The sequence below is a fragment of the Nomascus leucogenys genome, chromosome 8, assembly GCF_006542625.1.
Source record: "Nomascus leucogenys isolate Asia chromosome 8, Asia_NLE_v1, whole genome shotgun sequence".
NCBI lineage: Eukaryota > Metazoa > Chordata > Mammalia > Primates > Hylobatidae > Nomascus > Nomascus leucogenys.
This window is the reverse complement of record NC_044388.1, coordinates 33,114,158-33,255,755: the sequence shown is the minus strand read 5'-3', so window position 1 is coordinate 33,255,755 and position 141,598 is coordinate 33,114,158. Positions and strand designations below refer to the sequence as shown.

At 47.4% G+C, this 141,598-nt stretch overlaps 3 protein-coding genes, 1 long non-coding RNA gene, 1 other non-coding gene and 1 pseudogene across 12 annotated transcripts in view; 2 read left to right on the top strand and 4 right to left on the bottom strand.

Moving 5' to 3' along the window:
- The window catches only part of FBXO16 (F-box protein 16), a 63,062-nt gene extending 53,847 nt beyond the window's left edge, over positions 1-9,215 (top strand). Inside the window, exons 8-9 of one of the 4 annotated variants that reach the window (XR_004031310.1) lie at positions 8,095-8,255; positions 8,887-9,211. Coding sequence is in view for 3 of the 4 variants with exons in the window: in XM_030817031.1 (XP_030672891.1) it covers positions 1,029-1,076 (48 nt within the window). In the remaining variant the exon portion in view is untranslated. Of the gene's footprint in view, positions 1-1,028; positions 1,905-8,094; positions 8,256-8,886 lie in introns of those variants that run through there. The other 3 variants (XM_030817033.1, XM_030817032.1, XM_030817031.1) reach the window with 3 other exon arrangements.
- Positions 1-16,454, bottom strand: part of LOC115836330 — a 22,150-nt gene extending 5,696 nt beyond the window's left edge. Inside the window, exons 1-2 of the long non-coding RNA XR_004031311.1 lie at positions 16,348-16,454; positions 12,805-12,808 (exon numbers count right to left, since the gene is read on the bottom strand). This is a non-coding gene — a long non-coding RNA (uncharacterized LOC115836330). The remainder of the gene's footprint in view (positions 1-12,804; positions 12,809-16,347) is intronic.
- A 4,896-nt stretch (positions 16,455-21,350) lies between these two features.
- On the bottom strand, positions 21,351-21,452 carry LOC115836458. The gene has a single exon (XR_004031541.1). It is a non-coding gene; the product is annotated as a U6 spliceosomal RNA (small nuclear RNA).
- Positions 21,453-51,727: 30,275 nt separating this feature from the next.
- Positions 51,728-92,211, top strand: ZNF395 (zinc finger protein 395). Of its 3 annotated transcripts, none has more exons than XM_030817027.1 (10): positions 51,728-51,790; positions 76,675-76,932; positions 77,986-78,218; positions 81,004-81,113; positions 84,386-84,621; positions 85,121-85,221; positions 86,010-86,316; positions 87,659-87,751; positions 88,591-88,694; positions 88,985-92,211. In XM_030817027.1, exons 2-10 carry the CDS (start codon positions 76,693-76,695, stop codon positions 89,094-89,096), a joined length of 1,536 nt encoding a protein of 511 aa, XP_030672887.1. In that variant the 5' UTR covers positions 51,728-51,790; positions 76,675-76,692; the 3' UTR covers positions 89,097-92,211. The 3 variants fall into 3 exon arrangements, with proteins under 3 accessions (XP_030672887.1, XP_030672886.1, XP_030672885.1); XM_030817026.1 differs by lacking the exon at positions 51,728-51,790 and adding an exon at positions 51,805-52,004; XM_030817025.1 differs by lacking the exon at positions 51,728-51,790 and adding an exon at positions 51,805-52,004 and having other exon boundaries at positions 76,635-76,932.
- Positions 92,212-94,474: 2,263 nt separating this feature from the next.
- PNOC (prepronociceptin) lies at positions 94,475-120,765 on the bottom strand. 3 transcript variants are annotated; one of them, XM_030817023.1, is made up of 4 exons: positions 120,703-120,765; positions 108,571-108,719; positions 98,421-98,814; positions 94,475-94,884 (listed from the first exon to the last, which is right to left on the bottom strand). In XM_030817023.1, exons 2-4 carry the CDS (start codon positions 108,694-108,696, stop codon positions 94,799-94,801), a joined length of 606 nt encoding a protein of 201 aa, XP_030672883.1. In that variant the 5' UTR covers positions 108,697-108,719; positions 120,703-120,765; the 3' UTR covers positions 94,475-94,798. The 3 variants fall into 3 exon arrangements, with proteins under 3 accessions (XP_030672883.1, XP_030672884.1, XP_030672882.1); XM_030817024.1 differs by lacking the exon at positions 120,703-120,765 and adding an exon at positions 120,440-120,624 and having other exon boundaries at positions 98,363-98,814; XM_030817022.1 differs by lacking the exon at positions 120,703-120,765 and adding an exon at positions 120,440-120,562.
- Positions 120,766-137,192: 16,427 nt separating this feature from the next.
- LOC100601539 lies at positions 137,193-138,388 on the bottom strand (annotated as a pseudogene).
- Positions 138,389-141,598: the final 3,210 nt, after the last annotated feature.

Sequence of the window (141,598 nt, the reverse complement as noted above, 5' to 3'; positions counted from 1 at the left end):
GCGCAATCTCGGCTCACTGCAAGCTCCGCCTCCCGGGTTCACGCCATTCTCCTGCCTCAGCCTCTCCGAGTAGCTGGGACTACAGGCGCCCGCCACCACGCCCGGCTAAATTTTTTTGTATTTTCAGTAGAGACGGGGTTTCACCGTGGTCTCGATCTCCTGACCTCGTGATCCGCCCGCCTCGGCCTCCCAAAGTGCTGGGATTACAAGCGTGAGCCACCGCACCCAGCCATATGTATTTGTTATAACATGTTTTAGTCACTGTTACCATTGGGGTTTAATATATATGTATGTAGGCTGGATGCAGTGGCTCATGCCTGTAATCCCAGCACTTTGGGAGGCTGAGGCAGGGGGATCACTTGAGTCCAGGAGTTTGAGACGAGCCTGGGCAACATAATGAGACCCCACCAATCTCTACAAAAAATGAAAGTTAGCTAGGTATGATGGTGCACACCTGCGGTCCCAGCTACTGGGGAGGCTCAGGTGGGAGGATTGCTTGAGCCTGAGAGGTCGAGGCTGCAGTGAGCTATGATTGCACTACTGCACTTCAGCCTGGGTGACAGTGAGATCCTGTCTTAAAAATACATATATAACATAAAATAAGATATATGTATGTAGCGTGTGTGTGTATGTGTGTTTCGTAATATGGTATTTCACCACAAACTACACTGGAAGCCAATTTTCTAAGACACAGGTGTTTTGAAATATGAGTTCACAATGATTACTAACAACCAACCACTGAGACCTTATGGCCTTTGAATGTTTGTACCACATCCCTACCTATTTCACCTACTTGGAAGGCTGAAAGATGTAGTCACATAGTCTTGGATTTGAATTTCAAAACCCTGGCTCGAGTTGCTTAGCCTTCCTCTGCAGCTAAAAATATTACCCCAAGGTTACTTAAAAGATAAACACAAAGCCAGGCCTGTGGATTCTTTAAAACTGCGTTGGTTATTTCTTTCTAACACCTTGCCTCTATTTCCACCAGAAGCATAAGCGGGGAGTAAAAGGGAATGTTTTGCTCATAGGCGTTGACCAAAGCAGGGGCCCTCTGGAAGGTGTCCAGACAGGACTGAGCAGCTTTCTGGGCTCCTGAGCAGACAGGAGACAGCAGGGGTCCTTCTCCAGAATTCCTAGATGGAAAGTCCTTGAAGCAACTCCATCCTGAGGATTAAGCATCCTATAACCAGATGCAGCTGGGACTGGGACTAGCATCGGCCTCTTAGGCCTTCTTCTTAGAAGAAGGCCCCCCAGGGAGGACCTCCTCAGCCATCTCCTCTGCACTCTGAGCCTTCGTCTCTACCCATGACCTCAGCCCCCAACCTGTGCTTTAGGCAATTTACAGGGGTGAGTTTAAACTGTGCTTGCACTGCTAAAACCAGCAACTTTTGATTTTATATTTTTCAAACACAATAATCCATATTTATATACAATATTACCACATCACTCTGATAACAGCAGGAGGCAGCCAAATGCCTGGACAGATAGGGGTGGGTCCCTGGTGAAATCCCACCGCCAACCTATAGACAAGCCACGCTACGAGTCAAATCCACAGACCAATTGAGAATCTGTCTTCCCATTTGGCGTGCTTTCCCCTGATTGATCCCCACCCTTCACCTATTTTACATGTACCTACCCTTTCCTAATCGGTTTTCTACACCGTTGTGCCCACCTTGGAATGGTGTCTTTGTTTTAACCTTTTCTGTATACTCACAAACCAATCAGCATGCACTCCCCATTCTGAGTCCATAAAAAGCCCTGACCCAGCCACATGGGGAGAGAGAAACCACCCAACTGTGGGGGTGGGGAACTTCCTTACCCCTCTGCATCCCCTCTTTGCTGAGAGCTGTTCTGTCCTCAATAAAATTATCTGCCTTCAGGCCAGGCATGGTGGCTCACGCCTATAATCCCAGCACTTTGGGAGGCCGAGGTGGGCAGATCACCTGAGGTTAGGAGTTCAAGACCAGCCTGGCCAACATGGTGAAACCCCATCTCTACTAAAAATACAAAAAAAAATAGCTGGGTGTGGTGGCAGACGCCTGTAATCCCAGCTACATGGGAGGCTGAGGCAGGAGAATTGATTGGGAGGCTGAGGCAGGAGAATCACTTGAACCCGGGAGGCAGAGGTTGCAGTGAGCCAGGATCACACCATTGCACTCCAGCCTGGGCAACAAGAGTGAAACTCTTGTTGTCTCAAAAAAAAAAAAAATCTGCCCTCATCACCCTTCAGTTGTCAGCGTGACCTCATTCTTCTTGGATGCTGGGGAAGAGCTCAGGACCCACCAAGTGTGGGTACACAAAAAGGCTGTCACACTGGCCTTTTGCCCTCACCAGTGGAGGGCAGCTGCCCCACGTGACCGGGCCAGGGACCGACTGAGCTGCTAACATGCTTCCGTCCATTGGGCTATGGACAACGGAACTAAAAGAACTAATTAGCACACTGACGCCCCCTCTGGGGCTTCAGGGTCATGGGCACCCTTGTCTGGGAGCCACCACGTTCCCTTGAGGTAACATGCCTGGCCTGGCCTCAGGCCCTGCACGGAGCTTGCTCCTGTGTTGGCGCTTAGAGTGGCTGACTGGGTCCCGCACTCACTCACTCGCGTGCTCCCTCCTGCAAGGGGCTGAGCACAGCAGGCCGAGTAGACAGGGCGCCCCTGCTGCAAGTCTGGCAAAGGGGCCGAGAAAAATCCTGCATCAACTCCTCAACTGGGAGTCATAATAAAACGTTGAGAGGGAGATTTTTTTAAAGGGAGGAGGTGAATCTTCTACAAAGTGAAGATTGTCACAAAAAGTTAAGATGTGGTAAGATTTTTTTTTTTTTTTTTTTTTTGAGACGGAGTCTCGCTCTAACCCAGGCTGGAGTGCAGTGGCGCAATCTCGTCTCACTGCAAGCTCCGCCTCCCGGGTTCACGCCATTCTCCTGCCTTAGCCTCTCGGAGTAGCTGGGACTACGGGCGCCCGCCACCACGCCCGGCTAATTTTTTTTGTATTTTTAGTAAAGACGGGGTTTCACCGTGTTCTCGATCTTCTGACCTCGTGATCCGCCCGCCTCGGCCTCCCAAAGTGCTGGGATTACAAGCGTGAGCCACCGCGCCCGGCCGTGGTAAGATTCTTTACCACATCACAGGCTTGTTGTGAAGAAGAAATGAATTAATAAATGCATGTTAGCATAATGTCTGGCTGTTAGGTATTTGCAGTTATTATTGTCATTGGCATTCCTAGAAGAGGGACTGGCACAAAGCAGGTGCTGTCATTGTTGTTACTATATTTATCTATTTTCCATATTCACATACTGCTTTACCTAATGTGTTCGCTTAAGTGATCCTTGGGTTGATCCAATGGTGTTGTTTACATCAGTGATTGTTTGCAGATGTCTGCAAATAACGTGAATGGAGAACAAATAAAAAAATCAATCAGGGGCCAGGTGCAGTGGCTCACACCTGTAATCCCAGCACTTTGGGAGGCCAAGGTGGGTGGATCACCTGAGGTCAGGAGTTCAAGACCAGCTTGGCCAACATGGTGAAACCCCATCTCTACAAAAACAGAAAAATTAGCTGGGCATGGTAGCAGGTGCCTGTAATCCCACCTACTCAGGAGGCAGAAGAATAGCTTGAGCCCAGGAGGCAAAGGTTGCAGTGAGCTGAGATCGTGCCACTGCACTCTAGCCTGGGCACCAGAGTGAGACTCTATCTCAAAAAAAAAAAAAAAAAAAATCAATCGGAGTGAAAAACACAGGTCTGTAGACAAGCTGGTATATACAGGCTGTTCCTGTTTCTACCTCTTCTTGGGCCTTAGCCTCCTGTGGGACCCTCGTCTTTCTTGGGCCCCTCACGCTCAGTAGCCTCTTGGCATTCTCACCCACTTCTCTGTGCCCAATAAAGTGACATCCAGCCTGAAAATAGGAATTTTCTATCCCCATGCAAAGTCCACCTGCAACGTTGTTTCAGCCATTGCCCTGAGATGAGAAAGAAGGAGGAAGCATTGGTATGTTTATCATTAATGAACAAGGATTTTACAGGCACTGAACTAGCCCTAGGGAGATAATCATAAGATACAGCCCCTGCCCTCAAGAGCTTCCAGGCTACAGGGGAGAGTTTCCGGCCCAGGAAGGGAGAAGTTCCAGGAATCTTGGGCGGGCAGTTGTATTAAGGTTCATGCCTCTCCCCACTGGGACTGGAAACCTAGCAGGAAATGTCAGGTTGGAGGTACCTGTGGGACCACAAGTACACGAGTTCAGAAGAGGGCTGAATAGATGGGCCTGGAGCCCAGGGAACAGCAGGGCAACAGAAACATTTCCAGCCATGGAAGATTCAGGCACTGATTGGCCAGAAAGCAGGCCGAGAACAGAACCCTGGAGAATTCCAGTGTCAAACGCATGGCCTTGCATTTCTCTTCTATTTCCTTCGCTTTAAAGACACAATAATGGCACATCAGGATATTGGGTAAATACCTCTAGAAAAAGAACAGAAAGCTCAACTGATGAGAAAAATATCTTTGAATTAGCTTATCCCATCCCTCTTCATAGGGACAGATGGAGGATTTGAAAATTCTTTTGTTGTTGTTGTGTTTTTTTTTTTTTGGACGAAGTCTCACTCTGTCGCCCAGGCTGGAGTGCAGTGGTGCAATCTCGACTCACTGCAACCTCCGCCTCCCAAGTTCAAGTGATTCTCCCGTCTCAGCCTCCCCAGTAGCTGGGATTACAGGAGTGAACCACCACGCCCAGCTAATTTTTTTGGTATTTTTAGTAGAGATGGGGTTTCACCATGTTTGCCAGGCTGGTCTCGAATGCCTGACCTTAGGTGATCCGCCTGCCTTGGCCTCCCAAAGTGCTGGGATTACAGGCGTGAGCCACCACGCCTGGCTGGAATATTCTTATGATGATGTTCCAGGGCAGCACTAGGAATGCTGATGGACGGCATGGCCGTTGGCAACGTCCACCTACCAGAAAGCAGACAGCTGCAGCAGAGGAGCCTGCACATTCGTAAAGGGTCATTCATGTTGGTGTCGTTTGTAAAAGCAAGACATTGAAAACGGCCCAAATATCTATCGATATGGTTCATCTGGATGTGAACTGCTCTACAGCCATTGAAAGACTAGGGAAGTTCTTCCTGTATTAATTTGGGTTTTTGTTATTGTTGTTGTTTTGTTTTGTTTTGAGATGGAGTCTCACTCCGTTGCCCAGGCTGGAGTGCAGTGGTGCGATCTCGGCTCACTGCAATCTCCGCCTCCCAGGTTCAAGCGATTCTCCTGCCTCAGCCTCCTGAGTAGCTGGGATTACAGGCACCTGCCACCACGCCCAGCTAATTTTTGTATTTTTAGTAGAGATGGGGTTTCACCATGTTGGTCAGGCTGGTCTCGAACTCCTGACCTCAGGTGATCCGCCCCCCCTTGGCCTCCCAAAGTGCTGGGATTACAGGCATGAGCCACTGCGCCCGGCCTCGTGTATTGATTTGTAACAGTCATACACACACACACACACACACACACACACACTCCATACATAGCCTCTCACATATATAGTGAGCAAACAGCAGTGGTGTTCACAGCGTGCTGCCAGTTGTGTGAAAAAGGAGAGGGGGACAGTACATTTGTGTTTTATGTCTATGTTTGCTCACCTACATATACAATATCACTGGAAGTAGACAAAACAAAACAGAAAAACAAAAAAACACAACCCTGGTAACTTTGAGAAAGGGAACTAGGAGGCTCGAGGATGAGGTGGGGGGAGATTTTTCGCTGAATGCTTTTGTACCTTTTGAATATTGAACTATGTAGAAAAGTAACCTATTCAAAAAATAAACAAGCTTAATTATTTTCAAAGAGTGAGAAAAGCAAAAATAATCCCTGAGGAGCCATAGGAAAATGCCCTTTAGGGAAGATTCTCATGGAGAATAGAGGTGTCATGAAATGTGCCTTCCCGCATCTCGAGGTGCTCAGAAGTTAAACCATGTGAAACTAGGGCCTCGGTCGTCCCGCTAAGATGCTTCTTGCTGTTAAGTCTATGTGCTGCGAAGACGGACCTTTCTGGGGGAAGAAGGTGGGGGTGGATTCACAGCCAGGGGAAAAGATCAGCAGGAAAGAAAAGGTTTGGGAGACCTCAACATTGGTACAGAAGAAACTTCTAGTTATTTCAACCAGATAGTCAGGTGCTATAGAGCAGGATCCAGAACTGTAAGATTTTTACCCTTTTATAGAACTTCCCCATGTTTTCTCCCTTAAATCTTGTCTTTTCTTTTGTAATAATGGACATGAAAGTCTCAAAATGAAGAGGGTCTGTGAGCTTGTGTTCCGGGACCACAAGGAATGGTGGCCGGAAGACCGTCTTCCCTCAGCCCATCTTGGAGGGAAGAGAAATGCCATAGTCTGGATGGGTGGTGACAGCTACCAAGAGGAGAGGAGAGCAGGGGAGGCCCTGGGGCCTGCCACGGTGAAAAGGGAGGGCTGTGAGGAGCCTGCCTGGACCTGTGAACTGCCTGGGGACTCAGGAGAAAGGGGTTTTGCAAATGCAGTGACAGATAAGCGTTGCATGGTAATAGGATTAAATTTGAAACTGTTACAGGTGAGATGTGACTAGCCCATTCTTGTATCATAGAGAGCTAGGCCTTTTCTTCATTTAATAGGTATTATTTTATTTTATTTATTTGTATTTTTTGAGAGGGAGTTTCATTCTTGTTGCCCAGGCTGGAGTGCAATGGCACGGTCTTGCTCACTGTCACCTCTGCCTCCCAGGTTCAAGAGATTCTCCTGCCTCAGTCTCCTGAGTAGCTGGGATTACAGGTGCCCACCACCATGCCCAGCTAATTTTTTTCATTTTTAGTAGAGACAGGGTTTCACCATGTTGGCCAGGCTGGTCTCAACTCCTGATCTCAGGTGATCCGCCCACCTCGGCCTCCCAAAGTGCTAGGATTACAGGCATGAGCCACTGCACCTGGCCATTCAACAGGTATTATTTTTATCTTCATTGTTACTAAAAGAGCATAGAGGAACCTTCCTGCTTATTTTCTTACCTTATGCTGATCTTGAAACAGCAATGAAAATACTTCTGCTACAGGGACCTTAAACAACACTGAAAACTTCAAACGAGGGAAGATAATTTACACCCATCTCTTACCCCTTTTCCTTTTTGATGCTAACAACTTGCTACTTTAACCCAAGTTTTGCCCACTATTTCCCAGAAAAATCAACAAACATGTCTGCACCTACTATAGGCAGACACCTGTCGATTCAATGAAGTGTAAGCTTCCAGCTTTGGCTGAGCACAGTGGGCCTGTAATCCCAGCACTTTGGGAAGCCAAAGCAGGAGGATTGCTTGAGCTCGGGAGTTCAGGACCAGCCTAGGCCACATAGGAAGACCCTCATCTCTAGAAAAAAAAAAAAAAAAAAAAAAGTAAAAAAGTTAGCCAGGCATGGTGGTGCACACCTGTAGTCCCAGCTACTCGGGAGGCTGAGGTGGGAGGATTGCTTGAGCCCAGGAGGTCGAGGCTGCAGTGAGCTGTGATTGTGCCATTGCATTCCAGCCTGGGAGACCGATTGAGACCCTGTCTCAAAAATAAAATAAAATACAGATTTCAATTTTGCTTGCAGGGAGTTTGCAGTCTTATTGGGGGACAAAGAATTACACTTAGAAGTGAGTACTAATGCTTTAGAGCATACGTTCAACACGAAGCCAGAGAAGTTGATAATAAAGGCTTCAGGAATCCACCTGCTGGAAACTTCCTGTGGATGGAGACATGCAAGCTTCTTGCAGGAAGGCAGGCCTGGAAGGACAGGTTAGACTGTCTGGGAGGACTACAGAGAGCACTTCAGGCAGGTGTGGAGCTTCCTTGTGGAATGAGAGGGTGCATGTTAGCTGGAGGGGAGGACCAGGGAGCTGTCATCGGCGGATGTCGTTGCTGAGTCAATGAAAGTCTAAAGTAGGATTTTCACAGACTTACAGAAACCCTGTGTATTGCAAACATACCCGTCACGGTGTTAAGAGAGATGTGACAAGGACTCTGATCTGACTCCTGTGACTTGCCAGCTTAGTATGGAGTAACGGGGGGGCATTGTGCTCAGGGGAGGCTACGGTATCTGTGTTCAACCCAATCCTCTTAGGTCTCTCCTTGCACATTGGAACCAAGATAAGGGCGAACTTTAAAGAGTGCCTCACTCTCTCTCCCTTCAAGCTCAGCTCGGATTATTTCTTTCTTTTCCTCTCTCCATTCTCTTCCCTTTCCTGCTCGCGGCCAGATGTCAAGGAGAAATCCCTTCCTGCTGTGAGTTTCGGTTGTGATGTCAACCTGTGACATTTGCCTTTTTAGAGAGATCATGTGCATGTATTGATTAATGGAGAGTGTAAATTATGGGAACGGGCTGGGCACGGTGGCTCACGCTGATAATCTCAGCACTTTGGGAGGCGGAGGCGAGAGGATCAAAGAATTCAAGACCAGCCTGGGCAACATAGGGAGAAATATCTATTTTTAAAAATATTTAAAATTAAAATACGGGAATGATGCCAATACTCTAATCTACAAATCCCAAGTCTCCAGCCCCAGCTGTGACACTTTTTATTTAGCTGTGTGAACTTGGACTGTCACTCAAATTCCTCAGTTTCATTTATTTGCAAAATGAAACTTATTAATACTATCCTCTCTACCGCATGTGACCTTGAGGTTCAGATGAAATAATGTTAGTGACAGCACTTTGGACGCTAAAGACTGTATTATCTGTAGCTCACAGTGAAGATTGCATGGGGGCAGAGGGGAGTGAAATTGGGAAATCTCAACAAATCCCATCCAGCCCTATAATTTTGTAAAATTGTTTTATGTCATTAAAAATAAGTTTAACTAGATAGCTCCTTTGGTGTTTCAATAACTCTCGCTTTCATGATTCCTTTTTCCTTTCTAGATGTCCCTAAGTTCCAGCTCTCCCCTAAAAGTTCCAGCTCATCTCGCCTGGCCTCCCCCTGAGTCAGTGGGACTCCCAGCCACTGCCACCACAGCTGAAATTCTCATGCAGCATCTTCACAGGCACCCTGGGCCCCAAGCATGACTCATCCAGGTTCCAGAGCCAAAGTGGACTGAACATGGAAAGACTTTTATTATAGAAATGACAAGATGCTTTGCACAGTGGAGAGGTGAATTTACTTGGCTCCCATTAGAAACTCTTTCAGCTTAAGTACTTATTGTGGTAGTGAGTCCTACAGTATTTCAGTAAAAAGGAATTCATGGCATAAATGCAGACAGATTTATGGATGTAGAAACATGATGATAGATATCATGAGGTTGGTGATGGGACATATGATGGCACCACTGGTAATATTGGGTGGGTGAGGCAGGTCCCAGAAGGATACAAGCTCACTCCCAAGGCTGCATGAGCAGTCGAATGGAGGGGCTGTTTACCGTGGTATCTTAGTTTGCTAGGGCTGCACCACAGACCGGGGGCCTTCAACAACAGGAATTTATTTCCTTGCAGTTCTGGAAGCTAGACATCCAAGATCTGGCAGGGTTGGTTTCTCCTGAGGCCTCTCTCTGGGCTTGTAGGTGCCGTCTTCTCCCTGCACCCTCATGTGGTCATCCCTCTGTATATGTCTGTGTCTTAATTTTTCCTTCTCCTTCTTTTCTTTTTTTTTTTCTTTTTTGAGATGGAGTTTCACTCTTTTTGCCCAGGCTGGAGTGTAATGGCACAACCTCGGCTCACTGCAACCTCCGCCTCCCAGGTTCAAGCAGTTCTCCCACCTCAGCCTCTGGAGTAGCTGGTATTACAGGCATCCGCCACCACGCCCAGCTAATTTTTTGTATTTTTAGTGGAGACGGGGTTTCGCCATGTTGGACAGGCTGGTCTCGAACTCCTGACCTCAGGTGATCCACCGGCCTTGGCTTCCCAAAGTGCTGGGATTAGAGGCGTGAGCCACCATGCCTGGCCTTAATTTCTTCTTAAAAGGACACCAGTCCTATTGGGTTACAGCTCACTCTAACCACCTCATTTAACCCTAACCACCTCTTTAAAGTCTCTATCTCCAAATACAGTCACATTCTGAGGTCCCAGGGGCTAAGATTTCTGCATAGAATTTGTGGGAGACATAGTGTAGCCCATAACACATGCTGTGGGCAGAGTTAAGAGAATGAAGAAGTTGCTGGGTACAGTGGTTCACACCTGTAATCCTAGCACTTTGGGAGGCTGAGGTGGGCATATCACTTGAGCCCCTGAGTTCAAGACCAGCCCAGGCAACATGGTGAAACCCCATCTCTACAAAAAAAAAAAAAAAAAAAGAAAAGAAAAAATTAGCTGGGCATGGTGGTACACGCCTGTAGTCCCAGCTACTCTGGAGGCTGAGGCATGATGAGAATCGCTTGAGCCTGGAAGGCAGAGGTTGCAGTGAGCTGAGATGGCGCCACTGCACTCCAGCCTGGGCAACAAAGTGAGACTCTGTCTCAAAATAAATAAATAAAAAGAGCATGAAGAAGGGCTGGTGAAGTGCCCAGGAACTGGCAACAGCAGAAAACCTTATCATCCCTTAGGCTGGAGAGGCAAAGGGGAGAGAGAAGGTGGAGTTCCTGGGGCCAGTGAGAGCTGTAGCCACGGAAGAGGTGCCATCCACCAGAACATGTGCAGTGTGGCCGAGCAACACAGCCACGTCAAAACTGAAGCCTGGGAGCTGGGTGCAGTGGCTCACACCTGTAATCCCAGCACTTTGGGAGGCCGAGGTGGGCACACTAGAGCCTAGGAGTTTGAGACCAGCCTGGGCAACATAGTGAGACTCCATCTCTAGAAAACAAAACCAAACAGCAACAGCAAAAAACCCCAAGCCCTAGCAGGGAGGGAAGAGGGAGAAGACCCCACCTCTCTCCCTTCCCAGCCTTCGTCACTTTTAATAGCACCTCCCTTTGATTAAACCCATCTGGAAGTCATAACAGAGAACCCCAGGGTGCCGGCAGATGCCAGCTTCCCAAGGCAGAGACAAGGCTGGCAAGGGTGGGTCTGGGTGGGGAGGGTGGGCTATAAGTGGGATGCTGGGGAATGACCAGCACAGCCGAAGAAAAGCACACACTTCCAGGGGAGGAACTGCCACTGTGTTTGAGCAATGGGAAAGGGCTTGGAGGAGTTAGTAGAAAACAGAAAATATCACTTAGCTGCAAATATATTAGTCATACATTCTGAACTAAAACACCTACTCATGTAACCAATTCAATGTCCTAGAAGTTGCCATTCTAGGATTTTTTTTTCTTTTTGAGACAGAGTCTTACTCTGTTGCCCAGGCTGGGGTGCAGTGGTGCGATGTCGGCTCACTGCAACCTCCACTTCCCAGGTTCAAGCAGTTCTCCTGCCTCAGCCTCCCGAGTAGTTGGGATTACAGGCGTCTGCCACCATGCCTGGCTGATTTTTGTATTTTTAGTAGAGATGGGGTTTCACCATGTTGGTCAGGCTGGTCTCGAACTCCTGACCTCAGGTGATCCACCCACCTCGGCCTCCCAAAGTGCTGGGATTATAGGCATCTTCCACCACGCCTGGCTAATTTTTGTATTTTTAGTAGAGATGTGGTTTCACCATGTTGGTCAGGCTGGTCTCGAACTCCTGACCTCAGGTGATCCACCCGCCTCGGCCTCCCAAAGTGCTGGGATTACAGGCGTGAGCCACCACGCCCAGCCTCTAGGATTCTTATTTATCTAGGTAAAGCAGAATGATAGAAAAACAAATGTTAGCTGGGTGCAGGGGCTCATGCTTATAATCCCAACACTTTATGAGGCCAAGTTTGAGCCTGGGAGTTCCAGATCAGCCTGAGTAACATCGGGAGACCTTGATTCTACAAAAAACCAAAGAACAATTAGCCAGGTAGCATGTGCCTGTGGTCCCGGCTACTCAGGGGGCTGAGGTGGGAGGATGGCTTGGGCCCAGAAAGTCAAGGCTACAGTGAGCTGTGATTGCGCCACTGCCATCCAGCCTGGGCAACAGAGCAAGACCCTGTCAAAAAAAAAAAAAAAGAAGAACAATAGGCTGGGCACCGTGGCTCATGCTTGTAGTCCCAACACTTTGGGAGGCTGAGGCGGATGGATCACTTGAGGCCAGGAGTTCGAGACCAGCCTGGCCAATATGTGGAAACCCCATCTCTACTAAAAATACAAAAATTAGCCGGGTGTGGTGGCAGGCACCTGTAGTCCCAGCTACTCGTGAGGCTGAGGCAGGTGAATCGTTTGAACCCAGGAGGTGGAGGTTGCAGTGAGCCGAGAACGCGCCACTGCACTCCAGCATGGGTGACAGAGTAAGACTCTGTCTCAAAAAAACAAACAAACAAAAAAACACACACACACATTTGCCAGGCTTGTAATGTTGAACACTTGTGTCCTTCTGCTGCATACTGTAAATACACACTTTTGCATGGTTTAAGATAGTGGCCTGGGAAAATGGCCCCAGACACAGTGGTACTGATGCCCAAATGATAGGTGGGTTCAGTTGATTTGTTTGTCCCATCCAGGGTGAAGCGAATGTGTCTCCCTGAGTTGAGACCTTGTGTTCCTCCCACGTGTTCCAAAAGAAGATGGCTGTCAGGAAGGGTTTCCTCCTGGGCGGCCCCCAGGAGCCAGGGACAAACGGATAAGCTGGGATGGCCTGCAGCTCCGCATGTCCGACCCCCTTTGTCCCCGTGCACTCTTTGATTACATCATGAGCCTGTCACATTGCAGGCAGATGTTTGAATGCACCAGACCAGAGTCTGTCCCCAGCCCCTTTCAGAATAAGCCAAGATCCCCTGGGGCAAGGACATGTCAGGAGAAAGAAGGGCTCCTCCAGTGCCAGAGGCTGCATGTTGTCTTTTTTTTGAGATAGGACCTCTCTCTGTGGCCCAGGCTGAGTGCAGTGGCGCCATCACAGCTCACTGCAGCCTCGATCTCCCAGGTTCCAAGCGGTCCTCCCACCTCAGCCTCCTGAGTAGCTGGGATTACAGGCATGTGCCACCACACTCAGATAATTTTTTAATTTTTTGTAGAGATGGGGTCTCCCTATGTTGCCCAGGCTGGTCTTGAATTCTTGGGCTCAAGCAATCTTCCCGCCTTGGCCCCCCAAAGTGCTGGAATTCCAGGCGTGAGCCCCCGCGCCCGGCCTGCGTGTTGTCTTAAGCTGTATTTGGGTTATCTGTTTCTGTGTAACAAACCACCCTGAATGCACTTGCTTGCAACAAGTCCGTCATTTTCCTCATGCATCTGCGGTTTGGGCTCTGTGGGGAGGGCTTGTCTCTGACCCACATAGCATCCTCTGGGTCCTCTCAACCGAGGGCTGCAGGATCCATGTCTGAGGGGATACAGGGACATGGCTGGAAAGTGGGTGTGTGCCACCCACTGAGAGCTCAGCCAGGACTGAGGGCGGGGCCTCTTTACCTCTCCATGTGGCCTGGGGTTCTCATTGCAGGGGGGCTGGGTTCTAAGGATGAGGGTCCCAAGAGAGAGCCAGATTGAACTGGAATCAGCTTTGAGGTCCCAGCCTTGGAAATCTCCTAGTCTCTTCCACCATCCCCAGTTGGCTAGAGGGGCTTGTCCAATTTTAAGCAGAGAGGAGACAGACTTGGGAGAGCTGCAAGGTTCTAGAAGAACATATGGGATGGGAAATAGTCTTGTGATCATTTTGGGGTAGACTCTCTGCCTCAGGATGGTTCCCTGGGCAACCCTTGCCATACATAGGACACAGGCATGTGCAGTAGGACACATCTCCCATTGTGGTAGGAACCAGGTAACGGTTGGTAAACTGTGTGGATACTTATTCATTCAGCAAAATTTTTTTTTTTTTTTTGAGACGAAGTATCGCTCTTTTCCCCATGCTGGAGTGCAATGGTGTGATCTCGGCTCACTGCAGCCTCTGCCTCCCGGATTCAAGCAATTCTCCTGCCTTGGCACCCCCCCTCCCCGAGTAGCTGGGATTACAGGAACCTGCCACCATGCCTGGCTAATTTTTGTATTTTTAGTAAAGACGGGGTTTCACCATGTTGGCCAGGCTGGTCTAGAACTCCTGACCTCAGGTGATCCACCCCCCTCAGCCTCCCAAAGTGCTGGGATTACAGGCATGAGCCACCACGCCTGGCCACCTTCAGCAAAACTTTATGAACGCACACTTTGCACCGGACTCCATGCGAGTCTCTGGGAATACAGGTATGAGAAAGAAACTGTTCCTGCCTTCAACGAGCTGATCACAGCTGTGAAGGAGACAGAGCAGCCAGGCTGTGAGAGCTCACAGAAGGAAGAAGTAAGCCACTCCACGGGGCATTACAGAAGTGATGTCCAAGCAGAAACTCCAAATGGGTCAGGCACGGTGACTCACGCCTGTCATCCCAGCACTTTGGGAGGCCGAGGCAGGTGGATCACTTGAGGTCAGCAGTTCGAGATCAGTCTGGCCAACATGGTGAAAACCCGACTCTACTAAAACAGTACAAAATTTAGCCAGGCGTGGTGGCACCGCCTGCAGTCCCAGCTACTTGGGAGGCTGAGGCACTAGAATTGCTTAAACCCAAGAGGCAGAGGTTGCAGTGAGCCGAGATTGCACCACTGCACTCCTGCCTGGGTATCAGAGTGAGACCCTGTCTCAAAAAAAAAAAAAAAAAAGAAAGAAAAAGAAACCCGGGATGGGATGAACGGTATTTCATAGTAACTAGGAGGTGAGTATACAAGGAGGAGCATTCCAGAGAGAGGAAGGAGAGGAATAAAATAAGTAGAGACCCCAGGCCAAACCTGGGTGACCAAGCATCCTGGTTTGCCAGGGCTATCCTGGCGTTAGCACCACAAGATCCACATCCAGGAAACCCCTTGTCACTGTGAGTGGTCCTTGTAAAATGTCCAGTGCAGCTGGAGCCTAGAGAAGTGGGCCTGGGTTGCAGCAGGGTTGGAAAAGAGAGATAGCCGAAAAGGTAGCCAGGAGCCCAAACAGGAAGCCAAGCCAAGGAGTCAAGACTTTATCTCCAAGATAGCTGAGGAATCAGGACAGGATTTTAAAGAGGAGAGTGACTTGCTAGGACTTGCATTTGAAAGAGCTCTGGCTTCTGGATAACGCAGGAGAGGGGCAACACTGAAGACCAGTTTGGGACCATCACAGTTTTCCAGGGAAAAGATGCCGGTGACTTGAACTGAAAGTAGTGGAGGAAGGTGGAGAGAAAACAAGGAGGTTGTAGAATGTCTTCAGGAGAAATAGCAGAACTTAGAATTTTCTTGGCCGGGTGCAGTGGCTCAGGCCTGTAATCCCAGCACTTTGGGAGCCCGAGGCGAGCAGATCACGAAGTCAGGAGATTGAGACCATCCTGGCCAAGCTGGTGAAACCCCATCTCTACTAAAAATACAAAAATTAGCTGGGTGTGGTGGCGCGCACTTATAATCCCAACTACTTGGGAGGCTAAGGCAGAAGAATTGCTTGAACCAGGGAGGCAGAGGTTGCAGTGAGCCGTGACCGCGCCACCGTACTCCAGCCTGGCAACAGAGAGATACTCAGTCAAGAAAAAAAAGAAAAGAATAGAAAAAAAAGAACTTTCTTAGAGGTAGGAGGAGAGAGGAGGAGAAATTAAGGACTCTTAGTTTTCTGGCTTGGGAAACTGGGGTTTTGGGAGGTAATTAGGATGGTTTGGAACTATCTTCCCCACACCACCCTACCCCAGAATGCCAACAAAGCAGTGATGCTTCTGCTTCCCATGCAGCTCTTATTGCCTTAAAAGTCATCTCAGTTGTTGTGCAACTGACCTAGAAGCCTCAGACAGAGCCGTGAGACTCACAGAAACTTCAGGATACAAAGGAGGTTCGGAGGGCAAGGGGGAAAGTGACAGGTATTTATTAAAACCAGATACTTCCTCAACTATTTTTGTGCTCTATCTTATCCAATCTTCACAAGAATCTTATGAGGTAATAGATTTTTTTATCCTCATGTGCTGAAAGTGGCCACAGCTATGAAGAAGCAGAGCTGGGATGTCAACCCAGATGTCTTTGACTCCGAAGATCTGCTCTTTCCACCTTGCAGCTTCTGCAGAAACTCTGGTTTCTATCTGCCTGGGTATTTCTCCCTATCTCCTGCCATGCTTTGATTCCTCCTTCATTCAGCATTTGTGCTGAGAAGCAGTACTTCCAAGGAAGAGAGGTCAGCACCAGGCCTGGGTTGGTGGCTAACGCCTGTCATCCCAGCCCTTTGGAAGGCTGAGGCGGGAGAATCGCTGGAGGCCAGGATTTTTAGACCAGTCTGGGCAACATGGTGAGACCATGTGTCCACAAAAAAATTTTTAAAAAATTAGCTGAGCATGGTAGTGCATGACTGTAGTCCCAGCTACTTGGGAGGCTGAAGCAGTAGGGGTCACTTGCATGCACCCAGGTGTTCAAAGCTGCAGGAGTTCGAGACTCTAGTCTGAGTAACAAATAAAACAAACAAGCAAAAGCCAAATAAAAAAAGAGAGGTCAGTTCCAGTACAGTAAAGAAGGATGCATGGCCGGGCGCAGTGGCTCATGGCTGTAATGCCAGCACTTTGGGAGGCTGAGGTGGGTGGATCACTTGAGGTCAGGAGTTTGAGACCAGCCTGGCCAACATGGCAAAACCCCGTCTGCACTAAAAATACAAAAATTAACCGGGTGTGGTGGTGGGCACCTATAATCCTAGCTACTTGGGAGGGGGAGGCAGGAGAATCGCTTGAGCCTGGGCAGCGGAGGTTGCAGTGAGCCGAGATTGGGCCACTGCACTTCAGCCTGGGCGACACACACACACGTCTGCCAAGCCTGTAATGTCGAACACTTGCATTCTTATGCTACAAAAAAAAAAAAAAAGAGAGAGAGAGAGAGATAGAAGGATGCAGACCAAGGATTGGGAGCGTCACCTCCTCACCTTAGAGTGTCACCAGCTCTAAGAGGATGGCAGAAGGCTGCTCTCAGAAACAGAGATTTCAAGAGTTACTTAATCCTTTGTAACTCATCCCTACCCTGATTATATTCGCAAAATCCTAAAACCAGAGGACCTATATAAGTTTCTTTGTGTGCATGACAGACAGCGGAAGCTATGGAGGCAGTGCCCCTGCCATCAGCCAATTTAGGAAAGGGAGAGTTCAGGGGATGAAACTCAAGAGAGAGACAGCTGTGGGAAGGGCACTACTGAGAAGACAGGGAAATTGTGAGTTCTGGGGTCCTCGCTCCAAAGGACTAGGGTACCCGACAGCTAGACCTATGTGGTTGGCCCTCCCAGGTCCAGACAAGCGGAAGCTGGTACCATTAAAAAACCCGAGTGCTGGCTGGGCGAGGTGGCTCACACCTGTAATCTCAGCACTTTCGGAGGCCGAGGTGGGCGGATCACTTGAAGTCGGGAGCTCAAGATGAGCCTGGCCAACATGGTGAAACCCCGTTACTACTAAAAATACAAAAATTAGGTGGGCGTGGTGGTGGGCGCCTGTAATCCCAGCTACTCGAGAAGCTGAGGCAGGAGAATCACTGGAACCCAGGAGGCGGAGGTTGCATTGAGCTGAGATTGCGTCGCTGCACTCCAGCCTGGGCTACAGAGTGAGACTCCATCTCCATACACAAACAAACAACAAAAAAACACACACACACAAAACCCCAGTGCCATCTCAAGCTCCTCCTTAACCAGCCAGGTTTACATTTTGATGTGAATGTGGACTTCTTTCCCCTTCGAAGTCTTGATCTTGCCGTATTCACGTTATATATACTCTGTCCATTTTGCTCAATCTGTCTTCTACTCGAGTGATTTCTGCATGTATCTTATTCCCCCACTAGGTTGGGAATTCTTCAGAGGATTCCAGTTTCATTCATTCCATATTTCCACATTTTCTTTCACGTAGTAGACACATGATTGGCGTTTGACAGTAGCACTGTCACGGAATGTCTTCGGAAGATCCGAAATGTGCATTTCTCAGCAGGCTTCCGTAGTCACTGGCACCAGCGGAGAATGGACACAAGAGGGCGCTCCTTCCCCTCTTATTTGAGTTCAGGGCACGTCACTACTACCCATTTGTGTCTCAAAAACTCAAACACGACTGACGTTCCTGAAAACACAGCTTTCACCACTACTGGGGAGGGGCTCTGGGAAATTTTCAATATATATGCTTACACCCTTAGAGAATCACTCACTTATTCCACTCAAGTCTTTGATTCCATTAGAATCATTCAAGCAAATAATCACATTGTCAGTTTTTGAACAACATATAGTCTAAAGAAACATAACCACTTTAAAAAGTAACCAACTGGCGGGGCGCGCTGGCTCACACCTGTAATCCCAGTACTTTGGAAGGCCGAGGCGGGTGGATCACAAGGTCAGGAGATTGAGACCAGCCTGGTCAACATGTTGAAACTTCGTGTCTACTAAAATACAAAAATTAGCTGGGCGTGGTGGCGACGCACCAGTAGTCCCAGCTACGCGGGAGGCTGAGGCAGGAGAATCAGTTGAACCCGGGAGGCACACCACTGCACTTCAGCCTAGCCACAGAGCAAGACTCCGTCTCAAAAAAAAAAAAAAAAAAGTAACCAACCACGTCACACCCATTAGGATGGCTGTTATCAACACAGACAAAACAGAAAATAAGTTTTCGAGGAGGTGGAAAAATTAGAATCTTTGTGCATTGCTGATGGGAATGTAAAATTGTGCAGCTGCAATTAAAAAAACAAACAAGCAAACAAACAAACAGTATGGGCCAAGAGCGGTGGCTCACACCTGTAATCCCAGCACTTTGGGAAACCAAGGCAGGCAGATCATTTGAGGTCAGGAGTTCAAGACCAGCCTGGCCAACGTGGTGAAACACTGTCTCTACTAAAAATATAGAAAATCAGCCAAGCGTGGTGGTGTGTGCCTATAATCCCAGCTACTCAGGAGGCTGAGGCAGGAGAATTGCTTGAGCCTGAGAGGCAGAGGTTGCAGTGAGCTGAGATCATGCCACTGCACTCCAGCTTGGGTGACAGAGCAAAACTCTGTCTCAAAAAACAAACAAACAAAACACAATATGACGTTCTTCAAGAAACTAAACAATTTCCATGTGACCCAGTCATCACACATCTGGGGAAATACACAAAAGGACTGAAAGCAGGGGCTCAAACAGATGTTTGTACACCCATGTTCACAGCAGCATTCTTCACAACAGCCCAGAGATGGAAGCAGCCCAAGGGACCATTGAGAGATGAATGGAGAAGCAAAATGTGGTCCATCCATACCGTGGAATATTATTCAGCCTTAAAAAGGAAGGAAATTCTGACCCATGCTACAACATGGATGAACCTTAAGGACATTACACTGAGTGAAATAAGCCAGATACAAAAAGAAACGTGAATCTTTTTTTTTTTTTTTGAGACAGAGTCTGTCTCTGTTACCCAGACTGGAGGGCAGTGGCACGATCTTGGCTCACTGCAACCTCTGCCTCCCAGGTTCAAGTGATTCTCCTGCTTCAGCCTCCCGAGTAGCTGAGACTACAGGTATGTGCCACCACTCCCGGCTAATTTTTGTATTTTTAGTAGAGATGGGGTTTCACCAGGCTGGTCTTGAACTCCTGACCTCAAGTGATCCGCCTGCCTCAGCCTCCCAAAGTGCTGGGGTGATAGGCGTGGGACACCACACCCGACTACAGGAAGGTGAATCTTGACCTAAGCCTGGAAGCAAGAAGGGTGATGCTTGGATAGACACAGAGGAGGAGGTAACAGTAGTAGCAAGAGGATGAAGGGAGGAAAGAGTTTGCTACCAGAGCCTTTGTGTGTTCCTGCGTACAGAAGTGATATGATAAAAGAAATATTTTTAGAAGATTCATGGGACATAGGATAGATCTGAGGGAGAAAAACTGTAGGTAGATAAATGACTTTAGATGCTGCAGCAATAATTTGGGACTAGATTAGGGACAGTGGTATTGATGAAAATAAATGGATGGATTAGGCTGGGCAAGGTGGCTCATGCCTGTAATCCCAGCACTTTGGGAGGCCGAAGTAGGCGGATTGCTTGAGGTCAAGAGTTCGACACCAGTCTGGCCAACATGGCGAAACCCATCCCTACAAAAAATACAAAAAAAAAAATTAGCCGAGGGTGGTGGCACATGCCTTTAATCCCAGCTACTCGGGAGGCTAAGGCACGAGAATTGCTTGAGCCTGGGAGGCGGAGGTTGCAGTGGGCCAAGATCATGACACTGCACTCCAGCCTGGGTGACAGAGTGCGACTCCATCTCAAAAAAGAAATGGATGGATTAAAATGATGGACCTTGAGAAAAAACAAAACAAAACGAAACAAAACAGGGTGGGGGTTGGAGGGTGAGTCAAGGAAGTAGAGCCCAAATTGATTACCAAGGGTCGATAAAGGCTGTAGCCCAGACTTCTGGAAGGCTGGTGCCAAAACTCCCCATACGGCATCTACATTCCAATTGCTGCATGTTGTTAAACAAAGTAAATATAATCCGACAGGTTTTTCCAAATATCCTATGAGTGACTTGCAGACTTTCATAAAATATTAAAGTTTTAGTCTTTGATCGTTTTGTTTCTTTTCTAAGTCACTCCCTTCTTTAAAGAAGGATACATTTATCTCCGCTTTCCCTACAGCCTTGCTATGGGTTGATTCTTCCGTGCCCATGAGAAAACCAAGCTGTTGTAAATATGATCTGTTGTGGCCAAATCTTTATGATTTATTTGCCACTTGTCCATTCATTTTGTCATCTACAAGGCTAGTAGAGAAAATGCATTGGCATTAATGGGGCACATATTAGAAATACAGAAGCTTGGTCCCCACCCCAAGCCTAATGAATCAGAATCCCCATGATTTGCTTTCTTTACTTTTCTTTCTTTTTTTTTTTTTGAGACAAGAGTCTTGCTCTGTTTGTTGCCCAGGCTGGAGTACAGTGGCGTGATCTCGGCTCACTGCAACCTCTGCCTCCCAGGTTCGAGCGATTCTCCTGCCTCAGCCTCCTGGGTAGCTGAGATTAAAGATGTGCACCATCATGCCCGGCTAATTTTTGTATTTGTAGTAGAGATGGGGGTGTCACCATGTTGGTCAGGCTGGTCTCGAACTCCTGACCTCGTGATTCGCCCGTCTTGGCCTCCCAAAGTGCTGGGATTACAGGCGTGAGCCGCTGCACCTAGCTGATTTCTTTAAAGATATGGAATGCTTAGGCCGGGCGTGGTAGCTCACGCTTGTAATCCCAGCACTTTGGGAGGCCGAGGCGGGTGGATCACGAGGTCAGGAGATCGAGACCACGGTGAAACCCTGTCTCTACTAAAAATACAAAAAATTAGCCAGGCGTGGTGGCAGGCGCCTGTAGTCCCAGCTACTCGGAGAGGCTGAGGCAGGAGAATGGCGTGAACCCGGGAAGGGGAGCTTGCAGTGAGCCGAGATCGCCCACTGCACTCCAGCCTGGGTGACAGAGTGAGACTCCGTCTCAAAAAAAAAAAAAAAAAAAAGATATGGAATGCTTCATGTATTGGTGTGTCATCCTCCCATAGGGGCCATGCTAATCTCGGTATCATTTCGATTGTAGTATATGCACTGCCGAGGCAAGCACAGAATCTGCATGTTTAATAAGCTCTCCCTCCGTTTGTATGCACATTAAAGCTTGTAAAGTAGGAAACCCTGTCCTACAAAACAAAGTCTGAACTCCTAACAAAGTTCTCCAACAGCTTTTCCATCTTATTTTATCTTACTCTAACACTTGAACTCTCTGCTTCCAATGCAATTCAGAAAGGAAAGTATCCTTGCATTGACAAGTAGAAGAATTGAGCATTTTATTTTATTTTATATTTTATTTTTAGACAGAGTCTAGCTCTGTCGCCCAGGCTGGAGTGCAGCAGCGCGATCTCGGCTCACTGCAACCTCTGCCCCTCGGGTTCAAGCGATTCCCCTGCCTCAGCCTCCAGAGTAGCTGGGATGACAGGCATGCAACACAAGCCCAGCTAATGTTTTGTGTTTTTAGTAGAGACGGGTTTCATCGTGTTGGTCAGGCTGGTCTGGAACTCCTGGCCTCAGATGATCCACCCGCCTTTGTCTCCGAAAGTGCTGGGATTACAGGTGTGAGCCACGGCGCCCGGCCAGAAGAATGAGTTAACTACAGCTGAGCACACAAAAAAGAAAGAATCCACTAGGCAGTACTTGATTAAGTGCCAGATGACTAGCAGAGGCAAGACATGCTCTGAGTTAGAAGGAGTCGTCATGATTTTTGAAGTTTTCACCAAGTAGAGAGTTAATTTGGTCTTTTAAGGTTGGGGAGGTTTCTGCAGACAGGAATGGGGGGGAGTACCAGGGACATGGAGTGGTTTATGCAAAGCAAACAAATAAGAAAGCAAAAATGAACAGAGATTAGACAACTTTGCTATCAAGGGGAGTAGCTGCGATCTGGCCGGAAAAACTGTGAATAAGAGGCCAAGTATCTGTTCGGGAGGGCAGTGTTTTCTCTAACTTATTCATGATAACATTTTGATATATTGCATTCCATCACGAAACAAACAGAAACGCTTTTTAAGAAAGAAAATGGCTATATAATTAATTGACTTGCATTATAAAAATCACAACCACCTGTATGTGCCCATGAGAAAACCAATCTATTGAAGTAAATATGATCTGCTGTGGCCAAATCTTTACGATTTATTTGCTGCTTAATCATTCATTTTGTCATCTATAAGAGTAGCAGATGAAAGCTTGGATTTACTACTACAGAAAAACAAGTACATATAGGGAAAAAATATTTACAAACTGAGGAAGTTCTACCCACTAACTTCTTTTCTCTATGAATTGGAGAAAGGTCAGGGTTATCTGATACAAGGGCAGACCGTTTTGGTTCAGCTCATAGACCACAGTCTTCCCAGGGAACATGGATTAAGTCCTGCAGTGGACCGTGGGAAGCAAGGTCTTGAAAGGATAAAATGTGCTTTTAGGCAGATTACTCCGGTAACCCTATACAGGATGGGTTGGTAAACGGAGCAAGGAGAGACAGGAAGACCAGTTAGGAGATTGCAGCAGTAAACAGCAGTAATCCAGGCTTGAGTTGGTGCAAGATCTTGTGTATACACAGTACTTTAGGTATACAAATTCTTTTCACAGACACTACTTAAAATGATTACGTGAGGTAGGTAGAGTCATTTATTTTAAATTTGGAGATTTAATTAAAAAGGTAGCTATGTGAGAGGCATTTTAGAAAGAATTAGCAGGACTTAGTGTTAGGGTGGTAGGAAGTGGGTAGGGGAGGGATGACAGAGGAATCAAAGATGACACCAAAGTATTTAAGCTCGAGTGACTCGGGAAACGTCGCTGCTATTGACCGAAGTCTAGAGGGAAAGCTGGTGTGGAGGGGGGATTGTGATGGTAAATTTTATTCTTTCTTTTTATTCTGAAATAATTTCAAATTGACAGGAAATTATCTGAAAGAATCGAACAAAATAACTCACCTATTCTCTGCCCAGAGACTCATCGCCTTTTATCTGTGGCCTCTATGACATTCTTTTTTTTTTTTTTTTTTTCTGCGATGGAGTCTCGCACTGTCACCCAGGCTGGAGTGCAGTGGCGCGATCTCGGCTCACTGCAATCTCTGCCTCCCACGTTCAAGTGATTCTCCTGCCTCAGCCTCCCAAGTAGCTGGGGCAACAGGCACCCACCACCACATCCGGCTAATTTTGGGATTTTTAGTAGAGACGGGGTTTCGCCATGTTGGCCAGACTGGTCTCGAACTCCTGACCTCAAGTATCTGCCCGCCTCAGCCTCCCAAAGTGCAGGGATTACAGACATGAGCCACTGTGCCCAGACTTCAATGACATTCTTTACAGCACAACAATCACACGTTGGACACAGTTGCTCTGCTGAATCTACTTCCACCTGGGGTGGCTCCTCAAGTTTCCTTGGCCCTCAAGGTCTTGACTTTTTTTAATATTACAGGCCATTTTGTAGGCTGTCCCTCAGTTTGGGTTTGTCCAGCGTTTCCTCATAAGACCTGGGTCCTGCATCTTTGACTAGAACGTGGCAGAAGTCACGCTGCGACTCCTCATTGGGTTTCACCAGGTGGCACGCAATGTCAACTTATCTCTTTATCTGTGGGTTCACGTTCATGATTTGATTAGGATGATGTGTGCCTGGTCTCACCATGATAAAATTACTTCTAAGGGCTTTCTAATTACTGAAATATTTTGTGAGGAGATGCTTTGAAAGGCTGCTGGCAAGCCTGGCTTCGGGAGTGTTCCACCTGCATAGCTGCAAAGCATCCTGACTTAGAAGGGTCCCAGGTTCGGTTTACTTTTTGCTCAGGAAGGAAGGCGGCGGGGAAGGGAGGAAAGAAAGAAGATTGATAAAAAGGGAAGAAGGGAGGGAAGGGGAAAGAAGGGAAGGAAAGAAGAGAGTGAAGGAGAAAGGAGGGAAGGAAAGAAGAGAGGGAAGGAGTGAGGAAGGAAGAAAGGAAGGAAGAAGGAAGGGAAGGAAGGAAGGAAAGGAAAGGAAGGGAGGGATGGAGGGAGGGAGGGAAGGAAGGAAAAGTCAGGCACGGTAGCTCACGCTTGTCATCCAGCACTTTGGGAGGCCGAGGTGGATCACTTGAGTCCAGGAGTTCTAGACCAGCCTGGGCAACACAGGAAGGCCCAATTTCTACAAAAAAAAAAAAAAAAAAAAAAAAAAAAAAAAAAGCCAGGGGTGGTGGTGCGCACCTGTCATCCCAGCTACTCGGGAGGCTGAGGTAGGAGAATCTCTTGAGCATGGGAGGTCGAAGCTGCAGTGAGCCACAATCATGCTACCACACTCCAGCCTGGGCAACAGAGTGAGACACTGTCTCTATTTATTAATTTGAGACAGCGTCTGGCTCTGTTACCTACGCTGGAATGCAGTGGCTCCATCTCTGCTCAATTTCATTTTTCACTGGGCCCTGCAAATTACGCAGGAGCGGGCCCAGGGTAATACAGCAAGAGTCAACTCTTCTTGCCTTTGGGAATATTTCGGGGTGACAGTGACAGGGCAGGATCTTGTCCTACCGTCAAAGTGGAAGTAAACTTGGATTTCGCCTGGGGCATGTGTGTCTCAGGGCAGAGTGCTGGGCCGGCAGGGATGGGTTTACAGATAGAGGTGAAAGATGGGCCCAAGGCCTTTGGTGGATCAGACTTAGACAAAGAAGCCGAGGTAGAAAAACAGTGGGGTTGGCCAGGTGCGGTGACTCATGCCTGTAATCCCAACCCTTTAGGAGGCTGAAGCAGGAGGATCGCTTGAGCCCAGGAGTTCAAGACCAGCTTGGGCAAGCCCCATAGCAGGAACCTGTCTCTACAAAAAGTTTTAAAAAAAAACTAGTTGGGTGTGGTGGCGCGCATGTGTAGTCCCAGCTACTCAGGAGACTGGGGCAGCTGGATCGCTTGAACCTGGGAGCTTAGGGCTGCAGTGAGCCGTAGTCACGCCACCGCCCCCCAGCCTGGGCCACACAGCACCCTGTCTCAAGAAAAAGAAAAGAAAAAAAAAAAAGAAAAGAAAAAGAAAACGAAAGAAAGAAAAAGCCAGGGCAAGGAGGGGGTCGCAGCAGGCCGAGGACGAGCCACGAGCCCAAAGAAAACCGGGTGCAGTGCTCAGCGCTCAGGCCTGCCCGGGGATCGGGCCCCGGAGAGGCCGTGGGGACGCCGTGCCAGGGCGCGCGCCAAGGGATCAGGCCGGACAGCCTCCCCCGCTGTCCACACAGATGCCAGCGCGCGCTCTCGTCCTGGCTCCCCACGATCCCCGGCGGAGCAGGACTACGGGACAAACGGACCGGTCTAGCAGCCGGGAGCGAGACCCGAGCGTTGGGGCCGCAGGCACAGCCTGCCAGGCTCCCGGATTACGGCCCGCCTCCCCTCGCCTGGTTCCCTGTGCACGGCCGGGGGCCTGCAGCGAGCGGCCTGGGCGGCGGGGGGCGCCCTCCCCCGTCTCCCCTGCAGGCGGCGCGCAGGGGTGGGGCGGAGGCCTTCGTGGGCCCGGGCACGTCCCAGCCGCGCCCTCCCGGCCCCGCGCCCAGGGGGTTGAGCCGGCGGGGAGGTGCCTCCCTCTCCGTCTCCCTCGCAGGCCCGGGCGCTTCCGCCGGCCGCAGCCGGGGTTGAGGACCGAGCAGGAGGGGGACGCCGGGCTGAAGCTGCGGGTTGTCCCCGCCTCGAGGGCAGGGCCGGGAGCGCGAACGCAGCCTTTCCAGGAACTCGCCCCGCGCTGCAGAGGGGCTGCCGGGCCCCAGCGCGCCTGAGGACAGACGCGGCCCGGCAGCCTAGTCCGCACTCGCCGTAGGGGGAGCAGCGCGGAAACCCGACGCCTCCGCTCCCTGGCCGGCGGCCTCTCGAATCTTCCCGGCGGGGGCCCGCGCGGGGCTGCGCGCCTAGAGCGCCCTGCGTCACCTGCAGAACTTTCAGGAAGGGGCCTGGAGGAAATCAGCCTGATGCAAAGGATTGGGAAGGAAACCGAGGAGATTGGAGATGGTTTTCAACCTCCTACCGCCGGGTTATAATAAAAGTGGTATGTGCTTAGTGTATACACTATGGCAAATACAGAAAAGTGTAAATAATTAGCCCCCCCCCAAAGAAAAAACCCCGCAGAAAAGCACCCATAATTCCACCACCCGAAGCAAACACTTTACGTAGTGGGATATTTCTTCACGTTTTGCTCTATTTCTCTTTACACACTTGATCATTCTGTGCAAGTCATTAGTGTCTTGCTTTTTGTACTTAATATCTTAGAAACATTTCCCATTTCCTTAAACACATCATAAATAGGTTTAATGGTTCGATGTTAACGTTGTACAGCTGTACCAAAATGTAATCATTTTCATTTTTTTAAAGGATCAAATGATACAAATACTTTTCAAGTTCTTTTTTTTTTTAAGATAGGGTTTCCTATCCACTGTCTAGTTTTATATATATATTTTTCGAGACGGAGTCTCACTCTGTCACGCAGGCTAGAGTGCAGTGGCCCGATCTCTGCCCCCTCCCTGGGGTTCAAGTGATTCTCCTGCCTCAGCCTCCCAAGTAGCTGGGACTACAGGCATGTGACACTATGCCTAGTAGAGAGGGGGTTTTACCATGTTGGCCAGGCTGGTCCCGAACTCCTGACCTCAAGTGATCCGCCTGCCTCAGCCTGAGATTACAGGCCTGAGCCACTGCACCTGGCCTGGTCATAATTTTATGGATGGTTTGCTCTGGTCACTCTGCTAGTTGTGTCCCCAAGGCTAGGACAGTGTTCTTTCTTGTAGAACAATCAGCCTCTGGTCACTGGCTGTTTCTTCGGTTCTAGCTTCAGAGCCAGCTCCTGTCGCTTATGCAAGCAGATAACATATCAGCGCCTGCAGGCCAAGCCCAGGCTTCTGCCCCTTGGCTCCTCAGAATGGTTGCTCCTTTTTGTTTTGTTTTGTTTTGTTTTGAGACAGGGTCTTGCTCTGTCACTCAGGTTGGAATGCAATGGCGCAATCACAGCTCACTGCAGCCTTGACCTCCTGGGCTCAAGAGATCCTTCAGCCTCAGCCTCCCAAGTAGCTGGGACCACAGGCACCACTACACCACACTAATTAAAAAAAAAAAAAAAAAAATTGGTAGAGATGGGGTCTCACTACGTGGCCCAGGCTGGTCTCAAACTCCAGGATTCAAGCCATTCTCCTGCCTCAGCCTCCCAAAGTGTTGGGATTGCAGGTGTGAGCCACTTCACCCAGCCTGATAAATTGTCCTTCTTATGGATTTGCATAGGCTGAACATCTGACCCTTTGTAGTGTGACAGGGACAGAGCAGTAAAAGGCTGCCTTCGAAGAAGCCAGACTCTACCATGCAGAGGACATGAGCCTCCCTTTGCTGGTCTATGTCTCAAACCTTCCTTATTAAGCTGGCAAAAGCCTTATTTTATTATTATTTTTTTCTTTTTTTTTTTTTGTTTTTTGAGACAGGGTCTCATTCTGTTACCCAGGCTGAAGTGCAGTGGCACAAGCATGGCTCATTGTAGCCTTGACCTCCTGGGCTCAGGTGACCCTCCCATCTCACCCTCCCGAGTAGCTGGGACTACAGGCATGTGTCATCATGCTGGGCTAATTTTTTGTGGAGACAAGGTTTCGCCACGTTGCCCAGGCTGGTCTCGAACTCCTGAGCTCAAACAATCCTCCTGCCTCGGCCTCCCAAAGTGCAGGAATTACAGATGTGGGCCACCATGCCTGGCCTATTGTGTTTTTCAATGACTTAAAATTTATTTTAAAAATAACCACAAGCGTATTATAGCATATTCACACCTTTACAAGTCATCGTCAAGTTTTTAAAGAAAATAGTATTGTTTGTGTTGTATTTTTATGTAATTTCTATATTGTTTCAATTCTGTAATTTGCTTTCCTGCCCTTAAAAGAAATTAAAGTAGAATATACACAAATCACAATGTACAGTTTGATGAATTTTTTCAAACTGAAGACACCTAGTTATTTGCATTCAGATCAAGAAACATTTCCAGCACCCCATACGCAAGGGCACCTCATAGAGAGTTTTATGTTCTTGCTTTTTCTTCTCTCTTTTCAGAAATTTACCTGATGTGAAAATTGATTTTTGTTTTATTTAAAGTCCCCAGCTTTCTAGCATGCAGATTGTGTACAACGGAAGAAACATTTCCTTCTTTCCTTCCTACTCTGATGAGGCTAAGTTAAAATTAAGTGCAAAATGTTGACCTCTTAGGAGAAAGCTTGAAGGAAGATGCATAGATTCATAGATATTTAAAGCTGGAAGAGACTCTAAAAAGAGGAGGTTATGACCAAGGTGTTGTACCTCCTGAGTGGCAGATCTGGGACTTGAGCCCAGGCCTTCTAACAACCAACCATTATTCTCTCCTTTGCTAATGTTATGTAAATAGCCATAGCCCAGGGTGGAAGGAGGTACTAGGAAGAGAGACTTCAGGAAGATTTCCTGCAGACCATGGAACAATGACAGGGTGGCCAACTGTGAACGAGGATACATAGAGGTGGTTCCCTGCTTCTATTCTCCTGGAAAGAACCATGCTGCTTTTTTTTTTTTTTTTTTTTTTTTTTGGGAGGGGAGACAGAGTCTGTTGTCCAGGCTGGAGTGCAGTGGTGTGATCTCAGCTCGCTGCAACCTCCGCATCCCGGCTTCAAGCAATTCTGCCTCAGCCTCCCAAGTAGCTGGGATACAGGCACATGCTGCCACGGCCGGCTAATTTTTTGTATTTTAGTATAGACAGGGTTTAACCGTGTTGCCCAGGCTGGTCGTAAACTCCTGAGCTTGGGCAATCCGCTGGCCTCGGCCTCCCGAAGTGCTGGGATTATAGGTGTGAGCCACCGCACCTGGCCCATGCTGCCTTTTGGTTGCTTCCTGATATAGCCTCTAACAGTTTCCTTAAGTCCACGTATCCCAAATTGTGTGTCGAGGTTTCCTAGGGTGCTGCCTCAAATTCACAGGGGCATGTTAAGATATTTTATTTTTTTGAGACAGAGTCTCGCTCTGTCACCCAGGCTGGCATTCAGTGGCATGATCTCGACTCACTGCAACCTCCACCTCCTGGGTTCAAGTGATTCTCCTGCTTCAGCCTCTCAAAGTAGCTGGGACTACAGGAGTGTACCACCATGCCAGGCTAATGTTTGTATTTTTAGTAGAGATAGGGTTTCACCATGTTGGCCAGGTTGGTCTTGAACTCCTGGCCTCAAGCGATCCGCCCACCTCAGCCTCCCAAAGTGCTGGGATTACAGGTGGGAGCCACTGGGCCCGGCCTCATCAAGATATTTTAAATGTTGCAGAGGGACATAGTGATACCTGCCATCTGTCACACACTGCATGAACTGTTAGTCAAAGGCAATGCACAGTTTCAACATTACATTGCATTGCATTACATTCCTTTCAGTGGCATCGTATCTTGACAGAATTGGGTTTTGCTGGATACTGTGTTAAAAAGCAAGCACTGCATATGAAAATGGATGGGAAATAGGAAATCAGGATGATTGTGTGCATCTGATTCTAAGGTTTGGGAAATTGTGCAGTGTTCAACAGGTGCACTCATCCAGTTAGAAAGAAATTGCAGTCATTTAAGAATAAAATAGGCTGGGCGCGGTGACTCATGCCTGTAATCCCAGCACTTTGGGAGGCCGAGGTGGGCAGATCACCTGAGGTCAGGAGTTCGAGACCAGACTGGCCAGCATGGTGAAACCCCGTCTCTACTAAAAATACAAAAATTAGCCGGGCATGGTGGCACACGCCTGTAATACCAGCTACTTGGGAGACTGAGGCAGGAGAATCGCTTGAACCCAGGAGGCAGAGGTTGCAGTGAGCCAAGATCGTGCCATTGCACTCCAGCCTGGAGGACAAGAGCAAAACTCAAAAAAAAAAAAAAAATAAAAAAAAAAAAAAAGGCAGGCAGGCTCACTTCATCCAGCTCAGGGCGAGGGGGGACCTGGTCAGGAGTCAAGACTAGCTGCAACAGGAAATCATCTTAAAAAAAAAATAGAGGCATGGAGGCGTGCTGTAACCAGTACCAGGAGAGGCAGGAGATCTTGCCGGAGGGAGTGAGCCGAGATCTTGCCATTGCACTCCAGCCTGGGCAAAAAGAGCGACACTCCATCTCAAAAAAAAAGAAAAAGAATAAAAAAAAAGCATCAATTTCCTTCAATTTCTATGTATTTTTTTGAAATATTACTAAATTTTAAGAATGAATGCCATAAGTTTGACCGTACTAACAATCCGTTAGGTATTTCTTTTGACCTAGGGGCTCTGTGAACCTTTGCCTTTGGGGTAAGGCTAGGTGAGATCAGGTTCAAGTTACTGCAGCATCTCTAGTATTATGTGTCAACTAGATGTTAAGCTGGTAGACCAGAGTCCAGGATGATTTTATCCAGATACAGAAACTAAGTCTCAGCAAGTAACTTGATAGAGGTCATCTACCTTCAGCAGATTCATGTTTCATGACGCCCAAGGTTTACGCAATCGTTGGAGCCCTCTTTCAGGACAATAATGCAAAATTAGGGATTTGAAAATTGGGCAGCAGGCTTGCAAGGGGCCTGTGTAAAGTGAGGGGGCCTGAAGCTTAAGGTCCATCAGAGTCATGAGCCTCTGCCACCAGCTAGTAAGTAGTGGAAATGGAAATTCAAACCTAGCTTTGTCTGACTTCAAGAAACCTGGCATTGAGACCCCAATTCCTGTATCTTCTCATGGGAAGGTTTCAAGAAGCGATTGGAGAGGGCTTTGGTGTCAAAGCTGAATTTGTTTGAATTCTGGCTCCACCACTTCCTAGCTCTGTGCAGTGAGAAAGTTACTGACCCTCTCTGGGGGTTACTGAGGCAGTAACACCCACTCCCCACAAGATTGTCAGGATTAAATGAGATACTACTGCAGGTGAAATTTCTGGTCTACAGCGGACACATCAACCATGTTAATCTCCCTCCCCTTCCTCTGCTCCCAACAAGTAATCATGTGTATATGGAGGCAAAATAAATATAGACAAGCTAGCTGGTAGAGTTTCCTTTGTGTGGGGGTAAATTCAGTAAATGCATATATATGGCAAGCAACTGTCTGCAAAAGATGCAAATCAGATCACATTGGCAGACCTTTGCCTGGTGTCTTGTCTTGGTTCAGTGCCTAGCTGTGTCTATATACAGGGGTTCCTCATTACCCATAGACTAAGGTAGAAACTCCTTATCCTGGCATTTGAAATTTCCCACAATCTGGCCTCAACCTAATCCTCCAACATGTTGTCTTACTATGGCCCAGTGCAAACCCCTCTTGTTTTCCCATTGACCCTTACCCATTCACCATGGCCTCAGCAGAAAGCTACCTCCACTCCCAGGACTTCTGTTTCCTGAATCCCAAATCCCACCCATCCTTCAGGGTAAGTTCAAGCCCTCTTTTGCAGTGAGCATTTTCTGCCCAATCCCAGGCCCTGGGGAATCCAGTCCTCTCAACTTGAGCCACACCTACCATATTTACCATGCATTCGAGTCTTAACCACACACTGCCTCATTTAATTCTGTAAGTTTTAGGGAGTTTGTTTTTCCTTCCAATTGCATTGTAAGTACAGAGCGGTGTCAAGGAAATAACATCAGGTTGAAAGCAGAGACTTGGCCTCTGTTTCCAACTTGTCATATAACCCCAGGCAAATATCTTTCCTTTATTCCTTTAACTCTGAAGTGAAAGAGTTGGATAAGGGAACTTTAAAATTGGTTAAAATTAGGAACCTTTCCACAGGGCTCAGTGTGGTGATACATATAAAAGCTCAGCCTGCGCAACACAGAGAGACCCCGTCTTACAAAAAAAATTTAAAATTAGCTGGATGTAGTGGCTCATGCCTGTAGTCCTAGCTACTTGGGAGGCTGAGGTGGGAGGATCGCTTGAGCCCAGGAGGTTGAGGCTGCAGTGAGCTATAATTGCACCACTGCACTCCAGCCTGGTTGGCAGAGCAAGACCCTGTCTCAAAAATCAATAAATCAATAAAATAAAATCTCATTGAATAAATATTCAAACATTTGTTGATCACTTACACCCCAAGCACTGAGCTAGGTGCTAAAGGATGAATAACAGTAAACAAAACACGGTGTCTGCTCTCAGGAAACATACAGTGCAAGGGAAGGCTAGACATACATACTCACTTGTGAATCAAGAGCTCAGAGACCAGGAGATGTCAGAGTACCCGTCCACATTGTATCTGGGAGTTACTTTGTCTCCCCACTCCACTGCCTGGACCCATGACTTCCTTCTCTGAACCCCATATTTCCCCATTCCAGCACCGCATCATACACAACTGTGTCAATAGAGCTACCTTGCCCTCCAACCCTCCATTCACTCTGCTGGTAATCTTGAAGTCAGTCCTAAAGCTGAGGTGAGGGAGGGATCAAGAAGAGTGGTAAGGACACTAAGAACATAGCACAGAGTGATTGTTTTGATGGCTTTATTAGATGCCAAATGCTGCCTGCACACTTTATCTACATTCGCTCATTCAATCCCAAAAACATCTCTAAGCCGTAATTACTATCACCATCCCAGGTTTACAAATGAGGAACCAGAGGCAGAGATAAGTCAAATGACTTGTCCGAGAGAGCAAGTAGGTGGAGGAGCTGGTTTGGAATCCAGGTAGTCTGGCTCCATAGTTCATTCTCTCTCAACGCCTACCTGAAATGACTGCTTCTCTTTTTTTTTTTTTTTTTTTTTTTTTGAGACAGAGTCTGGCTCTGTTGCCCAGGCTGGAGTGCAGTGGCGCGATGTCGGCTCACTGCAAGCTCCGCCTCCCGGGTTCACGCCATTTTCCTGCCTCAGCCTCCCGAATAGCTGGGACTACAGGCGCCTGCCACCGCGCCCGGCTAATTTTTTTGTATTTTTAGTAGAGACAGGGTTTCACTGTGTTAGCCAGGATGGTATCGATCTCCTGACCTCGTGATCCGCCCGCCTCGGCCTCCCAAAGTGCTGGGATTACAGGAGTGAGCCACCGCGCCCGACCATGACTGCTTATCTTGCAGTGAAGGTTTAGTGAAGGTTCTCCAGCTTCCTTTTCCGCCAACTCCGATCTATTTCCTGGAGCTACCTTGAGACGGATAGAAGGTAACGAGCATTTTCCCTGGGAGAGAAGATCTGGAGGGTGTTAACTGGATGACAATAGCTGGATACTGCCAGTTTCCGGGTAGTCATCTTGATGCAAGGCAGGTGAACCCCAAAGAGGGGTTTAGCCCGTGAGGGTTCTTGGCTTTGCTCAGGAAAGAATTCAAGGGTGAGCTGGTAGTAGGGTAGAAGATAACAGCTTTACTGAAGTGGCAGTGTTACAATTCCAGCAGCCTTACAGCCCCTCAACTGCTCCTGCAGAGCAGGGCTACCCCATAAGACAGTGTGCTGAGAGTGGCAGCTCAGGCTGCAGTCAGATTTACACCTACTTTCCATTACATGTAACAGATTAAGGAGTGGTTTATGCAGAAATGTCTAGGAGAAGGGTGGTAACTTTTGGGTCATTGAGTCATTGCCATGGAAAGGGGCAGTCATTCTGGGGTGTTGCCATGGCAATGATACACTGACATGGTGGGCATGTCTTTCCCACCAGTGAAGTGTCTTTCCCACTTCACTGGTGGGAAAGCTGCTTCCTCTCTGTCCCTGTTTTAGTTAGTGCTCAGTTTGGTCCAGTGTCCAAGCCCCACCTCTGGAGTTGAGTCCTGCTTTCTACCTCCATTTGCCCCTGAATTACACAAAGAGATCAGGGTAGAAAGAAGCCCTTCGCAACAGGAGTTCTGAGTTCCAGTCTTGGTTCAGATCTAGGAAATTTTTCCACCTTTCCTTTCTTAAAATATCAGTTTTATTCAGGAATAATTTAGATAAAACACAATTTACCAACTTTAAGTGCACATTTCAATGAATGTTGACAATTGTATGTAGCCTTGTGACCACAACCATCAAAATATAAAATAGTTCCATCATCCTCCCAAATTTCCTCTTGCCCCTTACTTGTCAATCCCCTCCTTCTGACCCTGTCCCCTGGTAATCTCTGATCTGCTCACTGCCCTTACAGTTTTGTCATTTCTGGAATTTCACAGAAATGGAATCATTACAGTATGTCTGGCTTTTTTCACATAGCTAATACTTTATGTATTTTTATTTTAAATTTATTTGAGAGACAGGGTCTCATTCTGTCGCCCAGGTTGAAGTGCAGTGGTGAGATCACAGCTCACTGCAGCTTTGAACTTCTGTGTTCAAGTGATCCACCCACCTCAGCCTCTCCAGCAGCTGAGAGTACAGGACTGCACCACCATGCCTGGCTAATTTTTTTAATTTTTGAAGAGATGCGGGTTGTGGGGGGAGGTCTCACTATGTTGCCCAGGCTGGTCTCAAACTCCTGGCCTCAAGTCATCTCCTACCTTGGCCTCCCGAAGTGTTGGGATTACAATGGTGGGCCACTGTGCCGGGTCCACCAGAGTGAATACTTCTGAGGTTCCTCCCAGGTAGTGTCTGCATCAGAAGTTTATTTCTTTTTATTGAGTAGCATCCCATTGCATGGGTATATTGCAATTTGTTTATTCACTCTCCTGTTCATGGATATTGTGATTATTTTCTGGTTGGTTGTGATGCACGTAGAAGTCTTAGTGTGGGCATCTGTTTTAATTTCTCTTGGGTAATACCTAGGAGTGGGACTGTTGTGTGGTCGATGTATAAATCCTTCCAGCTTTCTGAACCTCAAGTTTCCCCACCCTTAGAGAAGACACCAGGACGAGCAAGGGGCTAGGTGAGCTCCATTCCAGTAACGGAGAGGTGTGGGAGGCCCTACAACGTAGGCCTGTGTGTGCAGGAGGCAGGAGGGCGGGGTGTTTATGCAGCAGGAGCCCGTGCGTTCGGGGGCTTGAGATGTCGGGTTTTGTGGACACAGGCAGGAAACTTAACAGGCTCTGCTAAGCAGGGACCTGGGGAAGAGGTGGGAGCCCTGCAGCCGGGCAGCGCTCCGAGGCTGCGCTGGCAGAAGCAGCAACCGCGGCAAAGTCATCGGGGAACCCATTGGGGCCCTCGCCGGGCGGGGAGGCCAGGGCCAGTTCCCAGCTGGACCCGGGGAGGGGCGGGTGCGGGAGAGCAGCGCCCCAGGCGGGCTTCGCGGAGCTGGAGGAGGCTAGGCCGGACCCTCGCCCCGCCCCTTCCCCTGCTTTCCCCTTCCCCCTCCCCTGCTTTCCCCTCCCTCCCTTCCACTCCTCCTTCTCCCCTCTCCTCCCCTCCTTCCTCCCTCCCCACTCTCTTTCCCTCCTTCCCACCTCCTCCTCCCCTCTTCTCTCCACCGCCGCCGCGCAGGCCCCGCCTGCAACACGAGTCACGTGCGCGGCACGCACCCTCCCTCGGCTGGGGCTTTGGCCGCAGAGTCTCGGGGGAGGAGGGTCGGGGCTGGCTGGGCACTCGGCACGGGCCAGGACCTCGCCGCTAGTAGGCAGACGCCTGGAAAGGCCATTCGGACGGCGCGGGGCGGGGCCTGTCGCGAAGGGCGGGGCCTGTTGCCAGGGCTGGCGCAGGAAACGAGCCGAGGGGCGGGGCTGCCGGCTGCCGGCTGGGGCGCTGTTTACTCCTGGCGGGGGAGCTTTAACCCGCGGGCGCGGGGCTGCCGGGAAAACGCGGCGCCGGAGCCGCGGCCCCGGAGCCGAAGGTGGGGCGGGAGGGAGGGGCTGGCTGAAGACGCCCTGGACGGCTGGGCTTTTATTTTTCTTATTTTATTTAAAAAATGTCTCGCTTGCTTTCCTTGCCGCCCCCCTCCCATGCCACACAGACCGCGTGCGTGCGCGCGCGCACTCACACACACGTACACCCCGAGTGCGCACACACGCACATACACACGCGCGCACACGACACATACGTACACACATGCGTGCACACACGGGCGCGCTCACACATGCACAAATACACGCGCATACACACGGATACACACGCGCGCGTGCACACACAAGCACATACACCCGAGTGCACTCACACGTGCACATACACGCGTGCAAACGTACACTCGCGCACCCACTCACATACATACACGCGTGTACACACACTCGCGCACACTCCTGCGTGCACCCACACATTTACACACGTGCACACACACGTACAGACATGCGCACACACGCGGTAAGTGGTTGCTGGAGGCTGCGTGCACGCAGCGCTCTGGGCCGGAGCGGCGCGTCCGGGCATCGCTGCTTGGGAGGTGGAGATCTGACACGTGTGGTCCCTGAGGGCGTCTCTGCCACTTCTCCTAATCCAGGAAATGACTCGGTGGCAGCATCGCCCTATGGTTTGTGTGCCTGCATGAGACTCCAGTCACGCACTGAGTTGATCTGAGTCTGTACTCTAGGCAGTCTGGCCTCCTACGCTTCATTTTCTAATTTATGCAATCGATGCAAGAGTTTTGCGTAAACCGTGGAGCGCTCCACTAGGGTATCTGCATGAACACCGAGGACAGCAGGCTCTGTTGCAGTGCCTTTCTCCACGAAGTCAGTTTTCCATTATCTGAGAAATCCAGAGTAGACAGACGCTGTGATACGTAATTTGGTAATGTCCTAATAACCACCCAGGTAACCGTTTTGCATCTGAGGAACGGAGGCTGAGAAAGGGAAAGCGGTTTGTCAGAGGTCGCACAGCTAGGGAAAGTGCACGTGTCCTTTGACTCTCAAAGGTGTCCCTTCCCCCTCGTGTAATGGACATATGTGATTTTCTCTGTCCCGCGTCCCTTCCTGTGGGACCTCACTCCTCTATTCCCTGTGGTTTTATTTGGGCTGGCCACCGTAGGATTCCATCTCTGGCAACAGCGGTCAAAGGGTGAGCATTTTCACTGAGCAGAATCAATTACAGTTTTTCCCTGGAACTAATATATGAATGTGCGAGAGAAAAATTTGTTTTCTGCTGGTGTTGCTAAATTAGGATGTCATAGCTGGGAGCTGCCAGCAGCCATGTTCCCAAGTGCACGAGGGAAGCTCATTTTTGAGGGCTGGGGGCTCTTTTGAAGTAGGAAAAAATGGGACTGATATGAAGGAGCAAACCAGAAATGAGAGATTTAGAGAACAGACCCTACCAACTTTGTTTAAACCCAGGGTCTTGCTGTGCCTGGGGCCAGTTATACTCCTGAGTTTCCCAGTTAAGGAAGCTAACAAGTTCATTTTTTTTGCTTAAGCTAGCATGAATTGAGTTCCTGTCACTTGTCTCCAGAAACAGGCCTGACTAATAAGTTTGGCACAGTGGTATTTATTTATCCCTCAAAGAGTAATGGAAATTTGGTGCTGGCCACAGCTATCACTTCTTAAGTGTTCCACTTCCCAGAATGAGTCATCGCAAGTGTGAGTCCCGTGAAAATCTAATTCTTCCTCAATATTATTGCTTTTATACATAGAAAACAATTCAACAGGCCCAAGTTAAAGATTGGACACAGAACACTTGACCTTGGGATATGATGATGGTCTGGATCGTGCAGAGGGTAAGACTGAGATTGTCGAGGTGAGATTACTAGAAGGTTTTTAGCAACATGGGGAAAGACAAAGAAGGAGAGAGAGAAAGAAAAGAAAGGAATAAAGGGGGAAGGAAGGAAGGAAGGAATGAAGGAACGAACTAAGGAAGGAAGGAAAGGAAAGGAAGAAAGAAAGACTGATAGAATAGTAACTATTCTCGCCAGGCATGGTGGCTCACACCTGTAATCTGACACTTTGGGAGGCCGAGGCGGGCAGATCACTTGACTTGAGGTCAGGAGTTTGAGACCAGCCTGGCCAACATGGTGAAACCCCATCTCTACTAGAAATACAAAAATTAGCCACGCGTGGTGGTGGGTGCCTGTAGTCCCAGCTACTTGGGAGGCTGAGGCAGGAGAATCACTTGGACCCAGGAGGCCCCAAGGTTGCAGTGAGCCTAGATCATGCCACAGCACTCCAGCCTGGGCAATATAGGAAGACTCCCTCTCAAATAATAATAATAATAATAATGATAATAATAATAATAATAACTATTCTATCAGTTGGTTAAAGCTGAAGGATGGAAAAGGTGAGAGGGTCAGTTTTAAAGAAGCAATTAGAGGACAGAACATGAATTGCAAGGAGCAGGGGCATTTGGAATCACAGAATCTTAGAGAAAGAGTCCATGACAGATCATTCTCCTTCCTGCTGAACAATTCCAGTGATGGACAGCTGGGTAGGTCACCAAGCAAAAGGTGGTCAGTGGTCCATGGAGAGGAGGGAGGATGGTCTTTTCATATCCTTTGCCAGTCATGGCGATTCGAGGGGTCTGGGGATAAAATTATAGAGGCCCTATACGTACTCCTTGGGAACACATCAGGTAAACTGAGACTAGTCTGATATTGTCACCATGAAAAGAAAAAAAATTAGATATTTTCCCCCGACAGACAAAGGGGACAGGTAATTTCCTGGCTCTGTCAGCTGCTAGGCCTTTGACAAAGTTGAGAGTTGGGAAGTCAGGAGCAGGCTGTATTTCTCCACGTGAGAAAGAAAAGAAAGGAGTAGTTAGGAAGTGAGGAGAACAAGGTCGAGGACAGTAGAAGAGAGAAGGAGGAAGAGAGAGAAACAGCAGCTATAGGCAGTAGGATTTTGGTGGGAGAAATTTGGAAAGAGGATTTTTGAAAGCTTCTTGTGTGTTGTGCAATGAAATTCCTCCTTGACTTCCTCCTATAAGAATGTCAACAAAGACATATTACTTTAAAGGCTTTTTTCAATTGGATTTGCTTTTTCTCCTGGATGTGTCATCCAGACATCACAAGTCTGTCTTCAGTATTTCACAACCTTTCCAGCTAACCAAAGGTGCTGTAGCATCTTACCTCCTGTGCATTTCCCCAATACATACAGGAGGTCAGAGTGACAATGAATACTTCCATTTATCAAATGGTGGGTTAGCACATTGGGAATGGAGTGGGTGGATGCTAAAATACATTATAGGAATGATTTTCCGGTCATTTGGCTGTTAGTATTCATTCGGAGGAGCCTGGCAACTCATTGGCTAGTGAAGTGTCTCTTTGGGGTGATTAGTTTGGATCAAGAGATAAGCCACAAAGAAAGAAGGGAAATATCAGAGGCACAACAATCTAGAATGGTCTAGAAGTGGATTGAGATCTAGTTTCTATATAGGACAGATCTTCACTCCTACCTTGGGTGCTGAATTACCAAACACCTAAATGCTAGTCATTTCTCGTGCCTTCAGGAATCACTGACAGTTTGTCAGAGGTGATTTGAGAAGCAATCAATTGCAGTATAAGAGGGAGAAGGCTGGGATTTGTAAATCAACAGCTTATAAGTGAGAAGATTGTGAGATGGGCCATCTCTAAGACAAGCATTGGAAAATCAGTGTGCTCCCAGGTGGATAATATAAAAGGGTAATTGAACAGGATTTTAATAATTCACAAGACTTCTGCTCCAATGTATTATAAGGATTACTAGGACAAGATGTGGCCTAACGTCAGATGAATTGCAGGTTAGAAGAATAGTTAACTATGTATCTTATCAAGGTAAGACTCTGGGTTTTATGGGCAAATATTGTATTGATTCTCTCCAAAAAAAAAACTAAAGATAAGTCTCATTCTTGGCCGGGTGTGCTGGCTTATGCCTGTAATCCCAGAACTTTGGGAGGCTGAGGCAGGTGGATCACTTGAGGTCAGGAGTTTGAGACCAGCCTGGCCAACATGGTGAAACCCTGTCTCTACTAAAATACAAAAATTAGCCGGGCATGGTGGCATGTGCCTGTAATCCCAGCTACTCAGGAGGCTGAGACAGGAGAATTGCTTGAACCCGGGAGGCAGTGGTTGCAGTGAGCCGAGATTGTGCCATTGCACTTAGCCTGGGAGACAAAGAGAGATTTCATCTCAAAAAAAAAAAAAAGTCTCATTCTTCCTCATCTAAATGAGTTTAGGTAGGCTTATGAAACAAGGAGAAACTTTTTGCCAGTAAATGATTCAAACTTGGTGTCTTAGTCTGTTTTGTGTTGTTGTAAAGGAATACCAAAGACTGGATGATTTATAATGAACAGAAATTTATTTCCTCACAGTTCTGGAGGTTGGGAAGTCCAAAATCAAGGTGTGGACATTTTGCAGGGACCTTCTTGCTATGTCACAACATGGTGGAAGGGCAAAGAGAGGACAAGGGAGAGAGTAAGAGGGGCCGAACTCATCCTTTTATAAGGAACCCACTGTCATAATAAGGGCATTAATCCATTCAGGAGGATGGTGCGCTATGACCCAAACATCTTCCATTAGCCCCCACCTCCCTACACTGCTGCACTGGTGATCAAGTGAACTTTGGGGGACACATTCAAAACATAGCACTTAGAAAAATTAAACTGGAAGGAGAATCTAGGTGTCAGACCTTGCTATCTATATTGAAACTCAAGAGGGAATTTCTTTTTTTTTTTTTGAGATGGAGTCTTGCTCTGTTGCTCAGGTTGGAGTGCAGTGGCATGATCTCAGCTCACTGCAACCTCAATCTCCCAGGTTCAAGCGATTCTCCTGCCTCAGCCTCCTGAGTAGCTGGGGTTATAGGTCCCTGTCACCATGCCTGGCTAATTTTTGTATTTTTTGATAGAGACGGGGTTTCACCATGTTGGCCAGGCTGGTCTCGAACTCCTGACCTCAAGTGATCTGCCCACCTCGGCCTCCCAAAGTGCTGGGATTATAGGCGTGAGCCACTGCGTCTGGCTCAAGAGGGAATTTCATGCTGTGTGTCAGCCCACTTGTGCTCCCAGTGTCTTACAGACCAGTCTTGTGAAGTTGGGTATACCACTGGGGAGTGATGGAGGCTGATCTCTGATGGATGTACGAAGCTGTGCTGACTGTGAATACAATAAGATATCTGGTACAAACAGCATCCGCTATTCAATTCTGAAGGGCCAGAAGTTGTCATAAAATGATTGGCACCATTTAAAATGCTTTTAGAAACAGCCTTTTATATTTGGGGTTTTATCTGATTGGCATATGGGGTTATGGACTTTTGTTTTTTAATCTTTTCATTTTGCTTGTCAAGAGGTTGTTCAGTTGATCAACCCCACATCCTGGGCAATGGTTAGTTAGCACATTGCTGTTGTGACCCTATGGAAATAATAATAATTATTATTACATATAATAATTATTATTAGTGTTTCCCAATGCTTCATGGCTTTGCCATTCCACAGTATGCAAGATCACCCTGTGTGCTTTGTCAAGATGTGTGATATTTCTGCGTGATCATTGTCTCAAGATCTGGGCCATTCTTGACTATCTGGGCAGGCTGGGTTGCAGAAGGCACATCTGCCTTGGGCGGCAGTTTGCTGCTATAGAAGGCTAAGGAAGAAGGATGGAATGCTCATGTGGGGCTGGCGACCAGAATGGAATATATTTGAGAGATGATGACGTTTAACAGCTGAACCAAAATGAAACTCTGGTAAATTCACTAAAGAAAGGGCCACCAGCCCCCTTCTTTGGAGGGCTAGGGGTGATACTGCCAAGGGACAAGGGACGAAAGTGGTCCTTAAGAGCAAAGTCATGTGACAATAAACACACTGCAGAAAAATAACCTGTGTGTGTGTGTATGACAGGGTCTCACTCTGTCACCCAGGCTAGAGTGCAGTGGCATGATCATGGTTCGCTGCAGCTTTGACCTCCTGGGCTCAAGTGATCCTCCCACCTCAGCTTCCCACCTCAGCCTCCCAAGTAGCTGGGACCACAGGCATATACAACCATGTCCAGCTAATTTTTTTTTTTTTTTGAGGCAGGTCTCGCTCTGTTGCCCAGGCTGGAGTGTGGTGGTGCAATCTTGTCTCACTGCAGCATCAACCTCCCAGGCCCAAGCAATCCTCCTACCTCAGCCTCCCGAGTAGCTGGGACCACAGGCCTGTGCCACCACACCCAGCTAGGTTTTATTTTTTACTTTATAGAGACAGGGTCCCCTTATGTTACCCAGGCTGGTCCCAAACTCCTGGGCTCAAGTGATCCTCCCACCTTGGCTTCCCAAAGTACCAGGATTACAAACATGAGCCACTGCACCTGACCCAGTAAAATAACTATTACATGTTGATTTGGACCCAAGAAACTAAAAGAGGAGTGTCAGGGGTGAGTATTCCCAATGTGCACGTTCCTGCCAATTCTTCACTTCTTTTTTTTTCTTCTTTTTTTTTGAGACACAGTCTCACTCTGTTGCCCAGGCTAGAGTGCAGTGGTGTAATCTTGGCTCACTGCAATCTCTGCCTCATGGGTTCAAGTGATTCTCCTGCCTCAGCCTCCCAAGTAGCTGGGATTACAGATGTGTGCCACCATGCTCAGATAATTTTTGCATTTTTAGTAGAGACAGCGTTTCACCATGTTGGCCAGGCTGGTCTCGAACTACTCATCTCAAGTGATCTGCCCACCTGCCTCCAAAAGTGCTAGGATTACAGGTGTGAGCCACCACACCCAGCCCAATTCTTTGCTTCTTATTGGCTATTTTACTTCTGCTCTATCTCTCCTTCTCTTTTGGGAGCCCCCAGTCAGTTTCTCTGGTACCATTTGTTATCCAAGGGGTCAGATAACTTCAGGCTTCTCCTCGGGGTCATCTCGTAAGTCTAAGGTTCTCGGTGCTCTGCCATATTGTTTAATATTATTATTGTTGTTGTTATTATTACTATTATTTTTCTTTCGAGATGGAGTTTTACTCTTGTTGCCCAGGCTGGAGTGCAATGGTGCGATCTCAGCTCACTGCAACCTCCACCTTCCAGGTTCAAATGATTCTCCTGCCTCAGCCTCCCGCGTAGCTGGGATTACAGGTGTGCACCACCACACCCAGCTAAGTTTTTGTATTTTTAGTAGAGACAGGGTTTCACCATGTTGGCCAGGCAGGTCTCGAATTCCTGATCTCAGGTGATTCACCTGCCTCAGCCTCCCAAAGTGCTGGGATTACAGATGTGAGCCACCGTGCCCGGCCATTTAATGTTATTTATTTCTTTCACAGCTCTGTTATCTCCCTTGTGAGTGGGAAAAACTGGCCACTGAATTTAGCCTCTGTTAAGAACCTTCTATGAGAAGAGTATTCCTGCAGAGGCTGTAGTATGGCACCCTAAGGGAGAGGGTCTCCTAGTGAGATTGGGGACTACTCAAATTCTGTCTGTTGAGTTGAGCTGAATTGGTGTTTTCACCACGTGGTATGTTCCTGGACCTGGTCTGCTTCAGAGGGAGAGCCATGTCTAGATTTTTTTTTCTTTTTTCTTTTTGAGATGGAATCTCGCTCTATTGCCCAGGCTAGAGTGCAGTGCCACAATCTCAGCTTACTGCAGCCTCTGCCTCCTGGGTTCAAGCCATTCTCCTGCCTCAACCTGCTGAGTAGATGGGACTACAGGCATGCGCCATCATGCCTGGCTAATTTTTATATTTTTAGTAGAGACAGGGTTTTGCCAGGTTGGCCAGGATGGTCTCAAACTCCTGACCTCAAGTGATCTGCCCGCCTCAACCTCCTAAAGTGATGGGATTTCGGGTATGAGCAACCATGGCTGGCCATGTCTAGATATTCTTTAACCTGTGCATAAATCTTTTCCTTGGCTTCCCACTCCTCCCGTCTTAGTTACGAGCTCCTCCCTGGGGGCACAAGGTAGGATGAAGCCTCAGCTGATTCACCCCCAAAATGGTTCTGTTCTGGATTTTATCATCATGGCCTGAGCAGTGAGATAAACATAATTTTAATCCCTACTTTTAATGCACTCACTAGAAAGCAGACAGGGTTGTTCCAGAATGGATTTCCTGTGTCATAGAAACTACAGAAGCATAAAAGGGAAAAACCAGATGTGTACACTGAGCCTGCCCAGGCTTACACATTCCTTCATACCAAGAGTCATAGGGCCTTATGTTCCCTGTTCCCAAAGCCAGCTCATTTTCCCCCTTTTTGAATATGGACATTTGCTCAAATTCACTGAGTTTCAGAGATAGGAGGAAGGAGACACAGATCTGGGTGTTTATGTGTTGGGGTGTACCCGTGGCCATCTTTACACATATGGGGGCTTGGTGTGAAAATGTCACTGTGCAGATCAAAGCAAGGAACTTCAGGGATACCCTTAACCTTTGAACACGTATTTGCAACCTATCCATCCTTTCTCTTCCATGGAATGCAAAGCCCACTTCTTCCAGAAAAGCCTTACAGATTGAGTAGATTAGAGAGAAGATGCCATTGGCCCCAGGGCACACTTGCCCCACCACTTTCTCTCAAAATTCCTGACTCTTGTGCTTCTTAGAGTGAAAATACTTCCAGTGCGTGCTGGGCCTGTTTTCGTCCACTAAGATACATTGTAATTTCCTCAATCAAAAGAAAAGCACAAAGTATGCCACAGATGCAACATTAATAGTATTATTCTTTTCATTTGAAACTCACAGCATGGTTTGAGATTGTGGTATGAAAGCTTTGTTTAGAACTGTGGATCACAATCCAGGTGTGGTGGCTCAGACGGTAATCTCAGCACTTTGTGGGGGCCGAGGCGGGTGGATCACTTGAGGCCAGGAGTTCGAGACCAGCCTGGCCAACATGGCGAAAACCCGTCTCTACTAAAAATATAAAAATTAGCCAGGCACGGCCGGGCGCAGTGGCTCAAGCCTGTAATCCCAGCACTTTGGGAGGCCGAGGTGGGGCAGATCATGAGGTCAGGAGATCGAGCCCATCCTGGCTAACATGGTGAAAACCCATCTCTACTAAAAATACAAAAAATTAGCCAGGTGTGGTGGCTGGCGCCTGTGGTCCCAGCTACTTGGGAGGCTGAGGCAGGAGAATGGCGTGAACCCAGGAGACGGAACTTGCAGTGAGCTGAGACCGCACCACTGCACTCCAGCCTGGGCCACAGAGCGAGACTCTGTCTCAAAAAAAAAAAAAGAAAAGAAAAAAAAATCAGCCAGGCACTTGGATTGCATGCCTGTAATCCCAGCTACTTGGGAGGCTGAGGCAGGAGAATCACTTGAATCGGGGAGGTAGAGGCTGCAGTGAGCTAAGATCATGTCACTGCACTCCAGCCTGCAGTGAGACTCTGCAGTTTAGACAGAGCGAGACTGTCTCAAAAAAGAACTGTGGATCACACAGGTAATGTGGTCCCTAGTCTAAGTGAATGAGAAGCATAGCGGCGAAGAATTTAGTATCTGGCATCCTGATGGGCAACTTTTTGGAAGTCTAACCAGACACTTGATTCATGATTGAGTGTCTAGTATATGCCAGACACTATTCTAGAAGCTGCGGATATAGCAGTAAGTAAAAACAAAATCTCTACTCTCATTGAATTTGTAGTTGAGTGGATGAGACAGACTATCAGGCAGTGATGAGTGCAAAGAAGAGAAAAAAGGCCAGGCAAAGGGGCAGTTCCATGGTGGTATTATAGTTATGTATCTTACAATGAGTGCATTGGAGCGGGACCTGAATCAAATGATGGAACAAGTTCCATGGGTATCTGGAGGAAGATCATTCCAGCTCAAGGAACAGCCTTGGAAAGGCTGAGTTAGGAGTGGGGCTGAGGAAGAGTAAGGGGGCCAGTGTGGCTGGAACTTCAGGAGCCAGGGAAGAACGGTGGGGTGGTAGGACTAGAGAGCTGACTGGGACAAAGATCATGTAGGGTCTTGCAGTGAGTGAGATGGGAAGTTGTTGGAGTTTTGAGCAGAAGAGTGATATGATCTGACTTAGATTTTTTTTTTTTTTGAGACAGAGTCTCACTCTGTAACCCAGGCTGGAGTGCAGTGCATGATCTTGGCTCATTGAAACTTCTGCCTCCCGGTTTCAAGCAATTCTCCTGCCTCAGCCTCCTGAGTAGCTGGGATTACAGGCGTGCACCACCATGCCCAGCTAATTTTTGTATTTTTAGTAGAGATGGGGTTTCACCTTGTTGGCCAGGCTGGTTTCGAACTCCTGGCCTCAAGTGATTCGCCCGCCTCGGCCTCCCAAAATGTTGGGATTACAGGCGTGAGCCACTGCGCCCAGCCTGACTTAGGTTCCAGAAGAATCTTTGTGGCTGCTGGGATGTTGAATAGACTTTTAGAAAGGCAATAGAGAAAGCAAGGAGACCAGGGGGAGCCCATTGTGGAAGGCCAGGCTAGAAAGATGGTGGCTGGACCAGGGAAGTTGTGCTGGAAATGCTGGAACATTAATTAATTCTGGATGTATTTCACTAGAACCCATAGGATTTTCTGATGGATTAGATATTGAGTATAAGAAAATAAAAAAAAAATAAAAAAAGGAGTTAAGGATGATTCCAAGTTTTTGTTTGTTTGTTTCCTGAGCAACTAGAGGAAGGGAACTGCAATTTACTGAAATGGCAAGGAGCAGATTTTAAAGGGAAATCAGAAGTCTGGTTTTGGACACGGTGCATTTGAGATCTGATTAGACACCCAAATGGAGATGCTAAGTAGGTAACTGGTTTTAAGAGTCTGGAGCTCAGGAAACCAAGTTAGGTATAAATCAAGCCTCTGGTGGAGCCTGAAGCCTCAGTTCATTCTGTTGGCCTCATCTGCTCTAAATATATGGGCAAGAGGTCTTCAGTATCCCAGGAATCTACTGAGCATCTGAAGCATGCTTTGAAGCAGGGATCACCTGCACCATGGAATAACTCTAATCTGTCCTCCATATGCAACCGGCTATTCATTTATTAACAAATGCTTATTAAGTACCTACTACAGGCCAGGTGTGGTGGCTCATGACTGTAATCCCAACACTTTGGGAGGCCGAGGTGGGAGGAACACTTGAGCCCAGGAGTTCAAGACCTGGGCAACATAGTGATACTGTCTCTACAAAAAATTTTGTAAAACATTAGCTGGGTGTGCTGGCATGTGCCTGTAGTCCCAGCTACCCAGAGGCTGAGGCAGGAGGATTGGTTGAGCCCATAATTTGGAGGCTGCAGTGAGCTATGATGGTGACAGAGTGAAGCCCTGTTTCACACTCAAAGAAAAGTGCCTACTACATGCCAGCCACTGTACTAGGTATGGGGTATACAATGGAAAACAGGACATACTCCCTGTACTCACAAAATATTTAGTTTTTTGAGGCATTAGGACAAGAAAATGGAGATTTCAGTGCAATGAGTCACAGTGCTTTGGACACATGGGAGGGGCACCTAGTTCCAGTCTTGGAGGCTCATGAAAGCATTTCAGAGAAAATGCTATCTAGGTTGACCCCTTGAAGGATGAGCAGAGATAGCCAAGTAAAGAGGTCAGAGGGCAGGGTAGAGAGTGTTCTAGGCAGAGAAAACAGCATGTAACAAGCAGAGAAAGTCTGTTCAGGCAAAGAACAGATGATCAGTTGGGCGTCTGAAGTGCCATGTGAGGGGTAGAGGCAGAGGGGCAGGTAGAGGCTGGAGATGTCACTGGAAGGCACACCATGAAGGACCTTAATGCGCAATGTTGGGACTTTATTATCAAAGCCATTGAAAGCTTTTGAGGAGTTTTAAGCAGAGGCAAGAGGTTGAGGAAATAGAGTGGATTGTGGGGAGGCAAGCCTGGAAGCAGTTGCATCCGGGAGTTGGGAGGGTGGCAATCTCAGACTCTTACTGCTCTAAAATAGCACTTATAAATGAGTCCATAGCATATGAAGCAGGGAAGGGAGGTCGGACCTGGGTCTGCTGTGCTTAATCTCAGCTAATGGGAGACACTCTCCAAAGAGCTAATTACTTAATGGAAATGAGGTAGAAGATAACTACATTTTTTTTTTTTTTAAGAGACAGGGTCAGCTGGACGCGGTGGCTCATGCCTGTAATCCCAGCACTTTGGGAGGCTGAGGTGGGTGGATCACCTGAAGTCAGGAGTTCGAGACCAGCCTGGCCAACATGGTGAAACCCTGTCTCTACTAAAAATACAAAAATAAACCAGGCATGGTGGCACGTGCCTGTAATCCCAGCTACTCAGGAGGCTGAAGTAAGAGAATGGCTTGAATCCAGGAGGCAGAGTTTGCAGTGAGCCGAGATTGAGTCATTGCACTCCAGCCTGGGTAACAAGAACAAGAATCTATCTCAAAAAAAAAAAAAAAAAAAAAAAAGAGAGAGAGAGAGAGACAAAGAGAGACAGGGTCTCATTCTGTCACCCAGGCTGGAGTGCAGTGGTTTCAGTCATAGCCCACTGCAGCCTCCAACTTCTGGGCTCAAGTGATCCTTCCACCTCAGCCTCCAGGTAGCTGGGACTAGAGGCATGTGCCACCATGCCTAGCTAATTTGTAATTTTTTTTTTGTAGAGACAGGGTTTCCCTATGTTTCCCAGGCTGGTCTTGAACTCCTGGCCTCAAGTGATCCTACTGCCTCAACCTCCCACAGTGCTGGGATTATGGGCATGAGCCAATATACCCAGCCTGCCTACATTTTAACAGGGGGGCCAGGGTGTGGGAGAAAGCAGGGTGAAGGGCAGTTCTGAGATGGGACAGTCCCCCAGGAAGGGCAAGCCTTAGTCATTTATAGGGGAAGGGGGAAGAAGAGGGAACAAGACTGGAAACCAAAAAGTGATTGTCTTTGTAAGTACGTCTTGCTTTGTGTAATGTGAGTGTTGTGCAGTATGTATTCAGGTCAGGGCCCGGATTCAGTGTGAAGGTGCTGAGCGCTGGGTGTGTGTGTGTTGGGAATGGATGTTTGTATTGGGATGAGTTCTCTGCATCTGTGTTAATGTGCAAAACTCTGGAATGCATACTGTGCAAGTACCTACCTGTAGTAAAGAGATATGCATCCAATTTATGCAGAGAGAGAGCATATGTCCTTTGAAGGCCTGTGTTTGCAAGACACAGTCTCAAACATAACAAGTCCTCAAACAGAACAATTCTGTTGAAATATGGAGACTATTTTGGCTCACTTTGCACGTAAGATGCACTCATGTATTTGTCAAACGAATGAGTGTTTTGGTTTTATTAAAGTGCAATCATTTAAAGAAATATGTAGGTTTGGTTAAAAGCTTAAACCAGATGTTTTAGGAAGAATAAATTGGCTGGGCACAATGGCTCAGGTCTATAATCCCAGCACTTTGGGAGGCTGAGGCCAGAGGATTGCTTGAACCCAGGAGTTAGAAACCAGCCTGGGCAACATAGTGAGACCCTGTCTCTCAAAAAAGAAAAAAGTTAGCTGGGCATGGTGGTGCACGCTCATAATCCCACCTACTTAGGAGGCTGAGGTGGGAGGATCGTTTAAGCCTAGGACATTAAGGCTGTAGTGATCTGTAATCCGCCACCGTACTCCAGCCTCAGTGACAGAGTGAGGCCCTGTCTCAAAAACAAACAAAAACTAAAGAATAAATTCACAACCAGACACCAACAACCATTGATGAATCCTAGCACCTTAAATCCTGTTATGGAGTTTACATACTAGTCCTACCTCATGTAAGAAACATTCACTATTTCATTTCACTCAATAAACATTTCCTGAACACCTTAGTCCCAAAGGCAAGCCCTGGGCTGTTGCTGCCGGACTCATTTCCCTTTCCTCTGAACCACTTTACTCTGGGTGTTGCAATTAGAGCTTAATTATATGTTATCTTGTATTGTTCCCTAATTGTTGCATGTGCATTAATCCACTTCCTCAGAGGCTGTATAGTCCTTGGGGGCAGGGACTATATTATAAACCTCAGGATAGGTGAGGAATTTAGCAGAGAGGTAAATATATAGAAGTAAGTAAACACCCACTGTTTGAAGAAAAATGGAAACAAACTATTCATGAACTGTAGTAACATGTAACATACAAAAATACCTTAAAAATAAGAGAGGATACATTGTTAACTAACAAAACTTTTTTTTTTTTTTTTGGAGAGAAGAGATCTTGCTGTTGCCCAGGCTGGTCTTGAACTCCTGGCCTCCAGTGAAACTCCCACATCGGCCTCCCAAAGTGATAGGATTACAGGCATGAGCCACCTTGCATGGCCTAAATATTCCTTGAATAATTAAATATAAAATTTCAATCTGCATTTTCATATTAATGTAATTGAGGTGATCCCCACAATGTTTTGTTCTTCTTCTTAGTGCAAACCAGAAATGTTTCCTTAAGGGTGAGAGTTAAAGGGTAGAACCAGTCTTTGCTGAATTACTGGGTAGCAGGATTATTCTATAGCGGGACTTCTCAATGGCAATACCAGCATTTTTTTGGACTATACAATTCTTTGTTGTGGGGGGCTGTCCTGTGCACAGTAGGATGTTTAGCAGCCTTCTTGGCCTTTACCCATCAGATGCCAGTGGCACCCCTCTCCCGATTGTGACAATCAAAAACGTCTCCAGACATTGCTGTCTCATCACCCCCAGCTGAGAACCAGTGTCCTATAGGAATTTTGGTTCTAGTTAGATAATGTTCTTATTTCACAAATGGTGGGAGATGGAGGAAGGGAAATAATACTTATTTGCTATGAGCTAGACACTCTTATCTATGTTATTCCATCTTGCAGATGAAGAAGCTGGGGTACAGAGAGTGGAAGAACCTGCTGGAGATCATAAAGTGAATGTAGCTCAGTCAGGACTGCAAGCCGGTTTGTCTGACTACAAAGACTTTAGCCCTTTTCCCGGACACTCCCACTGACTCTTTGCCAGAAAAACAGCACACCTTAAACCCAAGGTGAATTACAAATTCAAACATTATGTCCAACACAGATTTTAAAACTTTTTTTGGGGAGAGGAATTACTACCTTTGGAGTCATTAAATTTGCTTGAATATAAATATCCATGCCCACACATATATGGACACGGAGCCCCCTCATTACCGTTGTGGCGCTGGTCTTATCTCTGAAAAACACAGAACAACACAATGGAACAACTTCAGTTCTCCTTGTTACAAATTATCCAAAAGCCAGAGCCTAACGGTGCCAAAAGCAACCGGTCTTGTTTACGTAAGGCTTGAAGGCTAATAGTTAACTTTCTCCCGTTTAATTCCAGCAACAGTAAATAACGCCTCACTTTACACCGACAGAGGAGTGAGATGTCATGAAATGGGGAAGAAAACATTGAGTCCAAAGGAAAATGGGAAGGCGCTTTCCAGCCTCCTCCCCCTGGCGCGGGCATGGGCGCTTGGGGCGGCCGGGGCTGCGCCGCCTGGGTCCCCCCGGCCCCAGCCGAGCTCCCGTCCGCGGCGCCTCAGCTGTCTGGCTCCCTTCCCGCCCTGGGTCGAGCCCGGCCCCTCTCGGAGGAGCCTGTCCCAGAGCCAGGCCTGGAAGAACAACAGCGAGAGAAACTTTGGCTCGGTGCGAAAAGCCAAGCCTCAAGTTTGGCTCCGGGCTGCAGCTGCCGGTTCCGATCGGGGGGCGGGGCGGGGTGTGTGTGGGGGGGGTCACCACTCGGTCAGGTTCAAGTGCGCATGTGCGCGAGGAGTCGCTCGGGCACTTATTGAGCGCCGACTGTCTACGGGCGGCCGGGGGTGTGTAGCCCAGGCGCGTTGGGGGTGTGCTGCGCGGGTGCGGGGACGCGGAGGCGCAGGGGGCGGGCGGGGGTGTGTCCCGAGTGTAGCCGCTGGGCGCCGGCTGGCAGGCTGGTGTGCTGCTCCGCTCCCTTCCCGGGCGGGAATCCGGGCCGGGTTGTGGCCGCGGCCGCGTACGTGAGCGCAGTGTCCCGGGGAGGAGGGCAGGCCGGCCAGGTGGGCGCCAACCGAGCCTCGGCGGGCGGCCGGAGCGGAGCCGGGCCGCGGGCCGCGCCGGGAGGGCGGGCAGGGCCGCGGCCGCTGCAGCCCGGAGCTGAGCTAGCCGTCCGAGCCGAGCCGTCCGAGCCGGGGAAGCCGGGCGCGTGCTGCCGCTCGAGGCGGGCCGAGGTGAGCTGCGCGGGGACCTAGCGGCGCGGCAGCCGGGGACAGGGGCGGCCGCGAACTTCCCACACCCCGCGCGCCCGCGGCTGTCGGGCCGGCGGCCTGGGGGGTCCGGGGGTCTGGGAGGCCGGGGCCGCGGCGGGAGAGGCGCGGGGCGCTGCGGCAGGGCCGGGGTGGCGGGCGGGGGTGGCTGCCGCTCCCGCGCGTCGCCTTGTTTACCTCGCCCGCCGCCGGCGCCCCCCCTCTCGGAGCTCCCTCCCGACTTCGGGCGGCCGGGACTCGCCCCTCGGAGGGACACGGACCGGCCCGCCTGCCCCTCCCCGGCCCTTTCCGGCGGGGCCGCCCGGCCGGCCCTCCCGCGCGCCGCGCGTTCCTGCCGGTTCCTGCCCACTCCGGCCGGCGCGCGAGGCCAGGCTGCGGGACGGGCGGGACAGGGGGACACACCTTCCGCCCGCGGGCGACCCGCGTCCCTCCCGCCCTGGCGGCCACCGCCCCCTCTGTCCGCACGCTCTCGCCCGGTCTCGCCTCCGCCCGCGCTCCTGGCCCTCCCCGGCGGTGGCACCGTGGGCTCACGCGGGTGCCCGCGGGGGGGTGGCGGGGCTGCCCAGGGAGTTTGTCTTGTGCAAACAATTTCCAAGGCAGCATTTTCTTCCCTGCCTGGGAGTGCAGGGCCCAGCGCCTTCACTTTGGAACTGACTCAGAGACCTAAAGAAGCCCACCTGGCCAGCGGGAAGGGGGGGCCGCCGCCGCCTCCTGGTTTTGGGCAGCCCTGGCCAGTTCCCGGTGGCCTTGGAGGACTTCCACCGGGCAGGCGTTCCCATGATGCCAGGCTACCAGGCGCGGGGGATTCCTGCAGGCCGGCGCTGCTTTCCTTAGAACCTTCTTTCTAGAAAGGTACACCTGGGGGTTTTGCTTCAAAGTGAGTGATCCACAGGTATCTAAGGCCTTCTTGACACCCTTCCTAGGCGTTGTGTAAACAGAAGCGCCTGGTCGCAAATACCTCGAAACACAGGGAAACAGCCATTAAGTTCAACTCCACAGGTCCTTTTGGGGAGCTGCTGTGCTCTCAGCACGGTGCCAGGCCCTCTGGGAGGTGGGGGAGGCACCCAAGAGACCCCAGGCTTCAGGAAGCCTAAGAGGACTAGGTGGAAGTGATTTAGGAGTTTACGTTCAAGTTAATGTGCAGTGGCTGCCTGAGTTAGTGGAGATGCTGGAGAGGGAGTATAGCAGATAAAGCAAAGAGGAGATTGGGGAAGGGACTTGGAGTACTAAGGTTTGAAGTAAATTATGCCTGTGGAGAGTAACTCACCCGTAGGGCCCAAAGACAGGAGAAGAAAGTAACAGGTGGGATAATTTGCAAAGCGGAGCAGAGGAGCAGAGGCTCACACCTGTCTCGGGGAGGGAGGAGACAGAAGGTGTAAGAGATGATTCCCTCCCTCCAGGGCTTCTACCCTCATAGAGGGGACAGAAGGATGTGAGCATGTGAAATCAGACGCCAAGAGAGGGAATGGTAACTGTCCAAGTGTGAGGTGCAGAAATAGTTCTGTTGGAGCCAGAGAAGGGAGTTGTGGGCAGGGATCAGTCACCAGGACTGGAGGCTGACGCTCTTGAGATAGGCTGTGAGGTGGGAATGAACATGGCTTTCCAGAGAGACAAGGAGATGTCCTTAGCCAGACCAGGGAATGTATCCCGAACAGTAGGAGATAGAGGTGGAGAGGAACAATGGTTGAGATTGTGAAAGTCTTAGAAAGCCCTTTTGGTGATTGCATGCCACCCTGTGTGTCCTAAGGAGACATTCAAGGTTTTCGAGTGAGGGAATGGTGTAACGAACAACTGTAATGGAAGGGTTTTGGAAAGTCGTGTTAGGGGGACACATCAGTGAGCAAGCTGTTGCAGTTGTAGGGTGGCCAGAGTTTGCACTGGGATCACTGGAAGTGAAAAAGGTGGGTTTGAGAAACATTACTGTTGAAATAATCTGTTTACAGGGCAGGGTGAAGGGATGAGATGAATGGAAATTAATTCTTGGTGGAAATTGATTCTACGCCAGGTCCTTGGAGCTGCTGTAGTTGGTAACTTGAGAAATTGGAAATGTGTATTTTGGAGAGAAGGAATTGACTACTCAGGCTATAGAGAAGTTTCTTGTGGCTGCTAAGATATCCAGATGTTAGTGTCCTGCAAGCAGCTATGGCTCTCAGATGGGGGGAGCCCAGGGGAACAGTGTTGCAGAGGCTGCAGATGCCGGGAGAGGGAAGGGGCTCAGAGAAGTGGGGAGGCTGCTGGTAATAGGGGGACAGCAGAGGATGCCTCTGAGTGGTACTCAAGGCCTGAACCGAGGGGCTTCTGTTTCTCTTTGCTGCACTGCCATTCACATGACATTGTTCGGTTCTGAACCTGAAGTTGGAAAAGCAACTGTGGGCAATTGGGCCCTGAGGCGGATGGGGCTGTTGATTCTTCTAATCTTGAGGGTGGATTGGAGGTTAGAAGGGTGTAGAATGGGATTTGCTAAAGACAGTAAATTGCTGGGCTTTGAAACATTTTGAACTTTTCTGGGGTGGAGGGTGGGGGGTAGGAGTGAGAGAGTGGGGCAGGAGGACATTAGCCCTAGGGATATTGTGATTCCCAGGACCGTTCTACCCAGAGCCTGGCACTCTGCAAGTAGAGGGGAGCTGGTGCCTTTTTTCCTGAGCTCTGTTCATGTTGCAAGGGTGACACAGGGTGATTTGCTGAACAAATTCCCCAAGCCTCAACTTGCAACATCTGAATTTGAATGATGATTGCAAAAAGTTGTGGAATGAGCTGAGAATGTAATTACTGTTACTTAGCCTCCTTGTTTCTCTGAGGTGCAAGATCAGTGAACCTAGTAGAAGAGGACTTGGGAATCAGATATTTTTCTTTATAGAGTGTGTCTGACTGTACAAAGAATAATTGCATGAAGCAGTGGTCAAGCTAATTTACTCATTGTAAAGCAGTGTCTGTACTGTTTTGACTGTGACTTACATTAAGAAATGAAATTTACATCGTGACCTAGGACATACAATCATGTATATAAAAATTGAATCTAAGTTCATAAAGTACCTACCTCCCTTTGCTTGGTGTCATCTCCTCTGACGTTTCTATTTTCTAGTCTATTATTTTTCATTTAAAAACCTCTTATCTCCCGCTAAGTTGATCTAATCGTTCTCTAATGGATCATAACCCACAGTTGGAAAAATACAGAGTTTTCGCATTCAGTGAGTATTTATTAAGCTGTTTGAAGAGCTACTGTAGTACTGAAGGTGGAAGAAAGCATGAGGAAGGGTGGAAGATTTACAGTCTCTTTGGAAAGATGAGAGACACCTTGATTAAGGAGCAAGCCAAGATGATTAAATGCCAACATGAAGAATAACTACCTGTGGGGTTCAGAGGAGGGGGCCGTGTTCTGTGCTGGTGTGGCTTGGAAAAACGTTTGGGGACAAGGAAGGAAGTCTGGGATGAACTGGTTTTGGTGTCTCAGGGAGACTTGAATGCTGGGCCAGGAAATTCGGGATTGCTGTCATGGGCTCTGGGTGGCCACTGAGGATTCCGGGTAGGAGTGTGGCATTATGGAATCTGAGATATTTCTGTACACCGGATTTGTTTTAGGCAAGTCAATAGCACTTTTTGAGGAGCTGCTGGCTGGGACTTTGAAATATTTTTATGATAAAGGGAATGGAATTATAGAGGGCTTTGACCTGTGTTCTCCGTAGTAAGGCAAGTTTCAAGTGACCCCAAGATTTCTCCAGCCTTCCCATTTTCTGCTTCTGGCTGGCAGGGATCTCTGAGAGTGATGTCGAGGTCATACCTTGGTGAGTTGTGAGTCACAGCCATCAAGTGCCGTATGACGTACAATTCTCAGGAGCTTGGTATTGATCCAAATGGCTCCCAGCAGACGAGGCTGATTTGAGGTCCAGCTGAAGTGACTAAGTTCAGGACTCTGTGACTAGAATAGTCTGATTTACCACCCAAGACTAAGAGCTCATCCCAGATGAGCCACTGGTGAGAGAGACTGACCAATAGTCATCCTGCTGTTTACAGGTGGGACTAAAATCAATTATTTAAAAATACTGATCTGGCTGTAGTGGCTCACACCTGTAATCCCAGCACGTTGGGAGCCTGAGGCGGGAGGATTGCTTGGGCCCTGGAGTTTGAGACCAGCCTGGGCAACATGGTTGAGACCCTGTCTCTATAAAAGATAAAAAATCTAGCTGGGGCCGGGTGCGGTGGCTCACGCCTGTTATCCCAGCACTTTGGGAGGCTGAGGCGGGCGGATCACGAGGTCAGGAGATCGAGACAGTCCTGGCTAACACAGTGAAACCCCGTCTCTACTAAAAATACAAAAAATTAGCTGGGTGTGGTGGCGGGCACCTGTAGTCCAAGCTGCTCGGGAGGCTCAGGCAGGAGAATGGCGTGAACCTAGGAGGCAGAGCTTGCAGTGAGCTGAGATTGTGCCACTGCATTCCAGGCTGGGCGACAGAGCAAGACTCCGTCAACACACACACACACACACACACACAGAAGAAAAAACACTATCAGGGTGTGATGGTGCATGCCTGTACTCCCAGCTACTCAGGAGGCTGAGGCCGGAGGCTTGCTTGAGCCCTGCAGAAGGTGGAGGCTGCAGTGAGCTGAGATCATGTCATTGCACTCCAGCCTGGGCAACAGAGTGAGACCCTGTCTCAAAGAAAAAGTATACTGCTTTTGAAACATTAACAAAATGAAACCGAAGTGCATTTTAACAATGTGTGGCTATCGGATGCAAGGATAACCAGAAGCCAGCTGAATCATATCAAATTAAATCTATTTCCTGTCTTATATGGTGGTTTGTTTACTAGGCCAGAGAATAGTGCAGCAACTATGGTACATTTTGGCTTCAGTAAAGTATTTAACAGTTTTTTGAGGTATGATGGTCCTTATTAAATCATAAGTGGTAAGACGTGGGCTGGATGGTGTTATTAATTTAACAATCCTATGTGAAACTGTTAATTATTGGCACTGAGGCAGCCTGGAAGGAGATCTGAAAATGAGTACAGTAGGGTTCTATTCTTGGCCTTGATCTGTTCAACATTTTCCCAGTGTTGGCGGTGAAGACAGAGAAGGCGCGCTCATCAGATTTGTTAGTGGCGCAGAAGTGAGAGGAATTGCTGGTTTTGCAGACAAATCAAGGTTGAGTCGTCTAGAATTAGGAGTGCAAATTAAAAAGAAAACAAAAAAATTCAGTAAGGGATGAATTTAAAGTCTGATTTAGGTTTAAAAATTTGAATTGTAGCGTTTTGAGATGTTCAGTATCCTGATAATACCACTTCTGGGGATGTAGCTGAGACCATATCCACAATGTAGATGATGATTTATGCACAGAGATTATTCAGAGATTTTTTTTAACTCTAGTAAAAACTTGGGAATAACCTAAATATCCAGTGGTGTGGGCTAGAGGTAATAAATAAGTGAATTCTGTTATCTTTAAAATAGAATGTTATGAAGTCATGAAAAATAATGTTTAGGAATAGCTTTAAAGTAACAGGGAAAAATGTTTTTGCCAAAAGTTAAGGGACATCTACAGTGTGACTTCAAATGTTAAAAAAGCAATGTGTTTAGAAAATAATTGGAAGGAAATACACCAAAACAGTATATCAAAATACAAATACCTGTTGCTTCTGGATGGGTTGAGGCATGCAGCTTTTTTTTTTTTTTTTTTTTAAACGTTTGTATTATTTGTCTTTTCTATAGTTGTGTATATATTTCACAGTGGGGACATCTGCAATTTTTAAAACTTCTTATGGTTCAAGGACAAGATAGGGTAAAGTAGATGATTCATTCAGTGATTACTCTTGAGTGCCTGCTCGCTGTGTGTCAAGCTCAAGGTCAGGAACTAGAGTCACAGTGGAAGACAGAGTCCTTGACCCCAGGTTGGCACAGGTCCACTGAGGAGGTGCAGGGCATGGAGAAAAAAAGCGTTGGGATTTTTCTGTTGTTCGTCAGTTCAGTGTGAGCCTTGAGTGGATGAGGCTTTTATTTTTATTTGTTTTTATTTTTATTTTTTTTCAGAGAGTCATGAGTCTTGCCGTGTTGTCTTGGCTGGATTTGACTCCTGGGCTGAAGCGATCCTTCTGCCTCAGCCTCCCAGGTGGCTGGGTCTACGCATATAGGCCACTGAGCTTAGCTCTAAGATATGGCTTTTAAAAAATTGAATGCAGTTTATAACAGGATCAGAAATTCAGCAATCTAATCATAAGATCTAGTCTTAATGACCTTGGCTGGTCAGGTGACATTTGGACCCTGGAGAGCCAAGAGTTAATAGGGACATAAGCAAGTAAGACTTGATCCTGGAAAGAAGAGTAGGATGCTGTAGGATAGGGAATAACTGAACTATATTCATGCATTGGGTACACAGTAGCACCTTCAAATATTTTCCTGGTTATCAGACATAGGAAGGAGGAGATGTTCATTTTTGCTCCTGGTATTCGAATACAAACAATAGATGAAACAGTCATTTTATTCTCTGTAGCTGCAGATTCCTAATTTATGGCATGATTACATGATTCCTTGTCTGTAGAATGATCAGCGATCATGCTGAAGTTCATAGACTTTGAGGTCCCCTTTAACCCGAAAGACTGGGACAGCAGATTTCAGTTCGATAAGAAAAAGGATTTTCTAGCTGGCAGATCTGTCCAACAGAGGAAATGTCTGCCCAGGAAGTAGTGAGCTTACGGCTGTTGCCGGTATTCAAGTAGGGCTGAATGCTGTTGCTTAGGGATGTGGTAGAAGAGAAGGACAAGAATTAGGCCGACCTCCAAAGTCTCTTCCAATTTCTGGGGTCAGTTATTTAATATGTGACTTGTCAAAGCCAAAAGGCACATAGAATAGGGGCTTTACCTCCAGTGGAAAGTATTTGAGTCAATATGATCAAGTGTGTTCTTTAAAAATGTTTATAAATAGGTCCCAGCATTTTTGAGAGACTCTTCTGGGATCATTTTAGAAAGGATGAACAAAACAAAACAAAAAACAGGCAAGGTGCATTGACTCACACCTGTAATCTCAGCACTTTGAGAGACTGAGGTGGATGGATTGCTTGAGCCCAGGAATTCAAGACTGGCTTGGGCAACAGAGAGAGAACTTGTCTGTGCAAAAAATAGAAAAATTAACCAAGCATGATGGTACATCTGCCCATGGTCCTAGCTCTTAGGAGGCTGATGTCAGAGGCTCACTTGGGCCTAGGAGTTTGAGGCTGCAGTGAGCCAGGAGCAGTGAGCCATGATCGTGGCACTACTGCACTCCAGCCCGGGTGACAGAGTGAGACCTCTACTCAAAAAAAGGAAACAAAGGATGAGAACTACTTCAAGTTGGGTCAGAACTCAGTTTGTGACCCCAGGGCTGCTGAAAATTAAATTTGGTCCTTAGGAAAAGCAAGAAGGTTGGGGGTAGGGGCTGGGAAATGGCCAATAATAATGAACAACACAGATTGACGTGTAGACAAGCAGTGGGATCATGCTGGGTGTGGTGGCACACACCTCTAATCCCAGCACTTTGGGAGGCCGAGGCAGGTGGATCGCTGGAGGCCAGGAGTTTGAGACCAGCCTGGCCAACATGGTGAAACCCCGTCTCTACTAAAAATACAAAAATTAGCTGGGCATATTGTTGCTTGCCTGTAACACCAGCTACTCGGAGGCTGAGGCAGGAGAATCCCTTGAACCCAGGAGACAAAGGTTGCAGTGAGCCGAGATCATGCTACTGTACTGCAGCCTGGGCGACAGAGTGAGACGCCATCTCTCAAAAAAAAAAAAAAAAAAAGGTGGAATCATCATGCCACTTCTATTTGGGATGATGACTAAATCAAGAGGGGGCTGTTAGTGGGTGCTGGGTCCTCTGCTTGGCCGTGGAGAATGTGGAGTGACCTTGAATGTCTCCTCCCAGTTCATGTCCTGCACTGTGGATTTATATCCCCAGGAGCACCTTGCGCAACACCATCCTGACACCAGTGATGAGACCGAGCCATCTGATTGCTCTGCAGTTTAGCGATAAAGAGAATACAGGGCAGATCAATTTAAAGACATTTTAAAGTGGGATTTTCCAGGAAAGCATCTGTTTAGTTTGTATCGGACAATAAATTTGTAATTTGAATTAAAATTTTTTTGAGACAGGATCTTACTTTTGCCAGGCTGGAATGCAGTGGCGCAATCATGGTTTACTGCAGCCTCGATCCACCGGGCTCAAGGGATCCTCCCACCTTAGCTTCCTAAAGTGCTGGGATTATAAGCATGAGCTACTGCTTCTGGCTTAGATTTTTTTTTAAATTTTTGCATATGTATCATAGCTTACATATGAAAATTTTTTTTTTAGTTTAATTCTGCTTAACTTTCACTGAAATATATGCTTTATTTAGAATCCGCCCTGATTATCTAAAACTTTTAGATTCCTCTTCCTGATATTTTTGGATTACTTTTGTTGTTGTTTTTGTTGTTGTGCAGGTCACTGCTTCGACTAAATCACTTAGCAAAAGTTTCTTAGCTCTGCAAAGAGAATAGAGGTTTATCTCATCTTTGGAGAATATCGTAAGATGATTTTTGTCTCCACATGATTTATGCTTGCATTTTGGCATTTGAGAAATCAGTATTTGGCAAGAAAGTTCTCTTTTTATATGGGATGAAGCAATTTTGGGGTGTGCTGACTTAATGGCAGTTTTAGATGTATGTGAAAAGCATAGGCAGGTCCTAGTTATTTAGAACTAGAGTTGAAAATTTTTGTACATTTGATGACAGGCCTGAGTCTCTTTTGTCGCCGTTATCATTTGTGCCTCACATGGTGTCTGTCACATCAACTGTGCTTGTTGAATTGCTGTGATTTGGTTCCCTGGGCTACATATAGTGGATTTGGGGGAAAGTTAGGCTAACATGCCTTTTTTTTTTTTTTGAGACAGAGTCTTGCTCTGTTGCCCAGGCTGGAGTGCAGTGGCGCGATCTCAGCTTACTGCAACCTCTGTCTCATGGGTTCAAGTATTTCTCCCTGCCTCAGCCTCTGGAGTAGCTGGGATTATAGGCTCCTGCCACCATGCCCAGCTAATTTTTGTATTTTTTAGTAGAGATGGGGTTTCACCATGATGGCCAGGCTGGTCTTGAAGTGACCTCAGGTGATCCTCCCACCTCAGCCTCCCAAAGTGCTGGGATTACAGGCATGAGTCTGGCCTTTTTTTTTAAAAAGCAAAATATGATAAGAAATAATAGTTCCCAGCTGGACATGGTGGCTCATGCCTGTAATCCAAGCACTTTGAGACTACCTGTGGTCCCAGCTGCTTTGAGAGGCTGAGGTGGGAGGATTGATTGAGCCCAGCAGTTCGAGACCAGCCTGGGCAACATGGTGAAACCCCATCTCTATAAAAAATACAAAAATGAGCTGGGCGTGGTGGCGTGCACCTGCAGTTGCAGCTACTTGGGAGGCTGAGGAAGGAGTATCACGTGAACCCGGGGAGGTTAAGGCTGCAGTGAGCTGTGCTGGTGCCACTTCACTCCAGCCTGGGCAACAAAAAGAAAATAAAAAGAAAAACAAAACACAAAAAACCAGTTGTCAGCCTTTTTGTCCTTTGAGTATCAGGAAGCCATATACAACTCTCTTAGTAAAAACAACCGCATTCAGTCAGTGGCTCCTTGTCAAAGTGCCGGAGGAATTGAAAACTCCCTCTCCTCTTTCTATTTTTCTTCTGCTGAAAATGAATTGCTCTTGGTGTGCTGTTCTTAAATTCATGTGTCCTGTGTCCATTTTAATCTTGTTATCTATTTTTATGGTGACTGTCGCCATGGTACTCATGCTCCTTGCATAGCATAACAGAGATTTCTGACGTCTGATAGGACAGCTCAGAGTTCTGCTGCAGCCGGGAGAGAAACTGTGTGTGAGGAGTTATTTTTTTAATTGAGGTGTAATTTACATACAGCACAGATCTTAAGTGTGCTGTTTAATCAGTTTCGACACATACATATGGAGACAAAACATTTCCATCACCCCAGATGAGTTCCTCGTGACCATTTCCAGATAAGCCCCACCCCCAACCAGAAGTACCACAAATCTGATTTCTATTGCCATAAGTTAGTTTTGCTCAGTAGGTTCTAAATATTATAATTTTGTCTCTCTCTCTCTCTCTTTCTCTCTTTCTCTTTTTAGACAGTCTTGCTCTGTTTCCTAGGCTGGAGTGCAGTGGCACAATCACGGCTCACTGCAGCCTTGACCTCCCCAGGCTCAAACCACTCTCCCACCTCAGCCTCCCAAGCAGCTGGGACCACAGGTAGGCACCACCACACCCGGCTCATTTTTAAATTTTTTTAGAGACAGGATCTGGCTATGTTGCTCAGTCTGGTCTCGAACTCCTGGCCTTAAGTGATTCTCCCACCTTGGCCTCCCCAAGGTGGGATTATAGGCATGAGCTACCTGTGCACAGCCAATTTTGTATTTCTAAGGACTCTATAGGTAGTGCTTTGAGGAGGAGGAGGAGGGGGTGCATGTCTGTTTAAAAAGCAGTATCTTATATGGTTAGGAGTCCCCAGTGAGTGAATAATAATGTTTTAGAGTTTGTGCAATGGGATGTTCAGATTCTTTTTTCTCATTAGCTCAAGGGATTTGGATTTATATTAGGAATCTTGATTCCCAGCTGAAAGAGTCAAAAACACAGACAGCTAGGCCTGGTATGGAGGAAGTGTGATTGGGCAAGGGCTGGCTTATTAGGGAACATGTGTGTTGTGTTGGAGTGCTGCAGTGCTGGGTTAGAAGAACTGGAATTACTCCTAGGACATCCCTTTGGATGACCAGAAGTCCCATTGACATACTTTCTCTTTTTTCCCTGACTTTTCCTTGAACTAGCGTATAAATTTAACAATCCACAGAGTTGTGGAGTTGGGCTTGTAATATTGAAGCAAGAGCTGTGTTGCAAAGCCCACTGCTGACTGGAAACGCAGATGTGCACTACCGAGCTCACAGCCCCTGGGAAGTGTGGGCCAGATTCAGGGTGAAATTGCCCCCAAACGTATTACTGAAATGCACTGAACGGGGCCTGTTTCTTTTCTTTTTTTTTTTTTTTTTAAATTTAAATGAAATTTTCATTGCGCAAGTTAGTACATGAACACATTCTCTGTAGGGGAAAGATGCAAAACTTCTCGAGCAAGCAGAAAGTCTTCCTTGATGACTGTTCCTAATCCCAGTCCCTTCCCCAGAGGTCGAGCACTTTCATGGACTTGCTGTTCTTCAGATGCCTCACATACTCACATCTATACCTATAGGACTTACAAAAAGTTAAGTGCATTGGCTGTGGATTACATAAGGTCTCTTTACTGAATTGCCTCTCTCTCCCTCAACAGGGTGCTTGGCGATAGTTCCCGGCCCCTACGCAAAGGTCTCCTTGATTTTGTTTAACCCCTGCCCGGTCTCCCTTAGAATTAGAAGGCTACACAATTGCTTCACCTTTCCCTAATTCGTGGGCACTTCAGTCATTTCCAGATCCTTTACTGTTAAAAATGCTGTTACCAAAAAACATTGCTGCACAGACCTCCATAGCACCTGTGAGTTTTCTCTAGGGTGGGTACCGAGAAAGTGGAACTGCTAGGCTATAGGGTTCTTGAGTTGTACATTCTAACAAAGATGCATTATGGGGTCAGTTCCTCGCTTAGAGTTACTGTAGACCGGGGGCTGCCTGCCCTGTGCTCAGACATTAAGCAGTTATTTGAAGATGAGGGGGCAAGATTTAGAGTGTGCTAGGTGGGTGCTCACCGGCCTCACAGGTCGCACATACCATTGCTGGTTTGTGGGAAGGGTTGGTGTTGGGAAGGGCTCTTCTGGGCCTCCTAGCTAATTCTGCCTGGTTCCCGCCCCCCAACCCCTGAGGACTTTGACCCGTATGTTGATAGTGGTTGTGTGGAAAAGAATCAGGCTGAACGGGCAGCCCCTTGTGGACTCTGGATGGGAAATTCTAAACTCGGTTCACTTGGCCTGGAGACCTTCACCGCACCTGCAGTTCTTCTCCAGGCTGCCTTTGTAATCCAGTGTGGCTTAAACACTCAAGCAAAGCATGAGGCGTTTGCAAGCATGATATTCTTTAAAGGCATCTAGAATGTGGCCACGTGGCTGCTATTAGCAGTTTATGTTAATTACAGAAGAATGGCGTGTGCCACTGTTTACGATTCTGGCCTTCATCTCTATGTCTCTACAGAACTTGTGGAAAATATGAGAGTTAATCCTATCAGATCAAACCCATGCATTTCGGAGCCAGTGTTGCAAGGGAGGGAGTGGCTGTGCCCCTCCTGAAGACAGCTTTGTGGCCAGTGGTGGGCCGGTGTCCCTGGCCACCTGGGTGGGGAGAGGCAGAGGCCCCTTTGCAGCCTTCACAGTTTTACGTGCATTCGACCTCAGATCTCCATGCAGTCTGTAATGAAGCAGTGCTACTTGGATCCTAGGGTATCCCCACTCGTGCATTCATTTACTGTCCAAATGCAGTGTGCACTTCATTTGCCTTCACTGGGGTATTCCAGCATCCCCTCTCTGGTCTCCAGCTGATGTTAGTGGGGCCTCCCTTTTCTGTCATTTCAGTATTTGGTGACCAAGTCGGCATTCTACTCCTCTCTCCTACTTGGTGGATTCTCTTGGGGCCCTCCTGGCCTCGATCCTTTGTCCTGAAGAGCACTGCCTTCTTAGCTTGCCCTCCCTGTCACACAGCACATTTAGGTTAATGGTCCTCTGGCCTTGTAAGTCATCTTTCTTTCCCCCACCCTGCCCTGAGACAGGGTCTGACTCTGTTGTCCAGGCTGGGATGCATGGTGCAATCACAACTCACTGCAGCCTCAATCTCCCAGGCTCAAGTGATCCTCCCATCTCAGCCTCCTGAGTAGCTGGGACTACAGGCACATGCTACCACGCCTGGCTAATGTTTGAATTTTTTGTAGAAATGGGGTCTGCCTGTGTTGCCCAGGCTGGTCTTGAACTCCTGAGCTCAAGCCATCCTCTGCCTCGGCCTCCCAAAGTGCTGGGATTACAGGTGTGAGCCTCCATACCTGGCCTCATCTTTCCTGATGGGCAATAACCAGTGTTCCCAGTGTGGTTGAGTTTATAGGATGGGGGTGGGCAGTGTGCTTCTTTTTGTTTTAGTGCTTTTGCAGTGGCACTGGACAAAATGTCTTTTTCCTTTTTGGCCTTCATGGCCACAGTAGATGACAGTGCATTCCACAGTGACATCAGGTCACTTTACTGGGTGTGACTGTTTCCCTAGAGCTCTTGCATGGTTTTCATTTTTTTCTTACCATCTTTTACACTGCTCTTGTTGATGTTAAAATTTACTGTATTTCCCCCGCATTTGCACAAACTCTTTCCGATAATTTTCCTATAGGTTTGGTTCTTCACTGCCTGGGATTTGGTGTCTACTTTTTTTTCAGGTCAGCATTTATCGTGCACTTTTGCTAGGCACAGTGCTCAGTATCCAACATGCATTTTCTCACTGTTTACTCTCTCAGACCTGGGGATCAGAATCTCTAGGAAGAGGAGCTTGGCGACTCTTAAAACAAATCAAGGCACTTCTGGAAACAAAAAATTCATTGCCTCATTAAAGCCCCAAATTATCCTCTGGGGTAGGATCAATACTTTTTCTCATTTTGCACGTGAGGAAACTGAGGCACAGAGAGGTGAGGTCATTTGGCCAAGGTCACAATGGGGAAGTTTGAGCTTTTTTAAAAAAAATTTTTTTTTTTTTTTGAGATAGGGTCTCACTCCGTCACCCAGGCTAGAGTGCAGTGGCACGATTTTGACTCACTGCAACCTCCCAAGTACAAGCGATTCTCATGCCTCAGCCTCCCCAGTAGCTGGGATTACAGGTGCCCACCATCATGTCCAGGTAATTTTTGTATTTTTAGTAGAGATGAGGTTTTGCCATGTTGGTCAGGCTGGTCTTGAACTCCTCACCTTAAGTGATCCACCTGCCTTGGCCTCCCAAAGTGCTGGGATTACAGGCATGAGCCACTGTGCCCAGCCGAAAGTCTGAGCTTAAGGCAGCCCTGACTATTTGACTGTGCATTCTCTTTGGAATATTTGTAAAGGGTGAAATAAGAAAAATTGTAGCCCTGATCCTGGGGGATCCCATGCTTGATTCTTTGCTGTCATAATACACATTTCCCATTCCATGCCACAACCACTAACACCGCATTAGCCTCTTGGTGACTCAAGTTTTTAAAAACAAGGAAGCTTATGAGGTCATCTAGTTTAGTCTGTCACTTGATGCATACTTTTCCTGGCTGTACAACATAGTAGAAAGAGCATAGCTTGTCTGGGTCTGGTGGCTCACACCTGTAATTCCAGCACTTTAGAAGGCTGAGGCAGGAGGATCGATTGAGTCCAGGAATTCAAGAAAAGCCTTGGCAACATGGTGAAATCCTGTCTCTACAAAAAATACAAAAATGAGTCAGATGTGGTGGCATGCACCTGTAGTCGCAGCTATTTGGGAGGCTGAGGTGGCAGGATAGCTTGAACCTGGGAGGTCAAGGCTGCAGTGAGCTGTGATTGTGCCACTGCACTCCAGCCTGGGTGGCAGAGGGAGACCCTGTCTCAAAACAAACAAACATAGCTTTTGGAATCAGACACATTTGCGATCACATTCTGAGTTCTGTCATTTTCTAGCTTCGTGGCCTTGGGAAAATTACTTACCCTGAGACTCAGTTTGCTCATCTGTAAAGTGGGAGTGATGATGGTATTTATAATCCCATGGGTTATTTGTGGGGGATTAAATGAGACACGGTCTGCGAAATGCTCAGCAAGTTGACTGGCATTTAAGTCTTTGATAAATGATAGCTATTAGAACATTCCTGAATGCACATCAGTCTTTGAAAGGCCATGGATTACATATAAGGGTTCCTGTTATTCTCTTGCCACTTAGATGTGATTTTATTTCTTGGGAACATCCTACTGCCTTTTCTTCAAAAGATTCTCCTCTTCTGCTGGCCTTGAACTAAGTCCAGTCTACCTGCCGGCCTGAGGGGGCGGGGGCATGTGTGTCAGCCCCCTCAGTTGTGTTCCTGGGGCAGGCAGAGCTCACCAGCGCCCGGTGCTGATTTTGTCCCTTCCTTCTCTGAAAACTCGGAGAGTGTGTGCCAGCTGCTGTCTGCGATTGATGCACATTTATTTTGTCACTTGGGCTCAGAACGTCTTCACAAGTGAGCACCTTCTGATTAATGCTGCCACCTCATCCATTTCAGGAAAAGCTTCAGAGTGGCGTCCCAACATCCTAAGCTGGGACTGGGGTGAACTCTCATTCGGCCTGTTTCTCCATCTCTCTTTCGTCTCGAAACTCATTCTCATTCCCACAGTTATTGGGGCATAAAGATTCCTTAAATGGCTTCCTCCAGAGAAAAATACGTTTAAGGCACTTCCTTAGTGGTTTGAGCCCTGGGTGAGCCCCTCCTCCACTCCGTTTATTTTCCACTGTGTATTTAAATCTTCCCCGATGGTGCCTGTCTTCTCTTCACTAAGGCTGACTTTCTGTTTTTGGGGTGAAACGTGTGTCTCTTTCAACCTTCAGTCACTCAGTGGATTTTTTTTTTAGATTCATAACATATTTTATTTTGACTTATCTAACTGATGTCAAAAATGGAAAATTTTCACATGGATATTCATCTAACTCATGGGCTCTATTCTTAAAACCCCCCTTTTTAAAAATCAGGCTTCAGTGTCAGATTGCTGAATGCTTTTTTCATCTTCCTGAGAGAAGCAAATATTCATTCATTCATCTCATTATACAACACAAGTACATAAATGTAGCTTCAGAGCGTATTAAGTGCTTTTATACACAAGTGCTGGCTGTGTGGACCAGGTGGTAGCTCATTGAGGCCCCAAATTCATTAAGGGCAGGGTCTGACTCTTAGGCTTCTTAATATTTGGCTTGGTGCATGGTCAAGAGCTGGGCCCACATGTTGCATATCAGCAGGGCTGATATGTTTAAAGACGCTGGGCTTTTTCTGCTCTGGGGCCCTTTCCCGGGGGTTCTGGTGAGTCCCTCCCCAGGTGGGTCTGCCCCCACCCATGTGGGCGGGATTAGCTCCCAGAGGCTGGCCAGGCCCCACCTAGGGGAGGCTTGGGGGCAGGGCCCCAAGGCTGAGATTCAGGCTTGGGGGAACAGAGCAGGAAAGAGACCCGGTACCGAAACTGAGAGGGGCAGGCACCTACTCACATGGGCGATGGGCAGGGGCCAGTCACTGGCTTTGGGCTCCAGGGCCAGAGCCGTCTGACTTGGTATTGAGCTCCAAGCATGGAACACTGGAGTTGGTTCATTTTGACCAGCAAGCCTTGATTACCCACCGCAAGGAGAGGGCAGTTGCCTTTTTATGACATGTTGATTCCAGCCAGGTGAGTCACCAGGTAGCTCTCATCCTCCTGCCAGGCTCCCCTGCCTGTCGGTTTGGCATTGTCAGATAATGTGATCATTCATCGAAGTGACATTTGAGTTCCAAACCAGTTTTCTCCTTTAACCATTTCACCCTCAGGAGTGATTCTTCTTTGTTTGGCATTGTCAGGGAATGTGATGATCCATTCAAATGACTTTTGAGTTCCAAATAGTGTTTCTACTTTAACTTCCTAAATGAAAAAAAAAAAAAAAAAGAATTGGCCAGGCACAGTGGCTCACGCCTGTAATCCCAGCACTTTGGGAGACCGAGGTGGGCGGATCACTTGAAGCCAGGAGTTCGAGACCAGCCTGGCCAACATGGTGAAACCCCATCTCTACCAAAAATGCAAAAAATAGCCGGGCATGGTGGCGGGCACCTGTAATCCCAGCTACTTGGGAGGCTGAGGCAGGAGAATTGCTTGGACCTGGGAGGAGGAGGCTGCAGTGAGCCGAGATGGTGCCACTGCACCCCAACCTGGTTGACAGAGCGAGACTCTGTCTCAAAAAAAAAAAAAAAACCAAAGAAAATAAAAGAAAGTAGAGTCCATGTTCCTGTGTTCCTCCTCTTTCTTCAAGGAGCGAGAACATAGGAACCCTTTTTGTCATCTTGGGATTGGTACCTGGGGCATCGTTACCTCTCAAGCTTCCCTTTCCAGCGAGTGCCCACTCAGAGCCTTAGTGCTAAGGCTTTGACTGTTAGGCTTTTAAAACTCTCACGTCTGTGTTTTATATTTTTGGAATGGCAGCTTTTTTTTTTTTTTTTTAATTGCCAGCTTTTGCTTGTTGTTACTGCAAGTGCTTCCAGTAAATCCCTTCTCCATGAAACTCACTCTCGTCCTCTGGATCCCCCCAACTCACCCTCCCCAGGCCTGAGCCGCGTCTTGCTGCTGGGTCTCTACTTGTAGGGAAGAGAGAACTGGACCAGGACGGCACAGGAAACTGACAATGCCACTGCTTGCTAGCGTTGGGATTTTGGACAAATAGGTGACCTTTTTGGACCTGTGTTCTCAGCTCTAAAATGGGGATAATCTTGTTCCTCCATATTTTATTGAGTTGCTGGGAAGTTGGGAAAGAAAAGAAGCCCCCGGTGTGTGTGCTCAAGAGAGTATAAACCTAAGTGCCATTCAGGCATTTGTGGGTGCTTTGAGGTCGTGTGCAGGTCTCTCAGAAGTTTACCCTGAAGACTGCTAGAGAGAATTGCTAGTTGTGTGAGGCTTGTTCTCCCCAGGGATACTCGGCTCCTGTTTCCCTCCCTCCAGTCCTGGCTCTGGGTAAAATGCCAAGTCAGCAATCATCCATCTCCACACCTCCTTCTGGAACTGTCATGTGGTTTGAGAACAGTTTAAATCAGGTTTAACCACACTGCGCGCTGCTCCTCCTCCACCACATACATGCACGCCCCAGTGTCCCATGCATTTACAAAAACACTGCAGGACAACTGCGTCCCCTCACCCAGACATCTGTCAGCATAGTCCTGCTTATACCTGCTTCCTTCTGTCTACCTGTTTTTAAGGAAACCCTGTCTTGGAAGCAAGTTCGAATGCTCTTGATACCTTTGCCTTCATTTTAGGGCCAGCAGCAGGTATTCTTTCTTACAACATGTTTTTCTTGAATCTGGGCCTCTTCTTACCCCTGGGAAGATCAGCTGTTTAAGATCAGTTTAAGGAGGCTGCCTTCCCATCGGTGCCAGTGGAGAGGGTTGTGGATTCCTGAGCCCTCACTATGTGCCAAGGAGTGTCCTAAGAGCTGTCTTGTGTAATAGGGTAGTGTGAACTCCAGAGAGTTGTGAACAAAGGCACTGCATTTCTGAGAGCAAACGGGGAGGTAGGTGTGAAGGAAGGGGAAGTGTATTTTTTCCTGGGTAGAGCTGTGAAAATGCTTTCCTGCCAGCAGCGCAAACAGAAACCGTCTCTTTTACTTGATTGAATGACTGTTGTGCAGTCAGACCAGCAGAAATATTTGTTGATCTATTATTTGCTGGAGAGAATTTGCTGTAAGCAGATCAGATGACCTATTTCTGCGGCCCATCTGCTGGAATATGAAAATAGTAGTGTTATTTGGGAGTCCCTTCTTCTTCCTTTCCATTACTGTATTACATCTATTACTTAGAGAAATAGGAAGGCTGGATGCTCAGTTATAGGATATGCCATCAAGAAGATACCAGCCCTGAATGGGAGTTGGACAATTATTCTGGTCCCTATCAATCTTAATATTCTATCATTTTAATTTTACTGGTAGTCTAAACTATTCTACACTGATGCAATGTAGTCCAGTGTTTTAAAACCTTCAGAAAAAGACAATAATTAGAATGCCCTGAGAATCCAAATTGTCACACTCTGACCAGCTGATTGAGAACTTGAATCAATCACCAATATGCTCAGTGCCATGTGTCTGAAGCTTGTACTGTGAAAATCCTAAGTACACACCACACCCGTCTTAAAATTAGGATAATAGGACCTGATAATTTCAGAGAGCTAGAAGTTTTAAGTCAGGGCTTTGGGTGCTCTTGCTGAGGCTCTGGCTTTCTATTGAAGGCCAGGAGGAGTTTTCTCCTATCTCTTCAAAGAAAAGGTCCGTGTATGCTTAGCGAAGTGTCTTTTTTTTTTTTTTTACTTTCTTTAGGGAAGACATACCAGAAAAAAAAGGCTTGAGAACCAGCCACCAGGTAGCAGTTGGGTATGGGATGGGACAGTTTGTTTCTGCCAAGGTTCAAATGGTGACCTGCAAACCAGGAGGACCATAAACATATTTGCATATACTTATAAATATGCTTGCAAGTACTCATGGCATTTGTCAGCAGAGATGTTGGCTAAGAATTGCTGAAAATGAATTGTTTGGGAATCTTGTTCTCCATGGAGTTCTGTTGTAAAATAAGAGATGCAAACATTCACTGCAAACATTTTGGCCTTTGTTTATTTATTTATTTAGAGCTCAGATGATCCTCCTGCCTCAGCCTCCTGAGTAGTTGGACCATGGGCATGTACCACTATGCCCTGCAAGTTTAGAACATCACACTGAAAAACAAGTAAAAATGTTATAGATTTAAAGGAAAAATTGGCACTTTTCTGGTAAAAGATAAAGAATGATATGCTTAAATATTAACCAAACATCTAAAAACTTAAACTGTTGTTCCTGCAGTGATACCCAGTGGAGATAATAAAATATACAGAGAGCTGAGTTGAGCAGAGAACTGAAGCTCTTGGCAGGAGGGTTTATATCCCTCAGTTGACCTATAAATTATTCATTAGAGAAGTAGCAAGCACCCATGCTTTTGCAAATAGGAGTCTTACTCCTAACTTCACCCTTCTTAAGTTAAAAGAAACCCCATGAGTTGTGCAGTGAATCACTTTGACTTATGACTCGTGTTCTGGAAGTGCTGCTAGGTGATATCATAGCTCGCTGCAGTGTCCCTGGGTGGTAGGAGAGCACAGCCACCGTGCGTGAGTGTGTGCACGCACACAAGTGTGGGGGCGTGCCTACGCGTGCTGAGACATGTGGTTGTCCAGCAACAGTTACATGACAAATAGCAGTTTGCAACCCTGAACCACAGAGAGAGTTTTACTGTTCTGCCTGTTCCAGTTCCTTAACTGATGGCAGATGTCCTCATTAAGGGCTATTAGCGCATCAGAATGTGTTTGCTGAGCCCAGAAAAGAGCTAACTCCTTTTGGACATGGACTGAAAGATGTTATCTAGGGTAGCCAACCCCTCCTGTTGGTGATGGCAGTAGGGAGTGAGGAATACAAGAGGGCTTGGTATCCCCTTAAAACTTTCCCGAGAAGCCTTCAGCGTGAATTTATGTTTCAGTCAGGGAATTCCGTAAGAGGAGAATGTAAAATCATAAAGTGGGATTTGGCTGTGTGTTGAACTACTGTTATTGTTACCCTGAAATAGGTGTTTCTTGATTTCTCTTGGCTGCTCCAAAACTGTATGGAGAACTAGGGGATGGCTGGTTTATAGGGACCATTGATAGTTCCCAAGAAAGAACTCACCAGAGGAGTGAATGAAGTGGAGATCCTGGAGGAGAGAGGTTGGAAGGAGGCCACCGCTGGAATGGTGGAAGTGCACCAGGTGGGCAGGACCCCCAGAGTGATTGTGAGACAGCAGGAGTTCCTGAAAAGTCACAGGCGGCCCAGAGTTAACCTTGCTCCTTGACCCACCTGTTGGCAGACCTTCGACAATGCTGTCATTTGCTCTGAGTCCCCGAAGACTCTTGGTTACTTGTGCTGTCTATCGAGCCGCGTCTGTAAACGTCATGAGTGTGCTGATTAACACAGGTGAGGCATCAAGTGATGCCTGGTGATGCTGCCCAGCCTGGATTAGTCTAGATTTGTATTTCTCCCATTTCCATGCTATTAATCCCCAGTATAAACTTGGCTAAAGTTTTCCCTGACTTTTTGGGTTGATTCCATTATCCCTTTGCACACCCTGCCAGAGGGCAATATGTGTATAAAGGTCTTCCCCAAACCCGATCTGCTAAATGATTAACAGTGGCTTGGGCTGCTTAACAGGGTCAGATTAAAGCTTTGACCTTTATTCTGTAGGTAAGAGGCCAAGATGCAAGTGGAGAAGAGATTTTTTCAAGGAATGAAAGTACGTGAGAAAATGAATGTGTAGACTTTTAGATCAGGAGCTATTTTTTCTTTTTATTTTTTTGAGATGGAATCTCCCTCTGTCTCCCAGGCTGGAGTGCAGTGGTGTGATCTCAGCTCACTGCAACCTCTGCCTCCTGGGTTCAAGCGATTTTTTTTTGAGATGGAGTCTCACTCTATCCCCCAGGCTGGACTACAGTGGTGCGATCTCAGCTCATTGCAACCTCTGCCTCCTGGGTTCAAGTGATTCTTGTGTTTCAGCCTCCCAAGTAGCTGCGATTACAAGTGCACGCCACCACACCTGGCTAATTTTTTATATTTTTAGTAGAGATGGGGTTTCACCATGTTAGCCGGGCTGGTCTTGAACTCCTGACCTCAAGTGATCTGCCTGTCTTGGCCTCCCAAAATGTTTGGGATTACAGGTGTGAGCCACTGCACCTGTCCAGGAGCTATTTTTCCCATCAAGGTTCACTAACATAGGGAAAAAAACACCAAGTTGATGAAAATCAACTTGAGTGTTTTATTTTGAGAGATCCCACACCTACTAGAATCATGGCAGGATTGTGACCTCTGACACCAGACGGACATGAGTTCATACCCAAGGCTGCAGTTCTTAGGTGTGCAGCTTTGGCATCCTGACCTCTCTGAGGTTGTCACCTCATCAGAAATAGAAGACCATTGGTTCATCTCAGATCCTTTTGAGGATTAAATTAGATATAATTTATGAAAGCTAGTACCTCTTAGGCACTTAATAAAGACAGTTTCCCTTCCTTTTTTTCTCTTCTGCTTTTAAAAATTAAGATTTGGGAGTACTATAAATAAAACCAATGAGAAAATGTATTTTGGTGTGGAATTCTGGCCAGTTAAAGGAGAGAGGGGACAGGAGGGGTCCATTCAGAAGCGGCAGGTTCACCAACTCCATGCGAATCCGGCAGGCGTGGAAGGTTGCAGGCACAAACAAAATAGGCAGTAGAAAGCAGTCTTTAAATTAAAAAAAGAAAAAGGCTTACAAAAAACGTCAACCGAGTTTGTTGGCTAAACATTTCAGGTGCCGTCTGAAGACTGGGAGCCCAGGAATTTGGGAAATACTACCCTTTCTTCATTTTCAGTGGTAGAAACCCCAAACTTCCTGCTCTAGAAAGTGGGGAGGCCATTAGTTATTATTTTTTTTGGCCAAGAAAAGTGGTGCAGTTTCTTTCTCTGGGTTGATGCTGCCATCTCACGTCTCTACGTGGCATTGCGGCTTCGCCTCTGGATCCTATCAGCCCAGTGAAATTGAACTGAGAGTTAGAGGTGCTCCATTTTAGCCTGAGGCTCCAAAGACGAAGATATGTAGGTGACAGTGTTTTAAAAACCAGTTTAGGCTGGGCACGGTGCCTCATGCCTGTAATACCAGCACTTTCGGAGGCTGAAGCAGGCAGATGGCCTGAGCTCAGGAGTTTGAGACCACCCTGGGCAACATGATGAAAACCTGTCTCTACTAAAATACAAAATATTAGCCAGGCGTGGTGGTGCACGGAGCCTGTAGTTCCAGTTACTGGGGAGGCTGAGGCAGGACAATCGCTTGAACCCGGGAGGCAGAGGTTGCAGTGAGCTGAGATCACGCCACTGCACTCCAGCCTGGGCAACAAAGTGAGACTCCATCTCAAAAAAAAAAAAAAAAAAAAAAAAACCCAAACAAAAAAAACCAACCAATTTAGCTTAGGTATACATTTTTTTTTCTTTATACTGGCAAAGAATCTACTCTTTACATCTGTCTCCCTTTTTATTGTTACAATGAAGCTTTCAGAGAGAGTGTTATTGGATGTAGTTACCAGATACCTAACTAGGAATTTCTATCTGCGTGCTGTGGCTCCAACGTTTTCCTTATATTAATCTTTTCTTTGCTTTCTGGAAAATTCGTGGTGGAGATACTATGCCAGTAGATTCTAGCCTTGAGTTTCTGCGTAAAATGCTCATGAAAACCAGCGTTTTGCCCCTTTACTCAATATTTGCTAATCTATTATTATCCTTTACAATTCTTTTGCCATTTCTGTTATGTTACTGTGGAGATGTTTGCGAACATACCTTGCTGGAATGGTTTGGAAAGAGGCTAAGATTTGGGAGGTGTGGAGATGGTGTGGTACCCACAGAAAGAGAGCCTGGGGGCTTCTGGACAAGGGTGAAAAGGAAAGAAGGCTTATGCAACTGTTCAAAGATAGCTTGAGCTAAGGGCTGTGCCACAGGTGTCCTCTTGATGTGGGTGGGGTGGGAGGGGCACACCTGAGTGGAATTAGCCCCATAGGCTCTGGGGGTGGGGCAGTCAGCATTGATGCTGAGGTCCCTGGAAACCCTGGTTTTTTATGCCTGCGGTGACCCCACAGCACCTGGGATGTGCTTTGCACATAATAAGCGAATAAGCGAATAGGGAACAGAGGACTGGAACAGCAGAGATTAGGAACTGAGGAGCTGTGTGTGCTCTGTAGGAGGAGGGCAACCTGAATTTGCAAAGCACTGGGTCTGACTCATCCCCTTCTGCCAGCAGTGTCAGGCCTGGGAGCACTGCAGGTCAGCTGGTCCCCTGGTAGGGACCCACTTTGAGAGGCCTGTTCAGATTCTTGCACCAACTACCTTTGCCACCTGAACAAGTCACTCGTGCTCAACATTAGTTTCTTCAAGTGTAAGATGAGAGGAGCCTGGTTCATTTCTTTTTTCTTTTCTTTTTTTTTTTTTTTTTGAGTCTGAGTCTTGTTCTGTTGTCCAGGCTGGAGTACAGTGGTGTGATTTTGGCTCATTGCAGGCTCCCGCCTCCTGGGTTCAAGCAATTCTCCTGCCTCAGCATCCCGAGTAGCTGGGATTACAGGCATGTGCCGCCATGCCCGGCTAATTTTGTATTTTTAGTAGAGACAGGGTTTCATGATGTTGGCCGGGCTGGTCTTGAGCTCCTGACCTCAAGTGATCCATCTACCTCAGCCTCCCAAAGTGTTGGGATTACAGGCATGAGCCACCACGCCCGGCCAAGCTCGGTAAGTTTCTATGGCTCTTTGCAGCTTTGAGCCAGCTGAGCTTGAGAATCTATGTGCATCAGACAGATGTCCTCAGGCTTTGACCCAGCAATATTGTATCCTAGAAGTTGCTCTACGGAAGCCGTGGTTGATGTCTGTGTGCTGAGGTTTAGCTCAGAGGATGCTCGCTGCAGGCAGAGAAGTTTAGACAGCAGACCATTGGGTGCAGCCTTTGGGTACAATAAAAAGAGAATAGGAATGGTGCGTCCACCTAGGAAAATGCTGAGTGTCTTCTAAACATGTTTTTATAAAATAATATTGAATGATGTAGTAAAACTTACACAGCTAAGTAAAAATACAGTTTACCAAACAACAATCCCATTTTTACAGAAATAAAAGTGTAAATACATGCACAGAAGGAAGCCTGGCCTGCTGTATAGGAAGAGTGGGCCTCCCTGGGAGGCAGATTCCTGAGTGGTTTGTTTTTCTGTGTGCATATAAGTATTTTTCTGATTGTCCTACTAGGAATGGATATCACTTTTGTAGAAAGGAAGGATGGTAAAAGTTGACTTTAAAGGGTTCACTTATTTTAAGCCACCCTTCCTGGCTCCTGCTGTGTGAGGCTCCCTCCTGAAAGCTTCCTGATTCCCCCAGGTGATGGGCAGAGGCTTCAGTGTCCCCTTCGCCTCCGCAGGAGAGGAGAGGCAGCAGCATGGCGAGCGTCCTGTCCCGACGCCTTGGAAAGCGGTCCCTCCTGGGAGCCCGGGTATTGGGACCCAGTGCCTCGGAGGGGCCCTCGGCCGCCCCACCCTCTGAGCCACTGCTAGAAGGGGCCGCTCCCCAGCCTTTCACCACCTCTGATGACACCCCCTGCCAGGAGCAACCCAAGGAAGTCCTCAAGGCTCCCAGCACCTCGGGCCTTCAGCAGGTGGCCTTTCAGCCTGGGCAGAAGGTAGGTTGATCCCAACATGGACAGGTGTCCCATCTTGCCAGTCTTGGGGTGGTGGGCTGGGGTGCCCTAGTGACAGGCCGGAAACTCTCTGGGCACCGTTTTGAGTGCAGACCTTTGCCCTCCAGCCACAGGGCGCCTGGGCAGCAGATCGCCCAAGAGAATATGACATTGTTAGTAGACCCAGGGCTTCTCTACCACAGTGTTGTCTGTAGAAGGTGGCAAGACCTAGCATCTGACACTGTGGCCTTTGGCTTGCTCAAAACCTCACTTTGAAGGATGACCATAGCTACGTTTCTCTTAATCTGCCTCAGTTTGCAGCTTTACCAAAGGAAGGCATCTCAGGCTTTGAGAGTCAGAGAACATTGCATCTTTGAATTCCCATTAGACACTTTAAAGAGTCAGAGATGTTTGTGTAGTCGGTGTGGATTTCCTTTTCCAGCGTCCCTGCCCCTGTGCCAGGGCCCTGGGTCTGATGTTATGAGGTCCAGGTGCCAGGGGTTCTCTTCCGTTGCCCTCTCAAGGCCTCCTAAGTAAGGACTCTACCTCTATCTCCCTGCCAAGGCTTATGCCGCCAGGCCTTCCTGCCTGTGAGAGAAGGTGGCCTGCCAACTTCCGGGTCCCCCTGGTGAGAGGTTGGCCTGCCTCTGCACCCCTGCCACCTTGTCCCCAGGTAGACTCAGCATCCTCTGAGTGCAGGATAATGAGCAATTCAGAGTGGCAGTTGGGCACCAGCAGACAGGCAGTGCATCCAGGTCAAGGAAGGCAGGAGGATGAGCACAGATTCTAGATTCAGAGAAAGTCCCAGAAACTGACATGTTTGCTATCTGCCAGTCTAGAGAGCTGATAAGGATCTGTCTTGGGAGGAATTGGGCCTGTGTGGGTGCTCAGGTGGGAAGCGAGTACCTGGGAACATCTGCTTGAATAAAAGCTGAGTGAGGCAGAGAACGTGGTTCGTGGCAGGCAGATCCTGGCTCCTGGGATGTGGGGTGCATGAGAACTTCAGGGTGAGACCCATCCAGGACTGATCACTAGCTGCTGTCCCTCTTCCCGCAGGTTTATGTGTGGTACGGGGGTCAAGAGTGCACAGGACTGGTGGAACAGCACAGCTGGATGGAGGGTCAGGTGACCGTCTGGCTGCTGGAGCAGAAGCTGCAGGTCTGCTGCAGGGTGGAGGAGGTGTGGCTGGCCGAGCTGCAGGGCCCCTGTCCCCAGGCACCACCCCTGGAGCCCGGAGCCCAGGCCCTGGCCTACAGGCCCGTCTCCAGAAACATCGATGTCCCAAAGAGGTTTGTGTGGGAGAAGAAATTGGATTTTAAAAGTCACGTGGGTAGTGTGGTGTGAGGGTGTGGGCTGCCTTGTGGTGGAGAAGAAATGTGGTGTCATTGACATCTGGATGCCAAGATATTGGGACAAATGGGACACAGAAAAATCTTTAAGAAAGCCAGAGTGGCATCTTTTCTTTTTTTTTTTTTTTTGAGACAGAGTCTCACTCTGTCACCTAGGCTGGAGTTCGGTAGCATGATCTCAGCTCACTGCAACCTCTGCCTCCTGGGTTCAAGCGATTTTCCCACTTCAGCCTCCCAAGTAACTGGGATTACAGGCGTGCACCACCAGGCCTGGCTAATTTTTTATTTTTTGGTAAAGACGGGGTTTCACCATATTGGTCAGGCTGGTCTCGAACTCCCGACCTCTGGTGATCCACCTGCCTCGGCCTCCCAACGTGCTGGGATTACAGGTGTGAGCCACCATGCCTGGCCAAGTGGCATCTTATCTTTTCCATGCTCTATTATGGGCAATGTATCTTTGGTTGGGCATAGGGCTATTTTTTCCCCTCTCATGCTTAAACTAAATCAGGTCATAGTTTATGATAAGAGACAGGAAAGAACTGGCTTAAATCGAGAGTCAACAAACTTGTTTTGAATGGGCCAGAAAGTAAATAATTTAGGCTTGATGGACTAAACAGTCTCTGTTCCCACTGCTCAGCGCTGCTGTGGTGTCCAAACAGCCAGGGGTGATGCAGAAACAAATGGGCATGGCTGTCCTGCAATAAAACCTCATTCGTGGACCCTCAAATTTCAGTTTTATATACTTTCCATGTGTCACATGTCAAGAAATTATATCCTTCTTTTAATTTTTAAAACTATTTAGGCCAGGCGCAGTGGCTCACACCTGTAACTCCACTACTTTGGGAAGATTGCTTGAGGCTGGGAGTTTGAGACCAGCCTGGGCAACATAGCAAGACTTTGACTCTACAAAAAAATAAAAAAATTAGTCAGGCATGGTAGCTTTTGCCTGTAGTCCCAGCTACTTAGGAAGCTGAGGCAGGAGGATTGTTGGAGTCCAGGTGGTTGAAGCTTCAGTGAGCAATGATGGCACCACTGCACTCCAGCCTGGAAGACAGAGCAAGACTCTGCTCTAAAAACCAAAACCAAACTAAACCAAAACAAAAAACAAACAAACAGGCTGGGTGTGGTGGCTCACGCCTGTAATCCCAGCCCTTTGGGAGACCAAAGTGGGTGGATCACGTGAGGTCAGGAGTTTGAGACCAGCCTGGCCAACATGATGAAACCCCGTCTCTACTGAAAACACAAAAATTAGCTGGGCGTGGTGGCACATGCCTGTAATCCCAGCTACTCGGGAGGCTGAGGTATGAGAATTGCTTGAAGCCAACCTGGGTGACAGAGGGAGACTGCATCTCAAAAAAGAAAAAAGAAGAAAAACCACAAAACCAAACCATTTAAAAATGTAAAACCATTCTTAGCTCGAAACCCTACAGAAACAAGCAGCAGACTACATTTGGTCCACAGCCCACAGCATGCTTACCCCCGGCTTAGATATTCAGAACCATTGGTGTTGAACGAAGAATGTATTTTGCTTTAGAATTTTGTGATGTGACTTTTTTCTAAGAATATATATCCTAATTTCTATGTTATATGCTCTATGTACATTGATCTTTTAAGATTTAAGAAGAAAATCTGCCACCTGAAATTGTCTTATATACAAGCTGTGCAGTCACACCCTATCCCACCTCTCTGTGTTTGTCTATGAGTGCTAAAAAACAAAACAGACCCAGTATTTTGAAACCAAATTAGAGCAGCAATATTTGTGATTGTGTATTCAGCGGAATGCAGGCAAAGAATTTATTTTTCTGTTCTATGGAAATGAAAATTCAAAGATCATACAAAAACAGAGATGCTAATGTGTTTAATGTATTAATAGTCTTGGTTTAGCTGCTTCAAACCCAAGTCATATTTTGGTGGACCTGAATTGTAAGGAATAAATTAAGACAGCTTTTTGAAACAGACCACTTAGAAGTTTATTTCAGACTAACTTTTACTAATACTTTAGCATTAACTTCTAGACAGCTCTAGTTTTACTTCCAAATAATGTAGTGATATACGGATTTTTAAAAAATTGTGTGTAACATTTTATAGAACTCTGCTGTATAAAGCATGGACACTTGCATTGGGAGATTTATTTTAGTGCTTCTGGTTTATTTGCACATTGGCTTGAGTAGTAGGTTCTGTTGACATTCAGAAGCTGTTAGAATGCCTTACCATTTTTCTTGGGGGAGGGGTGGGAGAAGGTGGTTAGTGTATAATTGTTCCTTCTTAAATTTAAATGTGGGACAAGGAAAGGAGGTAATTGTTGTGCTTTTGAATTCCAGTGGGTGTCTTTTGTCCCCGTGTTCATTTCGAGTCTGTCCTCTCTTTCCACTGAATAAAATTCTCCTTTTTAAGCTGCAGAGTTCGGCAGCTAAGTCATGGGAGAATGGGGCTGTCTCAGGGCGTCACAGTGGGATGAGACCCAGCGGCTTACACTGGGGCTGCCTAATATTAGAAGCATCACTCAGAATGGGTACTGCTCGAGAAGAAGGGGAGACCTTCATGTTTCACTTAGTTTATATGGTCTGAGCACACACTGGCTGATTGGAGTTGGGGGGACTTGGAGGGGACAGTCCAGAAGTGTAAGATGATTGTGTGAAACCAGCCAGAAGTGGTGTCTCGTTTTGCAAGCCATGGGCCCGCCGTGCCAGGAAGTAACATTTCCCACTCATCCGTGTGAATCCAGGAAGTCGGACGCAGTGGAAATGGATGAGATGATGGCGGCCATGGTGCTGACATCCCTGTCCTGCAGCCCTGTTGTGCAGAGTCCTCCCGGGACCGAGGCCAACTTCTCTGGTGAGCGAGCGGGGCCCAGGTGGGTTCTGGGCATGGTAGAGGTCCACGACAGACATCCTCTGTGCAGAGCAGCTAGTTGCCTATGTCACCGGCCTGGCAATAGAATTTCCAGGGACACCTCCCACGGGCACCTCTGACCGGCTGCATGCCGTGGAGTTAGACACTTCCGTTCTTGTTCCTCAGTTTCCTCACCTGAGGAGGAGTTTCCTGGTGCATTGTGAAGATGGTTGAGCATGGGACTGAGCTGCAGTGGCTAGTGGAGTACGTTCTTCAATGGGAGTGGCTGAGCCCAGCACTTTGGTGGGGCCCGAATGAGGCCAATAGAGGAATATTTAGTTCACAAAGTAGCAATATAATGGTCTCCTAGTGGCCTCAGAAAATTCATGCCCTCATTCCACGTGCCTAATTCAGCCTCATAAATTAGTGTGGGTCTACGGGACAAGGACCCGGAATAAATGAGCTAAATTCTAAAGTAAGTCTATTTGCTTAATAAAAACCAGTGATTCAACTTCAAGGCAAATTTATTAAAACAAAATTTCTGTAGTTGCAACCCCAAAATACTTTATCAATAATATGAGGGAAAAAAGGGTTGCTGGGTATTTGTCAGTAGTTTGGCAAGACTGGTAGTGAATCTGAAGTTTTTTGGGAAATTCATGGCAGGGCTGGCCTACCTTACTCCCAGGGAAGAACTTCTTCATTGGTGGACACCTAACTGAATTGCAAGCTACTTATAAGCTTACAAGAAAATATGGAGTTAGCTCTGAGCACATAGCAGGAGGAAAGTGGCCTTCATAAGTATCCCTCATAAGGAATCTCCCTAAATAGAAATTAAACATAAAGGAGAGAGAAAACTTACTTTCTTGACTCAAAGTCAGCTGTCAATGAGTAGGCTGCCAAAGGAAGTCATTGCATTATGAGGACACCTAGCTGTGAAGCTTAGTATTGCATGCCTGCTCTATTAGCACAGCCAAATAGGGAAGAGGAAAGGAGTTAATTTCTAAGTTCTCAGGAGAGTTTAGGAGATCTGGATGGTTGGGTCAACAGTGGAAAGATCTAGGAAAGTGTCCTAAAAGGAAAGAAAAGAAAATTATTGACTCCAGTTCCCATCATGAGGGTATGTATAATATATGCATACACAAGTGCACATCAACGTAGAAGCATCTCACTGATGATATGCCATCATCCTGACAATTTTAAGTCCCTTTGTAAAAAAAAATTTATTGTCTATTAAAGATTTTTTTTGATGACAATATTTTTTTATCTTATAGCTGAAGTCAGTGGAAATATAAGGCTTCTTTGGCCTAATTATCTTGAAGTATTCTGCAAAGTGTGGTCTATACAACAACCAAAACCTTGACTAAGAGAGTCATGGATACTATTTGCACAAACGCCACATAGTCCCTTTGGTTTCTGTGTGGTTAGGATGGCATGTGTGTGTGCATGTCTGTGTATAGAAAACAGGATTATAAATATTTCTTAAAAGTTCACTTGTAAGCTCTGAGTGCCGTGCATTTGTAGAGCAGTACTTTATTTTCATGGTATAGAATGTGTATTTATTGCCTGTGTCCTAGAAAAACTTACGATCAAAGATGGAGTCACTTATAACTTATACATTAACTTATAACTTATAGATAACTTTTTGCTTTATGTTTTGCTTCCTTTGTATGCCAGTCAAAATCTGCCATGCAGATTTCATGCATTTGAGCCATTGTAAGTGGTTCCTATAGGGAAGGGCTGCCGCATTTGTAGGGTGTGCCTGCTGCTTGACCTGCTCTTTGTCACGGAGTCCTGAGCATCCTAGATGTCGCCATGTAGTATTCCGCTCTCTGCCCTTCTCTCCCTGATCGTTTTCCTATCAGTGGATGTGCGTGGGTCTTTCACCTGTTGGCCTATTTAATGATTCTTGTGTTCTGCCCTGAATGTGTACCCTTTTTTAAGCACACATGTACATGTAGTAATCTCTTGGTTCCCAGGAAGGGACAGTGATAGCTGTGAGACATGACAGCGGTATCTGGGGAGGGAAGAGTTCTTCCTCCATCTCATTCTTTTTGGGTGGGCTGCTTCTAGGATGTGAGATGTAAGGAGAGCCTGGGCTGGAAACATGGAAAGATGGGAGCCTGTGCCAGGTAGATCCCTGATTAGCATTGAAGGAGTCTGGACTATGAGCAGGAGGAGAGAAAGGCAGCAGGATTTTATCCTGGCCACAAAGGATGTGCTAGTAGACCTTGGAATCCAGGGTTAGGGGGCTCTGTGGAACGCCCCTGTTGGGAGTTGGGGCTTTTGAGGACAGGTAGCTTTTTTCCCTCTCTCTTGGTATTTCCACATATCAGAATTTCAGATTCTCCTATATTATAAATTCACCTGGATTTTTGGCCAAGGAGTGAGAGTCTGGGTTGGGCCCGCGCAGCCTGCAGATGTGCTGTTTAAAAACGGAAGATTCTCCATGTCTGCTGATGCCTGTCCTCCTGCTTAGAGGCATTCAGGAGCCTGGCAGCTGCTTCAGGGCCATGTCAGGCACGAAAGCCCCCTGCCGTCTTGCGATGACCAGAATTGCTCGCAGAGCTTGTCTTTCCTCCTCCAAACATGTTATTTCTTGATTAAAGCAGGCTCTACCTGGGCTGCAGCTAGCACTGGGAAATGTTGCACACCCTCCTGAGAGTTGCAAAGGCTGAGTGGTTTGTTCCACCCACAGGTTTCTATGGACTGGCCTGGGTTTAGATGACTGAAAAGCATTTTTCAGAAAAGCTGGTCAAGAAGACCTTTAAGTTGGCCTCAGCTGTAGGAAAACGCTCTGGGTGGTACCCAACACTGGGTGTGCCTGTTCTCAACCAGGCCTGGAGGCTGCAGAGGCTTTGCCCTTCCCCCTCCCCATCCCCCCTTTATTTAATGTATAAAGTGAGAAACAGGCAGCACTTTGGGAGACTGAGGCCAGATGATCGCTTGAGGACAGGAGTTTGAGACTGGCCTGGGCAACATAGCAAGACCCCATCTCCAAAAATAATTTTTGTTTAAAAAGAGAAATACATTTCAATTAGGTTTCTCTTTGTTTCTCTTTGTATGACTCCTATCCAAAGCGAACTCGCAATGTGTATCTGTTGGTCAGTGATGACCAGGTGGCTATGGTAGGAAATGTCTGCGAGGGCAGAGCAGTTCTACCAAGAGAAATTGCTGCCGTGAATGAACTCCTCTCCATGTTTACCGAAGCTCAGAAGGGAGAGTTTGCCCAGGGACACGCCCGTGAGCATCCTCTCACCTTTTCTTCGTCTGGCCAGCTTCCCGTGTGGCCTGCGATCCATGGAAGGAGAGTGGTGACGTCTCGGACAGCGGCAGCAGCACTACCAGCGGTCACTGGAGTGGGAGCAGTGGTGTCTCCACCCCCTCGCCCCCCCATCCCCAGGCCAGCCCCAAGTATTTGGGGGATGCTTTTGGTTCTCCCCAAACTGATCATGGCTTTGAGACCGATCCTGACCCTTTCCTGCTGGATGAACCGGCTCCACGAAAAAGAAAGGTACGTGATTGCAGTGTGAGTGGGAGCCCAGGCTGGAGCAGATGTTGTCTGTGTGGGGACAGCCAGCCGTGGAGGGGAGGGGACCCTGCAGGCCCTAGATAGTCTTGGGTTCGCTCCCATTTCGGTTTTCTATTGCTGCTTCTGTTACCTGGTGATATTCCCAGGATTCTCCTTCTCCTGTTTAAAGCCTCTTCTGTTTTAGCCTCCACCCCAATCCCTGCCTTCTTTCCTGTGTTCCTGCAGAGGTCTGCGTGGGAGAGGCCTCCAGTGGGGTCTTAGCCACAGCACCGAGCACCGCTCTTGGCCACTAGGACCATCTCTTAGGTTAGGGCTTCCTAGCCCCTGGTTGTAAGTTTCTCTGGTCCCAGAGAACCCCTTTCCTGGAGGTTTTTGTTGGGTCAGGCTGGGGACAGAAGCCAGTTTGAGTCCCCACTGGGTAAGGTTGAGCGAGGGATAAGGAGAAAGACATATGCACTCACCCCGTCTTCCTTTCCTCTAGAACTCTGTGAAGGTGATGTACAAGTGCCTGTGGCCAAACTGTGGCAAAGTGCTGCGCTCTATTGTGGGCATCAAACGACACGTCAAAGCCCTCCACCTGGGGTATGTGCGAGCCCAGGGCCTCTAGCCTAGGGTCGTGTGCAGGTGTCCCTCCACCTGCCGAGTCCCTGTGACCCACAGCCCACAGTGCTTTCAGGAATGTGGCTTGCTGGGAACACCCCCTGGTGTCTCTTCCTGGCCACCTGAGAAAGACATCCCGGCGAACATTGTTGCTGTTGACGGGAAGGGAGTTCTGTCCATCTTGGGGATGTGTCTTCTTGCCTCACTGCAGGAAGCAAGATGTTTTAGTTCTGGGTAGAAACGGGGTCATTTGGTTCAGTTGCTGGTGAGACCCCGTTTCCAAGATGTTTAGTGGCCAAGCACTGCACCACCGACTCTTCCTTGGGAGTGGGTCTCCGCTAGCCCCACCCTGGTGCCTCCACCGTGTTCTGTGCAGAGCGAGTTTGCAGGCTCTGTGCAGAGCGAGTTTGCAGGCTGCTAGTGGTAGGAGCTGACTCATGGCCCTGGGGGAGAAAGCGTGACTGCAGGCAGGTGGGGCCCAGAGAGGGCTCGTGGTCGTGCTCAGCGTGGGATGCCTCCTGCCAGAGGAGAGGTTGGCACATGTTCCGGGAGAGGATGAGCCTTAGGTGCCAGGAAAAATAATTCCCGTTGATGTGCAACACATAATCCTGGTGACACCCGTCAGGAGCGAGGCACCTGGGTGTTCTCTTGGGCTCCGTCCCTGGCTTGCTGGGTGGCCTCAAGCAATCACTTCCCTCCCCACCGCGGTCCCCTCTGGGTTTCAAGGGAGCAAGGCGCCCCTGATTATGCCGCATCTCCCTCCCACACAGGGACACGGTGGACTCTGATCAATTCAAGCGGGAGGAGGATTTCTACTACACAGAGGTGCAGTTGAAGGAGGAATCTGCCGCTGCTGCTGCTGCCGCAGGCACCCCAGTCCCTGGGACTCCCACCGCCGAGCCAGCTCCCACCCCCAGCATGACTGGCCTGCCTCTGTCTGCTCTTCCACCACCTCTGCACAAAGCGCAGTCCTCCGGCCCAGAACATCCCGGCCCGGAGTCCTCCCTGCCCTCAGGGGCTCTCAGCAAGTCAGCTCCTGGGTCCTTCTGGCACATTCAGGCAGATCATGCATACCAGGTATGGGGCGGGGCTCGCTGGAGGCTCAGGCTCGTAGCTGACTCATCACGGGCCAGCTTGATTACAGGCTACCGACCACCCTGATGGAAGGCTGAGCCCTTTGGCCAAATTGCTAATCTCTTCTACAAAGAAAGAAAAGGAAACCGAATTCACTGCTCAATAAATGTGGGAATTCCTGGAGTTATCTACATTGGCAGCTGTCATGAGTGGTTACTAGAAATCTAGCTAAATCCCTAAGTAACTGGGCGATGGATTTGGGCGGGGGAATTGTCACACCTCTGCTTATAAGAGAGGATGGAGTCGTGTAGTTGGGCTTCCCACGTGATGTCTAGGTCCTAGAATTGTGTTCCATGGACACACAGTCCAGCACGCATGTTTTGAATACTTACTACGGGCCAAGAATTGGACTAAGTAAGATTTTCAGGTAGAAGAAGACTTAGTCCCTGCCCTTGTGGAGGGCATGGTTCAGATTGAGAGAGAGAGAAATGAATATGTAACTATGGTTAATTATAATAACTAGTCAAAGTACTAATTACTAGAGGCATGAGAAAGTGTTGTAGGTACCAGAGGGACCAACCTATTTTGCCCATGTGAATGAGAAACTTATCACAGAGAGTGACATTTAGGATGGTCTTCGCTGCATGTAGTAGGTACTCAAGGAACATGCAGCTTGCTGTGTGCTGATATTTCTTAAAATTCTTTTGTGCCTATTTTATCAGTCTGTGGGCCAATTTGCAAATTAGTTATTAAAAGGTATTGCTTTCAGTGAGAAAGCTTTATGAAATGAGCCAGCTCTCCTCCTTGTTAGAATGAGTGGCCGCTTAGCGATTTCATGTTTGGCCCATTTGCAGCTCTGGCTGACCCGTGGGGCCCAGACATGTAGCTGGTGTTTTCACAAATAGCCCTGAACCTGGATACCCGTGAGCACACTGCTACTCTCAAGCACTTGCTGGAGGATCCCATATCTTATCCCAGCCATGCCCCCCAGACACAGAAGGCTTGGGGCCTCTTTTGGCACCTGTCGTGGCGTGTTCTTGGTAGGTGATCCAGTTGAGAAGTTAAATCTTCTGCAGTGATTAAGTCACGAGGCTGGCACGTAGACCAGCGCTGAGGGAAGGGTTCCAGGATGAGACTGGAGCCTCGCAGTAAGGAGACTACTGCAAGGCATTGGATGACACCCCAGTGTTGTCCTCGAGAAAGCCAAGTGTGTCCCAGCTCTTTCTGGTCATTGCACTTATGCAGAGATGCATCTTCTGCTGCCGTCATGAGGCTGTGGGGATTGTGGGCAGACTCTGAACACTTCCTGAGCTAGAATCCAGGCTGACACCCTCGTCTTCCACAGGCTCTGCCGTCCTTCCAGATCCCCGTCTCACCACACATCTACACCAGTGTCAGCTGGGCTGCTGCCCCTTCCGCCGCCTGCTCCCTCTCTCCGGTGAGTGTGCTGGCAGCACCGCCGGGGCCTGGTATGGCCAAGGGCTCTCCCACACATGCCAGGGCTGGAGGCCATGCCTTGGGCACAGGGCACGTGGCCACAGGTCGGTGTGGCCGTCTTGCCTTCCGCCCCCAAACGTGTTGAAGATCTCCTTGTGCTGCCCCCTCCCTGGCACTCCCCATCTGGCCATAGCCCCTCGCGGAGGTGGAAGGAGGCGCTTGTAGAGGATGTCCAGAGCAAGCAGGTTTCTTGCCAAGAAAATCACCAGACGAGGCTGGGGTCAGTTGCCCCATCAGCCCCTAGTGCCCATGGGTGTTTTTAGGATTTTAATACTGAGGAGAGGAAGGGGGAGAATGTGGAGGCTATGTGGGCTGGGTCAGAAATCTCAAGGCCACTGGGGACAAGGGCCATAGGTGGACCCCAAACTCAAGTAAGCGGGAAGTCATTTTGAACTCTACCTAGCAGGCGCTGGTCTTGAGTTATCTCCTGCAGGGCGGTGTCACATTGTAAATCAGATTGCCGGTGATGCCACTGAGGCAGTGCGAGGCTTCCAGGCATGGCGGCTCCGTCCAAGCCCCCTGCAGGGAGAGCCTCAGAGGGGGCCAGGTCCAGTGGCTCCCCTGTCCTTGTCCTTGGCTGGGTCCCAAGTGTGGCATGAAGGCCTGCTCCTTCCTCACTCTCCTGCCAACAGCTCCCCTCGGCTAGAGTGTCCTCCCTGAGAAGGCGTGAGGCCTCTTGGACCAGAAGGAGCTAGGGACGGGTGGCTGCCTGTTTTTTAGGATGGCTCCCTCACCTTTCCTGACTGTCCCTGTGCTCATGGCCCCTCTCCCCACGCCCAGGTCCGGAGCCGGTCGCTAAGCTTCAGCGAGCCCCAGCAGCCAGCACCTGCGATGAAATCTCACCTGATCGTCACTTCTCCACCCCGGGCCCAGAGTGGTGCCAGGTGAGATGTCTGCTGTCGTCCCCTGCCTTCTGGTTTCTGTGCCCTGTCTCCAGTGGCATGGACTCCGACCCCACCCAGATGAAGTCACCAGGGTTAGTCCCCAGAGAGGAGCCCAGATGGCGGACGCACCAGATGGGACGACTGGTCCTCAGAGCCTCTGGCCCCTGGTCCTGGTGGCTTTTGCCGGGAGCTGCCCCTTTGGCCTCTGCTTGTTGTCCCAGCCCCACTTGGCTGCTCTCCCGGGCCCACCACCTGTGTGGGGCTCGATTTGCATTCCTCTCTTTCTGCAGGAAAGCCCGTGGGGAGGCTAAGAAGTGCCGCAAGGTGTATGGCATCGAGCACCGGGACCAGTGGTGCACGGCCTGCCGGTGGAAGAAGGCCTGCCAGCGCTTCCTGGACTGAGCCGTGCTGCAGGTTCTACTCTGTTCCTGGCCCTGCCGGCAGCCGCTGACAAGAGGCCAGTGTGTCACCAGCCCTCAGCAGAAACCGAAAGAGAAAGAACGGAAACACGGAGTTTGGGCTCTGTTGGCTAAGGTGTAACACTTAAAGCAATTTTCTCCCATTGTGGGAACATTTTATTTTTTAAAAAAAGAAACAAAAATATTTTTCCCCCTAAAGTAGGAGAGAGCCAAAACTGACCAAGGGTATTCAGCAGTGAACCAGTGACCAAAGAATTAATTACCCTCCGTTTCCCACATCCCCACTCTCTAGGGGATTAGCTTGTGCGTGTCAAAAGAAGGAACAGCTCGTTCTGCTTCCTGCTGAGTCGGTGAATTCTTTGCTTTCTCAACTCTTCCAGAAAGGACTGTGAGCAAGATGAATTTACTTTTCTTAAAAAAAAAAAAAAAAAAAAAAAAAAAAAAAAGTTTCTGGCTGATGGGTGATTCAGAGTGCAGGACTGCCTGGCCGTGGGGCAGAGGAGTTTGCCCTTCTCGGAGGATACCTCCTGTTCCCTGTCTGAGCATCCTGCATGGAAGTCAAAGGAAAGCCCTTTCTTGGTGACAACTTAAATCTGGTTCCCTCAGACATTGGGTTGCACCCCAACAAATATTAAATGGCTTCTTCTTAAAGCCCAGAGAAAGAGGTTTTTTAAAAGACTGTCGCCAAATAGCTGAGCCAAAAGGCTGATCAGAATTCACTTTTTGGAATGTGGCAGTTAAACACTACCTTGATCATTCTCTCCTTTCCTCGAGGAACTCCTGGAGGGTTTGAGCGTCTGGAAACTCTCTGCTCTGACCTGAGGAAGCACCCTCCTGACGCCACCTCCCTCGGTTATGGAAAGGACGCCTCAGAAATGCTTTGTTTTCTTTTATGATGTATTCAGAAGCCTTTACTGATTAAAGTTTTCTTTTATTTGGGTGGCCGAGAGAGACTCAGGGAGGTTCTGGAGGTTCCTTTCTGTCTCCTGGCCCCGCCAGGGATTTCCCCATTTCTGTTTGCTGCCCGAAAGCAGGATGAGGAAGGCCAAGGAGAGTCCTTGCACCCGTGAGCTTCAGGATGAGGAAATGACAGGAGGAAGACGTGGGTTTGGGTTAGTGGCTGCTGGCGTTTTGGCCCTTGGTGTTTCTGGAGCCTCCAGGGATCTAGGGGAGCCTGGGCTGCGTGCATGTCGATAAGCAGAGCTGTTCTTGTGGGGAAGGAGGGAGGTCTAGGGAGTTTAGCACCACGCCAACCAGTCGTGCGCGAAGACAAAGTGAACCACACCCGGATGGCAGGGCATGTTTCTGTTTTGGTGTCTTGCTTTCCTCCCAGCATGACTTATTTGGGGATTCCTCAGGGCCTGCTGGAATGTGACCGTCCGCCGCCCAGCTGCCTCGGGTACAAGTCTTGGCCCTATGTCCCAGCTGTCAGGGGCTCAGGGAATCCTACCCAGCCATCTGTCCTGGGATGGAGTGTCAGCATCCACCCCTTGGTTGTCATCGAGGCCTCCCTCCCAGTCCTGGGTGAAGATATTTGGGCCACTAGGGCTCCCTTGGCCCCTTCACGTAGGACATAGACATGTGCTTTTTAATGCAGGACACTTTGAATATTACAAAATCTGTAGACCTGGCAGTAGGGGCATGATGTTGGGAAGGGTGCAGTGCCCTAGGTTGGTGACAGAAGGGACAGACACTTATGCACAGGTGTCTTTGGTGATGGGGTATATTTTTATAACTTAGTAAAAAAAAAAAAATGTATGTGGAATTCTGTCTCTTGGTAAAGCTCAAAGCCAGGCTAGCCTGAGGTGGCGCAGGGCTCTCCTTCCTGTCCTTTCCACCTCCTTGAGAATTAAGAGCTGGCAGCTGCCGATGGTGTTTCCCAACCCCCCTCACTTCCCAAGGCGACCCCCAGCTTCAGGTCCTCATGGGGAGGGGAGGGCGCGTTCTTGACACATGGGAACTTTGCCAGGAGGGCCTCCCCTTCCCTTCTCCCTCAGAGTTTTCACTGCCGTCTCGTCTTTAGAAAGCTGTTTGAATTCCCCCCGCCCCCAGTTTCGACCGTGTAGATATAACTGGATATACGGATTTTTCTCTTTGTGCGGGCTTCTTATGCCATTGGTATACAGGGCAGGAAAGGAAGGAGGAATAAAGGGAGGGAGCAGTGTGGAAACCACGGTGGTTTTGCTTTGTTCTTATTAGGTTTTGGTGCCGCCTTCCCTGCCCCCTCTCCTCCTTGGTGCTGGCGGCCTCCTTGCTTCCCTTCCACCCGTGCTGCCATCCCGTGCCTGTCGTGTTGGTTCTTCACATGTGCCCTGTTCTCGGGGTTGTTCCATTCATGCCTTCTTGGAGGGTGAGGGTGGCTTGGGAACCGACCCAGTGGTCACACCTACTTTCTTCTTCTTTGTATCTCCCTCCTTCCCAGCCCACCCGGGCAGCAGATTCTGATGGAAGGAAGGTGCCGCAGGTGGGCTTTTAGAAACTAACGGGACTGGTTTTCAAAGCAGTTACCTTAGGAAACTGTTTATTCCAGCGATGTGACTTTTTTCAGAATATTTCTTGGAATCACCTTCAGAGTCTGGGGCTGTGTGTTGAGCAGCCTTAAGGATGCTAGACACTCATTTAGTGTCCAGGGAGTCCAGCGAATGACGTCTGTGGCCAAGCGAGGTCTCAGGTGCAAAGCAAAAGCACCATTTAAAGTAAAATAGCTTGGATTCAATCACGTGACTTTTAAATTGGCTCAGAAAGCAATTTTGTAACTTCAGAGAGTGTTTTGAGCCATGGCCACGTTGTCGTTGTGAGTCTATAGCTTGACTCCTTGGAGAACAATATTCATTTGGATGTGGAGACTCTGATTTGTTGGGAGAAATCTGTCCTGTTACTTTCTGGTCATCCCAGGTTCTGACTTTTACCGGGGGCAAAAAAAAAAAAAAGGAGATAAATCCCATCTGTGAGTTTGTCTTATTGGCGCCTTTTCCCTCAGCTGTCTTCCAAGTATTATTTTTACTGTTAAAAAATTTTTTTAAAAATGTGAAATGTAATGTTTTTACAGCAACAATATGAAATATATTTTATAAGGAATAAAATGGTACCTTGTCTGATTTAATGTGTGCCTGTCCTTTGCCCCTTCCCCTGCAACAAATAATATTATCACTGCCCTTGTCCTTGGTGTTACACAAATGGTAGCATATCACACTATAGCAAAGTATGACATTGATTCACTTATACTAACAGTAGGTAACACTTCCCAGTGACTAGGCCAAGTGTATACATGGGTTTCCTATTACAAATAACCCTATGAGAGAGTGCTGTTATTGTTCCCATTTTGCAGATGAGAAGAGTGAGGCACAGAGGTTCAATAATGTGCTCAAGGTTATAAACTGAAATAACAGCACTCCAGGCAGTATTTCTGCTGCTTTTCTTGACAAAGGGGAGCATATTCTTGACTGCATTCCTGAGTCTTTTGAGGAGCAAGCAAGTGACATGAGAGAAAATAAGTCACACGCTACCTATTGAATGGCTTCTGAACATGGTCTGCTCCGTACAGACATCAGTTCCAGGTGCTGCGATGGCCCAAGTGGCTGGCAGAGCTGGCCTAGGTGGGAAGGCTGTTGGAAGCAGAAGGCATCATTCCACCCAGGAGCTGGTTTGTGCAATTTCAGTTGCTGAACTTTAAGAACCACTTAGTGAAGCAATGAGAGATTCCAAGAAGACCAAGTCAAATAAACCAGGCTTGCTTGAGGAAGTTGTGGAAGTGTGTTTAAACGTTTAAGGTATATTTAAAATAAGAGTTCAAGGTAGTAGTGGTGGGGCAGGTGGAAGGCCCGACAGGACCCTTTCCGCACTGAGTCATCCCTCTGGTGGGGAGAAGCAGGAGCTATAGGAAGAGGCTCTGGGGAATAGGGAAGGCAAAGAGGCAGTGAGGAGCTTTGGGGATTGTGAAGTGTCTCTTGGGGCGGGTTGCAGGGACGCTTCACACTGCCGGCCAGTGGGGGTGTCATGCTCAGGCACTTCATTATGGCCTGAATCAGCTACGCCCAGCAGCCCAGAAAGCAGTTTCTTTTCCCCTCCTTTTTGCCTTTTATTTATATCTTGGGGATGCAGTCAGGGACTTCCTTCACCCCTTCTCTGTGTCCTTGTTCCAGTTCATCCCTCTAAGAACACCTCAATAGCATTACCTGTTTTACTGCGTTTGCCAAGTCCCCCTCCAAGTTAGCTACCTGCCTTCTCCATCTGTAGCTCACTGAGGCACCTTCGCAGCTGCATCAGTGGGTCGACCCCCCAACTTTCCAGCTTCTGGTTGGATTTGGTAGACAGACATCAGGCTGGAGTTTGAAAGAGGGGAGGAGAGGGAAGTGGGGATATTGAATCCTGGCTCCCACAGTGTGTGAGTAAATGGCTGTATTTCTCTACTGAAAGCTATGGAGAGCTAGAGTCCTTGTGGGTCCAGGAACTCCCTTACCCCTACCAGGGCTCTCCGGCTCCCAACAGAGCGCCTTTCCATCCCTTGCTGATCTTCTGTAACCCTGCCCACTCGTGTAGACGGTTAACTCTCCCCAACAGACTCGGTTTGGTTTGCCTTGTGTTTCTAGGCTGGACCCTGACAGTGACACACCCTAACGTGTGAAGCTGGAGATAAAAGTGGCATCAGCAGGTTTCTCTCCGCCCTGCTCCTTGCTGTATGTCCCAGTCCATTGGACCCAAACCAGTGGGATCTGCACCACCTGGAGCTTGGTAAAAAGGCAGATTTCTACCATCTAAAACTGGGGGTGGGGCCAGCAGCCTGCCTCTTTGCGGTGCTGATGCACACAGGGGTTTGGAGAGCCCCTGCCCTCTCTCCACCCCGTCCAGTCACACAGCCATGTGCATTAATTCCCCCACCTGCTGCACTTGGATCTGGGCACTGTGCCATCGGGGTGCACCTTGGCCATTCTTTTTTTTTTTTTTTTTTTTTTGCGACGGAGTCTCTCTCTGTCTCCCAGGCTGGAGTGCAATGGCGCAATCTCGGCTCACTGCAACCTCTGCCTCCCGAGTTCAAGTGATTCTCCTGTCTCAGCCTCCTGTGTAGCTGGGATTACAGGCACGTGCCACCACGCCTGGCTAATTTTTTATATCTTTAGTAGAGACAGGGTTTCACCATGTTGGCCAGGCTGGTCTTGAACCCCTGACCTCATGATCCACCCGCCTCAGCCTCCCAAAGTGCTGGGATTATAGGCGTGAGTCACTGCGCCCAGCCTGCCCATCCTCCTTTCTACACAGCAGTGCCATGCGCTTTTTACCCCTGCCTCCGGGGAGCCGCAGCGCTGGTTGCGTGTGTGCAGAGTTTGCTTCTGTCACTTCACTTAAAAACAGCAAACCAATTTATTAACCATTTGCTCAGTAGAAGTTTAATGGAGAAATCGTTGTTTAAAACAATCAGTCAAAAAGAACAGCTCTTTTACAAACAAGTAATGGCAGTGGCGAGTCAAAACCCCAGGTTCAATTTCCTATTCCTTTCACCTGCCCCTAGAAGGGGCAAGAGGCGGGTGAGCAGGAGAGATGGGGCCATTGAAATGGTAGCTAGAGGAATTACAAAAATACACTCTGATGTAGCAACAGGGTTGTGGTGAAACATGCCAGGGGGCTGGGGAGGAACAATCAGATGGGGAGGTTCTGGAGGCGAAGGAAGCCTGCCGGATCTGCAGGCGCTCAGTGCCTTGGGGAAGAAGGAATCCTGATTCCCAGGCGGCAGGTCTGGGGCTGGACACATGCTGTTTGGGGGATCACCTGGACGCCTGGGGAGACAGAAATTATTAAAAAATGGCAAACCTGATGGTTTTTCTGACCCTTTTCTATTTCCCCTAGAGACAGAAGCAGTGAAAGGGAGGCAAAGAAAAGCTATCAACCCAAAGAAATCGTTCCTAAGGTAGCCAGAGGGGTCCTCAGCTCCTCCGCACATCTGCTCCCCCAGCCCCGGGTCAACTGGCTGGACTAATAGACTAAAGGGGAGGTCTGTGGGCTGTGACTCAATAGGCACAGTGGCAAGCCCCCTCCCAGGGAACAGTTGTCGCTGGTATTCGGAGCCCAAGCAAAATAGTGCCCTTGTTTTACAGTTATTTTCTTTGCAAGTGCTCTTTGAGCCTGATGGCACTGATACCTTACCATGAATGAATGTGCTCAGTTTCCATTGCCTAGAAGGGTCAAAGCCTAAGGGTAGCAGAAAAGAAGAAGGCAGTATAGGGTCAGGGGAAAGGAAAGCAGACCCCCAAGACCAGCTGTGACAAGTTCTGTCTAGAGGTGGGCCTGCACCCCAACACCTTTCCTTCCTAGGACATTATTACACTTTCTGAATAGAATAGTGTTTTTTTTTTTTTTTTTTTTTTTTTTTTTTTTTTTTTTTTTTTTTTTTTGAGACGGAGTTTCGCTCTTGTCGCCCAGGCTGGAGTGCAATGTACATGATCTCGGCTCACTGCAACCTCTGCCTCCTGGGTTCAAGCGATTCTCCTGCCTCAGCCTCCCAAGTAGCTGGGACTACAGGCACCCACCACGACGCCCAGCTAAGTGGCTAATTTTTGTATTTTTAGTAGAGATGGGGTTTCACCATGTTGGCCAGGCTGGTCTCAAACTTCTGACCTCAGGTGATGCACCAGCCTTGGCCTCCCAAAGCATTGGGATTACAGGCATGAGCTACAGTGCCCGGCCCTGAGTAGGGTTCTTTATCCCATTCCAGTGTAAGGTGGCCCCACTTCCTCCCAGCCTTCTCCATGTCGATTAGTATTAGGTATCTTAGGAGTCAAGGACAGCATTGGTAACAAGAGTCCCCCAAGGTGGAGACATCTCCATCATGTGTAGGGCAGGTTGGGGTGTGTATGTGGATGAAAACAAGGTTGAAGCCGGCTGTTATAGACTCATAAATATCCATATGGGAACTCACCAACTGTGCATGTTGGGGGAAAAGAAACAGAGAGATGGTTGCAGAAGGAGAAAGGAGAGTCATCAATAATACCCAAATGAGCTGGTGAATGTTTCCAGTTTCCATCCAGAACTTGACATTTGAGCACTGCCACAGACAGAAGCTCCTTACCAACTTTATTTCAGTGCCTCTCAGTTGGAAGCATAATAGAAGATTAGAAAAACCAATTGCCTGGATAGAGGCTCAAATCATTTTTTTAAAAAATAAATGGATTCCTGTTAATGGGCCTGATTTTCAACTGTGTTTAGGTAAAGAACATTGCCATCGTTCAGAATTAGACATGAGCTTCAGTGTCCCTGAAGAGCCACTTTAAAGAATAATGTCTTTAAGATTTGACATAATTCAACCCGTGCTACTTCTGAACGATTTACTGTTAGGTGCTGTGCAGATATGTGTTAGAAAGAAATAGGAGGCTTGTGAAGGATCCAAGAGTGAGTATGACTTCAAAAGCAGTGCAGGTTAATTTGGGGCCTTTGGAGATGAGTCATCCTGCTAAAAGAAACACATCAGCTTTCTCTTCACAACTTAATACGCGTGTCCATATTTGGTAACAGGCCTGTGGTGAACATGCTGGCCTACCTGCAAAGGGGCCGTCTCCATGCTAAAGTGTGGGCACCAAACATTAGCATATGTACTAATATATCGTCAAGGAAGGTTATTAGTGACATGGCTACCTCTGACACACGGGACGCAACATAAAATAGCACATGCTGACATTTTTCTCTTATGCTCAGACTCAGGGAAAAGCCCCACTTGGGTAATGTTTTGGGGTGATTTTGATGATCTGACTGGTTCTTTGTGTTAGGACAATGATACAGTTTAGAAGTTTGTCCTCTTCCAATTTCATGTTGAGATGTGATCCCCAATGTTGGAGGTGGGCCTAGTGGGTGGTGTTTGGGTCATGGGGGTGGATCCTTCAGGAATGCTTTGGTGCCCACCCTATGGTAATGAGTTCATGGGAGATCTGGTTGTTAAAGAGGCTGGGACCTCCCCTTTTCCCTCTCTTGCCCCCTCTTGCCATGTGGCACGCCAGCTCCCCTTGCCTTCTGCCATGAGTAAAAGCTCCCCGAGGGCCTCACCAGAAGCAGATGCGGGTGCCATGCTTCTTGTATAGACTGCAGAACGTGAGCCAAACAAACTTTGTTTATAAGGTATCCAGCCTCAGGTATTCCTTCGTAGCAATGCAAAATGGATGAATACGGCAAGTTTCTTAGCTATTTAAGGAGACGTATGGGACTCTGCAGCTGATCATCTTCCCATATACAAATTAAGGCACATAGCCTTGATGGTTGGGACTTTCCTAAATTTTCAGAAAATTCTACTGTGCTAGGTTGCCAATGCCACTCAAAGTGATGTATTGGTTGATATCCTAAGGAAAGTTGGGTTTTGAATGAACAGGCAATCAATTAGGGTCTTTGATGTATATTATTAGACATGTGGACTTGTATAAAGTGCCTGTGGGGATAGGAACAGAGCAGAAGAAAGAACAAGAAAGAAAGAGAGGAATATAAAAGCAAGCAAACAAAACCAAAACAAAAACAGCACGCTGGAAAGAAGCGAAATGGAGGAAAGAAGATGAATCCCTTTAGTCCATATTCTAGTAGCTACTAGGTCCATTGGACCAAATTCTCCATGTCTTGCTCAGGAATGATACCGTTGACCACAAGGAATCAGTCCCTCTCTGGCAAGGTGGCAGGATGGACAAATGGCTTGTGGAAGGAGGAAGAGCAGAAACCACAACTCCTGATCTTAACAGGAACTCTTTGGCCAGGTAAAATGGGAAACTTTAATGTTTCCATGGAGCCAGGTACCCTGAGAGCTGGGGAAAGGAGAGGGGATAGGTAAGCCGTGTTTGAAGATGAAATAGCACCATCACAGCTGTGGTAATCGGACTCTGCTAATGGCTAAGAGTACGTCCCACTCTTGGTGTTTAGAGAGACAATCTCGAGGAAAGGTGAGCTGACTGGTTACTGTGGCAACCGGATGGGCGTATTGGTCCACATAACTGTCCCCATAGTAACTAAGCTCCTGGGGAGTGACAGAGGAATTAGTTATCTTAACATACTACTATTATCCCCATGGTAACCAGTCTCTAGCCAGAAGTGGTCAGCTTCAAGGTGCAATAATAGGAAAATCTTTGCTGCCTAGAGAAAGGGTGGGCTGGACTCCTTGCGGGGTGTGTGTGGGGGGGGGGCGGGGGTGGGCGGGGGGATGAATGTGCTTCTAGGCCTGGGAGCAAGGCTAAGATAGTTGGTGTGTGAAATCTCTCCTTGCCCCCAGTTTATTGGTGCCCAACTCACTCATGGGTTGCAGTGGCCGGTACAGCTGGGAGGAGCGCCCCTTCCGGCTACACATTACCATTCTGGTGCAGGGTGCGCCGGCGCTGGCTGGACTGCATGCTCAGGACCAAGTACTGCCTCATAAACTCACTGAACCGCTTCTGATTGGCCAACTTCCGGGCCGACTTCCGGGCCCCGGTGAAGCCCCCAAATCTCTTCTGCAGCTGCTTCTGCTCCATCTCACCAGCCTCCTCCATGCCAGGCTCGGGCTCCTCCTGCTCCTGGAACAGGCTCCGGACTCGGGGCATTCGCCGCAGATGCTGCATCTCCGAAGCTCTCGGCTGGTAGAGAGCAGCCGCCACATGCTCTGGGGCGGCAGGGCTGAGCTGCCAAGAGCTCCTGGCCATGACCTTGGTGCATGGAGTCCAGAGGGGGCTGGGGAAGACCTTCTCTTCACACTCGAGGATGCACACCTGCAAAGATACGGGTGAGAGGAGGGGAGAAGGAACAAGGACCTCTGTTAATCCAGGGCGAGGGAGGAGATCCGGCCCACTGCACCAGTGCAAGTGCTTCTGAAGCATCTAATTTATCAAGTAACGTGCAGCAGTTTTACACAGGTTTTTAGGTTCGTAGAATTTCAGAATTAGAAACAAACAGAGAATCTTCTGACCCAGCTCCATCATTTTACAAAGAAACCAGGGCTCAGAGAGGAGGGCGTAACTTACCTCTGGCGTCACAGCACGTTAACACAGGAAGTTAACATAGGATAAATGCGCCCAACACCGCACCCTGTTACATCTTTAGTCGGGTTTTTGGAGCCAAGCACAGCTCATGACCGTCACCCATAAAGAATTTTATTTTGTTCTCTCCTCAGGCTTGTGGAAGGTCATATGGGTTAAAGAAATTGGGGATGTGAAAGTATGTAGTCAAATCTGCAGGTTTATTTTAAGGTCACCGTGTAAAGATCTACCTAGGTGTTGTTAATTTTTCATCCCGCGTACAGCAGTCGTCACTATCTGTGTATCATTTATAGCAAACGGGGGTCAAGACCCTGTGGGGTGTAGGCAGGCTGGACGTGCGGGGCTGAACCTGTGATCCAGTTCCAGGTGGGGGGAGAGATGCCATCATCAGACGTGAGCCCAGCAGACCCGCCCGGCTCCTAGGAACACTCTGCTCTGTCTCTCCTGCCAACCCTGACTTCTAGCCACCAGCTGGACCACGATGTTTCTCCACCCCCTCTTGGCTGGTTCTGACCTTGGCCCCCCACCTCCCACGTTCTTGGTTCTGATTGGGTCTCCTGGAAGCCTCTGCCCTCAGCTTTTCTTCCTATTTGCTGTTTTGGCTTCACCCCTAATTTCAGTCCAGGTTTCTGGCCTTAGCCGGCTGGAAACCCCACTTCAACCTGACCTTGCTGCTGTGTCAGTAGGCAGAGCCCCTCATTATAGCGTGGAGCTCCTGCCTGGCTTCCAGGGCACCTTCTGGGGCAGAGGCTGCAACTGGCCCGTATTCATCTCCCCTTCTCCTTATGCACAGAACACTGTTTTATTCCTAAAGGCAACATATCTGTTTCCCAAGCTTCCTTGGAGCCATAAGTAGCTGACGACACAAAAATGGAAGTGTAGGCTGGGCGCGGTGGCGCATGCCTGTAATCCCAGCACTTTGGGAGGCTGAGGCGGGCGGATCACGAGGTCAGGAGATCGAGACCATCCTGGCTAACACGGTGAAACCCCGTCTCTACTAAAAATACAAAAAAAAAAAAAAAAAAAAAAAAAATTAGCTGGGAGTGGTGGCGGGCGCCTGTGGTCCCAGCTACTCAGGAGGCTGAGGCAGGAGAATGGCGTGAACCCGGGAGGTGGAGCTTGCAGTGAACCGAGATCGTGCCACTGCACTCCATGCTGGTCGACAGAATGAGACTGTCTCAAAAAAAAAAAAAAAGGAAATGTAATTCCAGAACTTTGGGAGGCCAAAGCAGGTGGATCACTTGAGGCCAGGAGTTTGAGACTAGCCTGGCCAACATGGCAAAAACCCATCTCTGCTAAAAATACAAAAATTAGACAGGTGTGGTGGTGGGTGCCTGTAATCCCAGCTACTGAGGAGGCTGAAGCAAAAGAGTTGCTTGAACCTGGGAGGCAGAGGTTGTGGTGAGCTATCATGTCACTGCACTCCAGCCTGGGTGACAGAGTGAGACTTTGCCTAAAAAAAAAAAAAAAAAAAAGAAGTGATCAGGCATCAGGTAGGGTTTCCAAGAAAGTAGGAGACTGACTTAAGTGGGAGGAACATCCCGTTTTCCTCTTCCTCCAACTTTCTGCTTGGAATGTGGACATTTGGGCTGACATTGTGTTTGCCATCTAGAAACCATGCAGCGACTCAGAGGATGGGAGTCATGGGCTAGAAGCTGCTGACTGGCAGAGAAGAGAGAGGAGACTGGAGCTGCCACTGCAGCCCTGAGCTGTCTCCTTCTCACTCCTTGTGAGGAACTGAGTCTATTGATTTCTGCCACTGTCACTTTAGGTGTTTGTTACTAGCAGGTGAATTTCATTCTTATCTGATACACTTGTCCTTCTGCTTGGCCTCTCGGTCCCTGTCTCTGAGTGGCACCTCACTCCCCAGTTGACTCAGATTTCAAAGCCTGGGCATATCTTTTCCTCCCCTCTCACTGCCCCCATCCTGCCAGTCTACAGTTCTGCCCCTCCTCTCACTCCCTCTATCACCGCCTAAGTGCATCTTAGGTGAAGTGTGTCCCTAACTGATCTCCACATCTCTGGTCTTTGCCACTGTCATCAATGTGGTACCCCTGGCAGGATAGCCTTCCTGAAGAGTAACTATTCATGTCATTACCTTGCCCACAGCTGTCTAATTGTTTATCATATCCATAAAACAGCTCCAAACTCTTGAGCAGAGCATTCAAATCCCTCTACCACCTGGTCTAGCCCACCATCAAGGTCTTATTTCCGATTCTTCCTCACACACCCCTTGAGACCTATGAGGCTTTTCCTAGTGCCTTAAACACTGCAAAGCTCCTCGCACCCGCATGCCTTTCTCTCTGTCCCTCGGATGCAATGACCTCCTTGCATCCTGCCATCCATCCTTTGGGACCCAGACAAGCTCCAGTGCTGCCCCTCTCTGATAACTTCTAGTTCCCTGGCAAGAATCGCTCTCTCCTGCCTCTGTCTTCCCACAGAACTTTGTATTCCTCTTGTGGAAATTTTAATGCTTTATGTCATTAAATTGCAATACCTTCTAAGGCAGAATATGACAAGTTAGGGACCACATCTTACTCATGTGTGAATCTCTTGCAGGAATCTTCTCCTTTCAGTAAAGAGTAGGGTTTCAGTAGAGGTTTATTGAACTGAGATGAATTAATCAAGAAGTCACTTTATATTTAGCGAAGAGTATAAAAGAAGGGAATGAAAAGAGGTGAGAAAGAGTCCCTGGAAGAACAGGGGTCGCAGCTAGTTGCGACCAGGACTGGGACGCCCCTAGTGCTTAGCATGCACACAGTTGCAGCAGCTCCTGTCACCCTGCTGCCACCCTTTGCTTATCTGATTACTCATCTGTCCCATTAGTCCGGGATTCCAGGATTCTTTTATTCTTTTTTTTTTTTCCCTTTGGAAACAGAGCCCACACCTGCTCTAAAGGGTCCCACACCTGGCTGTGAGTCCCAACCATCTGCAGAGCTTTTAAAAACAGAATTTTGGCTAGGCACAGTGGTTCATGCCTGTAATCCAGCACTTTGGGAGGCTGAGGGGGGCGGATCATCTGAGGTTGGGAGTTTGAGACCAGCCAGACCAACATGGAGAAACCCTGTCTCTACTAAAAATTCAAAAAATTAGCCAGGTGTGGTGGCACATGCCTGTAATCCCAGCTACTCGGGAGGCTGAGGCAGGAGAATCGCTTCAACCCGGGAGGCAGAGGTTGTGGTGAATCGAGACTGCACCACTGCACTCCAGCCTGGGCAACAAGAGTGAAACTCTGACTCAAAAAAAAACAAAACAGAATTTCAAGACTCAACTAAATCTCTGAAGAATAGAAGCAGGGATTAAAACTTATTTTTACAAAGAAATTAAAAACTTAATTTTACAAAGGTCAGGTAATTCCGATATTTGCCTGGGTTTGCAAATCATGAATATAATTCAACCTTTGCATTTTATGATGCGGTTGAGTAATGTGTCCAAAACAACACGGTTAGATAACAGTATAACCTGAACAAGAACTCAAAGATGCCTTGCGGCCCAGTCCAAGACATCTACTTAGCTACCTCTGTGTGCTTGCAATAAGAATTGGTGGCAATTAATGCAAGAAGAAGGATTCTATGAGACCAAGAGCTGAGGTTTGGATGGGTATTGCCCATGTTCCAATGGACTGGAGGGGACAGGCAGGGACTGGGTCTGACAGGAGTGTTGCTTTCCTTCCCTGGTAGGGTTTCCAAGAAGCAACATGTCCAAGTCCACCTATTAGTCACAGGAGGTGACATTGGCCCCTAGTGACGCTCAAGCCATGGTTTTTCTGAGCATGCCTTTTTCATTTAGCTTTTGCTCAGAGATGCTTAACACATGGAACCTAGTTGCTGACAGAATGACCTCAGCAGGGAGATGAAGGGAACTACTTTTTCACACCTGCAATGTTACTGATTATAAAAAATGATAGGTAACTTCCATAGATAGGGAGGGCTGCCTTAAGAACAATGGAGTTGCAAACTTCTGGAGTATTCTATAAAAATTGCTACTGTGCTGGGCATGGTGGCTCCCGCCTATAATCCCAGTACTTTAGGAGGCCAAGGAGGGAGGCGCCTTTGAGGCGCCAGGAGTTTGAGAGCAGCCTGGGCAACATAGGGAGACCTCATCTCTACAAAAATAAAAATGTTAGTGGGGTGTGGTGGTGCGTGCCTGCAGTTCCAGCTACTTGGGAGGCTGAGGTGGGAGGATTGCTTGGGCCTGGGAGGTCAAGGCTGCAGTGAGCTGAGATTGCTCTACTGCATTCCAGCCTTGGTGACAGAATGGGACTGTCTCAAAGAAAAAAAAATGCGACTGGAGTTTGTTAGAATGCAAATTTTTAGCCTAAAGCATTGGAGATTCTGATCCACTAAGTCAAGGGTGAGGCCCAGAAATTTGTATTTTTAGCAACAGCCCAGGTAATTCTGAGGCTGGATGATACCTGGAGAAATCCTGTTTTGTAACTTGCTCTGAGGAGGAAGAAGCCATCATGGAACATGGTAGTTAAAGACTCCTACAGAGAAAGAGTCACCTGGGTCTGTACTTAGCCTGCTCCTGAAATACTTGGAAGGAAACCAGCTAGAATCAATGTGTAGTATATTCTTTCAGATCAGAATCCTGTTGAGTTAGTACTCTACAGGAGTGGATCTCAACTGGGAGTGATTTTGCCCACCAAGGGGCCATTTGGCAATCTCTGGAGACATTGTTGGTTGTCAGAACTGGTGTGTGTGTGTGTGTGTGTGTGTGTGTGTGTGTGTGGTGTGTTACTGGCACCTAGAGGCCAGGGATGCCAGCAAACATCCTAAAGTGCCCAGGACAACCCCCACAACAAGTAATTCCCCAGACAAAAGTGCCCACAGTGGCAAGTTTGAGAAACTCTGCTCTACAAAATCAACAGGGATGCAGAGAAGTGTGGCTAGCACTCGGAAAGTCATAGAAGGGTAGAGTGGGGGAGCTGGATCTGACTTTTGAGCAGGCTTGGTCCAATCCTTGCAGAATAGGAGGCCCAAACTGCTTGTTGAATTGTTCTGCTCCGTCAGTTTATGGAAACAAATAGAAGAGTTGTTAAACCTGGAGGTGCTTAGATCTTCTGTGAGCCCCTGGGTTTCTAAGCCCAGATGGTAATTAGATTTTGTGTCAGTCAGAGAAAATGAAATTCTATGATCAAACCAGATGCCACAGTCCATACCCAGAGGTGATGCACTGTTAGATAAATTAGATGCTAACAAAATCATCCCAACTCTTGATTTAGGAGAGGGTTTTGGGCAAATAGGAGGAAGCTAAATTCACAACAGCATTTGTAGCACCAGATGGGCATAGGAGCCTAATGCCTGACCCTCTGGTGTAGGGAACTCACCAGCCTTTTTCCAGAGATGGGTTAATAGCTTATTAAGTGAGCTGGACACGTTTTGGCAGCCCATGCTGATGGCATTGCTATATTAAGCCAGAATGTGCATGGGCATCTGGAGTCTCAGATGGCTGCCAAATTGATCTGTAAAGCTGGGCTTATGGGGAAAGTGAGCAAATGGCCATTTGGATGTCTGGGCTCAAAGATTAGGGTACAAAGTGGAAAACAGGCACATGAACCCATTGGGGATGAAAGGAGCAGCTCACAAAGGTGGTCAAGTTTCTGCCACTAAAGAGTCACACCACTTCTGACCAAGAGACATTCGGAAGCTATTTGCTTTGTGAGGTCCTGCTAGAATATCTGAGGACAACTACAGCAGATGAACAGCATAGAAGACAAACATATAAGGAACTCCTACTGCAAGTCACCTCATTAGAATTTTCATTTCATGGAGATGGAAAGAACTACCAGAAGGTAATTTGTTTTGCAATAGAATTTTAGGGAATCTTACTGATTGATCGAGACAGAGTCTTACTTTGTCCCCCAGGCTGGAGTGCAGTAGCATGATCTCAGCTCACTGAAACCTCTGCCTTTCGGGTTTAAGTGATTCTTCTGCCTCAGCCTCCTGAGTAGCTGGGATTACAGGCATGCCCCACCATGCCCAGCTAATTTTTGTATTTTTAGTAGAGACAGGGTTTCGCCTTGTTGGCCAGGCTGGTCTCGAACTCCTGGCCTCAAGTGATCCACCTGCCTCGGCCTCCCAAAATGCTGGGATTACACATGTGAGCCACTGCATCAGGCCAAATTTTAGGGAGTTTAAAATAAATTTCCCCAGACTCTTTCCTGGTGATTGGTTGCCTTATTTTTTGTCTCTAAAACAACTCAGTGAATCTAGTTTTTCCTCCTTGAGCTGATGAACTAAGTACCATTCACAATTAGGTTAAAGGCCAGGACGTTGCAATGGGTTTGGGTGTGAGTCATTTACCAATAAAAATTATAGTCTAACAACAAGCAGCCATACTCGAATAGTCTACGAGGAGCAGAAATAAAAAGTTTCTTGATGAAGCCAAGGATCCAGAGGACCCTGGGAATAGCTCAGGATTATGTAATTTGGTGGAGGGACTAGCGAAGTGACCCTTGCTGAAACACGAGTCCCCCGATCATTCACAGAATGGACATAGTCAAGGGCTGCCAGATTTGGAAATGGGATTCGAGTGCCTACATTCTAGGCATTTCATTAAACTTAAACATAGGTTATAAGTGAATACGAACTAGGAACAGAAACAAGCAGGCAGCCACATCCTCCGGGGGGTTAGCAAGCACTGTGAAAGTGTTAGTCCCCCATTGTGAGGCTTTTACAGGTCCATTTTCTGACTTGTTTCAAAGAAGGAGAGCTGATAATGTTGTCTAGACCCCAGATATTTAAGATGCTACGGAGAGATGCAGATATGCTCCAAATTTTTGAGTCTCTGAAAGATGGAAATGTAAAACCTTTACAGAGACTGCAGCAGATGTGCCTTTTAGGAGACTACTGGTGTTAGAATCTTCCAATTTCCATGGGATGTGATGTGTTTATTGAGCTATACTCTGTGCCACACACTGTGCTGTGTGCTGGGATACCCAGATCCATCAGTAAAGAAAGCTCACTCCATATGGGGAGAGAGAGTCCTGCAGATACAACTAACAATCAGAACATGAGGAAGGAGGGCCCACTCCACTGGGGTGGGTGGAGAATCAGTGCAGTGTTCTCTTACCAGGGGACACTTAATCTGGGATTTGAAGTGCAAGTGGGATTTATGGATGGGGGAGGAGGCTGTGGTAGGCACAATGACAGGGCAGGAAGAGAAGGCAGGATTTCCAGGAACTATGGAAAGTGATTGGGAACACGGGTCCGGAGCCCAGGGGAGAGGAGGTCAGGAGGGTGCCTCTATGAGTTTTCTGCAGCCTGGGAGGGGCAGAAGGCCTGGGATGTATGAGTGGGTTCTCAGAAGGAGGTGAAAAGCAGAGAATCTTGGCGATCCTTTGTGTGTAGGGGTGGGGAGAGGACAAGGAACCAACACAGCAGCCAGAGTGAGGAAGAGAATGAGGCACATGGACCGAGAGAGGGCTGGGGTTCCTGAAGGAGGGAATCATCAGCAGGGTAGGAGCTCAGAGAGAAACATGGTGGATGAGTAAGAGGAGACATTTAGTGTAACCACTGAACCGAGGGCCAACTGTAGACTATATTCATGGAAAGTAATAATGTTAATAACATGGGAAATTGATCCTGGTATAATATAGTAAGTGAATTGGTTAACTGGAGATGCCCTGGGTAGTTATGACTGGTTGGAAAATGGGCTTGAAAACCACTGAGCCCAAGAGCTTGGTGCTTTGGGTCTGCTGGGTTTTATCTCCTCCTCTGTTACCTAGGGGTGGGAGACACCAGGGTGTTAGTCCCCCTGCAAATACTCGGTTCTACATTTGTACATTTGCCTTAAGGAACTGTGGTGCTTCCGGTTGTTTTGAAAGGTTAAGGGGTTTAAAAGATGGCATCTTTTGAAGGAATTTATTTGACTATAAAGTAAAAAACAATTGAGCTATACTGGATTTAATAGGAGAGGAGTAACTATCTGGACTGAAATGTAGATAGTTGACAAAGCAGTTTATTTAATGAAGAAAAAGCTAATACTGGATTTGCACCTTAAGTTGGAAATTTAAAATATAAGAGAGCATTTTGGTACTAAGGGGTTCACTGTTGAATTATCTGCAATATCAAAAATAAAGAGCACAGGCCGGGCATGGTGGTTCACGCCTGTAATCCCAGCACTTTGGGAGGCTGAGGCGGGTGGATCACGAGGTCATGAGATCGAGACCATCCCAACACGGTGAAACCCCATCTCTACTAAAAATACACACACACAAAAAATTTAGCCGGGTGTGGTGGCGGGCGCCTTAGTCCCAGCTACTTGGGCGGCTGAGGCAGGAGAATGGCGTGAACCCAGGAGGCAGAGCTTGTGGTGAGCCGAGGTCGTGCCACTGCACTCCAGCCTGGGTGAGAGAGCAAGACTCCGTCTCAAAAAAAATAAAAAATAAAAATAATACAAAATAAAGGGCACATACATGTTCAGTGGTTAAACAAATTACATGGTCCTTCTGTATCCACAGGGGATTGGTTTCAGGATACTAAATCTGCAGATGCTCAAGTCCCTTATATAAAACGGCTATGCGGCCGGGCACGGTGGCTCATGCCTGTAATCCCAGCACTTTGGGAGGACAAGGTGGGTGGATCACTTGAGATCAGGAGTTCAAGACCAGCCTGGCCAATGTGGTGAAATCCGTCTCTACTAAAAATATAAAAAATAGCGGGACGTGGTGGTGGGTGTCTGTAATCCCAGCTACTTGGGAGGCTGAGGCAGAAGAATTGCTTGAACCTGGGAGGTGGAGGTTGCAGTGAACTGAGATCGCACCACTGCACTCCAGCCTGAGTGACAGAGTGAGACTCTGTCTCAAAAAAAATAAATAAATAAAAATAAAAATAATCAATAAAATGGCTATGCACATCCTCCTGTATACCTTAAATCATCTCTGGATTACTTATAATACTTAATATAATTTAAATGCTATGTAAATAGTTGTTATGCTGTATTGCTTTATTTGTATTATTTTTTATTGATGTATTAGTATTTTTTATTTTTTTCTGAATATAGAAAATTCTATCCATGGTTAGCTGAATCCTTGAATGTGAAACCTGTAGATACCGAGGGCCAACTGTAGACTATATTCATGGAAAGAAATAATAACATGGGAAATTTATCCTGGTATAATATATTAAGTGAAAAAAAGTAGGATTCTTTCTCTGACTGGTGTAATTAAGGGAGATTTAAATTTCTCTTGTTTTATACTTTTCTGAATTGGCCAAACTCTCTGAAATGAGTAACATTATTTTAATCCTGGGAATGGCCTGGCATCACAGGCAGGGCTCTTCCTGCAGGTGGTAAGGTGGAAAGATCATAAGGTTCTGGGTCAGAAGAGCAGCTCCTGTCTGATCTGTTTCCTATGTGCCATGTAATGCTGGGCAAGTCCTGTGAGCTGTGGGAGAGGCCTTGGCTTCTCACTCAGAGTCTGCTCTGGAGTAGGGGGGAGGTAGTCAGAGAGGAGGACAGCCTCTCTGCCTTGTCTTGGGGACCTACCTCCAGGTCGAAGCTGTCCAGGGCTGGGCGGAGCTTCTCCTGGCATGTGAGACAGTCCCTCTGACAACTGCTGAACACACTGGAGAAGAGGCTGAGCAGCAGCAGGTCACAAAGCAGGACTTTCATGGTGCAGGAGCAGGAAGCAGGTGCTGGAACATACAGGAAGCATGGCGGTGAGTACAGCCATTCTCAGGGGCTGCTCAGGGCCGGAGACCCTAACCCAGAGAATGCGGGAAAGACACTCTGCTGTCTCTGGCAGGACGGCACTAGGGGCCTGTGATTCACTTTGCAGGGGTGTAAATTGTCAAGGCCATAGGCGACCCGGCCTATCACCTAGGCTCAGTGTTCACACACAGGCTTGTTAGTGTCTGGGTTCCTGGGTTAGTCCTGGGTGGCAGGACACTCCTGTGATTCCTGCCACCTGGCTGGCCTCGACACCACACAGGTACTTTTGGGAGCAGCTGTGTGGTGGCAGAGACAGCTTTCTTGCGAGCTAAAGGCATCACTTTGTAGCTTACCAGCATGTGACGTTAAATCAACCACTTTGAGCCTCAGTTTTCATAGCCCATAAAAGGGGAACGGTGGCACTTGCCTTATCACAGGCCTATTGTGAAGATGAAATGAGATCTGTAAGGGGAGTTTTGCAAAGTGCTGTGCAAAAGTAAGACGAGTAAAATACGACATTTATTAATGACTCAAGTGCTTCCTTTCATCCTCCTGGCCTTCCCTGCTGCAGCCAGGAATGCCCCCAAGCCCCCTATGCCCCAAATTCTCTCTTCCAGGTACTTGCCTCTTATCCCTGTTAGATGTGAGCTAGTGCTATGGTCTATCTCAGCCTTCCTAAAATTCCTGTGTTGAAATCCTAACCTCCAAGGTGATGGTATTAAGAGATGGGATCTTTGGGCCAGGCACAGTGGCTCACGCCTGTAATCCCAGCACGTTGGGAGGCCAGGGCAGGTGGATCACTAGAGGTCGGGAGTTCAAGGCCAGCCTGGCCAACATCATGGCAAAACCCTGTCTTTACTAAAAATACAAACATATATATATATCTGGGTGTGGTGGTACACACTTGTAATCCTAGCTACTTGGGGGGCTGAGGCAAGAGGATTGCTTGAACCTGGGAGATGGAGTTTGCAGTGAGCCGAGATCGTGCCATTGCACACCAGCCTGGTTGACAGAGCAAGACTCTGTCTCAAAAAAAATAAATAAATAAAAAAGAGAGAGAGATGGAACCTTTGGGAGAAGATGAGATCATAAGACTAGAGCCCTTATGAATGGGATTAGTGCTTTTATAAAAGAGGCCCCAGAGAGCTAGCTAGTCTCTTCCACCACTTGAGGACACAGCAAGAAGGCAACATCTAAGAACCAGGAAATAGACCTTCACCAGACACTGAATCTGCAGGCACCTTGATCTCAAACTTCCCAGCCTCCAGGACTGTGAAAAAGAAGTTTCTGTTGTCGGCAGGCCACAGTGGCTCATGCCTGTAATCCCAGCACTTTGGGAGGCTGAGGCAGGTGGATCACTAGAGGTCAGGAGTTCAAGACCAGCCTGGCCAACATGGTGAAACCTCATCTCTACTAAAAATAGAAAAATTAGCCAGAAATTGCTTGAACCCAGGAGGCGGAGGTTGCAGTGGTCCAAGATCACGCCGCTGCACTCCAGCCTGGGTGACAGAGCAAGACTCCATCTCAAAAAAAAAAAAAAGAAGTTTCTGTTGTTTATAAGCCACCCAGTCTACGCTCTTTTGTTACAGTAGCCTGGACAGACTAAGACAGTTGGCTTCCCGAGCAAAGGGCCATGTTATTCACCTTGGCATTCCAGGCCAAGCACAGGCCCTGGCATGTGGAACTCGCTATTTAAAATTGAACAAAGAAACTATTCTAAGATAGTAGCTCCAAGGATTGGTTGATTAGATCAGTGGTTTGCAATCTTATGTAGGATTGCCTGAAAGGTGTGCAGTTTTCACTGTTTCTCCTTGAAACTTATCTTTTGATCAAGCCTTCTGAATCTGAAAGATGCTTCCCTGGACTGTATCATTTTGGGTCCCTGTAGAACCATCTTTAGGTAGAGGATTAAATGGAAAAGGAACAAAGAACTTTCTAGAAATGTAAATGTTCTTGACTGAAGTCGCAGGGGTGTATCCATTTGCCAAAACCCATTGAGTTGTCCATTTACATTCTGTGCATTTCACTGTATGCAGTTCCCTTAATAAAGAGTTCAGTGTAGAAAACCAAAAATGACTGCTTTTATTGCTTTTTCTTCAGATGATATTGAGGAACTGTAGAAGGTCTTGCTACTCCAATGCACCCTGCAGACCAGCTGGAATCTTGTTAGAAATGCAGATTCTTGGGCCTCACCCCAAAACCACTGAATCACGATCTGCATGTATTTTTCTATTTGTTTTTGTTTTGAGACAGAGTCTTGCTCTGTCACCCAGGCTGTAGTTCAGTGGCACAATCTCAGCTCACTGCAACCACCACCTCCCCGGTTCAAGAGATTCTCATGCCACAGCCTCCCGAGTGGCTGGGATTACAGGCACGTGCCACAACACCTGGCTAATTTTTGTATTTTTAGTGGAGACGGGGTTTCACCATGTTGGCTAAGCCGGTCTCGAACTCCTGACCTTGTGATCTGCCCACCTCGGCCTCCCAAAGTGCTAGGATTACAGGCATGCACTACCAAGTCCTGCTAATTTTTTGTTAAGGATCCCAGGTTACTTGTATCCATGCCAAAGTTTGGGAAGTGCTGGTATGAGAAGGACGTGAACAAAGGAGGGACCTGCAGCTGAGCCCACCCCAGTTCTTCTTGTGCATCATCAAAGCCTTTCATACCCAGAGGATGACGACTACTGGGGTGCTCAATCAGTGTTTGTTAAATCAGTGAGTTGACTTTTTGTCTGTTTGAGACAGTCTCGCTCTGTTGCCCAGGCTGGTGTGCAGCGGTGCAATCATGGCTCGCTGAAGCCTTGAACTCCTGGGCACAAGCAATCCTCCCACCTCAGCCTCCCAAGTAGCTGGGAGGATTGTTTGAGCCCAGGATGCTTGGTTAGTTTTTAAATTTTTAGCAGAAATGAGGTCTCACCATGTTGCCTAGGCTGGTCTCGAACTCCTGGCCTCAAGTGTTCCTCCTACCTTAGCCTCCCAAAGTGTTGGGATTACAGGCATAAGTCACTGCACTTGGCCAATGAATTCACATTTGAGACGGGTTTTGAAACAAATAATGAACACAGTGCCTACATAAATGACTGTATCGCAAATGCATTTGAAGTGAATTTTTCTTCTCTATCCCAAGGACCAGGGCTTTAGTTGAGATTTATTGCCTTGGTTATTGTAATAGCCTCCTAATTAGTCCACCTAATGATCTGGCTTCCCCCCAAGCCATCTCCAATCTGATGATGTCACCTTATATTTAAACTAATTTTATAACCTCGTTGCTGTCAGGAGGAGCTCCAAGGACTTAGCACTGACCAACTCCTGCCTCATCTCCTAGCACCTAACCTCGCATAGCCTCTAGTCTCAGTCAATCATGTGTAGCTCCCAACTGTATCAGGCTCTTAATGTCTTTTTTTTCTTTTTTTTTTTGAGACAGAGTCTCACTCTGTCTCCCAGGCTGGAGTGCAGTGGCGCGATCTTGGCTCACTGCAACCTCCGCCTCCTAAGTTCAAGTGATTCTCGTGCCTCAGCCTCCTGAGTAGCAGGATTACAGGTGCACACCATCACATCCAGCTAATTTTTGTGTTTTTAGTAGAGACGGGGCTTCACCATGTTGGCCAGGCTGGTCTTGAACTTCTCACCTCAAGCGATCTGCCTGCCTCGGCCTCCCAAAGTGCTGGGATTACAGATATAAGCCACCATGCCTGGCTTCTTAATGTCTTTTTATCTTGGCACTTGCTGTTCCCTCTGCCCAGAATATCCTTCTCCAACTCATCCTTCACACACACCTCTAGCATCATCCCTTCTGGGAAGCCATGTCCACCCCCTGGTCTGAGTTAGATCAGTCTCCTCTGCTGCCCTGGCATCTGGAAGAACACATCATAGTGGGATGCCAGCGAGCCTCGGGGGCCCCATCCATCAACACAGGCACAACAGACCCACGCTGCAGAGTGGCGGTGATGTGTGCTTTCTCATCTGCTAATGACTACAGACTGCCTGCTTCCTATCACAGCTCTGAAGCTTGCTAGCTGTACTTGACCTCTCATTTCCTCATCTGCAAAAATGGGATGAAATTAGTACCTATCTCAGAGGATGATTAGTGGGTTAATGTTTGTAAGCAATTAAAATAGCACTGACAGACAATAAGAATACATACGAAATGAAAAGAAGGAAAGAACCTGGCATGCAGCATTCACTCTAACACTCTTTTTTGTTTTTTGAGACAGTGTTTCACTCTGTTGCCCAGGCTGGAATACAGTGGCACAACCTTGGCTCAGTGCAACCTCCATCTCCCAGGTTCAAGCAATTCTCTTGCCTCAGCCTCCTGAGTAGCTGGGACTACAGGAGTGCACCACCCCACCCAGCTAATTTTTGTATTATTAGTAGAGATGGGTTTCACCATGTTGGCCAAGCTGGTCTCGAACTCCTGACCTCAGGTGATCCACCCGCTTCAGCCTCCCCAAGTGCTGGGATTACAGACATGAGCCACCATGCCTGGCCTTACATTTCTCATTCTAAGTTTCCATCTTTCTAGACATTTTTGTAGAATTTGTTCCAAACAGCATGGCTGTGCCCTCTACAGCCACATGGTGGCAGTGGCTATACGTCGCAGAAGAAAGGGAAGGGAGGAGAAAAGGAGCCGTTTCCTTTCCTTCCTAATATGAGGTTGTAATACAGAATGTGTGCATAGGCTGAGCTGACAAGCTGTGACAGATGTTAGCAAAATGCTCTCCGGCTGAGGTTTTTTGTGAACTTCATTAACTGGGGCAACTTGCACATTCAGGAAATGTTGGCTGGTTTGACTGATGCTTGCCATCTCAAAATCTGGGTAAACGGGATTTAGGGGCGAGGTGTAAAAGGAAGATGAGCTTCTGGGACACGTAGTGCATGTTCCATTTGATAGTCTTCCCGCAGGTGAAATGTGACGCCCTGCAGCTTGGCACTCGGGGAGACCTTGTTGAGTGTCCTTGGCTGTAGCCAGGACCTCCCTGTGGGTCAGAGGCACATCTACCTTTCGGACTCCAACCTCCCGACCCTTCTCTGTCTCCCCTCACTTTTAACAATTGACTCCACTGATTATTTGAGGAGCCATCCATACTCAATGCTATCCATTCCCTGCTGCAATTCACAGAATCCGCAAAATGGAGATGACCGCACAGTTCCATCCACCCTACAGGTGGCTTGCAAGCTTTAAAATGAGATTAATGTCAGTGAAAACTTAAAATTATGTAAATATCATTATAAAAGAGACAGCATTCTGTATTTTCTCATACACCTCCCAACACCTACTACAACTGTGTTCTAGGTTAAATCAGATTTTGAACTTTGAAAACTCAGTAGATGTTTTTCATTTGTAAGAAGTCTTGACTATATCTACATGCCGGATGATGTTCTGTATTTAAATGGAGATGAGTAGTTAGTTAATCCACGAGTTGTATTTGTGTTTAAACCTTACACTGTGGATCTGTGTGACCGCGGACAAGTCCTGAGATGGTCAGTCCTTTCAACTACAAAGTGGGGATAATAACAGGTTTGTTACATTGATGCTGAAACTTTATACTTTGTAACGGTGGGACTGTGTGCAAATTATTTCACTTTTGTGAGCCCCAGTCTTCTCAACTGTGAAATGGGAATAGTGACAGGTTGTTGCTATTTTTATACAACCATAGCAAACATCAGTAAATAAAGTTACCTGAGTAGGTTGAATTTTACATGGCTTGTATTTCACTTGGTGAGCCAAGCTCAGCTAATACTTCTATGTGGCAATACTATATTCTGGGCGTCTCATATTGAATAAAGAAATGTTGAATTGCCTTTTCTTTTGGTAATGACACCTCATAAATTTAATTGTGCCTTGCTGTTTATAAAGATAAAATACCACTGTGGCTTGGCCTTAATCGATTTGCATGTAATCTTGCTTCCAAGGGCAATATAATTAGTTGCTTATCTGTTTGGAGAATCACATATGCAGCTTTAGCCAAAGCTGGACCCTAATTGAGTTTTGTCTTATGACCTATTCGAAGTCCTGTAATTTTGATGCTGCCAGCAGAGAAGAGAAGAGGGGACTGCTCTTGCTAGAGGCAGATACACCTCCATCCTTTTCATCAACCACATGTAGAGAATATTCTTGACAGGTTACTAAAAAAATTTATATTCATATATTATACAACCCTATAATCTAGGGTTAATATCAACCCACCTTTTTAAGATGAACATAAACTCTTAGAGGTTAAGCAATTTGACTAGGATCATCCAGTTTATAAGTAGCAGAGCCAGGACTTAAACTCAGGTGTGTTGACTCCAAATCGTGTGTTCTGGGAAACCATCAACTTTACACACTGTTTCTGCTTTTGGAAGGTTGCCAAATTCTGATGGCATCTCATTGCGGTGGAATCTATTTGCATTTCATAGCAATCATATTACTATGACTTTAGAGCACTATGAGCCAGGCTTTGGGCTAATTGCTATACAAGCATCACCCTATGGGGTAAGTGCTATCATCCCCATTTTATAGTTGAGCAGATTGAGGCTTGAGGAGCCGATATAACTTGAAGTGGCAGAGCTGGGACTCATGTCTGATCCTGCCCGTCAGTGATCCCTGCAGCTGTCTTCGTGTAGGACTTCCTCTTGTCCTGAAGTCTGCACTCCCTGTCTGATGACAACCTTTTTTATTTACTTTTTATTTTTTATTTTTTGGAGATGGAGTCTCGCTCTGTTGCCCAGGCTGGAGTTTAGTGGTGCTATCTCGGCTTACTGCAACCTCTGCCTGCTGGGTTCAAATGATTTTCCTGCCTCAGCCTCCTGATTAGCTGGGATTACAGGTGCCCACCACCAAGTCTGGCTAATTTTTTTTGTATTTTTAGTAGAGACGGGGTTTCACCACGTTGGTCAGGCTGGTCTCAAACTCCTGACCTCAAATGATCCTCCTGCCTCAGCCTCCCTAAGGTGCTGGGATTACAGGCATGAGCCACTGTGCCCGGGCTGATGACAACCTCTTTATCGTTGCTTCTCTCCAGTTCACACAGGGATCCTTCATTGCACACCAGCTGCATGTCCATCAGAAGATAGGTGGGTCTTCCTGATGCCCCATTTCTTAGACCCATTGCAGACAAGACTCCTACAATGGAGTTTGTGTTTGTTTACCAGCTATTATGGACAGAGGCTGCTTTAGTTTCTTTTCCTCTTCTGGCTGATACAATTACACTTCCAGTGTCTCTCCTCTGATCTAAATTTCCACCTGGAAAGAGGGGGATGGCATAGAGGAGGTGGAGGAAAGAACAATTGCCCAGCCCAGCACAGGTCAAGCATTCCCCAGGCTGGGGAGAAATGAACGCCCGAGAGCTGTGCTCAGAAACAAGAGTCCTGGCTTCTAGTCTGGCTCTGTCATTACCTGTGGGATTTTAAGCAAGACCTTTTCTCTCTCTGGGCCTCAGCTTTTCCCTCTATAAGAAGAGGCAGTTAGATGAGATGGTTAATATCCTTTGATTTTATGTATGGCCAGATATTTGTCCTTTCCTGGAAGTGAGAAAGGAGGGAAGAAGGGAAGAGGAAAAGGAGATAAAGACTTCATGGGGAAGTAGCTTCCGGGCAGCATGAGGAAAGCCATAGAAAGAGTGTGGAGGGGGCAAAAGACACACGTTCAGGGCTGCTGCAGGTGGGAAGGTAGCCCTCAACTCCCATCCTCCTGGTTCTAGGCCACACTCCCACATATACTGGCAACATAATTTAAATAGATTTTGGAAAGCTTTTATTTACTTTTAGCTGGGTGTGTTGGCATGCATCTGCAATCCCAGCAACTTAGGACGCTTGAGCCCAGGAGTTTGAGACCAGCTTGGGGAACATAGTAAGACCCCTATCTCTAAAAAAAAAAAAAAAAAAAAAAAATTAGTTGGTGTGGTAGTGCACATCTGTAGTCTTAGCTATTCAGAAAGCTGAGGCAGGAGGATAGCTTGAGCCCAGGAGGTTGAGTCTGCAGTGAGCTATGATTGTGCCACTGCACTCCAGCATGGGTGACAGAGTGAGACCCTGTCTGTAAACAACAACAACAAAAGACCAGCCTGGGCAATATAGCAAGAACTCCAACTCAAAAAGAAAGAAAGAAAAGCTTTTATTTACCTTTATGTAATAAAATCATTCAATGTTCTTTTCTAAAATATTGGAAAACACAGAGAAACAGCAATGAATTTAGGACAACAATCTTCAAACTTTTTTTTTTTTTTTTGAGACAGAGTCTCGCTCTGTCGCCCAGGCTGGAGTGCAGTGGTGCGATCTCGGCTCACTGCAACCTCCGCCTCCTGAGTTCACGCCATTCTCCTGCCTCAGCCTCCTGAGTAGCTGGGACTACAGGCGCCTGCCATCACGCCCAGCTAATTTTTTTGTATTTTTAGTAGAGACGGGGTTTCACCGTGTTAGCCAGGATGGTCTCAATCTCCTGACCTTGTGATCTGCCCACCTCGGCCTCCCAAAGTGCTGGGATTACAGGCGTGAGCCACTGTGCCCAGCCAAACTTCTTTAACTTTGTACCCCTAGCAGTCGATTTTGAGTACACATTCCTAATTTATTTATAAGTTACATACATTATAAAATCCACTAAAATGCAAATTAGGAAAGGTAAGATAAAAACAAAAGTCTCAATCTCCTGAAGCCCATTGTGAGTTTGGAGGAAGCCAGAGCTCTGGCCGCCCTGTGTTCCTGGCACTTGCTCTGTGTGGCTCCTATCAGGAACTCCACACATGTTCCTTGGCCGAATGAATGAAAGGATGAATGGGGAAGGAGGGTGGGGAAAGATTGCAGGCCAGTGTGGAAAGAGGGGAGGTTGGATCTGAGCCATTGTGGGATGGCAGAGCTGGGGTGCACGGTGAGGCATGCTGTCTACTCCACCTGCCAGGCTGGGTCCCCGGGCTGATGATTTTGTGCTTCTGCAATGTTGAAGCAGCTGCCAGTATCAAAAACAAAAACAAAAAAAACCCCACAGGATCATGGAAAATTGAGACTGAAACTAATTGTAGCCTATCCAGGGAAATGCCCAGAAAACTGGCTTGCCCCTGAAATCGATGTGCTCCAGATCTCACAACTAGTTTGTGATTAGATGGAAAGCTTTATGTTGGATTGTGGGATTTAAATAAAAGCATTTAGAAAATCCAGTTTGCTTCACAACTGCCCAGCAATTCAAGCCACTACCAGCCATTCATTGTCAGGACGGCTCCTGTTTTCTGAGAAGGGCCCATCCCTTTCCTAAGATATCTGAGGAGTAGCTCCACCCAGACTCGGAATGCAAGATATTTCAAAGCTTCCTTCGTGGGCTTTGGGAGCTGTGGAGCTGGATGGGGAAAGGAGGGATCACTGAACCGTGTCGGTGCAAGTAGAGAACGCTCACCTGAAACTTCCCATTCCTACCCATGTGCATATGTGCGTGTGTGTATTAGCACGAAATAAGCACGTAGACAAGCTTAGCTCACTGCCTGGCACAGAGTGGGTTTCAAGAAATGTTAATTCCTTTGCCCTCCTTTTATGTGTTTGACCTGGCTGCTGCCTCCCTCTTCAAAGCCCTTGACCCATCCAAATTCCACCTGCCTTCTCACTTGGTGGAATCCCAGGAACACCTGGAGGAAGTGCTTCTTCTCCCGAATTCTTCTAGCACTTGCTTTCTGGATTATGCGATTTAGGACTGAATTACACCCAGCCTTGCATGGTCCTCTAATTGTTTCTCATGTTTGTGTTATGTCTCTCCTCTACCCCCGACCCCACTATGAGTTCGTAAGCACCCGTGACCATAACGGGGAGATGAACTGGAGCCACAATGGCTTGGCTCAGTCCTGACCCTGCCACGTAATGAATAAATCATTTAATCTCTCAGCTTCAGTTTCCCCAACTGCAACACCGAGATAATGGCACCACCTCACAGGGCTGTTGCTGGGATAATAGGTGTGAAAGCGCCTAAATCGTTGTACAAATGTAAAGTGCTATTATTATCACCTCTGCTGAATCTACTAGAGCCCCTGCAAGCCTCCCTGCCTGGTGGAGTATAGACGATAACTACCTGATTGATTGAACACAGAATAGCTTAGTGACAGCTCCTGTCATAGGCTCCAGGGAGCATAGGTTTGAGCAATCCTGCAATCACTCCCTTCATTGACAATGCAAACTCGCCTGTATTTTACAAATCCCTAAGTACTCTCAGCTTTCAGCTGATAAAGCAGGAGCTGCTGCCCTGTGGGCAACAAAACTGCGCCCTCAAAATGACCCGAGGCTGTACCACAGCGCCCTCGCCAGGCAGCACCAGGCGGCACATGGAGATGTAAAAGCTGCTGCTTTTGCTGAGGTGGTGATGGTTGGCGATGGGTTTACCAGGGACCCTCCCCTGCAGAAGACTCAGCAAGCCCAAAGGAGCACGAATCCTTTTTGTTAAAGGTAACACAGCCTCATTGTAAGCTTGTAGAATATTTCCCTGCCACACTTTACAAATGAGAAAAAAAGAGGGTGCGTGCAGTAGCCACCCACAAGCAGTGAAAAAGAGCAGTATATGCTTTGGGAGGTTTTGATAAGAAGCCAGGCAGTTACTTTTCCTATCTATGTTGAAAACTCTGGTTTAGGCTTGCTGGCGAATGCCGTGCAAAGCTCATCTTTTGTTAGTCTGCCGAACAATGTTATTGGTTATAATTGGGGCAATTATGGGCTGCTTGAGGAAGCTAAACACAGATGTTTAAGCGCAGGATCGGGGTATTCAAGTCCAAAGCAGCTTGCTTTAAATAGTCCATTTCCCGAATCATCCTTACTTGAAATTCCCCCAGAACTTGCCCATGTTCAGAGTGAGATTGGGGGAGGAGCGGCTGGGTAGTGAAGCCGGGGAAGCAAGACTCCAGGGAGAGAGACGCACAAAGAGACCAGGAAGAAAGAAGGTGGCTGAGAGAGCCTCGACAGTTGGGATGCAGTGACTATGAACGGAGTATTCTGCATGACCTGGGCAAAGACCTTTAGGTGGGGGAGATGGGCAGGGGGAGAGAGATGCCAAGCAAGAGAAGAGCCCTCTAAATGAATCGGGTTCTGGGAGACCAAGGTCACGCCCGTAGAAATGCTCTCTGGAATTCACACGCCGTGGCACTCAGCAGTGTGTGTATGCAGGTGAAGCACACTCCCCAGGTCTGGCGCTTCCCCATTATTTGTAGCAATTTCTGCTGGGGTCAGAAGGGAGAAGGGCTCCCGCAGGATTAAAAACTCCCATCTGGATGGCATCAAGTTCAGTGATAGGCGGAGAAGCAGCCTGCACACCGCATCGGAGAGGAAGCCACTGAGAGAAAACCCTCATGAGAGGGCCAGGGGCTTCCTGGGGGCCGCCCCGTGGAAGGCAAGCCCCCTCCCAAGTGCCTGCCCCTCCCCTGACCTCACTCCTCCAGCAGCCTCCTCTCGACACAGAGCAACAACCACGTAGGGGCCACAGCTGGGGAAGCAAAACTTTTCCTCATTTCCAAGTTCCTCTCTTTCTGCTTCTGCGTCTGTCTGAGGTTAAAAAAGAGACTCAGCCCTCCCCCGTTCTCCACCATCCAAGCGCTACAAAGGAGATGAATGAAGAAACCATCTCGCAAGAGGCCAGCAGCATCCACGCTGGACAAAGGAGAGAGGCCGAGGAGCCAGCCCCTGGTGGCCCTGCCCTCCCGGAGCTCCACGCAGTTAGTCCAGTTAGTCGCGGTCGGGCTGGGGGCCCCGTGCAGTTGCCTACCTGAGAGCTGTCAGTCCCCGGCTCCCTCCGATGGATGCGAGGCTCGGTTCCGCTGTCTCAGCCACACCAGCATATATATCCTCTCCCCCACGCACAGCCCTCCCCTTCCCTGCCCACCTCCATGACACATACACACACTGACCCCCTTCAGCAACCAAACAGCAGAACCTGCAAGCCTTCCTGGCTGTTCCCTTCCCCCGGCTCTGCCATCAGACCTGTGACATCCCCACCTCCCCATCAATCCATTCTCAAGCCTGCTTCACCTGGACTCTGTTCAGCCAGGATCCCACAGCTGCCTTCCCTGTGCTTCCAGAGGCTCTGCGAGGACTGACGGGGAGCTCTGGCAAGTCAGAAAAAAAGCCTCCTGGTGACAGTGACGAGGCAGACCCCAAATCCTGGAGTCTCCTTGAGCAACCTTTTTGCCTGAGGAGTGAAGAATAGGAGGCAGGCAGAAGGGAGGGGAGCTCACACCAAACTCCCACCGGCACGGAGGAGCCCAGGGCTGAGCTAAGCCAAGCCCCGACCTAATGTCACTGCCCCTAACTAGGCCACTCAAGAGGTGGCTGTACCTGCTCTGAGCCAGGTCAGGAGGCATTTCCACAGGTGCCCACAGCATGGTGCGATGGAGAATGCTGAGACTCGAGGCTCAGATGGAAGTGTTTGAAATTCGGCTGTACAGTCAGAGCAAGGCACATCTCTTTGTGAATCTCAAGTTCTCCTTCTGGAAAAGGAGTCTAACACTGCCCAGGATGGTTGTGAGTAGAAAAAGGAGATTCTGTCTGAATCTACCACACACGAGGCCCTTAATGAATGTGCTGCATCCTCCCTCTCCTCTCAGCCCGCTTTTCACACTGATTAGTACCACCTGGATGTAGAAATCCCATATCAGTGTCTGGTGTCACAACAGAGAGTTTTTAAAGCTTCTGCGCCTTAGGGTGTCACTACCGAGGGCCCTGGAGGCTCAGAAGCTCTGGAAGCTTCCCTGTCCCTTACTGCAGAGCCTCTTTGCCTTCTACAGCCGCCGGGGGTTGTGGGCTGCAGGAAGGGAGCTCGCAGGCTGAAGGCACAGGCTCGAGGGTTTAGCATCCTTGGGGACCCCACGTTTCCTTACCTTAGGTGAATTGCACTATGACCCTGTCCTTGGTTTTCCTAAGAGGGTCTACAATATTCCAGAATCCCAGGGTTTGAACCTATGTCATCCAAGGAGCTCAAGCACTCACTCACATGGTAAGTCCAGCTCTCTGGTCTACCCAGGACTGGGTGGAGAAGGATTGAGGGAAGCATCTGCCCTGACTGCAAATGGTATAGGGTTTCTTTTTGGGGTAATGGAAATGTTCTGGATTTAGACTGTGGTGATGGTTGCACAACACAGCAAGAATACTAAAACCCTCCAAATTATATGCTTTAAAATGGTGCATTTTATGTTATGGGAATTACATCTCCATAAAAAGAAAATAGGAAAAAGACAGCAAACATCTGCTCAGGTTAAGAGCAACAGGTTCTGAGAATAATATTTCCCTTCCATCTGTGTTCACAGCAAAAGGGCTCAGGAGACCAGCATACTCACGATTCTTCACTTAGATCTCTGTTGCCCAAACCTTACACTGCAGGTCACAGCTACTATTATGGACCCTTTGGGAAACCAGCATGTTCACTGAATGACACGGGGTCACTTTTGCATCCTGATGTACTTCAGTGTCTCAGGCCTGGAACCTTATTTCATACATGATGTGGCAGATATTGCTGGCTGCCTACCCAATCCCCATTCCCCTGTTCTTCCTTACTAAACAGTACCCTTGATTTTATCCCAGGCATAAATGCACTTAGCTAAAAGACTACATTTCCCATTGACCAAGGGTTGCCAATGAGCATTAAGCTGCAGGTCCTAGGTCCTTGGGTGGGGCTTCCAGGAAAGCTCTTTTTTTTTTTTTTTTTTTAGACGGAGTCTTGCTCTGTCACCCAGGCTAGAGTGCAGTGGCGCCAACTCAGCTCACTGCAAGCTCCACCTCCCAGGTTCACGCCATTCTCCTGCCTCAGCCTCCTGAGTAGCTGGGACTGCAGGCACCTGCCACCACGCCTGGCTAATTATTTTTTGTATTTTTTTTTAGTAGAGACAGGGTTTCACCGTGTTAGCCAGGATAGTCTTGATCTCCTGACCTTGTGATCTGCCCGCCTTGGCCTCCCAAAGTGCTGGGATTACAGGTGTGAGCTACCACGCCCAGCCGGGAAAGCTCTTTTAAAGGGGGTCAACTCGCTGAAGGCCTCTCTCTCTTCTTTGCCCTCCCTCCATCCTGACTGGGACACAAATGTGATGGCTGGAGCTCTAGCAGCTATCTTGGATTACGAGATGAGACAACTTTGAGGATGGAAGCCATGAGTAAATATGATGGAACATAAAGATGGAAGGATTTTGGGTCCACCATGACTAATGGAATGGCCATATCAATCTTGGGCTTCTAAACTTCAACCTTTTTTTAAAAAAAAAAAAAACAAAAACCCAAACATTATTTCAAATGTCAGTCAGGGTTCAGTAACCCATTGCTGCATAACAAGCCACACCAAGGCCAGAGGCTTAAAACAACAGACCACGTATTTGACTCATGATTCTACAGATTGGGAATTTTGGCTAGTCTCAGCAGGGCAGTTCTTCTGGTCTCAGCCTGACTCTCTTCTGCACCTGCAGTTGAACTCAGAAGGTTGGCTGGGTGTCAGCTGGGGACCTTGGTTCTCTTGCACATGTCTTATCCTTTATGGGTCTCTCACATCCATCCAGCATATTAACCTGGCATGGTCTCATGGCAAGCCTGAAGTGAAAGCACAAGCAAATACGATCAAGCAAGGGAACAACTGCAAGCACACAGAACCTCTTGAGACCTAAGCATGGAGCTGGCAGTCCATTGCTTTTGCTACATTTGTTGGCTAAGGCCAGTTGCAAGACTGTCCAGAGCCAGGCTGGGTGGAGACTACAAAGTCCCAGGATAATAGAGGGTGGCTATGCAGAAGGCATTCATTGGAGGCATTGGAAACTTTTACTTCCTATGATTTAAGCCATTTAGTTGGATTTTCTATTACAACCAGTGGAAAATTACCTTGAACAAACACACCTGCCTTTGAGCACCTCATCATTCCCAGGATGTTCAGGCAGCTAAATGCTTTTCTTCCCTTGCAGTTGAGGAAGAGAAAGAGCAAGAGTGAAAAGTCACTTAGCTTCTCTGGACTTTTCTTTCCTCATTTACCAGATAGAAGAGTTGAACCCAATATCTGGATATTCTCGGTGGGTTGAATGAAGCTGCAGGTGGTGGCAGGCTGTCTCCTGTGATGGACGGAGAAGGGCAGGATGAACCCAGGAGGGAGTTTAAAACCACTGCTGGGTGGGGGAGTAGAAGAATCTTGCCCCTCAGAAAAGCACAAGTAGACTAGAAAGGGTGCAGACTGTGTGGCGTTTGTGATGGCTTCAGGGCTTCCCCCTTGCCACACAGCCACTGAGACATGGCACTTTGAGAACCATGGGCTTCCCTTGGGTATGGTAACTGGTCACAGAGCAGCAAGCTGCCCCCTGCTTTTCTGATTGGCAGGATACACTTACTAAAATAGTTGGAAAAGAAAGGTCACATGCTCTTATTTCTACTGCGTTGTGTGTGTGTGTGTGCGTGTGTGTGTGTGTGCAAGAACTTGGAATTAATAAAATTCTTGGCTGGGCATGGTGGTTCATGCCTGTAATCCCAGCAGTTTAGGAGGCCAAGGTGGGAGGTTTGCTTGAGCCCAGGAGTTCAAGACTAGTCTGGGCAACATGGCGAGACCTTGTCTCTATAAAATATAAAAAACTAGCCAGGTGTGGTGGTAAGCACCTGTAGTCTCAGCTACTTGGAAGGCTGAGGAGGGAGGATCACTTGAGCCTGGGAAGTTGAGGCTGCAGTGAGGCATGACTGAGACACTGCACTCCAGCCTGCGTAACAGAGTAAGACCTTGTCTCATAAAAATAAAATAAAATAAAATAAAATAAAATAATGATTTCTTCTGCTTATGAGGTGGTGGAATTTCACTCCTGCCCACACCAGCTTGGCATCTTCTTTGCAATAGAGGCCCAACCAGGGAGGCTGCAAACATTAGAATCCAATCTGTACTGATAGGTAAGTTTTGAGGCAGATTGAGAAAGCTCTTAAAATTGTCATCAGAATATCTCAGCAGAGGAAGTACAGGGGAAGGAGGCAGCCACAGCTGGGCCTCATGTCGAGCTCAACGCACCTCCACCCACCTGCCAATTTTCCCCTCTCAGAGTAAAGAGCCTCTCCCAGCCAGGTATTTGGCTGCTTGGAATTTACTGATTAATTACGGCGCCTACCTCCAATTTGTCTCCTTAGTAACCACGTTAGCAGGGTCCCACTGGAAAAGCTGCTTCTTACTCACTGAGGGCAAACTCTCTTCACATTTTGAAACACTTTTAAGTCAGAACACAATGGATTTTAAAAATAGAGGGACACACACATTTCTTCACAACTTTGCATCAAAAAATGGATAGACTTTTGAACTATTGAGGGCAAGTTACAATTTAGTAATCAGTAAGAGCTAGGTTTAAAGGAAGAATTGGGTGAATACAGTTTCAATGCAAATGGCCAATGATTGCCTTTGCAAGTATAGATTTTACTACCAGAGTATCCAGCCTCGTGCTGGGCTAGGTGATGTGAGAATGAAAGATATCCTTACACTCAAGAAGCTGGCCTAGGGGACAAGTTAGATCAATGAATGGTGACCAGCACAGAATTTGCTATAGTGACTCAGACTATTTGAGAATTAGGGAGCACATGATAAGGTGCTAATTGTGGATCAGACTGGAAGGGAAAGAGAAGTCCAAGAGAGGAGAATGATGTTCAAGTGATGTTTATCTTATTTTTTGAATGACGTGTTAAGATTCTGAGGACAAATTGCAGGTTCTGAGTGGGCAGGAAAGTGGCCACTGGGCTTTAGTACAGGCACGTAGAAGGATTAGTGGGTGTATTAGTCTGCTTGGACTGTCAGAACCCAGTGCCACAGACTGGGTGGCTTCAACAACAGAAGTGAATTTTCTCACAGTTCTGGAGGCTGGGAGTCTGAAATCAAGGTGTCAGTAAGGTTGATTCCTTCTGCGGCCTCACTCCTTGGCTTGGAGATGGATGTCTTCTCCTTGTGTCCTCATGTGGCTGCCCCTCTGTGTGTATCTGTGTCTTCATCTCCTCTTCTTTTAGGAACACCAGGCCTATTGGATTAGGGTCCACCATAATGGCTTCCTTTACCCTTAATCACCTCTTTAAAGGCCCTACCTCCAAATGCAGTCATGCTCTGAGGAGCTGGGGCTAAGACTTCAGCATAGGAATCTGGGTTAGGGGTGTACAGTTCAGCCAATAACAGGGGCTAATGAACTGTGCTCATCACATAATGGGGATACAATCCCAGAAAGGGAACTAAAGGTCACCACAGAACATGCGTGAATAATGTGCACAGGGCATCCCTTCCACCCTCAGCCCTGAACCCAGGAGTTGGAATCCCTGGACAGTAAGCTGACAATGTGCCCCAGCGTTGCCATGTCACAATGTCCTGGGAACACCCCATGCATGTCCCACAGCTGCATCTTAAGAGCCCCATCAATATGGCTAGAAGCTGTGTCCTAAAACTTGAATGTTAAGTTCACAGAAACCTAAAAATTGCCATGCTCAGAATAAGAAGGCATCCAGGTGTCCAGATGTCCAGGCGTCCCAGCATCCAGGCACTTCAGAAGCCTGTTCACAATCCCTGAAAAGCTTTGTAGGATGGTACAGTTGATTTGAATGCCATGGAGGGGGTCTGATAACCTTCTGTTTCATAATTTTTCAGAAATAGATGTATGTTTCATGTTGGAGAGCCAACCCCCTCCTCAGCTTGGCCCTCCGTTAAATTAGTCACAGGTTTCGTAGGTTAGCTCATTTGCTCTCACAACTCCACCCTTGGTGGGGACCTCTTGGGGTTCCCTCCAGCCCAGATCTCCCCTTGGATTTGGGTACCATAATTCCAGTGCCTTCGAGATGTTCTCACTCGGATGTCACCTTGATGCTCACAAGGATATTGTGATGTCCCTGTTAGCTAAAACCCCCATCCGCATTTTCAGTGTCAGTGATGACATTCTCCCAGCCACTCTATTTTATAACCTGAGCCATCTTTCTTCTCCTTCCCTCATCCTTTGTATTCAGGTGTTACCAAATGTAATCAATTCATCTCTACAGCCATTTGTCAGAGTTCCCAGCATGTGCATGTTCTCTCCCCACTCTATTTCTTCAATCTATCCTATACACAGCAGCCTGCCTAATATTTTTAAAATGGTATTTTCATTTTGCTTCAATACCTTGCTCCAGAATTCTAGTTTAAAGGCAAAGAATGATAGTAGTAGAAGCTAGTGAACCTGAACTCCAAATGCCAGTGGTTGAGTTGAGTCCTGGCTTAGCCCCCACATTGCCGTATGACTTGAGCCAAACCACTCCTGCTACCAGGGCCTTTTTGTAGAGATGGGGACTCACTATGTTGACCAGGCTGGTCTCAGACTTCTGGCCTCAGCAATCCTCCTGCCTAGGCCTCCCAAAATGTTGAGATTACAGGCACAAGCCACAGCAACCAGCTTTGAATTCTTATTCTTTAAAATGGGCATAGGGGCCAGGTGCAGTGGCTCACGCCTGTAATCCCAGCACTTTGGGAGGTCAAGGCGGGAGGATTGCTTGAGGCCAAGAGTTTGAAACCAGCCTGGGCAACATAATGAGACCCTGTCTCTATGAAAACAGAAAAACAATAGGCATAATAATACATAACAACAGTGGTGTGATAATTTATTCAGTTAATGTAAATGAAGGAGCTTTGAAAACTATAAAGTAGCAGACAAATACAAAATATAATGATTATTCCTCAAGGCCTTCTCAAGTACAACTAACTTTTATGCCTAATTAAAAGGTGGCCTTTTCCTTTTATAAGCTTACAGCATTTTTCTGGATGATATGTCTGGACAATTGTTACTTCCAGATTTGCAGTTTGCATTACAGAATGCACCTCGTACTGTTCTCTGCTGTTACTGTATCTTGCCTCTCTAGAAAAACTGGAAACTGCCAGAGGGAAGCAACTTATATTCTTTCTTATTTCTATGCAACTGAGCACAGTGCCAGGCACACTGAAGTCAATCAATTTCACATGCATGCATTGGGCACCCAATGCTTGTTGATATGCAGAAGGCACGTATTAATGGGCAGGGGATTCAATACCACAAAATAAAAATTTCTGCACTCAAAGAGCTCACAGTCTGGCTTGGAGGATGAGCTGCAAGAACTAAAAAAGGTACAGATGGCATTTCTAGTGTTAGCAAAAGACACCTGCGTACTTAAGGGAAATGCATCTCCTCCAGCTGGGATGGTGGAAAAGGTTTGGCCGACGGGAGATTTGAGCAGGGTCTTGAAGGATGGGCGAGACTGGATAGGCAGAGATGGGGAAGGGGTGAGAGTCAGAAGGCCAGGTGAGCTGGCCTGGAGGAGGCTTTGCAGAAGGGAGCAGCAGCAGAGGCTGGAAGTGCATGTAGGGTGAGACTGTAAAAGGCCTTCAACAGTGGCCTCAATAGCTTACACTTTACCCAGTGGGGATTAGTAGGGCATTGGGAAGACAATGAATGTTTCTGTGCATGGGGAGTGATGCTATGGCAGTATTTTAGGAGTGGTCATCTAGGGCCGACACTAAATACTTACTGATTGGGGAGAGTGGGAGGGTCTCTATAGGTGTTCATCTGTCTTTATGTTGCTGGTTCTGTATGGATGACTGCAGCCTCAAAAGCCAGCTAGAAATAGACATACAAATGGTCCAACAACTGCACTGAAAGCTTTCTATTTTTTCGGCAAATAGTGTCACATGAAAATCTCCTAATCCCTAGATGTTTCCTGTTTCTAGATCAGAAAATCTCAAATCTCAAATCTTTCCTTCACTACCACCATCAGAGGCGTGACAGCCTGCCACGGTCTGAATCCGTGCTTAAATGGAAGAGAGTCCCTTCTTTCTGCTTCTCCCCTGCTCCTCAACAGAGTGTTGGTGTAAAGCTGGTAAAATGCCATTTCACAAAATTGTGTTTTTGTTCATGCAAGATGACTATCTTCCCAAAGCTATTTTGTGGTTCTGGAAAAGGAAGATATGAGATAGAATTTTTTTTTTTTGAGGAAGAAAATAGTTTTAGTCCTTTGCAAAATTAAATAATAGATCTCTAAGATTTCTAAGTTCAGGTTTTCGGTATTAATTAAAACACATTGCCAGAACAGCTTGTTGTAACCTTCTCCTTCCCCCATGGCTTCCCCCTATCCTGCCAAGGCTTCTGCTGGCTACATAGAGACACAGACACAGACACACACACACACACACACACACGCGCGCACACATACACATGCGCACACGCACACACAGCTGGTAGTTCCAGCTCTGTCTGCCATCATTACAATCAAAGAGCGTTTAACCAAGCATCCACATGAGCTGGCGCTGTTAGAATTATTTGCCAAATGTATCTCGCTGAAACACATGAACACAGTGCCTAAAAAAACGGAAGCCACACGGTCAGTTAAGATAATGGAATTGTTTCTCTGAGGGTAAGGTATGTGATTAACCTCTGTTATCTTGTATAACAAACTGAGTGCAAATCCCCGGGAGAGGAACTTTTTCAGAGTGACTGACCGGCACCTGCTGAAACTTTGCTGCGCCTTTCCCTGTGGCTTTGTGCCCCAGTGTTGACGAGGTACCCAGGCCTGGCTCCAGGAGTCCAGGCTCCTATCCTCCTGACAGATAGGGCTAAATGAGCATGGGGCTCCCTCCTGGGGAAACATATCTGTATTCCATGCTGCCGCAGGCTTCCCTTGGGGCCACATCCAGGACCTGAATGTTTTATTGAACCATTAATAGTGAATTTTCTGCTTGAATTCCCTGCTGCTTGGAGACAAAAGGCACCAGAGGGCCCTGAGTCAGGGCTCAGGGTTTGGGTGGAAATGTTCTTATTTGTATTCCATAGCTCTGTGCATGTGTATACTCTAAACAAGACCAAGCCACCCCTCCCCCTAAGCTAACTGTACATATTGGTGTTCATTCATTTGACACACATGTGTGGAGGGCCTGTTAGTGCCAGGCACCATGCTGGGGGCTGGGCACAAGCAAGAATGAGTCTAGATCCCAGCTGAAATGCACTGGAGCCCTCGAAGCTTAAAAACTGCATTTGGTACGAACACAAAGCGGTGCACGTCCCAAATGTGAATAGGTTCTGGAAGGTCTTAAATTAACGAACAATAGACTCAGAAGAGGGTAGTAAAAGGAAGGTAAGATGATCATACTGGGTAAAATAAATACAGACATGGATTGGTGGGAGACAAGAAAGCAAGCATTGATGTGGTGATTTTTTCTCCCCTTCCTTCCTTCCTTCCTTCCTTCCTTCCTTCCTTCCTTCCTTCCTTCTTCCTTCCTTCCTTCCTTTCTTCCTCTTTCTCTCCTTCTCTCTTTCTTTATTCTCAGAGTTTCACTCTTATTGCCCAGGCTGGAGTACAATGGCACAATCTTAGCTCACTGCAACCTCCACCTCCTGGGTTCAAGTGATTCTCCTGCCTCAGCCTCCCAAGTAGCTGGGATTACAGGCGTGCTCCGCTATGTATGGCTAATTTTTTGTATTTAGTAGAGATGGGATTTCACTATGCTGGTCAGGCTGGTCTCAAACTCCTGACCTCAGGTGATCCACCCTCCTTGGCCTCCTGAAGTGCTGGGATTACAGGTGTGAGCCACCATGCCTGGACAAGATTTTATTTTAGGTTCTTATATATATGGTAAAGCAGGGATAAAAATTTTAAGGTTAGATGAGAGGACCTTACATATCTAGAGTCTTTGCAAGCAATATAATATTTTATACTGAACTATTTGCTGAATGAATAAACATTCTACCACAAAACAATTGTCCCAATAATTTCCTGAGCTGGAAAGTTTACTTACGGAATAGGAAATGGTATCTTCCCCGCAAAAGAGAGGGTTTTTTTTTTCTCTGATCATATGAGCAATACACGCTCTGTGTAAAAACAATTTCAGACTATACAAAAAACTATAAAAATGAAAGCAATCTCAGCTCACTGCCACCTGCGCCTCCCGGGTTCAAGTGATTCTGTAGTCCCAGCTACTCAGGAGGTTGAGGCAGGAGAATGGCTTGAACGCGGGAGGCGGAGGTTGCCGTGAGCTGAGATCGCGCCACTGCACTCCAGCCTGGGTGACAAAGTAAGACTCTATCTCAAAAAAAAAAAAAAAAAAAAAGAATCCAATTAAGCTTATATATTACATTTTTTGGTCTTTTACTTTTTTAAATTTTGAGGCAGAGTCTTGCTTGCTGCAGTGCCCAGTCTGGAGTGCAGTAGCACTTCTTTTGTTTCTTGACATTGACTTTTTGGAGTGTTCTGGCCAGTTGTCTTTTGGAATGTCCCCATTCTGGATTTGTCTGGTGTTTCTTCATGATTAGATTCATTAGGAGGCAACTGCTCGTGATACTAAATTTGATTAATTAGTCGATATAGTAACTGAACAGTCCTTCCATTGTAATGATAATTTTGCCTTTCTAGTCAACAAGGAATCTGTGAGGTGATAACCTTGAGACTGAATATTCTGTTTCTCTATAACTCTTTATCCAACGTATTTTTTGATGCTTCTTGCTGGAATCAGTGATTATGTTGGGGATTGCACAATGATAATTTTCTATGGCTCTGTCCTCATTTATTAATGGTTTTCTCGTAAAGAAGAGCTTTTCCCCATTTTCCTTCTCTCATTCTTTCTCTTTAGGAGCACTATGGATGTATAGATTTTAAAAAAAAATACAAGATACCACAAACGCTTACTGTAATTCTTTTCTGATGTTCAAATTGCCCCAAATTTGGCCTGTGGCTTCTGTGCTCTGGCATGACTCCATTAGTCTTTGAACACTGTTTTCTGGCACAGCGTGTTCTGGAATTACCTTGTACTTTCTTTGCCCCAAATCTAAAATCAACCAAAAGAGAGAATCTGAACAGCCAGAGGAGAATCTCTTACCCTTCACCCTTTATCCCAGTGGCAAAAGAGGAGGGTGGGGTAAGGAAAGGGCCCCATAAAACAGATATGCCTGCCTATGTTTGTGTGTGTGGAGGGGGGAGTGGGGCCAGAGGGCAGGTGGAAGGGGAGTCCTTTGAGTGGTGGAAAAATCTGGAAGCCTTAACACCCCGGGACTTCAAGATTGGGACCAGCATGCCTATTCTAATCCTTTCCTATGTTGTCCTCCTGGGACATATCCATTGCATATTTCCATGTCGCACTTATCTCTGTGTTCATTTGAACCCAGTTTTACCTGTATGAAAATGCTGGTGGGGGCATGACAGTGTTATTTACTGCCCTAGAGATGCACAGTCAGATAAACCCTGATAAACTCAGCTAATATGTACTGATCTCCTACTATGTGCTAGGAGAGCTGATTTCACAGACATTATCTCATTTAGGCTTCAAAGCAACTGTGCAAAAGAGGTGCGATTATTCTCATCTGACAAGTGAGGAAATGGGTTTTAGATGAAGTAACATCTCAAGCTTATGTGCTGCTAAGGAGCAGAATCTACACTTGTATTCAGTTCTTCGGACCTCAAATGTGGTACTCTCTCTCCTATTCGTTACAAGCCTGTGTGTGAAAACAACCCAGTTCCCTGATAGAGTCAGTCACCGAATGTGCCCTGATTACTTAACTACATGCTCACCACTGTACTAGGCATGTCCAAGGATACATCATTTATTAAGCACTGACTGTGTAATTTATAAATTACCCACTGACTGACTAATTTATAAAGGAAAGAGGTTTAATGGACTCACAGTTCCACATGGTCGGGGAGGCCTCAACAATCATGGCTGAAGGTGAAAGAGGAGCAAAGTCTCGTCTTACACGGTGGCAGGCAAGACAGCGTGTGCAGGAGAACTCCCCTTTATAACACCATCAGATATCATGAGACTTACTCACTATCATGAGAACAGCATGAGAAAGACCCGCCTCTATGATTCAATTACTTCCCACCGGCTCTTTCCCACAACACGTGGGAATTATGGGAGCTACAATTCAAGATGAGATTTGGGTGGGGACACAGTCAAACCATATCAACTTGTTTAAAGAGTTTTGCAAAAAAGGATATTGACTTGGGTGTCAAGATACCTTAACTGACAATTAGATACTTTTACATTGAGCATCTGTGGTGTACTAGGTATGTACATAAGGCATATGCTCTGGCAGGATGCTGTGGCTCATGCCTATAATCCCAGCACTTTGGGAAGTTGAGGTGGGAGAATCACTTGAGGCCAGGAGTTTGAAACCAGCTTGGGCAACAAAGTGAGACCCCTGTCTCTACAAAAAATGAGAAAAGTAGTCAGGTGTGGTGACGTGTGCCTGTAGTCTCTAAGCTACTTGGGAGGCTGAGGTGGGAGGATTGCTTGAGACCAGGAGGTTGAGGCTGCAGTGAGATATGATTGCACTATTATACTCCAGCCCAGGCAACAGAGTGATACTGTCTCTTAAAAAAAGTGTATGTTTTAATCTTCATAACACTCTGTTATGGACTGAATTGTGTCTCCCTTAAATTCATATGTTGAAGCCCTAACCCCTAGTGTGACTGTGTTTGGAGTTAGGGCCTTTGAAGAGGCAATTAAGGTAAAAAACAGTCGTATAGGTACACCCTAGTCCATTATGACTGGTGGCATAAAACAAGAACAGAAAGAGACACACACACAGAGGGCAGGCCATGAGGACACAGCAAGAAGGTGGCTGTCTGCAAGCCCAAGAGAGAGACCGCAGGAGCAACCAAACCTGCTGCCACCTTGATCTTGGACTTCCTGCCTCCTGAATGGTGAGAAAATAAGTATCAGTTGTTTAAGCCACCCAGTCTGTAGCATTCTGCTATGGCAATCCTAGCAAATTAATACTCATCTTTTCAAGAAAGGAAATAGGATCCTGACTTCTCAGATAAAATAGGACATAGTTCAGAGAGGTGAAGACATTTTCCCAAGGTCCCACAGGTGGGAAGTGGTGATGACAGAATTCAAACCCAGGTCTGTCTACACTAAAGCTCTGAGCCTTCCCACTGCACTCTCCTTTGACCTAGTTCTGGCACTGGCACAGCCGAAGTCCTGGGTAAATGCCATGAGGGCAGGGATGAGGTCTAATTTGCCTACTATTGTGTCTCCATGGCCAGCCACAGTCCCTGTCAGCACTTGAATGTTTGTTGGATGAGTATCTTTGCCTCAAAGAGCTTTATGATTTGGGTTAGATAAGAAACCAAGCAAGTATTAACCTCTATTAACCTCTAAACTGTTTTGGTGGAAGTTCTTAGAATAATAATTCAGAGAAGAGAAAGTTCTGGGTGGACTGGAACAACAAAAGAAAATTTTAGAAGGTAGACAGGACTCTGCCTGGACCTCAGTTCTCAGGACACCAGGACAAATGGTCGTTACCATTTACCATCCATGTCCAGTGGATTATTTATTTACTTTTATATCATAAGTCATCCTGTGAATACTTTACAGAAGGGAGAATAAAAGTATAGTGAAAAATAACTTTACTAAAAATTTTCATGAGAATGCAAATGTAGTGGACCTCTTTGTATCAAGTAAATTTTGAGGCACAAACATAATTAAAAATGAAACACCACAGTCACGTGCCCTTTTTTTTTGACACAGGGTTTCATTCTTGTTGTCCAGGCTGGAGTGCAATGGTGCAATCTCAGCTCACTGCAACCTCCACCTCCCGGGTTCAAGCGATTCTCCTGCCTCAGCCTCCCAAGTAGCTGGGAATACAGACATGTGCCATAACGCCTGGCTAATTTTTTTTTTTTTTTTTTTTGTATTTTTAGTACAGATAGTTTCACCATGTTGGTCAGGCTGGTCTCGAACTCCTGACATCAGGTGATCCACCCACGTCGGCCTCCCAAAGTGCTGGGATCACAGACATGAGCCACTGCACCCAGCACACATGTCCTTTTAACAAAAGGAGATGGTCCAGGTTCTTGTCACAAATTATTGCATGATGAAATCCTTTCTGTTGATTAACGGCAAAAATGCTGTATTTCCTTTTTGTTCTTAAAAAGACATTTTTCGGCCGGGCACCGTGGCTCACGCCTGTAATCCCAGCACTTTGGGAGGCCGAGGCGGGCAGATCACGAGGTCAGGAGATCGAGACTATCCTGGCTAACACAGTGAAACCCCGTCTCTACTAAAAATATGAAAAATTAGCCGGGAATGGTGGCGGGCGCCTGTAGTCCCAGCTACTTGGGAGGCTGAGGCAGGAGAATGGCGTGAACCTGGGAGGTGGAGCTTGCAGTGAGCTGAGATTGCGCCATTGCACTCCAGCCTGGGCAACAGAGCCAGACTCCATCTCAAAAAAAAAAAAAAAAAAAGACATTGTTCACACATTGATTCTTAAGTTTGAGGACACTCACTTAGGATGGTGTCATCTGAGGCCTGATAGCCTGAGATTTCACTTTAAGGATATATTTTACCATCATTATTCCTGTCTACAGTGCCGTTCTCTCTTTTCATTTCATTTTCTGGTTCATCTAATAATTTGGAATGTCTTTTTCTGTCCATTTTATTTTCTTTGCCTTTATGGGTGGAAAATGAAAAATTCTGATTTGTCAAGTGTGTTCAATGAAAGCAAAAAGCAGCCTACAAAGATGGTGTCTCCTGCCTTCTTTTGTACTTTCTTGAGAGATGATGTCATTCTTTGGGTAATAAGAAAATGAAAAGAACAGTTTGGAGATTCCTCAAAAAAACTAAAAATTGAGTTACCAGATAATCCAGCAATCCCACTGCTGGGTATAAACCCAAAATATAGGAACTCAATACATCGAAGAGGTGTCCTCACTCCTATGTTTGTTGCAGTACCATTTGCGGTAGCTAAGATTTGGAAGCAACCTGTGTCCATCAACAGATGAATGTATAATGAAAATGTGATACATGTGCACAATGGAGTGCCATGCAGCCATCAAAAGAATGAGAGCCAGTCATTTGCGACAACATGGATGGAATTGGGAATCATTATGTTAAGTGAAATAAGCCAAGCACAGAAAGACAAACATCAAATGGTCTTACTTATCTGTGGGAACTAAAAATCAAATCAATTGAACTCATGGACATAGAGAGTAGAAGGATGTTTACCAGAGGCTGGGAAGGGTAATTGGGAGGGAGGTGGGGATGGTTCATGGATACAAAACAGTTAGAAAGAATGAATAAGACCTATTATTTGATAGCATAATAGGGTGACTATAGTCAATAGTGACTTCATTGTATATTTGAAAATAAAGAATGTAATTGGATTATTTGTAACTCAAAGGATAAATGCTTGAGTAGATGGATAACCCATTCTTCATGACGTGCTTATTTCGCATTGCATGCCTGTATCAAAACATCTCATGTACCTCATAAATATATACACTTAGTAGGTACTCACAAAAAATTTAAAAAACAATTTAAAATTTGTTTTAAAAAAGGAAGGATGATGATTTGCTTCACTATTGCACCATCCTTCTAGGCAGTTCCATCATTCTTCCATTTAAAAATTGTTTTCAGGCTGAGTGTGGTGGCTCATGCCTGTAATCCCAGCACTTTGGGAGGCCAAGACGGGCGGATCACAATGTTAGGAGATCGAGACCATCCCTTCTCTACCAAAAAAAAAAAAAAAAAAAAAACAAAAATATGAAAAATTAGCCAGGCATGGTGGCACACACCTGTAGTCCCAGCTACCTGGGAGGCTGAGGCAGGAAAAATTCCTTGAACCTGGGAGGCGGAGGTTGCAGTGAGCCTAGATCATGCCACTGCACTCCAGCCTGGATGACAGAGCGAGACTCCGTCTCAAAAAAAAAAAAATTATTTTCATCATTTTTGGCATGGTTGGGAGCAATTGTTACTTAACAGTTGGGTTACTTATCAGTTGTTCCCAACTATGCCAAAAATGATGAAAATAATTTTTAAATGGAAGAATGATGGAATTGTCAGGATAATAATAATGGAATAACAATAATTTCCAGGATAATAAAATAGTAAAGTATCTCAAGATATAAGAAAAATAAGATCACCTAGATCCTGTAATGCCTCTTACACACATTGCCCTTAGATAAAAAGGATCCCAGTGGACCCATATGTTAATTGCAAAATAAAATACGTTTTATTTAATTAAAAATATGTAAATTCTCTCTGTTCTTTGGAAGACCTCTAAGAAGAAAAGGCATAAAACATCAATCTTTATAAAGCGTTAGAGCTTACAAAAAGAAACATAATAGGGAATTGGGAACCATGGGTGAGGATAGACAGGCACTCCCGCTATTGGAGGCAGGATTGGCAAACAAGCACAACAGGGAGAGGCAATACAGGTGTGGGAGTCAGTGAGTAAATCAGATTCACCACTGCTGATGCTTTGTTGGGGAGAGAGGCATCAGATTGGAGGACCAATGATGGCCGCCCATCAATTTGAGCCACGTGGATGCTCTTCTGCAGGCAAGAAGCAGTGAGTCTGGAGGGTTTTGGGCAGGGTGGCATGAGGCATGCAAACATTTTCTTGGCTGTTTGTCTTGTTTTTACTAGGATTGTGGAGCTTTATTCCCAAGGAAAAAATATTGCTTTTAACATGTAATAAAAACCATACATAAGAATCTTCTTTTTTAGTTGCTGTCCATAAGTTTAGTGTCTTTATTTGAAAAATCCTCATAGAAAATTGTTTGGTTTAGCTCTCAGCAGCCTGCTCCTAAGCTCTGAGGAAGCTTATCTTCTTTTGAGCTACCTGATCTTTCTTCTGAGTGAGGGACATTTTGGGATGGTTCCACCTCTTCTTTTTAACTTCTTTCTTGGGCTTCTTTTCGTAGACTGGATTCTCTCGTATAGCAGCATGAGCTTTCTTTTTTTTTTTTTTTTTGAGACTGAGTCTCGCTCTGTCACCCAGGCTGGAGTGCAGTGGCGCGATCTCGGCTCACTGCAAGCTCCGCCTCCCGGGTTCACGCCATTCTCCTGCCTCAGCCTCTCCGAGTAGCTGGGACTACAGGCGCCCGCCACCACGCCCGGCTAATTTTTTGTATTTTTAGTAGAGACGGGGTCTCACCGTGGTCTCGATCTCCTGACCTCGTGATCCGCCCGCCTCGGCCTCCCAAAGTGCTGGGATTACAAGCGTGAGCCACCGCGCCCGGCAGCAGCATGAGCTTTCTTATACATCTCCTCCATCGTGTCTGGAGTTACGCTGTTTTTTATATATTGAGAGAACTGTTTCTTGTAAGCATCTTCATCTTGTTCCATTAAGTAGCGCATGTAATCTGCAACATTCTGGCCCATGATGCGCTTCTGGTGTACTTCTGCATTGCTTTCAGAATCATAAACAGGGAATCGTTTGGTACTGTGAGGGATAGACAAGCTTCCATCCACAGCTCCCTTCAGGGTGCCAAAAACTTTATTGCCAGTGATAGTTCTGGCAAGGCCTGCATCCAAACAGCAGGTAAAGGCACCTGGCTGACCATCAATGCTTTCCACATTGTATTCATTGCCAGTCACCTCTATTTGGCCGTCATAGATCTTGTCCATGCCAAACCTATTGAGAAGACTGCAGGCCAGCAGCAGGCCAGTACAATATGCTGCAGCATAATTTGTTAAGCCAACCTTCACATCATATTTTGGCAGTTTGCGTGCATATGCCGCGCAGACTATAATTTCCCCCTCTATGCGGGCATAAGCAATCTGATAAATGATATCTCTGTTTGTTACATGAACTATCATCCTGTATTTGGGTGTGCTGTATTTATTTTTATCCTGTATCACCAAGGATTTCTGAGAATAGTAATCAATTTTACCCTCTTGGCGTCTTCTAAATTTCACTTGCTATCTCTTAAAGTAGGCCTTATTCTTAACAACTTTAACAAACCCCATCCTGCGGAACAGAGACCCGAATCCATGGCTCGACAGAGACCTGCAGGCCCAGCAGTGCTAGGGGGCAAAACGGGCAAGAATCTTAACATTGAATTCAGATCATTGTGTATTTATTTTCAAGTACTTCAGTAGGGACTACATTCATTAACATGAATTAAAACCCACATGCTGTTTTCAAAGCCTATTAAAACTATATACCTATTAACAAATAAGCTATTTAGTTCAACTCTGTTTCATTGGAAGTTTACACTAACTCCCCAGGTCTTGAATGTTTTAGGTGCCACACTTGCTTGCCATTAGGGGTTGTGACGAAAAATACCAGACGACTCAGTCTGGGAAGGGGAAGTTGAAGAGTGAACGTGATCATAATCTCTAAAATGGTAAGAGCAGTGGAGAAAGTGGACATACATTTATTTTTCAAATTCTGGAGGAGTTTCATAGGGAAGAAGCTCATGGAACCATTATCCCAAAAGGTGGTAGTGCCTGCAAAAGTAATTTCAAAGATTAAGATACTTGCAGAGATGACAGTTATAATTGGCTATTAGAGAAAATGGAGTGCTTTGGGTGGCACGCTCCAGAGGCTGCTGTCAGGGCTATACATTTCCAGCTGCAGAGGCAGAGAGTCATACCTAGCGTGGCCCTTCTCATATCCTTGGGAGGCAGCTTGCTCCAAGAGATGCATCTTGCTTTCAGAACACATTCTCATTGACTTTTTTTTTTTTAAACACAAAACAATCGTTTATTGTTGACTGGGCTCAGGAGGTGGTTCTCACTGGGGGTCTCTTGTGAGGTTGCAATAAGACATTGATGGGAGGTGCAGTCATCTCAAAGGCTGTCTGTTGATGCTGTCTGTTTGCTAGGACCTCCACTGGGGCTGAGGACTAGAATGAATATACTCAGCCTCTCCATTGTTGCCTGGGTTTCTTCACAACATGGCAGCAGGGATTGAAGAGCAAGCGTCCCAAGAGAGAGCCAGGCTAAAGTACCTTTCATAGTTTAGCCTTGGAACACATGCAGTGCCACTTGTGCTGTTTTCTGTTGTCTTCCTTAGAAATGTGTCCCTAAGTTCAGCCCGTATTCAAGACGAGGGGAATAGACTTTACCTCTTGAGGGTTGACCCATCAACTTGAAAAAAAAAAACCTGGTTGTTGTTTTATCACTGTCACACATTGATAATAATTATACCTAACATTCCCCCCATTCCACCCATTCAGTGAGTCAAGCATTCAGTCATTTAGCAAATACTTATTGCTAGGCATTTTGTCCATACTTACATCTGAATAGGGCTTCACAGTCTCCAGAGAAACTTCGTAACCAGCATTTGACTTGGTGTTCTCAACAACCATGCATGAAAGGCTAGGTGTGTTTAATTACTTCCATTTCTCAGATAAGGCAGTAAGAGGCTGGGAAACTCATCCAAAGTCTCTGAGCTGGTGCCTGGTCCAGAGGTCATTCAAACCCAAGTCTGTCCTGGAAGGGCATTCTTTCCACTCACCACCCAGGACACCATCTTCCTCTCTCTCTCAAAATATCCAAGACTGGAGAGGATAGACAGCCAGATAGACTTGCTCTGAGGTACTATGGCTTTTGCATGGGGTGGCCACATTTGAGGTATTTGAGGCATTTGATGGTGAAAGGCAGCGCTATTAATAATGACCCTGGGGTGACAGGCACGAACCAGGCATACTGGACATAGAGTCACTTCACCCACAAATGCTCAAATAACTGGAACCCAAGTGTCTTGTGCTTTTCTGCCAAATCATGCCTTATTTTTTTAAACTTCCTACCTCTTTAAGCAAAACCAACAAATGCTATCAATGCCACAAGGATATGAGTGACCCATAGCTCCCCAGGAGAAGGCACGAGGGCATCTATGTGCTCACATGAAATTGCTTGGCCAGCTCCTGGAACCTGCTCCATTCCATGTGAACTGAAGGGGTCTGGGGTGTGAGTTTGGGGTTGCTGGGCAGAGGCCTGCAAGGAGATGGTCCAGCCACCCCAGGCGTCCCATTTCCCTCTCCTGCTGCATCATTTGTTGGGGAGGCAGGAAGACCACATTCTGGAGGGAGTGGCATTGGGGAGCCGTGGAGTGAATATTGGGCATGGGTGTAGCCCTTGCTGGGCAGAAATGGCTGGGCCTTTGTACCCCACCCACCTCAGTCAATGTGTGCTGGGTTTCCCAGGAAGGATGCAGCCTCCAGTGGCACAGACCTCTCTAGTCGAGGCAGATCTCGAAGGAACTGAGAGCTAGCAGCTTTGTGCTGATCATGCTTCCCACAGCCAGGCCCTAAGGCTTTCCTTCAAGGGGGACCTGGATGGAGCATCTCATGCCCCCTCAGGCAGTAGAAAGAACCAGAAAATAGAAAGAAAATGTCTATTTAAAATTAGATATGGTCTCCGAATTTAAGGGACCCAGATCTGGTGTAGATTCTACCACTTGTTAGTTCGCGTGACCCTGGACGTGTCCTTTTCCCTTCCTGGAACTCACTGTCCTCATCTGTAAAAGTGAGAGAGCTGAGTTAGTGTTGGAGTTGGCCTGGCTCCACCCTGCTGTTTTGTAGTAATGAAGTCATTTAATACCTGGGCTGGGCAGACTTCTCTCTCTGTTAGAGTGGGTTGGAGCAAGCCTTTCTGCTCTTGGTTGGGAATATTTGTTACAGGCTATTCAAAGTAAACTAGAATACTCCCCAGAGAATAACATTTTAAATGGAACTGCAGAAAAATCTATTGTGACTGGTAAGTGGCTAAAGAAGAGAAAATCCCTAGGGAGTGATCGGATGCCACTTGTCACACTTGGAAAAGATTTAACCTATCCATTAATGGGAAAGAGTGTGTAGAGTTGTGGCTAATAACTGCATTGTGCCGCACTTAGCATTTATGAGGAACAAATTGTGTTTTTCCTGTTCTTTGGATTTTACTTCCTTCCTGAAAACCCTTCACCAGCCTCCTCTGTGTCTTGTAAGCATCGACTTCAAATGGCACATTGGATGTGAAAGGTTTTTAGAAACTAATGAATTATCTGTAGCTTTCCATTACTCTTATCTCCTGTTCCAAGGTAATTAAAAGATGGCTGTGCCATTGAGTAATTTCAAGCGTGTTGTCCAGTTATCTAATCTGCAGTATTTATCTTCTCTGCATTGCTGAATACCGTCTTCTCTCCTGGTCAAAGAAATCTTGGAGGCTTCACTTCTTTGGTAGATTGCTGACACCAGGGATGGC

What these genes read in the sequence shown, in the direction of transcription:
- ZNF395 (XM_030817027.1), top strand. Translation starts at nt 76,693, where the DNA reads ATGGCGAGCGTCCTGTCCCGACGCCTTGGAAAGCGGTCCCTCCTGGGA. An exon ending in GACCGAGGCCAACTTCTCTG is followed by an intron (nt 81,114 to 84,385) that starts GTGAGCGAGCGG and finishes TCGTCTGGCCAG; the next exon opens with CTTCCCGTGTGGCCTGCGAT. An exon ending in GTCAAAGCCCTCCACCTGGG is followed by an intron (nt 85,222 to 86,009) that starts GTATGTGCGAGC and finishes CCTCCCACACAG; the next exon opens with GGACACGGTGGACTCTGATC.
- PNOC (XM_030817023.1), bottom strand. Translation starts at nt 108,696, where the DNA reads ATGAAAGTCCTGCTTTGTGACCTGCTGCTGCTCAGCCTCTTCTCCAGT. An exon ending in TGGACAGCTTCGACCTGGAG is followed by an intron (nt 98,815 to 108,570) that starts GTAGGTCCCCAA and finishes GTATCTTTGCAG; the next exon opens with GTGTGCATCCTCGAGTGTGA. An exon ending in GCGCACCCTGCACCAGAATG is followed by an intron (nt 94,885 to 98,420) that starts GTAATGTGTAGC and finishes CTGTCTCCCCAG; the next exon opens with GCGTCCAGGTGATCCCCCAA.